Raw genomic sequence first — 127084 nt, 5'->3', positions numbered from 1 at the left:
TGGACAGGCGATTTCACCTTTCTAAGCTATAATTTCCCAGTCTTTAAAATGAGATAAAAATATTACCTAATTCATCTAACTTTTATGAGATTAAACAAGTTCATGCAGGCAAAACGCTTAACACTTCAAACAGTGCTAGACCATAAACTTTTCCGAAGTGGGAGCTGCCATTATTATTATTATCATTATTATTGTATAATAATAGTAGTGGTGACAGTAGTAGTAGTAGTAGTATTTATGACTTCTGGGACAATGGAAATATTTCTATTATTGGGTGAGATGATAGAAAGGAGAGACTAACTGTGGGGTGAGGCTTAGCTACAGCCATGTTAATCTAGCTGAATAAATACTTCTTCTGATATTTAACACAAGTTAGAATGGTATAAAGGCAAAAATACAGATTTTGAGGTCAGATAGACACATATGTAGACTCAGACCCAGACATAGACTCTGGCTGATCCACCATTTCTAGCTTTGTGATATTGGACCTATTAGTCAACTTCTTTGACCCTCACTTTGCTCATTGATAAAACAGGCCTGATTTCATGACTCGTGGCCTTCTCTGAAGTGCTTGCTGCAGTACGGAGTGATCGATCGTATGGCTTTATTGTCATAGAGAAGACCAAATAAGAGAAAGTAAGCTTATATAGTGGCATGAGAAAAGATTGGCTTTAAAAATAACTTCTTTAATTCAATTTTATTTTGAAAGTGACTCACCATCATTTTATTTAAATAAGAAGGAAAGAATTCAAATAAGCAAAAGAGAAGAAATTACACATCATCCCTCAACTCAAGAATAGCCACAGCCAACATCTTGATGTTTATCCAAGAAAATTATCTTGGCTGCAAGGTTGGTGAGTTATGAGAACAGGCCACCTAGAGAGGAGACTTTGGGCCTAGGAGCCGCCACCATCTGGGGTCAGTCACGTGGCCATTGCTCTGTTGGAAGCAGAGGGCTCTACCAGATGACCGGCTCAGCCCCCTGCTGTGATTTATTGTCAGGGAAGTGCCATCAGCTGTCACATTGTACCAGTGTTGTCCCTCTTCCCATCCCCAACCTGGGGCAAGATGGCTACACAATAAAAGTTCGTTTTAAAGACACTTTATCCAAAGGGAAGCAGGACAAAAACTAAAATCTAGTGCATTCGGTGTGTCTTCCCACCTTCCTTTTCTCCCTCCCTCATTTTTTTTTTCAACGCTCAGCCCGTTTGTTAGTTCTGGGGTCCATGCAGCTCAGGGGCTCACAGTCAAGATGGAGACAACGCCAGGTAGCCCTTCCCATCTCTGCCTGGATAACAGAAAGACAGACAGAAAAGCTTCCCAGGCATCCTCTGTACTTCCCTGCACAGTGCTCAGCACACTGGTCTAAATCCAGTGTCCGTCTTTCCTCATGACGACAAGCTCCAGGAGGGCAAAGACCATTTCCTCTGTGGTCATTACTCTATTCCCAGTGCCTCTGGGGAGGTACTCAGTAACTGTTGATCAGACTGCTGCTATTGAAAGAATATATGAGCCAGGTGGTATTTGTAGTGAACAGTGGTTGTCCTATTCTCTATCCCAGTGCTATGGTTTGAATGTTCATCCCCTCCAAAACTCATGTTAAAATTTCATTGCCATTGTAGCAGTGCTAAGAGGTGGGACCCTTAAAAAAGGTGATTAGGCCATGAGGGCTCCCTCTTCATAGACAAGGTTGGTGCCATTATAAAAGAGCAAGCCCCCTCTTGCTCATTCTTGCCCTTCCATCTTTCTCCATGGGTACCACAGCAAGAAAGTTCTTGCAAGATACCAACTCCTTGATCTTGAACTTCTCACATTCTAGAACTGTGAGCCGATACGTTTCTGTATTATAAATTATCAAGTATGTGGTATTCTGTCATGGCAGCATAAAAATGAGTAAGACACTCCCAGGCTTGGTGACTCACGCCTGTAATCCCAGCACTTTGGGAGACCGAGGCAGGCAGATCACAAGGTCAGGAGATCAAGACCATCCTGGCTAACAAGGTGAAACACCATCTCTACTAAAAATACAAAAAATAAATCACCCGGCACGGTGGCGGGCACCTGTAGTCCCAGCTACTTGGGAGGCTGAGGCAGGAGAATGGCATGAACCTGGGAGACAGAGCTGGCAGTGAGCCGAAATCACACTACTGCACTTCAGCCTGGGCGACAGAGCAAGACTCCATCTCAAAAAAAAAAAAAAATGAGGAAGATACTCTATCACTTTGTAGGAACCTCATTGCCTTTCCTATCAATTTCTCCTTTTAAGTTAGTCAGAACACATTTATCTTGCTTGCTACAAAAAAGAAAATAATATATATTGAATATGCTCGTTTTGTCTTTAGAAAGTTTAATTGAGGTGAAGTTCTTGTGACATAACATTTCCCACTTAATGGTGTACAATTCACTGTCATTTAGCACAGTTTCAGTGCTGTAAACCACAACTCTGTGATTCCAGAACACAGTCTATCAAGTTCCAAAACATTTTTTTAACCTGAAGAGAAAATCCTATACTCATTAAGAAGTCACTCTCCATTCTGTCCTTCCCTGGCCCCTGGCAACCACTAGTCTTCTCTCTATGGGTTTATTCTGGCTATTTCATATAATTGGAATCATATGATATGTGATCTTTTGCATTTGGTTTGTTTCACTTAACATAATGTGTGTTTGTTTATCCTACTCACATCCTAGCATGTATTAGCACTTCTTTCCTTTCCATGGCTGAATAATAGTCCATTGTGTGGATATATCACATTTTGTATATTCATTCACCCACTGGTGGATGTTTGGGTTGTTACCACTTTTTGGGCTATTGTGAATAGCTGTGAAATGCTCTTAAAAAAAAGAGTGAGTTTGGCAGGTAAGGAAAATGGAAAGGATATTTGAAGGAAAGGGAGCAACTTATTCCAGGGCAGTGAAAGTTTCCTACCTGGCCTTCCCTCTTTTCACTCTTCCAGGCTGCAGTCTCCACGCAGCAATTAACAGTGATCTCTCTAAAGCTGACATCAGGCCACATGGCTTCCTTGTTAATTACCCTCAATCCCACCTTACATTTCCTCTTGCTTACTACACCATGGCATGTAGCACTGCTCCCCTTTCTGTTCTTATAACATCACCAAGCTCAGCTCTACCTCAAGGCTGTGACACTTGTAGGACACTAACACAGAACTTCTCATGGTCAGCTTCCTCTCATCATGCAAATACCTCCCCCATAGAGAGGACGTCCCTAGCATCTTAGGGATGTTCTCCCTATTCACGCACGCCACCCCTGGTCACTCAACTATCTCATTATCAGAAATTATCGTTCTTTTTTTTTTTTGAGACGGAGTTTCACTCTGTTGCCCAGGCTGGAGTGCAGTGGTGTGATCTCAGCTCACTGTAACTTTTGCCTCCTGGACTCAAGCAATTCTTCTGCCTCAGCCTCCCAAATAACTGGGATTACAGGCAACCATCATGGCTAATTTATATATATATATATATATATATATATATTTTAAGTAGAAACAGGGTTCGCCATGTTAACCAGGCTGGTCTTGAACTCCTGAGTTCAGGTGATCAGTCCGCCTTAGCCTCCCAAAGTGCTGGGATTACAGGGGTGCACCATCACACCCAGCCAGAAATTATAATTCTTATTCATTGGTGGTGTGTGAATTTTGTTGGTTTGGTTTGGTTTTTGGTTCCTCTCTGTTCTGCCCTATTTTTTTTCACCAGAACAGATGCTCCAAGAATAAGTAATTGCTTAAGGAGTGGATGGCTGGATATGACCCATTAGTGAACTGACAAGAAATATATTGTGTCTGGTGCAGAGAAATAGAGCTTCGGGTGGTGCGGCATGTGGTAGAAATATTGACTGTGCCCAGATTATTCAAGATGCCCTCTTTATACCAGGCACACTCTAATTTAGCTTTAGAAATTCTCTGGTGTGATGATTTCACAGTACCAAAGGGAACTGAAGGCTTGTCTATTATTTCTGTTTCAGAGTCAGCATAGAAACCCTGGAAGAGAGTTGCTCCTGAGAAGCAGCTTTGCAAGGGGTGGGCAGCATGGTGGCTGGGAGGGGTCAGAAGATCTATGTTCTCTTTTAGTGCTGTGTGGCTTTGGGCAAATCATCTAACCTCTCTGAAATTTGGGTTTCTCGTTAGCACAAATGAACAGTATATGAGGATAAGAATTTTCCATGGTCTATTACAAAATGTGAGATAGGTTCATGCATACTTACTCTAGTTTCATGCTCAGAACACTCTGCCTTATGTTGTGCTGTGAGGTTGATAGGGATTATAGTTCTTATTTGACAGGTGAGGGTCCAGGAGTGTGAGTCACTTGCTTGAGGTCAATTGTCAACCACTGGAAGAGTCAAAGTGAGGTCTGCCTCCAAGTCCAGGACGTTTTCCACTTGTGCTACCTCATGGGGTGTTGTGCTAATTAATGACAAGTTATAAATACATACATTTTATTATTATTTTCTGTCCCATGCTTATTGTACCACTGGCCCTAGAAGTAAGATTGAGGTCCTCCTTGCTTCTCATTGCACCTACTGGAGGATTATCCCCTCTTCTCCCCTAAAACCTCCAGTTTTGAAGCTCGTGACACCAGTCTACACTATCTGCTGCCACTTCTGGGTGCAAATACTAACCCCTCATTTCCTGAAGACTTTAGCATCTCTCTCATTGTCAATCTCTCTAGTACAATTCCAGTCATTCTTGGTGAACTCCACATACACATGGATTTCCCCTCTCATACTCTGGCCCATCAGTTTCTTTATTTTTATTTTTGGATTTTTTTTTTTTTTCTTTTTGAGATGGGGTCTCGCTCTGTCTCCCAGGCTGGAGTGCAGTGGCAAAATCTCAGCTCACTGCAACCTCTTCCTCCCAAGTTCAAGCGATTCTCCTTCCTCAGCCTTCCAAGCAGTGGGGATTACAGGTGCACACCACCACACCCAACTAATTTTTGTATTTTTAGTAGAGACGGGGTTTTGCCATTTTGGCCAGGCTGCTCTCGAACTCCTGACCTCAAGTGTTCTGTCCACCTCAGCCTCCCAAAGTGCTGGGATTATTTTGAATATTTTTTAAAAACTGTTTCATTGAGTTACAATTTATACAAGATAACATTCACTTGTTTCAAGTATACAATTTAATGGTTTTTAGTTTTACAGTTATGCAAGCATTGTTGCAGTCCAATTTTATAAAATGTATATCACCCCCAAAAAGATCCCTCTGCCATTTGCAGTCATTTTTCATTCCCATCCCTCAGCCCCAGGCTACTAACCACTAATCTATCAACAGTCTATAGACTTGCCTATTCTGGACATTTCATGTAAATGGAATCATACAATATGTGGCCTTTGTGTTTTTAACTTCTTTAACTTTTATTTTAGGTTCAGCGGTACATGTGCAGGTTTGTTGTGTAGGTAAATTCATGTTATGTCATGGGCTTTGTTGTACAGATTATTTTGTGTCCAGATACTAAGCCTAGTAACCAATAGTTATTTTTTCTGCTCCTCTCCCTCCTCCCACCCTCCACCTTCAAGTGGCCTCAGTGTCTGTTGTTCCCCTCATTGGGTCCATGGCTTCTCATCATCTAGCTCCCACTTATAAGTGAGAACATGTGTTATTTGGTGTTCTGTTTCCGCATTCATTTGCTAAGAATAATGGCCTCCAGCTCCATTCTTGCAAAAGACATGATCTCATTCTTTTCTATGGCTGCATAGTATTCCATGGTGTATATGCACCACATTTTCTTTATCCAATCTTGTCATTGATTTCATGTAGCATAATGTTTTCAAGGCTGCAACATGAATCACTACTTTGTTCCTTTTTATAGGAGAATAATATTCTACTGTGTAAATATATCACATTTATTTATCCATTCACCAATTGATGGACACTTTGGCTGTTTCTACCCTTCGGTTATTACGAAAAATGCTGCTATGAAATTCACATACATGACTTTGTGGAGACAGGTACTTTAATTTCTTTGGAGTAGATACCTAGGAATGAAATTGCTGGGTCATATGGTCAATCTGTGCCTAGCTTTTTAAGAAAATGCCAAGCTGGTTTTCAGAGTGGGTGTACTATTGTGTATTCTCAGCCATGGGGTGTGATTATTCCAGTTTCTCCACATCCTCTCCAGTGCTTCATAATGTCTATCTTTTCTATTCTAGCCAACTCTGAGTGGATGTGAAGCAGTATATTATTGTGGTTTTGATTTTTATTTCCTTGATGGCTAATGATGTTGATTATCTTTTCACGTGCATTTTTCCTGGCCACTCGCTTTCTCTGCTTCTTTCCTGCTTATAATTTTGTCTCTTAACCCTAAATTAGGCATTTGCACTCACAGTCAAGCCCTGGACCTTGTCATTCCCATAACTGCACCTCCCCCATGCTATCAATATTGAACATTCCACTTTTAACCATCACCATCTTTCCAGCGCTCATTCTTCCAATGATTTTTCAATGACTGGGATCAAATTCCACTGGTCCTGACACCTTTTCACTTATCCCCAATCATATATTCCTTTGTGTTCTTATTTGGCTTAGATTCCATGCTCTGTCAATAAAATCATTCCCTTGTATCTCTCGCCATTCATTGTACTTTCTGGGTTAAATTCTAATTCTGGTTGAATCGAATACTCTCTCTTATTCAGCTTCACCCACATGCTAAAGATGCCTTGTGAAAAAAACACACAGCCGGGCCTTTCTTTGAATTCATAACCACAAGCCTCCTGGTGTGTTTGGTGGTGCCTCGCAATCATCTTACCATGTCCTATTAATTCACTCTCCCATTCCCCGGGTGATTATTTCATACTTATCCTCTCTCGTCAAAGCTTCAGTACCTCCTTGCCCAGTCTCATTCTTAGATGATGTCCTTCCTTTCTATTTTACGGAGAAAATAGAAACAATTATGAAGATACAGCTAGCTATTGCCACCTCATATATCCCACCTACGGGCATCTGTTCCTACTCTGCCTTCCTTCCTGTTTCTATAGAAGGAAAATTCTTGCTGCTGTCTAAGGCCAATTTACCACTCATGCATTGCAGCCCACCCTCTCTTATCTACTTATAAAAATTGCTCCAGGAATTGTCCCCTCCCTCCTACAGCAGCAGCATGCCAGCATGTTGTAATAATACCTGTCTTAAATAAGACCTTTTTTGCTTCTTCACTGCTTAGGCCGATTCCCCTCCTCCATTCCTCTGCTTACAGTAGCAGTAAAACTCCTTGGTAGATTTGAGTTCTATGCTTATTTGTCTCCCATTCTTCTCTTTCAAGTCTTTCTCAAACCCACCCCAATCAGGATTTGACTCCTACCGTCCACGCAAGTAGCCCATGTTAAAGACGTCAACAACCTTCAATGTTGTTAAAGCCAATGGTCAGTTCTTAGTCCACATTTGACTTGACCTAGCAGTATTTGATGTGATGACTCTCTCCTTCTTAAAGCACTTTTCCCACTTGGCTTCTCAGTTTACCAAACTGTTTTTATATCTACTTTGGTAATTCTTCCACGTTTTCAGCATTTAAATTTTGGAGTATGCCAGACCTCTTCTCTGCCTAAATTCACTTCTAGAGTGGTGTCATCCATACTCACGATTGTGAACACCTCTGTAAACCATGACTCCTTCAGCTAGATCTCCAGCCTGGACCTCTGTTTCTCATGCGTATGCCAAAGTTAATTCTCAAAATTTCCATCTGGATGGCTAAGACATATCTCAAACTTGACATGTCCAAAATAGAGTTTGTAGTTCCCACTTCCTCCAAACCTGTCCCTCTACTGTCTTCACTATCTTAGTTAATGGCAATGGCATCATTCAATTTTGTAAATTAAAAATTTCGGATTCATCTTTGCCTTAGTATTAGTTTGCTAGGATTGCTGTAACAGAGTATTATAAACTGAGTGACTTAAACAACAAAGCTGTATTTTCTCATAGTGAAGGAGGCCAGAGGTCTGAGATCAAGGTGTCGTCAGGGTTGGTTTTTTTCTGAGGCCTCTCCTCTTGGCTTGTGAATGGCCATCTTCTCCCTGCATCTTCACATCATCTTCTTCCTTATGTGTCTGTGTCTGTGTCCAATTTTCCCCTTCTTATGAGGACACCAGTCATATTGGATTAGGCCCACACTGATGATCTCACTTTAACTTCATTAACGCTGTACAAATTTGGGTGGGAGGGCACAACTGAGTCCACAACAATTCCTTTCTTTCTCTTACAACCTATATCCACTCTATATGTTGGATCCTTCAATTGGGTCCACCTTGAAAATATAGCTTACACCTGCTTGCTAACTTCTATGTTACTATCCCCTCTTGTTTAGTTTACTGCAATTGCCTTTTCAGCTGATGTCTCTGCTTCTGATCTTTGCTCCTAGTGCCTACTGTCAACACAGTAGCCACAGTGATCCTGTTACAACAAAAATCAGAGTATAACATTACTTCGCTCAAATCTTCCAGTTGCTCTCATGTCCCTCAAGGAAAAGTCAAAGTTCTCAAAGTCTTCAAGTCTCCACATGCTGTGGCTCCAGCTCCATCTCTGTCCTCATCCAATACTCACTTCAGCATGTGGATCACCGTGCCCTTCCCTGGGCATGTTTGAGCACTCTCCTCATCAGGCATTGCTATTTGCTGCTTCCCTGTCTGGAACTGTCTCCCAAGACATCCATACTGTCCATTCTCAAATGTCACCTTCTCCTAAATAAGGAAGCAACCCTCCCCAGCACTCACATCTCCTTCCTCTGCTTGCTTTCCCCCACCCCATTAGCACTTAGTAGTACCTGATACACCATGAAATTACCTGTTTATTAGTTTGCTGTATCTTCCTGTATAACTATAAGCTTCTTGAGGGCAGGCACTCTCTTTTATTGTAGTTGCCTTACTGCTGTATCTCCAACACCAAGAACAGTGCCCAGTACCTAATATAACTATGTAATATACACATGCACACACATACATACACTCACATACATTTACATATACATATAAACATGTTTTTATATATTTATATACATTCATATTGTGGATATACATAAAGGTGCACATACACATCTATGTATTCTATATTTGTTGAATAAAGTAATGGCGTACGTCCATATGGAAAGAACGAAGCAATAGTAGTGAAATGCTTTCTCCCTCCATTTTTCCTTTTTCTTTTTTTCCTGTGTGCATATGCTCACTCTGAATCTATGGCTTTTTTTCACCTACCATGTCTTGCTTTCTCTCTGTCCCTGGATCCCCTTCTCCATTGCCCTTCATTCTCCTTCCTGGTTCTGCAATCATCAGAGGGAGGCCACTTCCAGCCTGCTGCTGCAGCCACCTGCATTCTTCATCCCCTGGCTCGCTCACCAGCATGATGGACTTAGAGTCACTAGGACGTGATGTGGTTCTGTCCTAGAGTTGTTGATGTGTCCATTTTCCATCGATGGTAACTGCTCCTTATAGATACATGTATTTGTAGATGAGAAGAAATCAGGAATGCTTATTTGGTTCTGAGCTATAATAAGCTCATGTGTTGTAATCAACTTAGCATGTTTCTATTCCTTCTGCCATCACACACAACTGGTTCAAATGGACACTTTTCTCCCCTCAGGGAAACAGGGAGGAAAGGAAAGGCAGGAATGAGTAATGCTAGCCCTTGGCAAGGTGGAGGTTGTGAATGGACCTGGCAACATAGGTAGCTGGGAATTGGGAGAGGGTCACGTTGGAGATAGAAGACATGCACACGATGATGAAGTGGTGCAAGGGTTTGAGCATCTTCACAAGGCACTCAGCCAGAGCTGGATTTTGGCTGCCTAATGACTAGGGTATATCAGTACCTACATGTCAGAAATACCTCTTGTTCTGTGTGCATTTGTCTTCCCCACTGACTCCTTGCTCCTAGATCAAAATCTCTCAGTGTTAACAATTTAAGAGCTGTGCCTGGCTGCACGCAGTTCTATAGGTTGGCCAGCTTGGAAGCTCATCAAGCTGATGGACACTCTAAAATGATCTGATCCAACCTCCTTTCTTATTGACAAGGAAACTCAAGCCCAGCAGGAGAATTGAATGACTCAGGTCATTGGGAGAGTTAGGCATATTTATGATACAAATTGTTATTTAAAAAGAAATTAGTTCATTTCTATGACTTGGGTGGTCATTCTTGAGTTCTCTCTTTACCATAACCCTCATTCAAATAATCAGGAAACCCTACTGGCTCCCTACCCCCCACCTAAGTTTATACGACAGTCACTACTTGTCACTATTTTCATTGTCACTACTTCTGTAAAACAGTATCACTAGCCTCCAAACTGGTCTCCCTACTTCTACTCTCACTTCTCACCCAGCCCCCTACTAGTCTCTTTTTCATACAGCAGCCAGAATAGTCTCCTTCAAAGTAAGTTGTATTACATCACTTTTCTACTTAGACCATACGTTTGTTTCTCCTTGTTCCAAAAAATGATCTCCAAACATTTTGATATGGACCATAGGCGGCTGCATCTCCTATGTGGTCTGCTCTGTAGTCTCATCTAAAACCACTCATACCCCTTGTTCATAATCCTCCAGCCACATGGGCCTTCCCCTGGCTAGGCTTGTGTCCCCACCCAAATCTCATCTTAAATTGTAATCCCCAGCTGTTTAGGGAGAGACCTGGTGGGAAGTGACTGGATGATTGGGGTGGTTTCCTCCATGCTGTTCTCATGGTAATGAGTGAATTCTCACCAGATCTGATGGTTTTATACATGGTAGTTTGTATTTTAAAAAGTCTCTCTCTCATCTGCTGTCGTGTAAGACTGTGACTGCTTCCCCTTCTAGCATGATTATAAGTTTCCTGAGACCTCCCCAGCCATGCAGAACTGTGAATCAATTAAACTTTTTTCTTTATAAATTACCCAGTCTCAGGTATATCTTTTTAGCAGTGTGAGAACTCATCTTGGTTTCTAATATCATTCTCCAATGAAAGAAACCAGGGATCCTTGGAGAATAACTGATTCTAGGGCTGGAGATATGAAACATACAAGATGAGCCTGGGCTCTCTTGTAGTGCCAGAAATTAAGGAAGTGCTCAGAACAAAACAAAACAAAATAACCAAACTCATAATGACAGGTGTAGGTCAAAGTGATCTAGAAACCAACTGAAAGTTTCTAATGGTCAAAGATGAACTAATTTGAACAATAAATTAAAATAATAGCAGATTCTAACCCAAAGTATAAAGTAAATATCCATGAGTCTATACTGATATAAATAAGTAATAGAATAACTAAGTTAATAGAGGAGAATTAACTCTTCTCCTATGGAGAAGAAGTTCAAATAATCTACAGACACTACACACTGAGAGGGCAGCATAACTTCCCACTCCTTCAGTGTGGGCTACACATAGTGACTTTCTTCCAAAGAACATAGAATGGAAAGGAGGCAGGGAGGAGGAAGGTGGAAAGAGTTACTTTACAGAGAAGAAATCTGACAAATACTACTTTAGCCAAGGCCAACATAAGCAGTAATACCTCATGTGGCCAATAGCTGTGATGTTATGAAAATGGTATTTTATCTCTGCAGTCTTCCTCTCAAAAATCTATTACCCCAGTTTAATAACAAGAAACACAGCAGACAATCACTGCTGAAGGACATTCTATACAATACTTAACCAGGGCTTTGTAAAACTTGCAAATATATGATCAAAAACAAGAGGAGCCTGAGAAACTGTCATGGCAAAGAAGAGCCTAAGGAGACAGGACTAAATGCAATGTGGTAACCTGGGTTGGATCCTGGAATAGAAAACTGACATTAGGTAACAGCTAAGGAAATCTAAATAAAATGTGGAGTTTATTTCATAATAATGTATCAACATTGATTATTTGATTATAACAAATACAGTATACTAATTGTATTAGTCCATTTTACGCTGTTATAAAGATACTTCTTGAGACTGGATAATTTATAAACAAAGGAAGTTTAATTGACTCACAGTTTGGCAAGGATAAGGAGACCTCAGGAAACCTACAATCGTGGTGGAAGGGGAAGCAGGCACTTTCTCACAGGGCAGCAAGAGAAAGAAGAGCGAGGAACTTCCAAACACTTATAAAACCATTAGATCTCATGAGAACTCACTATAACGAGAACAGCATGAGGGAAACTGTCCCATGATCCAATCACCTCCCTTCCTTGACATGTAGGGATTACAAATCAGGATGAGATTTGGGTGGGGACATAGAGTCAAACCATATCACCAATGTAAGATTTTAATAACAGAGGAAACAGGATACCTGTATAATGGGACCTCTCTGTACTATCTTTGCAATTTTTCTAAAAATGTCAAACTGCCGAGTGTGGTGGCTCATGCCTGTAATCCCAGCTCTCAGGGAGGCAGAAGCGGGAGGATAGCTTGAGCCCAGGAGTTGGAGACCTGCCTAGGTAATATAGCGAGACCCCATTCTCCACAAAAAGGAAAAAAAAAAATCTCAAACTGAAAATTAAATTTAGTTAAAAAATAATTCAGGTAACATAACTCAAACTAATGCATATTAAGCGGTTTTTTAAAATATGAATCAAGTGTGGTGGTTCATGCCTGTAATCCCAGCCCTTTGGGAGGCCGAAGCAGGAAGATCACTTTAGGCCAGGGATTTGAAAACAGTCTCGTCAACACAGTGAGACTCTATCTCTACAAAAAGGAAATAAAATATTCACAGGACGCCGTGGTGCACGCCTATAGTCCCAGCTACTTGGGAGGCTGAGGCAAAGGATTGCTTGAATAAGGCTACAGTGAACCATGATTGTGCCACTACACTTCAGCATGGGTGGCAGAGTGAGACACTGTCTCCTCTCTCTCTCTCTCTCTCTCTCTATATATATATACACATATATATACACACACACACACATATGTATATGAGTCAAATTACTATTTCTTGTCACAGAGAATTGGCATAGTATATTTTAATTTTTAAAAAAGCAAATTTTAAATTAATGTGTATAGTATATTCCTATTATAAAAACAATAAAAAGAATGTAGAAGGTACACAAGAAACAATGGAGTTCATTTCAGGGAGTGACATTGAACTGCTGAGGTGATATTATTGACTTTTTCCTTGTATATCTTTATATTTTTGACCTGATATAATAAGTACATGTTAATTTAAATTGGTTAAAGTCAATGAATAAATAAAGCAAAACCCCAGATGATTCTGATAATCAGGTTTGGGCACCAAAACTCTAGTTCCCCCCATCTCTATGACAATTATATTTCAAGTACAAATAAGGACAACTGACATTCGTAAGTACTTCATAGCTTCTAAAATCCCTTAATAGAAATACTCTAATGTCCAACCAGCTCTTAAAAATGTTTTATTATCACCCCATTTTATGAAAGAGGCTACTCAAGGACTTGCTCAAAGTTGCACAGCTCATCAGTTGGAGAACAAGGAGTAACTGTAGGTTTTGCGACATGTGCCATCTTTCCTCTCTAATCACATCACCCAGGCACAAATACCTCCTAGTAGCCTACATAACAGAAAATAATGATTTTTGAGCCAGATTCAAAATGTTCTAGAAAAAACAGGCCATGCTATTTTAAATTATCTTGAATTAAACTCTGAAGGAAACTGGTAAAACACTCTTAGTTCCTTTACATGAATAAGAAGAAATATCCACCAGTCTTTTAAACAGTATTTTTAACATAAGTGATTTTGAGTATATTAATAAGGGTATATTAATAACGGATCTGTCAGTTGCAAGTTAGTGACATCCAACTCAAACTAATTTAAGGGAAGGAACATTAAGATCTCATATAGGCCGGGCGCGGTGGCTCAAGCCTGTAATCCCAGCACTCTGGGAGGCCGAGACGGGCGGATCACGAGGTCAGGAGATCGAGACCATCCTGGCTAACCCGGTGAAACCCCGTCTCTACTAAAAAAATATAAAAAACTAGCCGGGCGACGAGGCGGGGGCCTGTAGTCCCAGCTACTCGGGAGGCTGAGGCAGGAGAATGGCGTGAACCCGGGAGGCGGAGCTTGCAGTGAGCTGAGATCCGGCCACTGCACTCCAGCCTGGGCCACAGAGTGAGACTCCGTCTCAAAAAAAAAAAAAAGATCTCATATATACAAAAGTCCAAGGGTGACTTTCAGGTACAGCTTGATCCAGATGTGCACACCATGACTTCAGGGATCTCTCTCCACCTTTTTGTTCTTCTCTCCCATATATTGGCTTTATTCTCACGCAGGCCTCTCTATTTCAGTGGTCAGAGAGCTGCCAGCAACCTCAGCAGAAAATAAGTGTACCTAAGAGTTCCAGCAATAGTCTCAGGTTTGACCCTCATTGGTTGTCATTATCTGACTTGTTGTCCCAGCGTGGGCCACGTGTTCACCCATGAACTAAATACTGTCATTAAAGAAAGGCAGAATTGTTACTGGCCAGGCCTTAGAGAGGATATTTTTCTGCAGCCTGGAGGTGGGGTCAGCCATACCACACCCTCATGGAGAGTAGAGGGGAATCTCCTTTGTGAAAATTCAGGGTGCTGTTACCAGAAGACAGAATGGACGCCAGGTAGGCAGAGCCAAGAGATGTCTTCAACACTAAGTGTCAAATATTCCCCACAGGGAACCAGATGTCTAGATTACTGGGTTGGGTAATATCTCAAATGTGAAAGAGAAATTGCTATGGTTTGAATGTGTCTCCCAAAGTGGCTGTGTTGGAAACTTAATCCCCGATGCAACAGTGTTGAGAGCTGGGACCTTTATGAGATAATCAGGTCATGAGGGCTCTATGCGTTAACGCTGTTATTGCAGCATCTGAACCAGATTTGAACCAAAACTTTATTATTTACATGATATTAAGAATTAGGAAAAAAAGAATTAGAAATATCAGTGGTAATGGAGTAGATATCAGGACCTCACATTTTTATATTGTTTCATAGTTTACATGAAGTAACTTAGTATTCTAGCTTAGTAGTAATTTAATGTCCTATATGATTTGTATCTGGCTTAAATACTCTCAGGAAAGCTAAGAAAACCATGCAGTTCCTGGAGGACAATTTCACAGTTGGTGTGTCATGGGCTCTGTGGTAAATTACCATACAGTTAATGCAGGTAAATATCGAAACCAAAAGCAGCATAATTTAGTGGTTGAAAGCATGAGCTTTGGAGTCAGGCAGATTTGAGTTCAGGCCCTGGGCTCTTACTTGGGCAAGTCACTTATCCCTTCAGCTTCCATTTCTTCATTTGTAAAACAGAAACAACAATGCCAACCACACGATAGGTTAGGATTAAACAGGAGGAGGCACATGAAACTGGCAGCACCTGGTGAGAGCTCATTGAAAGTGTGGGTCTGCCTACCAATGACGGAACCTGTTACAGTTGCCTGTCTGAAGAGATGAGATGAGGCAACCCTTGCTCTGGGAAGGCAGAGTCACCTGGTATCATCAAAGTATGATAAGAAAAAAGACTCTCTGGAGAGCAGGGTAATAATGACTTCATTATTCTGTTAGAGTGTAAGCTTCCAAAGGGCAGTGATCTTTTTCTATGTTATACATTGATGCCCCCAAGTGCTTAGAAAAGTGTCTGACACAAAGTGGCTGTTCGGAAATTATACGTTGAATGAATGAATGAATCATTTCCATTCTGATATTTGATCACTCATGTAAGCAGGCACTAAATGGAAATACCTATGTAAATATATATGGCCCAAATCTTAATATATTGTCAATATGTTATCCTTTGTAATTTTTATTAACTTTCCCTTCTTGATATCTGCTTTGCAACAGTTAGACTACAACTGGGAGTAGACTCCTTCATGTATTCTTTTATTTAATTATTCATTCAGCAAATGTTTCCTGGTTTATTGAGTGTTTTCTATGGGTGAGGCACTGTGCGTGGTGCTGGGGAAATGAAAATGGAAAAAGCAAAGTTTTCTGTCATCATGAAGTTCACAGTTCAGCAGAGACAGACTAGTGGTGGGATAGTTAATAAGTCAAACATGATAAATTGCTACATATAATAGTAGCAATACAGAAGCCAGTGGGAGGACAGAGGCAGGCATCGAAAACTTAATATGCTCCAAATCTTTATTTACACACCTTCAAATCCATCCCTCCTCCATTCTTCCCCTTCAATCTCCATTTCGGGAAACACAGTCAGCAAGAAAGTAGGAGGCTTCATTGATTCCTCCTCTTTTCTCAATGTAGGTTCCAGGATCTCTTCTCTCAAAACTGTCCTAAATGTCCCCACTTCCCTGTACCACTACTGCTCTCCTCCTAGTCCAGCTGACTCATGATCTACCTGGGTGTCTGCTGCAGAAGCTTCTTTCTTGCTCTCACTCCTCCCAGCCTTTCCACTCATACCCACCACCATAGCATAATCCAGGTTCCACAATGCAGTATTGTTGGAATACTGCATTCCACAATCCAGTATTGTGGAAATGATGCATTGTGTAGTAAAACAATATTTTAAAGATGTGAATTAGAACAAATCATCTCTAAACCACGTAAAGATGTCCCATCCCATTTGGAATGACACCTTGTCTCCTTAGAAATGCGGTTATTTTGTAATCCCAGCACTTTGGGAGGCCGAGACGGGCGGATCACGAGGTCAGGAGATCGAGACCATCCTGGCGAACACAGTGAAACCCCGTCTCTACTAAAAATACAAAAAACTAGCTGGGCGAGGTGGCGGGCGCCTGTAGTCCCAGCTTCTTGGGAGGCTGAGGCAGGAGAATGGCGTAAACCCGGGAGGCGGAGCTTGCAGTGAGCTGAGATCCGGCCACTGCACTCCAGCCTGGGCGACAGAGCGAGACTCCGTCTCAACAAAAAAAAAAAAAAAAGAAATGCGGTTATTTGCTTCCTTCCCAACCCTTCCATTCCTCCCTGCTCCCCTGCCTCACCATGTTGGGCTCCTTTTTCTGTTCTTTAAGCAAACTAGGCTCTCCCAGTCTAATAATTTTTTGCATTTTTCTCTCTCTGGGAAAAATCTTCCTTTGTTCTTCACATAACTGTTTCCTTCTCCTTCTCAGGTCTCACCCCAATTGTCATCTGTTCAGAGATGACATTTGATGACCTCCTTTGACTATGAAATCAGCTCTTCACTCTCATTCTATCATCACTCTACTTTTCTTTCATAGCCCATGTCATCATCTTCAGTCTTCTCTTGTGGTATTTATGTGTTGACTCGTTCATTGTATGGTCACTCTGAATGAGTATAGAAACTTTAGCATGATCAAAATCTTTTCAATCTTGGCGACCACTTTATTCCCAGCCCCCAGGGGCTCAATACTATTTGCTGGGGTGGGGGGAAATGGGTCATTGGATGAATGGGACCCTTATGTCCACCCAAATTAGAAATCTTTACACTAACTACACCATGTTCTTGAAACACAATTATTTGGGCACACACACATATTCAAGTAAGTGAGATACAGGGCAGGTGGAATATTAGATTAAAAGTAGAGTGAGGAATAAATATTGTCAGTCTTCTTCATTAAGCTAATGAAAGCCTTGAAAATATGATTCTCTCTAAGCTGGAAGGGGCAAGTGTGAACTGTAGAAGATTTGTGGCTAAGACTTCTCTCTGCTTTCGGACAAATGGTGCCTAACAGAGCTGTGTGACAGAAAAAGGTGAGATCATTTTTAGCAGATGCCAACCAACGTGAGAATGGTTGACTGATGTGACAAAGTCTTTTCACAAAAAACTCAAATCAAAGAAGATGACTGACAGTGAAGTAAACATTTTAGAACTAGAGTAATTAGGAATATATTAGCAATTAAAATAAACTTATTATCATTAGCAAAATTGGCAGTTACTGGCAATTTCCCCAGGGGCCTCATATCAAGTTTATCTTAGTTGATTATATTAAAATGGATTAATGTGTTCAGAGATATGGTTTTAATTTTTGTGCATTTCATGTACTCACATCCGTATTCATAATTAGTTGAACTTAATGGTTCTGAAATAATAATCTTGTAGATACCACGTTTTTTATGAGCTGGACCGTGGTGTTCTAACACTAAAACTGAATAAAGCTATTGTTTACTTACTTCTCAGAGAAAATTAAATTAGTGGATATGTTTCTTAGTTTTTTTCTCTTATAATTTCTTTATGCCTTTAGCACCTGCTACCACTTGTCTGCTAGGAAGTAGCAGAAAATGACAAAAACCCTGGACTTGAAGCAAATAAACTAACCAAGTAAAAACTCGAAACACCACCCTTCTCAGATTAATAGGGTCTTCACTGTGTGGAAATGTGTGTGATGGATGAGACATCATATGGTAAGAGGGAAAGGATTGAACTCTCTATTTCCTTCACCCTTTCGTTCTTCTCTTCTCACAATGGGGAGGCTACTTTTTAGCATCATAAGACATCAATATTTTATCACTTAGCATTATTTGTTGTTAGCAACGAAAATGACCCTGGCAACAGAATCAAAAGGATTAGAAGAATATTGGGGAGCTCATATGAATTATGGAAATCTGAGTAGGTTTGTAGCAAAGAATTTGTCCTTAACCAAAGAGAAAGACTGGCCTTTGTGATGAGTTTCTAGGAGGCAACCTCTAGTGTCTTTATTTATCTGGGGACATTGGGTAACACTGGGTAGTCCAACAATGTGATTTAGGGGATTCATGTAGTCTTAGGGTGGGGATTTTCCATGCCAGAAAGACCAATCATGTAACTTAGTATGGGGGTGAGGGCTTTGACCACATGGTATCAGTCATCCAAGCGACTGAGATTAACTACATGGACAATCAATCAGTCAATCAATTACACCTATGTGATGAAACCCCAATAAAAAGTCTGGACAATGAAGCTCAGGTGAGCTTTCTTGGTTGGCAGTGTTCCATACCTGTGATCAACCATTGGTGCTGGGAGAGTAATGTGTCCTAACTCCTCGAGGAAAGAGCAACAAAAGCCTCTGGACTCTGTCCCATGTATCTCTTCATTTGGCTGATTTAATCTACATCCTTTTTCTTTAATAAACTGTAGCTGTTTCTGTAACAACTTCCAGGAAGTTCTGTGAGTTCATCTAGTGAACTGATGAAACTGAGGGTGGTTTTTTGAAACCCCTGAAATTGCAGTTGGTGTCAGAAGTGAGCGAAGTGTTGTATGGAGAAAGTGCCCTCTAAAACTTTGTAATTGGTCTTAAAAATTTGCTGTAGCTGCACCAAAGCTTGCAATGGGCAAAAACCGGGGGTGCCATGGAGTGCCAAGAAGGAAGAATCAAGAGGCATATCAACCAGGACAGTCTGGCCAGGACACCATGGGGATGACTCCACTAATCTTTCTGTCTACAGGTGTTCCCTAAAGAGAAGACCTACATGACCTCACCATATGAGCAAAGTGAGGTCATGTATTCCCACACTGGCCATTCTTCCAGGGGTGGGAGGAAAATAGGAGGGGTCACTTTAGCTTTTCCAGCAGAAAACTGGCAACTGGACTTGCCCTCCAAAGAGATTCAGGGGAAAAGACGCTGGGTACCAAACATGGCACATTCCTACTTCAAAAGTAACACATGAGAAACTATCAATAGCAGCAAGATTCCATTTTGTGTTAGAGATACTCTATGCAGAAGAACCTGAAGGCTTGCTCTCCTCCTACTAAGGCTGTTTAGGGGCCAGAAACAATAGCTGCCTACCCCCAGGGGCACTGGCAGGATGGAGCTGGGAGGCAAAGGAGAAGGCTGGACTGAGGGGCAAATAAGGAAACAGGTCAGGAGACCAAAAAGAACGAGGGAGGGCATGTTATTCTAGGTGCCCATCCAAGAGTAGCTGACCTGGTGGGAGGCTGTGCTGGCTGCGTTGTTCTGAGCACATTGAGGATATGCCTCAATGGGCTCAGAGGGGGCCAAGGGGGGTCTTTAGCTCAGTGATTTTCCAACCCTATTTTTGTGGAGTATCTTATGAGCTGGGTTCATGTGTTCCCCCTTCAACATCAAACAAAATCCAATACTTCTCTTTTCCCAGGTCTACATAGACAAGACATTGATTAGATTGTCTCAGTTCTCCTCAGGTTGGTCCTCATGGTCATTGACCCCTGGTTCAACCTGAAAAGATCCTTTTTTATTTGTCCTATATATTAGGATTTGAATAGAAGACTTAGGCTGCTAAATCAAAGCTCAAATACCTTGGAATCCAGCTGCTATTATGTGGATTTGATTTTTCCCCTCCAAATCTCTTTTTTAAAATTTGATTCCCAGTGTTGGAGGTGGGGCCTAATGGTAGTGTTTGAGTTATTGGAGCAGATCCCTAATAAATAGATGAGTGCCTTCCCTTGGGGGTGAGTTCATTCTCGCTCTGTTAATACCAGAGAGAGTTGGTTGTTAAAAAGAGCCTTGTCTCTCTTGCCTCCTCTCTTGCCTTGTGGTCTCTGCACATGCTAGCTCTCCATCATCTTCTGCCATGAGTGGAAGCATCCTGAAGCCCTTACCAGATGCAGATGCCCAACCCTGAACTTTTCAGCCATCAGAATCATGAGCCAAATAAGTATTTTTTCTTTATAAATTACACAGCCTCATGTTTTACTTTATAGCATCACAAAATGTGCTAAGACACTAGTTTGTTACCTACATAAAGTGTCACCTTCTACTGGAAGAGTAATGTGTCCACACTACTGACCCATCCCATTAAAAACAGTAGTGAAAGGGGCTTGTTCACTTCCCAAGTCAGTGTATTAAAATTAGTCCTATATTTAAAACAGATATTTGACTATATCTCATGATTCTGTGAGTCAAAAACTCTAGCAGGGATCAGCTGGATGATTCTTCTGTTCCTTGTGGCATTGACAGTGGTCAGTCATTCAGTGATATTCAGCTGATGGATGAAATGGTTCAGAGAGTCCAAGACAGCATCACTGATGTGTCTGGTGCCTTGGCAGGAAGGGCTGGAAGGCTGGGGCTGGGCTGCAGGGGGCATCTACATTGGCTTCTTCAGCACGACAGCCTCAGGGTGGTTAGACTTTTACATGGAGACTCAGGGGTCCAAGAACCAGAGTTCATCAAAGTCGAAGCTGCAAACTAGTTTTGCAGATGACTTAGTGTTTCTTCCCTTGTACTCAATTGGTCAAAGTGGTCAGAAGCACATCCAGATTCAAGGCAAGGGGAACAGGCACCATCTTCCAATTGAAAAGAATGTACAATAATTTGTCATCATGTTTGAAAACTTTCACATCTCAAACTGAGATGTATCAAGCACTTACTATGGGCAACCATTTAACACACCATCCCTTTAAATCTTGGTAAAATTCAATCAAGTAAGCACTTTAGTATTTCCCATTTTATCAACGAGGAAACTGAAAAACAATGAGGATAAGCAATTTGCTTGAGACTCCTGTACTTGAGCCCTCAATGGTGAAGTAGGATATCCTAGTTACTCTCTTCTGAGTCTATTCAAATCAGTAAAGTCCTAATTAAAACGTCAACTCCTGCCTTTCTTAAACTAATGGAGATGGGCAGAAGTTTGGACAAATAAATTAAGACAATCATTTAAAATTAATTTCATCTTCGATTTTGAGACATGCTTTTGTATTTCCATTTGATTACTAGAATGCCTGATGTTTGGAGAATTCATATCCAACAACACACATTTATACCTATAGATATGGGTAAAGAAAGCACTGGAAAATTCCTATGCTTTCTTTATATTCCACTTCTCTTCCAGATGGAAAAAAACAGTTATCTCTTATACTGGATGCAACAGATCTACTTAAGTAATGCTGCCCTCCTCCAGTCTTCTCTGTCCAAGCAAAACAGTTAAGTTTGATTTTTTTCAGATCTTTTTCACTATGTTGGTACAAAGCAGACTGAATTTCTTTATCTGTAAGATGGAGACCATAATTATACCCACTTTTTAGGCTAACCATCTATGGATTGCTTTGTTTCAAAAAAAAAAAAAAAAAGGAATGGGTGGCTGGTTCCTCACGCCTGTAATCCCAGCACTTTGGGAGACTGAGGCAGGTGGATAACGTGAGGTCAGGAGTTCAAGACCAGTCTAACCAACATGGAGAAACCCCATCTCTACTAAAAATACAAAATTAGCCAGGCGTGGTGGTGTATGCCTGTAATCCCAGCTACTTGGGAGGCCGAAGCAGGAGAATCACTTGAACCCAGAAAGCAGAGGTTGCAGTGAGCCGAGATCACACCATTACACTCCAGCCTGGGCAACAAGAGTGAAACTCCGTCTCAAAAAAAAAAAAAAAAAAAAAAAAAAGTTATTGGGTGCAAAAGTAATTGCAGTTTTTGCCATTTAAAAGTAATGGCAAAAACCGCAACTCCTTTTGCACCAACCTAAAAGCTCATACTAAGTATTTTCTACATGTTAAATACTCTTCTAAGTGTTTTACATGTAATGTGTCAATTAGTCCTCAAGGTACCTGGTATATGGAAAGCACTCAATAAATACATGCTGATGGAAATAAAGAAGGAAGGAGGGAAGAAATGAACCAAGGAGGGAAGGAAGGAAGGGAGGGGAATAAAAAGAAAGGAAGGAAGGGAAGAGAGGAGGGGGAAAGGGGTAAGAAAAAAGGGGTAAGGGAACAGGAGGGTGAAAGGAAGGAACTGAGACTTGTAGTGGTGCTGGTAAACTTGGGAGGTTGGTTTACCTTTCATAAAGTTGCAATGAAGAAACTTTTCTGAAGAAAAAAATGCAAAGTATGGTGTAATTCTAGTCACAATATTGGTTACACATCATAAAAAATATGAAATTATATAAATTAAAATGAAAATAAAAAAACTAAATTGCTTTCTAGGCCAATGTCCCTGGGAATTTATCCAGCATAAAAGAAGTAGGAGGACTATTTTGCTGTTACTGGAAGTAATAAAAAAAAAAAAAAAAAAAAAAAAAACTCTTTTTAAGATTTATTTTTTCTACTTGTATACATGAAATGTCACAACTGTTTTTCCAGGAAGCACAGCTCATCTTGTTATAGTTCCAAGAGTCAAATAAATAAGTCTATTTGGAACAATGATTTGCATAAACAGACACATGTCACAACTCTTTAAACTCTTTCATTCACTTTGAGTGAAATGAACTTGACTTACTTAAAGCTGTCACATTGTGATTTCCTGATTGTTTTCCCCATCAGTGGACTGTGACAATCACAGCACACTGTACACATGTCCTTCATATCCCCTGGGTCCTCTGTTTCTAGGAAACACAGTGACTGTGATGTTGGGTTGAGGAAGGACACATCATAACCAGCCCAGCCTGGCCCATGACAAACTGCAAAGAAGATATTGCTGATTTCCCTGCTTTGTCATCCAAAGCTTTTCTCTGCTTGTATTAGTCTGTTTTCATGCTGCTGATAAAGACATATCTGAGACTGGGCAATGTGCAAAGGAAAGAGGTTTAACTGGACTTACAGTTCCACATGGCTGGGAAGGCCTCACAATCATGGCAGAAGGCAAGGAAGAGCAAGTCACATCTTATGTGGATGTCAGCAGGCAAAGAGAAAAGCTTGTGCAGAGAAACTACCAGTTTTAAAACCATCGGATCTTGTTAGATCCATTTACTATCACGAGAACAGCAAGAAAAAGACCCACCCCATGGTTTACCTCCCACCAGGTCCCTCCCACAGCACATGGGAATTATGGGCACTACAAGAGGATAATTTGGTGGGGACACAGAGCCAAACACTGCTCCACCAGAGCATCAGGACGATCTGTCAAGACCTTGCCCCTGGAACCAGATCTTATCCTAGATTTTGGTTAAAAGGTCCCAAGAAAAGGAACTGTCCAGTGACCAGAGAATAAGGTACCCTTCCTGGTAAACCTGCTAGATCTCTTTAGAGGAGGGACACCTCTGTGGTTGGTGATCCTACTGAAGTGACAAGATGTGGGTCTTACACCCGGGACAGCCAAGCTCTTGAAGAAATTGGCTCACCAACTCATTCATTCAATCATTCAACAAATATTTATTGAGCACCCAATGAGTGTCAGGAATTGTGCTGAGAGCTAGGATTCAGGGATGGAAACAAACAAACAACAACAACAAAATTCCCTCTCTGGCCTCGAGTAGCTCTCAGTCTAAAAAAGTGATGCAGTATAGAATTAAGGTTTAGGCACAACATTCTGATTCACCATGCTTTAGTAAAATAATATCACTGGGCTTTAGTTTCCTAATCTGTAATATGTTCATGACAATATGACCTACTTGAGGGTTACTGTGATAATTGAGTTAGTAATTTCAAAGTACATGGGCAGTGTTGAGCGCACAGTGCTTAAAAATACCTTAGAGATTTTTCTCCAGTAGAATGACAGCCTCATTGTTTGTTCACTTATGAATGAATGAACAGAATGCTTGAGTCCCACAGATATAAAATTTCACAGGAAAAAAATTAAAGACATATGTCCTAGTCTGTTGGTACTTCTATAACGAAATATCTAAGACTAAGTCATTTATCAAGAATAAAAACAAATTTTTATTCTTGATAAAAGTCCAATATTGGAAGTCCAACATAAGGGCACTAGGCACCAGTCGCAGTAGCTCACGCCTGTAATCTCAGCCCTTTAGGAGGCCCAGGCAGGAGGATATCTTGAGGCCAGCAGTTCTAGACCAGCCTGGGCAACACAGTGAGATCTTATCTCTACAAAAAAAAAAAAAATTAAAAAAATATTAGCCAGACATGATGGTGCTCACACATAGTCCCAGCTACTTGGGAGGCTGAGGTGGGAGGACTGCTTGAGCTCAGGAGTTCGAGGCTGCAGTGAGCCATGATCACTGCACTTCATCCTGGGTGATACACTGAGACTCTGTGTCTAAAATAAAAACCAGGGTGCTGGTACATTGGGTGCCTAAGGAAGCCTGGTCTCCACTTCCAAGATGGTGCCTCATTGCTGCATTCTTCTGAGGAAAGGAGCCCTCTGTCCTCACATGACAGAAGGGATCGAAAAGGCGGAAAGGGGTGAACTCCATTTGGCAAGCTCTTTCATAAGGGCATCTAATCCTATTCATGAGGGTGGAGCCCCTACAACTCAATCACCTCCTTAAGGCCATGCCTCTTAATACTGCTACACAGGGGATTCAATTTCAACATGAATTTTGGAAGGGACAATAACATGCAAACCACAGCAACCCCTTTGACAACTAGAGAGTTTAAGAGTAAGATTGAGAGTTCAAGAGTGATGAGAAAGAAAATAAACTTTCTATCTGAGGAATGGGAGCCCCCTTTAAATTATCAGGCCCAGAGAGGCACTGAAATGTGACAGCAGTCAAGTTCCAGTCCCCCATCCCATTAAGCTAAGTAATTGTTTCAAAGTTGCCTGCCATACAGTCTCTAGACTGAGTGTTGCCACCGATGGCTGTAAATTAACCTAACAATGCTGTACACTGGACATCATAACTCACTCCCCATAGTTTAACAACGTACAGCCAATAACTAATCAATGTTATTTCTGTAAACCAGTGAGAATTCCTAACAAGCAACTTTCGTTGTCACCCCTCTCCTGATTAGTCCTTTTTTCTTTAAAACTGGAACCTCAACTTTGTTCCGCAGAGCACTTCCCAGTGTTTCCCAGGCTTCAGTCCTCAACCTTGGCCCAAATAAAACTCTCTACCTATATTAATTTTACCTCAGTTTCTTTTTTTAGGTCAACAATGAGTAGGTCTGAGAATGAGGATAGAAGCTTAGAGCCAACATATCAAACACCTGGGTTGCAATTGCTCTTGAGAACTTTCTACGGTCTGGAGTGGCTCCCTTTGTCTCCTGATCCAGAGGCTGAGATACTTTATTTTTATTATTTTTTAAAATTTTTATTAAGAGACGTAGTTTCTTTGTGTCACCCAAGCTAGAAAGCAATGGCACAATCCTAGTTCACTGCAAGCTGAGATCCTTTATAGTAGGCCTGACCTCATGCCTCTGTCAGCTTAGAAACTAACCTTTCTACCCAGTAGCAGCTTCCTTCCAGAAGCTAGATCCTTTTTAGCCTTGATGAACCCCTTGTTGTTAAAATGCACAATTCAAGCACAGGTGTATCTGCTAAACTTGCCTGCTGCTCATAGCATTTTATCTCCTTTGTGAGTAATCAGACATCAGCACTCAGAACTGTCAGTGGCACGGCCACTGATGTTTACCCATATTGTCATCTTCATGTGGAAATAGAGACGTTTCAGCTTTCGAAGGTGAAGTCATATGTCCGATGTCACACAGTAATAAATCTGTGTATTTAATCTATGTTTCCAATGCCAGAGCTAACACTGTTCACCTCACAGTAACCTGCTTTCAGAAAAATAATAGTGGATGTCAGGCAAGTTTATAGTTTGAGTGCCTTTTGGGAGGTCTCCTTGGAAATCCAAATATTTCTCCCCTTGGAAATCCAAATATTCAGGGAAATAGTGCCTGAAATCCCACTCTTCCAGTTCAATTCCTTTGGCCTGGCATTTAAGGCCCCCATTGCCCCCGATCTAATCTCTTATTCTTACTGTTTGAAGATCCCTTCTATCTAGCTCTCTTTATTGTCAAACTAATGTGTTTGCTTCCCCCCATCACCTCACTCTGTTAGACTTTCCTGCCTCTCTGTCCAAGTTCATGAACTTGTCTCTACCTGGCAAACTCTAATAACTGCCAGCTGTGAATACTTAACAGCAATTTGCTAGAAAAATTAATTTCTTTGCACTCAGCATTGCTCTAGGAATCTTCTTTTAAAATGCAAACATAATACACATATCAAGATGAGAAGCACGCACTCCATACTGTTTACGACGACTTTTGGAGAAGGGTCTGGGGAAACGTGAGGGAAGTGTGGGGCTGTAGGACATATACTTCCTACATTTTACAATTAAGAGAGTGGAGAATAGGGAAATTGATGGAGGGGGTAATGGGTGGCGTTTATGGAAAACTTGTTAGCCGGAAATGGGTGTTGGGGAGTGACTTTAAAAAACTGGAGTATGACAATGACAACGAACCTTTATAGTGAGCCTGTTGTTTTTAGTGTCCTTCCTTCGTTCAAATTATCTAATTAAAGCTTCACAGTGATCCTCTTAGGTTATTACTTCTCATCTTACAGAAGTGGAAACTGAGGAGAAGTAAGTGTAAGGTCACGCCGCTGGTAGAGTAGGGGGCGAAATCCAGATCTCTTGGCTCTGGAAGCTTTAAATCAAACACAAAAAGGAAAAGGTCTGGAAGGCATAGGAAAGAGGAGCGTCCTGATTCTTTGTTCAGTCTGGACCATTGGGAGAGGGAAGCAGTCTGTGGCAAGTCGGAGGTGGGACGAGGACGAAGACTGGGCTTGGGTTGGAGAGCCCCTGTCTGCTGAGCCCCTTCACTGCAGTCTCCTCCGCTAGCTCCGCGGAGCTCAGGAAACGCGGAGTGTCTTGGCCCCGCGCAGCCGCCGTAGAGTCCCCGTTGCCATGGCTCCCGAATTCCGACGGGGACGCGCTGAGGAGGGGAAGTGAACGCTGAAAAGCGTCCTTCGGGGTCCGGGTCCGGCTTGCGGGGCCAGCGAACTGGAGAGGCGCCATGGGCTGGAGTAAGCCCCCTCCACCTTCCGTCCTCTATCGTTCCCCTTGTGGACATTGTCCCGGGTCCCGTGGGATCCTTGTCGCCAGCACCAGCCCCGCGCTGTCGGTTCCCCGGCGCCCGGGCGGACCCCAGCCCCATCCGGCCCTCCGCCCCGCAGCCCCGGCTGCGCCAGGTCCTCTGCAGACTGGCCGGGCAGCCTGGCCTTTTCCAGCTCAGGTTCCTAATCTGTAAAATGGGCAGGGCCGTGGGAAGCAGAGGAAGAGGCAGAAAGGCACTGGACTCCAGGAAAGGGGGTCGGAGAAGGTGCAGGGTATTTGGCGTTATTCCGGCCAAGCGGCTCCTTACTCGCTGTGAACGTGGGCCAGTCACTGTCTCCAAGCCGCAATCTTCGGACTCATTCCGTAAGGCAGTGTAGCCTAGCGGTGGAGGGTCCCGACTCGAGCCAGGGTTGAAGTCCTCCCTCTTCCTGTGACTTTGAGCGAGTGACTTCACCCCTTGGGCCTCAGCTTCTTCATCTCCAAAATAAAGGCAATCCTAGTACTGTTTTAGACACAGTAAGTGTTATAAACGTGTTTTGTTGTTGTTGTTATTTTTGTTTGAGACGGAGTCTTGCTCTGTCGCCAGGCTGGAGTGCAGCGGCGTGATCTCAGCTCACTGCAGCCTCCGCCTCCCAGGTTCAAGCAATTCTCCTGCCTCAGCCTCCTGAGTAGCTGGGATTACAGGCGTGCGCCACCACGCCAGGCTAATTTTTGTATTTTTAATAGAGACAGGGTTTCGCCATATTGGCCAGGCTGGTCTCGAGCTCCTGACCTCAGGCGATGCACCCGCCTCGGCCTCCCAAAGTGCTAGGATTACAGGCGTGAGCCACTGCGCCCGGTCGTAAACGTGTTTCTTAAAAAATATACTAACAGACTGCAAGGTGATGCGGGTAAGTTATTTATATTGGATGAACCATTTTGACATCAACAACGTTTTTGAGCTCCCCATATGGCAGTTTTGTACAGCTCCACCTAAATGATCACTTATCACTGTAAAAATGTCATAATTAACTTCTTTTTAAATCAAGAGACTGCTCCAGATGATGGGCTTTCTGCCCCGGAAGACCTGACAGCCTGCAAGTGGGAGGGGCGGGGTGGGGGGAGTGATTTGTAGATGTTAGAACTCCTTTCCTAAACCAGCTGCTGATATTTCTTCCTCTCTTCTCAGGGCTGTTTCCCCATGCCCTGGTCTCACCCTAGTTGTTTTTGTTTGTTTTTGTTTTTTGTTTTTTTTTTTCTTCTTCTTCTCATTAGCTTTTTTATGTCGTGAATTTTCCTTTGCCCTCTTTCTCTGAGTCGTGTCCACTTTCATTTGTTAAATCATTAACTTGTCAGACTTGCATTGGAGTGTTTACCTTGAGTCAGGTATTGAATGCAGGAAACAGTGAGGAAGGAGACAGATGTAGGCCTACCCTCCTGGAGAGAGAGAAGACAAACACAAGCATGGTGGTTACAGCTGAGAAAGAGAGAGGGGTGCCTGCACCCTGAGGGCATGGGTAGGGGACCTAACCTCAAGGTGGGTGGAGGCTTCTCTGAGGAAGCGGTGCTGTCTGGAAGGGAAACAGGAAGGCACAGTGAATTGCCCAAAGGTGAGAAAGAACAGGGCTTCTTGGTGGCTAATTGTCACTGACAGGAGCTGATGTGAGACAGAAAGAAGTGGAGGGCAAAGAGAGAAGCGAGGCCTGACAGGTAGGCAGGGATCGGCTTATACAGGTTTTGTACTTAAGATTTAGAAATTTATCAAAAGAGCCACAGGGAAACCAAAAGGTTTTGTTCACAGGCATGGCTTGGCCCTGTAGGAGATCGAGCGGGAAATAGTAGTCTGAACTGAGGTCATGGCAGCAGGACAGATGACAAGCACACCTCCAATGAGTAGCTCTGATGTGCCAGGCTTGGTTAACATGCTTTACCTTCATTCTCCTGTTTGATCTTCCCAGCAGCCTTTTAAGGCAGGGAAGGATTACTGACATCTCCATTTCTGGGGTGAGGCACAGAGAGTAAACCACATAGTAACTGTCAGCGCTGGGGACAGAACCCATGAAGATTTCCTCTGGGTCCTGCATTACACTGCACTGCCTCCCACAGGACTGAGGCTAAGTGGACAGATTTGAAAGATGTGGGTGGAGAAAGTGGTCCTCTCTTGCTGTGCCACAAACCCTTTTTACCTGTTCTCTCTCTCCCATGCTTCCCAATAAATGGCCTTCTGCCTCTTGCTAACATCTCCTGACTGCTCCTGTGTGCCTTTTTTTTCCACTGCCTTTCCTGTATTTTCTAGAAAAATATGCACGGATGTCATTAGTACAGGTTTTTGAGAGTCCGTGCTCAAAATATCATCTAGTGTACCTGTTCATTTTAGAGATGAGAAGGGGAACATTGATTCAGCCAATGTCACATCCTGTCAGTCAGGAGAGACATTGGACCTAGGATACGAGCTTCCCAGCTTTTACTGCTCTTTCCACAATTCTCAGCTTCCTACAGCTGGAGGAGAAATTTGGGCCCCCGAGAAAGGATGATAATAATAGCTCACTCACACTTATTGAGCTGCTTATTGCCTTCTAGTCAGTATTCTGAAAGTTTCTGTGTGTGTGTACTCATTGAATTCTCACAAAAATCTTTTGAGGTAGTCACTAGTATCATCGTATCCATTTTGCAGATGAGGAATCTGGAGCACAAAGAGGTTAAGCAGCGTGCCCAGTGCCACACAGTAAGTGGTACATCTGGGATGGTAAGCAGAGCCCGCACTCTTGTATATGTTTGCTATATTGTCTCTTAGGAGTAAGAGACAGTTTGGTGAGAAAAAGAGAGGTCATGGTGCAAATTCTCATGTAAAGTGGAAGAGGCCGCTATTTTTGGTGTTCGTGTCTGCTCAGGGGGACCAATACTGAGCCTGGGGATGGTGGCGAGAGGAGAATGAATTAGTTCCTCTCTGTGCATTTAATCTGGTGTATATTGTGATTTAGAGAAGATCTAGTGTCTTTATTTTTAAATTTTATATTATTGAATGCATTTTGTATTACTGTGACACCTTTGTCATCTATGGATCTTCTTTGGTGAAATGTCTTCAGATATTTTGCCCATTTTATACATTGATTTGTTTTCTTATCATTGAGTTTTAAGAGTCCTCTATGTATTCTGGATATAAGGCATCAGATATATGATTTGCAAATAGTTTCTCCCCATCTATGGCTTATATTTTCCTTCTCTTAATTATTTTGAAAGAAGTTTTAAATTTTGAGGTTTAATTTATTATTTTATAGATCTTGCTTTTGGTGTCATATCCAAGAAACCTTTGCTAAGTTTACATAGATTTTTCTCTTTTTTTCTAGAAATTTTATAATTTTTGGTTTTACACTATTCCATCATTCATTTGACTCAATTTTTGTATATGATGTGAGATGTAGATTAAATTGTTGTTGTCTGTGTGTGTGTGTGTGTGTGTGTGTGTGTGTTTAATGTGGACATCCAGTAGTACCAGCAACACTTGTTGAGGACTATGCTCTCTCCATTGAATTGAACCTTTGGATAAACCAGTGGCACGTATATGTGTGTTCTGGACTTTCTTTTCTGATTTATTGATTTATTTGTCTTCCTTTGTGCCAATTTCACACACTCTTGATTACTGGAGCTTTGTAATAAGTGGTCTTGAAATCCAGTAGTGTTTTTCCTCTAAATTTTTTTATCTATCAAAGTTGTTTTAGGTATTCAGATCCTTTGCATTTCTATACGAATTTGAGTAGTATATTGCCAATTTGTACAAAAATAAGTCTCCTGGGATTTTGACCTGGATTGTGTTAAATCTGTGGCTCAATCTGGGGAGAATGAGCATCTTAACAATATTGAATCTTCTGACCCAAAAACAAGGGATATATCTCCATTTATTTAGCTCTTACAGGATGTCTACAATATTTTTGAAGTTTTCAATGGACAGATTTTGCACGTATTTTTCTGATTTATCTCTAAATACTTCATATTTTTGATGGCATTGTAAATGGTTAATATATAGAAGTATACTTGATTCTTTCATATAGATGTTATATTCTGCAATCTTGCCAAACTTTCCTATTCAAGTAGCTTTTTATGTGAATTCCATTTGATGTTCTCTGTAAACAGTCATATCATCTGCAAATAGAAATAATTCTACTTCTCTACCACCTGAATGCCTTTTTTTCCCTTGCCTATTGCTAGAACCTTCAGTATAATGTTGAAGAGGAGAGAATGGATTTCCTGGTCTTTTTTTCTGATTCTTAGGGGAAAAGTCTTTCTCCACTCGATATAATCTTGATTATAGGTCTTTTATGGATGCTCCTTACCAAGTTGAGTTCTTTTTTATTTCTGGTTTTCCGAGTTGTTGTCTTTTTAAAATCAGGAATGGATGGTGGATTTTGTCAACTGCTGTTTTGCATCTCTTGGCATTATCACTTTGTTAGTTTATTAATATTGTATGTCACATGGATTTCTGAGCATTATATCAATCTTGTATACATTGGATAATCCCCCCCTTAGTTATAATGTATAATCTTTGTATTACATTATTGGATTTGATTTGCTAAATTTGTTGCCTAGGATTTTTACATATGTGTTCATGAGGTACATGGGTCTGTAGTTTTCTTTTCTTGTAATGCATTTGATTGGTTGTAATTTTGGCCTTATAGAATATAATGGGAAGTATTTTTCCTTTTCAATTTTCTACAAGAGTTTGTGTATATGGGGTATTATTTTCCCTTAAGTTCTTGGTAGAGGTAATCAAATGAGACATCTGTGCCATAGTTTTATTTGTGGAAAGAAAGGTGTTTAACTACATATCCAGTAGATACAGGGCTGTTCAGCTCATGTATATCTTCTTGAGTGAACTTTTGTAAGTTGTGTCTTTTAAGGGATTCACCCATTTAATTTAAGTTCTTAAATTTATTGGCATAAAGTTACTTATATTTTTTATCATTTTAATATCTGTAGAATACATATGATGTCACCTCTTTCACTCCTAATATTGTCAATTTGTATCTTCTCTCTTTTTTGCTGATAAGTCTGACTAAAAGTTTACCAATTTTATTTTCTTAAAGAGCTAGCTTTGATCTTTATTGATTTTTCTCTGTTTTTTCTGCTTTTCATTTCATTGATTTCTGTTATAATCTTCATAATTTACTTTTTTCTGCTTATTTTGGATTTTATTTGTTCTTTTTCTAGATCCTTAAAGTGGAAGCCAATATTCGATACCTTTCTTTATTCCTACTATAAGTATTTAATGCTATACATTTACCACTAAGTAATGTTTTAGCTGTATCCCGCAAATTTTGATATATTGCTTTTTTTGTGTGTAATTTTTAATTCTGTTCAAAATACTTTCTAATTTTCCTTTTTATTTCCTTATGCCCAAGTTTAAAAAATTACTTTTGTATGTTTTGTATAGATTTTTAGTTATTTTGGCTAGAGGGTAAACCCTGTTTTATTACTCTATTATGTCCAGAACCTGATGTTACTGCTAATCTTATGATGAAGTACTGTTCCTAGCCCTCAGCTTTCTCTGTCCTCTGGTTTCAGGAAATGAAAACCTCTTCATAGTGCTCCCAATGCAGTCCTCTGGTTTTACACTTCCTCTGTCAGCCTTTCCTGATTAGTTGTGTTTAACAGCAGCCTTTATACGATACAATATAATTGTTCTTTAAGTTACAGTTTCTCTCACATTTCTCTAACACCTGACATGTTACACTTACTAGTACATTCCCTTCTACTTGTATCCTATCTCTGTTCAACACCAGGGCAAGTCTTTACAATTGCATATCTGCCTTGGGCCAGGCACTATCTGTGTTCTGCCTACCAGGAATAACAGTGTCTTTGCCACTCTGGCAACCTGTAATCTGACTCCAAAATCCTATCTTAGCTAGCATCTGCTTTCATGCACCACTTCTGGTATCAACTCTTCCAGGTTGTGCTCCTCAGGAAGCTGATATCTAGGTGGGAATTAGCATGCAGGAGGTTTATTAGGGAACATTGTTGGGGTGGGTAGGAAAGAAATCAAAATTGATCAGAGGGAGAAGTTGGGCTGTGATGTGTCTAACAAAGGTCTTAGGAAACCAACCAGGAGATCTGAACTTGGAATGAACCTTCTAATTTGCCCAAGTTGGGGTGAAGAACTGGGTCTTTACAGCCCCTACATCAACCAGTCATTGAATGTGGGCTTTCCCGGGAAAGGAAAGGGCATGACCTTGGTTGAACAATCTCTTCAGCTGAGGCAGCTCACGAAGAAGGTGGGCAGCCGAGAGTTGTCTGTCAATAGAGCCCCCAGCAGCTAGAGGAATTAATCCTTCAGTTTTGAAGAGGGACCTGAGAAGTGCATCATGTCATCCACCATGGCCTGAGATGCCCTTTCCTGGTTTATCTAACAAACATCTACTCACATTTCAAGATTCAGCTCAGGGCCGGGTGCAGTGGCTTAGGCTTGTAATCCCAGGACTTTGGGAGGCCAAGGTGGGTGGAACACGAGTTCAAGAGATCGAGACCATTGTGGCTTGATCTCTGTTAAGAGACCCGGTCTCTATTAAAAATACAAAAAAAAAAAAAAAAAAAATAGCTGGGCGTGGTGGCGGATGCCTGTAGTCCCAGCTACTCGGCAGGCTGAGACAGGAGAATGGCGTGAACCTGGGAGGTGGAGCTTGCTTTTAGTGAGCCGAGATCGTGCAGCTGCTCTCCAGCCTGGGCGACAGAGCGAGACTCCGTCTAAAAAAAAAAAAAAGATTCAGCTCAGACTCCTCCTCCATGAAGCTTCTTCTGACCTCCCTTTTCTCAGTAGCACCGATCACTCTCCTGTGCACTCATCGTACTTTCTATGTGGTTCTCTCAGTGCCCCGTAACACTTAGTGCTTCTGAGTAGCACACTCTACCAAGTAGTCCCTAAAGATATCACTAGACTGGGGTGCAATATGGCTATTGCCACAAATTATGATGAGCCTGGGTCAGCAAGAAAAGACAGGCAAGTGTACAATCCTGCTTTTAAGAGTTTCCATTGAAAATGGTTAAAACATGTTTTAGATGCTGCAAGAGGTGACCTTCACCCGTTTGGAACCCCTTCATTCTATTAAATCTCAATTTCATGTACATATCTGATAAGTCTTTCAAGATGTCTGAAAATGCTACAAAATCGGCCGGGCGCGGTGGCTCAAGCCTGTAATCCCAGCACTTTGGGAGGCCGAGGCGGGTGGATCACGAGGTCAGGAGATCAAGACCCTCCTGGCTAACAGGGTGAAACCCCGTCTCTACTAAAAATACAAAAAAACTAGCCGGGCGAGGTGGCGGGCGCCTGTAGTCCCAGCTACTCGGAGGCTGAGGCGGGAGAATGGCGGGAACCCGGGAGGCGGAGCTTGCAGTGAGCCGAGATCGCGCCACTGCACTCCAGCCTGGGCGACACAGCGAGACTCCGTCTCAAAAAAAAAAAAAAAAATGCTACAAAATCTTCAATAAATACGTATTGGTTGATTTTATTCTAATCTAGCAGGGAAAAAGAGTTGCTTATAAAACATGATGTAAAGCCTGAAGGAATGAACACTAAATTATTGGCTTTGGGAGTTTTTAGAACTTTGCTCAATGTAATGAAAAACTTTAGAAGCAAACACAGCAGGATGGCCTCCAGTGTCCTAGAAACCTCCTCACCGTGCCTTCTGTCCCTGCTCCCTGCAAGGTCATTTTACTGATACACCCTCAAATTTTGGAGAACCCATTCATATTAACGAATTGGAAAGAAACTTAGGTGAGCTGGATGTGTTTTGATTAAACCCTTGGATCCCTTCACCACATCTTTTAGTGAGGGGAGTATGTATCTGTGGTTGAAGCTGTCAATATCCTTCATCCAGTACTTATTTCTCCAGTCATGCAGGTATTGGTTAGCACTCACCCGTCTGCATCTTATATTTTGCTATTTGAAATTTCCTAAAATAAGGAAGTGAAAGCAATATGTTTTATATTGTGCCTTGGCATATTTTTCTTCCATACCACATAATAGGTACTATAATACCATTTCTCTTGAAATAGTCTTATGATAACATATTAATGTTTCCAAAGCATTTTGCTATTTATTTATTTACATACTTATAGAAGGAAGGGAACTAACATTTATTGACCAATGACTGTATACCAGGCACTGTGCTAAGGGCTTTACTTAATTATTTAATCCTCAAAAAAATTTTAAGAAATAATTACTAACATTATCTCCAGTTTACAGATGAGAAAACTGAAAATAGATGAACAGTTTTGCCCAAATCTATGTATCATAAACAGGTAGAGAATGATGGGGCAAAGATTTGACATCATCTTTTCATGACGACAGTACACACTGCATCCCTTAGGTTACGTTCCAGTACTAAATTATAGTACAGTTCATTCTAAGTCCTTAGCTCTCCAGGGCTCTTTACAGTGGACTCAAACTTGCCTATCTTTTTTATATTTCCCGATTTCTTCAATGCTTTGCTCTAGCCATAATGAATGCCACATAATTTACAGAATCCTCTATGGCCTCTCTTCTTCTGAGCTTGCTTCTTGGAATTGTCTTTTATCTGCCCCATTCTCTTGAATAGTCTTACTCATCCTCCATGTCTCAGCTGAAGATAGGGAGCTTTCCATCTTCTCCGAAGACTGGATTAGAAGCTCTGGGTACCCCAGACCATCCACATGACCCCAGTGGTATGCACACCATACTTCTTTTCTGCCTGTTCTACCAGGCAACCTCCATGAAAGTAAGGACTGTCTGCCATTGTGTCTACAACATCATTACTGAAGGTGAATGAAGATACCCTTGCTCCCTGGCCTTTGCACTGTGCTGTTTCTTCTGCTCTACTGTCTTCCTTTTTTCTGGTTAATTCTCATGTGTGCTGTGTATCTCTGTCAACATTCCCTGCTTCTGAAGCTCCAGCTGGGTTGGGTGCTCCTCCTAGGTGTTTCACAGTATCCAGCTCTTCTCTCAAGCTCATCATTCATCTTGCACTGTTGTCACTGCCTCTTATTAATTCTGGACTGAAAATTCCTCAAGGGCAGAGTTTATGTCTTTTTTTATTTAACTTTTTAATTTTGTTTTCATTTGACACATTATTGTACATATTTGTGGGATACATTGTGATGTTTCCATACATATACTGTATAGTAATCAGATCAGGGTAATTAGCATATCTATTATCTAAAACATTTATCGTTTCTTTGTGTTGGAAACTTTCAATATAGTCCTTTTAGCTATTTCAAACTATGTATTATTGTTTTTAATTTTATATTCAGAGGATACATGTGCAGGTTTGTTACATGGGTATATTGGATGATGCTGGGGTCTGAGCTTCAAGTGAACCCCTCACCCAAATAGTGAACATAGTACCCAGTAGGTCATTTTTCAACCCTTCCCTCCCCTCCTTCCCCCATTTTGGAATCCCTAGTGTCTATTGTTTCCATCTTTATGTCCTTATGTACCCACTGTTTAGCTCCCACTTGTAAGTGAGAACATGCGGTATTTGATTTTCTGTTTGTGCGTGAATTCACTTAGGATAATGACCTCCAGCTGTATCCATGTTGCTGCCAAGGACATGTTTTTTTTTTTTTTTTCTTTTTATGGCTGCATAGTATTCCATGGTGTATGTGTACCAGATTTTCTCTATCCAATCTGCTGTTGATGGGGACTTGGGTTGAGTACATGACTCTGATATTATGAACAGTGCTGCAGTAGCACATGAGTACAGGTGTCTTTGTGATTGAATGATTGATTTTCCTTTGGGTAGATACCCAGTAGTGAGATTGCTGGGTTGAATGTTCATTCTGTTTTTAATTCTTTGAGAAATCTCCATTCTGTTTTCCACAGGGGTTGAACTGATTTGCATTCCCACCAACAGAGTATAAGTGTTCCCTTTTCTCTGGGTCCTTGCCAACATCTATTATTTTATGACTTTCATAATAATAGCCATTCTGACTGGTGTGAGATGGTATCTCATTGTAGTTTTAATTTGCATTTCTCTGATAACTAGTGATGTGGAGCTTTTTTTTTTTTTTATGTTTTTTGGGCACTTGTTTGTCTTCCCAAAGCATTTTTAAATCTCTAGAATAATCTCACATAAGTGTAGTGCTATATTATTTGGAGTAGAAATTTCTAAAGGCAAATAATGCTCCTTGGACTTAAAGAATGTTTGCTCTAAATTAGATAGTCTAAAAAACTGAAAATGCTTTCCTGTTTGAAAGCATGAAACACTATAATCTCCATGCACCATGTAGATATCTTTATACATTTCTTCTTGGGAGCTCTGGTTTTTGTTCTGATGTTTGCCATTACAGGTGAAGCAGCATTGTGTAACAACAATTTCCTGCGTGCTATAAAACGGTAAGCCACATGGCAGTTTGCTTGTGATAGGAGGGTTTAGAAAAGGTCCGCTGGGAAATTCCAGATCTTCACAGTTCTTTCCTCCTCTGTGATTCTCCATTTTCTTTTAATGTATCCTAATTGTATATAATCATTGCTGTCCAGGCAAACTTCTCTGTTGTGCCTCTTCTTTCCTTTGTGTGTGTGTGTAATTTAGTTATTCATGCTAAGGGAGGTTCCCTAAACTTCACCTCTTTAAACTACTCCACCTCTTTAAACTAATAGGGATTTTTCTCATCTTCAGTCTCATGGTTAGAACGTGTGAATCAACATAATTCTTTCCTAATATCCACATGCCTTCAAAAGAGAAGATTTGACAGTTGCATGAAGTGGTCGATTTTACACACATAATACCTTGATGAAGAGAGTTTCTTAGCTAGTCGCAGTGGCTCACACCTGTAATCCCAGTACTTTGGGAAGCCAAGGCAGGTGGATCACTTGAGTCCAGGAGTCTGAGACCAACATGGGTACCATGGTGAAACCCTGTCTTTAAAAAAAAAAAAAAAAATTGGTGTGGTGGCGTATGCCTGTAGTTCCAGCTACTCAGGAGGCAGAGGTGAGAGGATCCCTTGATCCTGGGCTGCAGTGAACCATAATTGTGCCACTGCACTCCAGCCTGGGTGACAGAGTGAGACCCTGCCTCAACAGAGGAAAAAAAGAGTTTCTTAAATGTGCAGAGGTATAGCAAAAGAATACTACAAGGATGTTTGGTATCGGTAGAAACTTTGTCAACCCTGCAAATCTTTAAGAGTGGGCAATTTGGAAAAGTGTAGAGTGTAGACTAGAGGCGCCTGTGATACCTTCAGAGTGTAGACTAGAGGCGCTGTGATACCTTCAGAGTGTAGACTAGAGGCGCCTGTGATACCTTCAGAGTGTAGACTGGAGGTGCCTCTGACACCTTGAGCAGCCCTGCGAGTCAGAAAGTCCAACATGGCAATATGAGGCCAGAGACCAAGTGATGCTTAGGATGCTATCAGAAGTGCCCTGCACACATTCGACTTAAGCGTGGATGACAGCTCCTTTGGAATTCAAATTAGGTTATATCTTCAATATGGATACAAAACTAAGGCTTCAACCAGAATCTGAGGCAAGAGTATAAGTAAAGGCCTGTGTATCAAGTTATAAACCAAACGGCTAAATAAAATACGTCTTCCTCCCTTAACAAGTATACTTGCATAACAACCCGAGGGCTGCATTTCCTGTACTGGAGTTCTATGACAGAGCATGGTGGCTTGGGAAAATCTTGCCCTCTGGCCTTCTCTTCTCTTTTCTTCCCATCTCTGACTCTATCCTGTCCCCTCACGCCCATGTATGAGCATGGACACTCCAGCCTATACATCCATGCCATCCACCTCCCTGACAAACAGCTGATCCTTGGACACCCCTAGGCGTTGGGATATGTACCTGATATCATGGTCTGTCTTCAGGAATGAACCTGGAGAAACTGCCCTTGCAAGGTTTGGAGTAAAACTTGGAGCCCCTTGGACAGAGAATCCCATCATTCCCTCCATGGATCATGGTGCAGAGAGGAAGACTTGGGCCCTGGATGGGTACGTCCTCCTGGCCCCATGGACTCCAGTTCTAATAGTAGCAAGCCCTCCAACAATCTACCCCCTTGCTCTATGGATTTGAGTAGTTTAAGTTACAGATATACTGTTAGTCATTAAGGGTCTTATTACTAGTGGTCAATAATTTCCACATTTTGTTAAATGTACAGATAACAAGGGTTGTGCCATCTCAACCTCTTGACCCATGTTGCATCCTTGCTAAGATAATTCTTACAGGCAAATAACAGATACAGATCATACATTTTACTTTACATGGGAGCATTGCTCTATCCTCTGGCTGTACCCATTTATTCATTATCAGTTGATTTAAGCTGTTAGAACCAACTTTGGTTAGGAATATAGAGAGTAATTTTAATGCTCTTCTCTTACAGGTTTGGTTTTTCTCTTTTCCTTGATTATAGCACTCTATTTAAGCTGGTTCGCAAACCATCAGTGAAACTCCAGGGACAGCTGAATGGTGCTGGCGGCAAGGGTCCCAGCGAGCCAGACTGGTGGTGGTGTACTGTTAGCCTCCTTCCTGGGTGCTTTGGGCTGTCCCTTACCAGGATCTGATTTGTGACCATTTCTGCCTGTTAGTTAAGCCAAGGCTTAGAGCAGCAAGGACTTTCCCCATGTATGGTATTTAAATCTCTCAACCCCTACATTACTCTGGTCCTTCTTCCAAAGAACTGTCATTGCAAGCACCCGTATCTCCTACCACTGAAAGTAGCAGAGAGTTTAGCTAACTCCACATGAATGATCAAGTTTGTACATGTTTTTACATTTAATAAAAAGGCAAACTCCACTTTTAAGGATGTGACATAGAGATGTGGTAGCAGAAGTTGCTGTGAAGAACTCTGTCTCAGTTAGAGGAGTCTGCACCTTCAGGAAACCTGGAATTTCTAGAGGCTATTATTTGCTTACCCGTGAGGCAGTGGAGCATAGTGGTTAAGAGCAGGTGGTCTGGCACTGAACTGTGAATTTAAAACCTGGCTCTAGCACTTACACCAAGACCCAGGTAAATTATTTAAACTCTCTGTGCTTTATTTCCTCATCTGATAAATGGCAATAGTAACTCCAGATAGTCATATATTAATACATGCAAAGCATTTAGAATAGTACCTGGCACCTTGTAAGTGACAGTGAGTCTTTATTATCTCCTGGGGTAGACATATAATATTTCCACATCCTACAGAAGATGTGAGGGTTCAACAAATACCATTTTTAGTGGCAGTGGGAAATGCTTGGTTCCTACTTGTCATTACCTCTTTGGTTTCAATGCATCTTTATGAAGATGATTCATGATCTTGTGCTTGGCTGTGACTGTGGACCATAGATAGCGCTATGTCCAGTCTCCTGGCACCATCTTCATCATATACTGCTGCCCTTCTGTGGCAGGCGATCCCAGGGCAACACATCACTTGTGTCAGAGGGACGGGAGCTCCTATTACACCTCCTCCTGTGAGCGGCTTTCAAAAACACTTCTCCTGGAAACACAACAAGTGGTGGCTGCTTTATAAGACTGCTGTGCAAGATCTAAGGCGTTCCTTTTCTTTCTTTGAAGCTTCAGTTAAATTAACAAACATTGGTTAAATGAATGACCCATGACCTTTATCTTCTGAATGGTGGAAGATGCTTTCATATTTCTGCCCTCTGACAGCCCAGTTGTGCCTTTCAGTAACAAGTTGCTCTGTCTCAGATTAGTTAGTGGATCTCATCCATTTTAACATGGTACCATCATAAGATTCCATGTAAACATTTTTATAGCCATTAACTCTCAACTCCATCTCCATCCATACAGCAAAATATATGTAGACCCTTCACATTCAAAGGCAAATATAACATCATCATGTCTTCTTCTTCCCTCTGATTCACATCGTGGCATCACAAAAACTCCAGGAGGAGGTACCATTTTCTCTTTCACTTTGAAAATCGCTTGGGCCTGGAGAATTGACATTTAACTGCAAAAAATAAAATAAAATAAAATAAATTTTAAAAAAACCAAGGCGTTAACAGCACAATAATCTTATATTGAACATTGGGGACAGAAATGTAATATGTAACACATTTTCTTTCAGTCACAGAAGATCTTATTAGACGGAATGCTGAACACAATGACTGTGTCATTTTTTCCCTGGAGGAACTCTCCTTGCATCAGCAAGAAATAGAAAGACTAGAACACATTGATAAATGGTGCCGGGATTTAAAAATTCTCTATCTTCAAAATAATCTTATTGGGAAAATTGGTAAGTTTCAGTACTTAGTTCTTATGGTTTCTTTAACATTGTGAATGAGAGAACTTTGGAAAGTGCTGTGTTATTTTTAGAAGAAGACAATCACTGAAAGAGAATTCCATGGGAAAACAGACACAGCCATCTCTCAGTGGTTGTGTGGGGGACATTTGCCTAAATTGTGTGTAGTGAAAACAATTTCCAACAAGAAGTTGGGAGAGCAGGTAAAGGTGAGCAACACATTAGTTGACCTGATCATCTAAAAAAACAGAGAACACATCAGATCTGATTTTTTATTTTTTGAGTTTGAAAGGGAGGAGGTATTTGTCATCGTTTTACATCACACTGCAAGACGAATTTGTATGAGAACTGAGGGAGTCCTTGTCAGGTTACTGCAGAATTCAATAGCTAGTTTTGCTGTATTTATTGTGATCATATATGTGCAACGCATTGGGTTCAGTATTGGGTATTGAGGGGCTTCCAATTTGGAATGGAAATTAGAGGTAAATACAGGAATCAGGTCAACGAAGATAAAAATATCAGCATTATAACTGATAAAACTCTTCTAAGAAAGTGGCTTAGACTTGCAGCCAAGTGGGCTTGCTAATATTGCCCTCAGAATTAACCTACCCACCCAGTTACATGCAGAATTGGACAACCACAAGTTTCTCCTACCCAGGTGGGCCTTTGCTTTATGTCAGGAGGTAGGTTGAGACCATGTGCTGTCTGCTGGTAGGAAGATCCCAGAAACCAGGAAAGAGGGTAGGACTGGGCATGCTCAGTTTCTTCTCCTGATTAACCTATCAGATAAGTTGGTCTTCCTTCCCCCACCACACCTGACTTCTCTCACAGAAGAATGATGAATTAAAGGGCAGAGGGAAGGGAGGGGTGTGGAGTTACTCTAATGGAGGTCCTGCCACATGGACACAGAAGGAGAATCCCCAGGACCCAGAAAGAGAAAGCACAGGCTCTGGCATCAGGTAGACCTGAGTCAGAACACTGCCTCTGCCGCCTCCCTCTATGCAGTGTGAAATTTGACAAGTCAGTTACTTGCCCAAGTCTTGGTTTTGCCATCTGTAAAATGGCTAATAATGACTAATGTATAAATTGGCATAGGGATTACATGAAATGATATGCTTAGTGCTTGCTCACCATGAGGTAAGTACTCATTACAGGATAGCTGCTATGCTGCTGCTGTTATCAATTTGATCATTTACCCCAGTGTCTCCAGGCTAGCCAAACGAAGGTAGGAGCAAAATGGAGTTGGAGGAAAAGGGATGGAGTCAGGGCTGATGAGGCAGAGTGAGTGCCAACCCCTGTGTGCCCTGGCACGAGAACCCAGAGGTCAGCTTGCAGGATTATATTTAACTTCCCATGGTGATGTGCAGTGGTTCACAACAGGGGCATTTAGCAATGTCTGGAGATATTTTTAGTTGTCGCATGTGTATGGGAGGATGGGGAGGGGATGCTATTGGCATCTAGTGTACAGAGGCCAGGAATACTGCAAACCATCCTACAGGATTCAGGATGCGCCCCCGCCCCATAAGAAAGAGGCCCGAAATGCTAGTACTGCTGAGGTTGAGAAACCAGTGTACAGAGGCCAGGAATACTGCAAACCATCCTACAGGATTCAGGATGCGCCCCCGCCGCACAAGAAAGAGGCCCGAAATGCTGGTACTGCTGAGGTTGAGAAACCAGTGTACAGAGGCCAGGAAGACTGCAAACCATCCTACAGGATTCAGGATGCGCCCCCGCCCCACAAGAAGAGGCCCGAAATGCTGTACTGCTGAGGTTGAGAAACCAGTGTACAGAGGCCAGGAAGACTGCAAACCATCCTACAGGATTCAGGATGCGCCCCCGCCCCACAAGAAAGAGGCCCGAAATGCTGGTACTGCTGAGGTTGAGAAACCAGTGTACAGAGGCCAGGAAGACTGCAAACCATCCTACAGGATTCAGGATGCGCCCCCGCCCCACAAGAAAGAGGCCCGAAATGCTGGTACTGCTGAGGTTGAGAAACCAGTGTACAGAGGCCAGGAAGACTGCAAACCATCCTACAGGATTCAGGATGCGCCCCCGCCCCACAAGAAAGAGGCCCGAAATGCTGGTACTGCTGAGGTTGAGACACCCTGGTGATGTGGTTGCTTCTAGTTTCGTGGATAATTGAAAATTGGCTTCAGGCTTGCAAAAAGCCTAGATTTGCATCATTTTTGGAAGATTTACTAAAATTCTCTGTATTTTTTCAGTTAATTATTTTTGGCATCTTTAACTTGACCAGAAATTAGAAACTCTGGCACATTGTTCAATTAAAAAGGCTATTACAGAAAACCACCAGCTTTTATGCATGGGGGCATGAAAGAACGGTTCTAATTGTACAGCTCTAAAAGAGTTCCCAAAATTGTAATCTCCACAGCTGGGTCCATCACAATTACTAATTAGGAGCATGGTATTTCAGTCCTTTTCAGAGCTGTGAGAAAGCTTAAATTTTTGCTTCCAAAGTACTCTTAAATTAAACACTCTTTTAAATCCTAATAATGGGATTTTTCAGTGCTACTCCACCCATAGGCGTTTAGGCACTTATTTAGCAAGTAAAACCACCCCTCTAGTATTCAGACTCGCTCTTGTGCCATTGAGGTAGAAGTTTGTGAAGCAATTGCCTTTCCTAAAACCCTGTTGCCCACGGGAAGACACAGATGGTCTGCGGAGGAAGGTGCTGCTTAGGGGTGACCCAAGAGGGAGCCCAGGGGCCATGTGGAGTCTTGTCAAGTGCCCTGCCCCCAGACCTACTGAATCAGAACCTGTGGGCTCCTGGAATCAACCCTTGCAACAGCTTCCCAATGGGCTGCATGCCTGGGCCAAGCTGAGAGCCACAGAGCTTCTTAAATCCCAGAAGGCAGAGGGTCTACTCCAAGTTCGTGGGCCTGCTTAGTTAATGAGAACTATTTCTAGAATGGTCTCGCTAGAACTCAGAGTCCCTTTTCACTACCCAAGAGGCTCTTCCATTTTGACTTACAGAGCCTTTTTTTTCCCTCTCTGTCCAAGTTGGGCCCTGTGGTTTTGAGGAATTAACTTAGGAAACCCTCCCTGAGCAAATCTTACTTTTCTATCATATGGCTCCTTTAGCCTTTAGAGGGTGATGCATATAACAAAGGTGGAGAAGGGAAATCCTCTTTTGAAGAGGTATTTTATTGTGGGCTGGCCATTTTAACAATAATAAAGTATTTTGCTCAGGATGTGGATGAGACTCTCATAGTTCTTAGCACATAGAAACCTCCGAATCTGCTGGATGCAGTGGCTCATGCCTGTAATCCCAACACTTCGGGAGGCTGAGGTGGGCGGATCGTGAGATCAGGAGATCGAGACCATCCTGGCTAGCACAGTGAAACTCTGACTCTAATAAAAATACGAAAATTAGCTGGGTATAGTGGCGGGTGCCTGTAGTACCAGCTACTCGGGAGGCTGAGGCAGGAGAATGGCGTGAACCCAGCAGGCGGAGCTTGCAGTGAGCCGAGATTGTGCCACTGCACTCCAGCCTGGGCAACAGAGTGAGACTCCATCACTTAAAAAAAAAAAAAAAAAAAAAAGAAACTTCCTTATCTTTGACTCTTGAATGCTCAGATGTTTCTAAAGAGCTTTTTCAAACATTAGGATTACTTAGAATAATTTAAATTCTGAGAGAAACATTTGTAATTTTTTCCCCCAAATCCTCCGTTTAAACAATGCATAAATTGAGATTCAGAGATGTGAACTGTTATGTTCAGGCCTATGGAAACAAATATATGATGTTGTGTACATTTTAGATTAACTATTAGTGGTGATAAGGGTGATGATTATAAATCACCATGTTGAAGCTTCATGATACCCCTGAGAAATGGGCAGAGGATGCACTAATTGAGTGAGGCTGCCCCCAGTGCACATTCCTTAGCAAAGTTTTCTACATTCCTGTCATCTTAGAAAGGACTGTTCTTTTAAAGTGTACTACAATGATTTAGTTCCAGGTTCTGAAGTCAAATTTCCTAGCTCTACCACCTAACCTTGGACAAGTGAATTAATTCTCTGTACCATGGCATTGTGATTGGTAAAAAGGAGACAATAGTTTTGACCTCATAGGTTTATTATGAGGATTAAATATGGTAATATATACTAAATGCTTAGAACATTGTGTGACATGTGATAAGCACTCTTGCTATGGTATTATTCACTATTTTTCTTTTTTTTTTTTTTTTTTTTTTTTTTTGAGGCGGAGTCTTGCTCTGTCGCCGGGACTGGAGTGCAGTGGCCGGATCTCAGCTCACTGCAAGCTCCGCCTCCCAGGTTTACGCCATTCTCCTGCCTCAGCCTCCCGAGTAGCTGGGACTGCAGGCGCCCGCCACCTCGCCCGGCTAGTTTTTGTATTTTTTAGTAGAGACGGGGTTTCACCGTGTTAGCCAGGAGGGTCTCGATCTCCTGACCTCGTGATCCACCCGTCTCGGCCTCCCAAAGTGCTGGGATTACAGGGTTGAGCCACCGCACCCGGCCTATTCACTATTTTTCGAAGGCCCCATTCTGCAGCAATTCTGTGACTTGTTTATGCTTGTTGTTTTGCCTGTATGAGCTTTCATATTTATTAAATAAAATAATTCTGTATCAGGTTGATTTTGGTTTCAAGTCAAAGCAACCCAACTAAATGTGGCAGAACAGTAAGGAAATCAATTATCTTACACAACTTTAAGTCTAGAGGTCGAGCAGACTCCAGAATCAGACAGGGTTGGTCAATTCCTTCTCTCTGCTCTACCAGCTCTCAGGCTTTGTCCTGCAGCTGCTTCCCTTATGATTGAGTATAAGTATCAATAGAGATAGTAATTCCTTATTCACATCCAGCAGGAAATAGAGATAAGAACCCTCCAAGCATGGAATATAGATCCTTCCCTTTTATCTGATTAGGAGCACTGGGTGTGCATGTCCTCTCCTGTATCACACAGTTGTCAAGAGACTGCCATGGGCTGTTTGGCTTAAACTTAGATTCCTGAGCCATCACTAGCGAGAGAGATTGGATTGTCATGCACTGGCCCAACTTGGCTAAACCTAATTGCCTGGAGTTAGGGCTAGGTAGAGACATGAGCAAAACTGGGTGTCATCAGGAAGGATGGAGGGAGAAATGGGTCCTCCTTAGGCAGCCACCATGTCTGATGTACAGGTATAGATTTGGAAAAGCAACATGGTTTTGATAACCATAATAATAATCTTTAGATTTTCTTCTTTATTTTAGTAATAGGTTACATAAAAGTGTCTTTATTTTGAATATTATCTTAATTACATTATCTTGTATTTCAGAAAATGTTAGCAAACTCAAGAAACTTGAATATTTGAATTTAGCTTTAAACAACATTGAAAAAATAGAAAACTTGGAAGGTAAGAATGTGTCTTTTATTATGCTATTATGAATTAAAATTGAGATTTAAAGTTAGAAGGTCAGGTGAGGTGGCTCATTCCTGTAATCCCAGCACTTTGGGAGGCCGAGGCAGGCAGATCACCTGAGGTCAGGAGTTCGAGACCAGTCTGACCAATATGATGAAACCCCATCTCTACTAAAAATACAAAAATTAGGCAGGTGTGGTGGCATGCACCTGTAATTCCAGCTACTCAGGAGGCTGAGACAGAATTGCTTGAACCCTGGAGGCAGAGGTTGGGTGAGCTGAGATCACGCCATTGCACTCCAGCCTGAACAACAAGAGCGAAACTCTGTCCCCGCCGCCCCCCCCAAAAAGAAAAAAGTTAGATTTAAACGGTCTTGTATAAAAATAGGTATGCTTTTAAAATTAACATTTTACATACATCTTGTAGTTATTATTCTTATAAAAATTCAAGCAATAAGGTGGTATGTAAATTCAAAAATGGAAGTCCACTTTACCCCTTCCTAACCTAGCCTCCTCAGAGGTAGCCAGAATTAACACTTGGGTATATATAGGGTGGTTTTATTTCATTTTGCTTTCTATTAATGGTATCATACTATGAGTATTGTTTTGAAAATTAGTTTTTTCCCTACAATTACCTTGCTTTTTTGATATCCAGGAAAGGGGGCGTGGGGCTACGTACTGGAATCATCGTAGACTGATTTATCTAACCATCTGTCTGCAAATGGACATTTGGGTGCGTTCCAGTGTTTTGCTATAAAAAGCATGGCTACAGTGAGCCTCCTTCTACATTTTACTTTGTGTATATGTGCACAGTTTTTTCTAGGACAGACACTTAGAAATGGAATTCCTGCATTTAAATCAGCATATTTTGAAAGATACTGCCAAATTGTTCTCCAAAATATTTATTGTATCGATTTGTACTTATACTGATAGTCCATGTGAGTACCACTTTCTACACAACTTCACTAATACTTTCTATAAACAATATTTTTTAAGATAGGAAGATATTTTTGTTTATTTTTATAGTAGCCGTCCTATCCTAATAGGTGTGAAGTGGTATGTTATTGTGCTTCTGATTTGCGTTTACCTAATGACTAATGATGTTGAACATTTTTTATGTGCTTACTGGCCATTTGAATATCTTCTTTGGAAAAATGTTTATTCAAAGCTTTGGCCCATTTTTAAATTAATTATATTATTTGTCTTTTTACTGCTAAGTTCTAAGTGTACTTTATATATTCTAGATGCTAGACTTTGATCAGATATTTGATTTGCAGATATATTCTTCCAATTTGTGGGTTTTCTTTTCAGCTTTCGTGATGGTGACCTCTGAGGCACAATTGTTCTTAGTTTTGTCTGTAGTTTTTTTGTTTTTTTGTTTGTTTTCCCTGTAAGTGTCTTTGGTTTTACTGTCTGGAGAGTATGGGCCTTTATAGAATGACTTGAGAAGTGCTTCTTAATCGATTTTTTTCAAAGAGCTTGTAAAAAATTTGTGTTAACTCCTCTTTAAATATTTGTTAGAATACACCAGGAAAGCCATCTGGTCCTGGACCTTTCTTTGGGAAAATGTATTGATTATTAATTTAATCTCTTTATTTGTTGTAGGTCTATTCAGATTTTCTGTTTCTTCTTGACTTAGTTTTGGAAGGTTATGTCTTTCTAGAATTTGTCTATTTCACTTATGTTATCTCATTTTTTTACCATACAGTTGTTTTTACTACTCCCTTGTCATCTTTTTCATTTTTTTAAATGTCAACAGTAAAGTCTCATCTGTCATTCCTGATTTACTAAATTTGAGTGTTCTCTTTTTTTTCTGGTTAATGTGTGGCTAACAGTTTGTCAATTTGGTCAATCTTTTCAAAGAACCAACTTTTGATTTTGTTGATTTTGTCTATTGTTTTATATTCTCTATTTTGTTTGTTTCCATTGTGATCCTTATTATTTCTTTCTCTTTGTGTTTTCTCTTTTTTCTAGTTTCTTAAGACAGACAATTAGGTTATTGATTTGAGTCATTCTTTTTTATGGAGGTGTAAATAAAATTATATGAACTTTCCTCTGATCATTACTTTTTTGCATCTGTTTTGATATGTTGTGCTTTTGTTTTAATTCATCTCAAAGTATTTTCTGATTTTTTTTTTTGCAATTTTTTTTTCTGTAACCCATTACTTATATAGCAGTGTTAATTTCCACATCTTTGTGACTTTCCAACATTTTCTTATTTTACTGATTTCTAGTTTCATTCCATTGAGGTCAAATAAATACTTTCTTTGATTTTAATTACTTTTAGCTTATTGAGACTTGTTTTATGGCCCAACATTTGATCTATCCTAGAGGCTGTTCTGTGTACATTTGAGAAGAATGTACATTCTGCTGTTCTTGGGTTTAATGCTCTAAATATGCCTGTTAGGTCTAGCATTTTGTTTCTTTCTTTCCTACTCTTCTATTTCCTTGCTGATATTCTGTCTAATTGTTTTATCTATTATTAAAAGCAGGTTACTGGTGTCTCTGACTATTATTGTTGAATTGTTTCTAGCTCTCTTCAATAATGTCAATTTTTGCTTTATGTATTTTGGGACTCTGCTCTTAGGTGCATATATGTTTATAATTATTTTATCTTTTTGATGAATTGATGTTATTATTATTATAAAATGTCATTTTTTGTCTATAGTAACAATGTTTGCCTTAAAGTTTATTTTGTCCGGTATTAATATAGTCACTCCAGCTCTCCCTTTTTTCTTTTTGGTTACCATTTGTATGGTATAACTTTTCCTATCTTTTACCTTTCCAACTATTTCTATCTTTGAATCTAAAATGCTTCTCTTTCAATAACATATAGATGAATCATATTTTGATTTTTAATCTATCCTGTCAATCTCTGCCTTTTAATTGGAGAGATTAAGCCATTTACACTTAATGTAATTAGCAATAAGGCAGAATTTGTGTCTGTTATTTGCAGTGTGTTTTCTATATATCTTATGTCTAATTTGTTCTTCTGTTTTTGGATTACTGTTTTCATTTTTGTTATTTTTGTGTGTACCATTTTAATTCCCTTGTTCTTTCTTTTATGTGTATTTTTGAGTTTTTTTAGTAGTTTCCCTGGGAATTAAAATTAATATCTTAATTTATAACAATCTAGTTCAAATTAATACCTACTTCATTTCAATAGTATACAGACTTTGCTCCTGTATAGTTTAGTTTCCCTCTCTTCGTTTATGCTGTTATGGTCACATATCACGTCTTCATATATCATATGCCTATTAACATAGATTTATAATTATTTCTTTTTGCAGTCATCTTTTAAATAATTTAGCAGAAGAAAATAGGTACAAACAAAAATAAATTTATGTTGTCTTTTATATTTACTTATATATAGTTACCTTTAGTAATTGTTCTTATTTTATTAAATGAATTTGAGTTTCTCCCTAGTGTCTTTTCATTTCAGCCTGAAATACACTCTTTACTATTTCTTGTAGCATAAATCTGTTAGTGAAAAACTCTCATTTTTGTCTATCTAAAAATATCTTAATTTATTTTCTATTTTTGAAGGGGAGTTTTCCCAGATAGAGAATTATTTTTTGACAGTTGTGTTTTTACCATTTCTTCTTTCCTTCCTCCCTTCCTTCTTCCATCTATCCATCCATCTACCTATTATCTTTTCCAATAACTTTCTTTTGTGTTTTTTAAATCTCCCTAAGAACTTCTTTCAACTGGATTTTTAGTAGTATTATACTGATCTTTTGTGCCTTTTAACTTGCATCTTTTATTTAAATCCATTTTTATTGATATTGTACATTTTGAAATATTTCACCAGATTCAAATTCCAAATAATAATTTTCTTTTCATCCCTGTTTGTTTTATAGTTCAGTCCATCTACAATTGACTCTTTAATTTGGCCATACTTTTTTTATTATTATAGTTTAAGTTCTGGGATACATGTGCAGAACGTGCAGGTTTGTTACATAGGTATACACATGCCATGGTGGTTTGCTCCACCCATCAACCCGTCATCTACATTAGGTATTTCTCCTAATGTTCTCCCTCACCTAGCCCCCCAACCCCCGACAGGCCCCGGTGTGTGATGTTCCCCTTCTGTGTCCATGTGTTCTTATTGTTCAACTCCCAGTTATGAGTGAGAACGTGCAGTGTTTGGTTTTCTGTTCTTGTGGTAGTTTGCTGAGAATGATGGTTTCCAGCATCATCCATGTCCCTGCAAAGGACATGAACTCACCCTTTTTTATGGCTGCATAGTATTCCATGGTGTATATGTGAATTTTGGCCACGCTTTTTATTCTTCTGAACTTAATTCTATGTTCTGATTATTTCATTCCTGTGGTGTGTATTCTTATTTTATGGATGAGATATCTTCTAAATCTCTTTGGAGATACTCGTTAGAACTTTTCGCTGCCATTTTTTTTTCCATCCCCTGAATTATCTTCTTCATCTGAGGTTTTCTGTTTTATTTTGCACACTTCTATCTTGTGCTATTTTTTTCAAAATGTCTGGTAACATTTGGTGTCTGATTACAGTCACAAAGGATTTCATGTATTAGGTGGCTTGTGTGACTTATTCTGTAGTTGTAAGGTTCTGCTTGCCTATCCAGCCTCAGCCTGCCTGGCAGAACCACTGTGCACTCTACCAGTGGGTGGGGCATGCTGACTGGCAGACTTCACTTTAGAGTGCAGGGCCATGGAATAGAGGCAGACAACCTGTTCTCTTCACCCCATTGCCATCTGCTAATAGCTGAAATTAGGAGGACTTTACTTATGTCATGGTGGATTTTAGCCTATTTGCCTACTAGGGTAAAAATGGATAGTCCAGTGATTATCAAGGTTATGTATTTACAATTACATAAATCTGCCTCATATATTTTTATTTTTTGTTCTCAAAAAATTACCATTACCAAAGCCCTCAAACCTGGCCTCAGTCCTGGGATCAAGATGATCCTTTTCATCATTGGCATTTTTCTGCGTTAGAAGTGGAGTCATTGCTCTCTCCCCGCTAACATTTTACAGCCCTACTCTCCTGTGAACAAATGAAATAACAAAATTTACTCTATGTCCATGTTTTGTGGTAATGAATTTTCTATCCAAAATGACAAAGAAATAATTAAAACTGGGACTCTCGGCTCGGTTGTCCAGCGCTTGTTAGTTTTGTGAAGTATTCTTACACCATATGAGTTCTGTTTGTGTGATTTGTTTTATTTATATACCACTAGAGGGCAGCATCGTCACTATTGTCTTTTTGAGCTTGGCAAACTGCAGGCCAGCCCCACTCCTGCCTTTTACCTGGACAGGTCTTTTTGTGCTCTGCTTTCCAGCTTTAACACGGATGAACTGGGTGTAGGGTAGGATTGTTTGGTGAGGGTGGTGGAGGGGGATAGTGGGAAAAGAGAATGCATCCTATCTGCTGGCAAATATGTACTTTTGTTTAATTTTAAGGGCTTGAGGTGACAGAGGAGGAAGATGGGGGTACACCTTCAGCCCACCTGCTTAAGTAAATCTCAAAATAATTTAAAAAATAAGTTGTTTTGCTTTTTTACTTTTTTTCCTTGGATGGCAAAAACATAGCTAGTATCTTTTTTTTTTTTTTTCTCCTGTTGAGGATTCACCAGGGTAGAATAAAGTGCTTTTGTTTTCCATCTCTTACCCTAACCTAGAAGGAGAGGTGGAATTTCCCATAGCATGAGCTCCCCCACCCACCTTGGGCAGTCAGTATTGTTGATTTCCGTGACTTTTAGATGCCAGAGGGTCACTGAGCTGGATCTCCGCAGAACAGGAGATAGAGGCTGGGACTCCACTGAAGGAAGCAGTGTCGAACTCCAGAGACGAGATTTTCTCAAGCTTGGTCAGTTTGGCAAGAATTGTTCATGTTTAGGATGACAAACGTAGTTTAATTTCTTAATTGTAGGCCAAGTAGACATTACGATTTGACACTTTGAAAAATATAATGAACATTTGGAGCATTCCTTATCTACAAAATTATAGCAACATCCAAAGATATATGGCATTGTTACCTCATTGGAATCTTTCAAATGTCACTCTTTTCTTATATGAAAGAAAAATGTAATTAAAATGTCTTCCGGAGCCTGCTAAATTAAACTTAAGAAATGCCACCTAACCTATCTTAAGTCAGTTTACCCCAAATATATCTTCCGCATTTATAAAATTCATCTGTCACTTTGCCAATGTAAAATAAACATACAAACATAGAGATATAGACTTAGTTTTATTTATAGATATAGTTTTGTACACATCCTTCATATAGTGACTGAGTCTACATTTTTATAATTTAACAACTGCATTATCAAGTTTATTGATGTGTTTTAAATGCAACCTTATTGTTTGGTGCTGGAGGTGTTTTTAATTATGTTTGTTATTATGAATATAACTGTTCTGAACAGAATTGTATGAGTTACCTCTGTTTCCAGTTGAGATATTTGGCTCAGACTTTTTTTCCCCCAGATGAAATTCTAGCAATGGAGGAAAAAAGAATTTAAAAGCCTATTTTATATATTGACAGACTGCATGCTGAAAGGTATAAGTCTTATGTCACAGGCTTGCTGATATATGTTTTTAATATTATCCACGTTTTTATTAATTTAATAGAAATAATGATTTTGTTTCTACCTTTCATTTATGTAATTATTTTTGAAGATGTGAAGTTAATGAATTTCTTTCACCTATATAGTAAATCTAGAATATATAAAAGCATGTATTTGTTCTTGTACATTTTGGATATTTATCTTTTGCACAATCAATATTTTTAGCATAGTAATATAATAATTCACAAGGTCACAGTGCTATACTTATGTCCCTTGTCAATCCCCTCAGACCTCTAAGTCCTACTGCCTAGAGGTAGCTACTCGCAATTCCCCTTGCTTGTTCTATTACAAGTGTCTAAATAATGCACTCAGTAGTATGCTTATCTCCCAAGTATTGCACTTGCATCATGCTTATCTGCTATTTCTTGATATTCCTATTTTAGATGTCATCTATTGACTTCCCAATGTGGAAGATGCAGATTTTGTTCTCTCACACCATCCACAAAGTTCTCAATTTTCTCCTACCCACCCTCCGTGTATTTTCATATAACATTAACAGGATATCATAATGAAATATCAGATATGGACCCATTTACAGGGACTGATCTTTTGAATTAACTCTGTGTTGGGAGGAGATGTTACACTCGCTGCCCAACTCTCCCACATCTAATCTCTGGCCTTTCTTATCCCACCTGCCTCCTCCTGCCTTCTTCCAAGCTGGTCTGCCCATCTCCACCTGTGTCATGAATTCCTGGCAGGTCAGTCCTGGGCCACACCTCTGCTGGCTGGTGACAACTGCTTTTACTTACAGACTCAAATATGTGTTCCACAGAATTGCAGCTTGAGAATTTTAAGATGAAGATGATGATGATATTTTAGTAATGAATAGCTAACACTAGCAAAGAAACTGTCTAGCACAGGGGTCCCCAAACCCTGGCAGAGGACCGATACCTCTGGCCTGTTAGGAAGCCACCGCACAGCAGGTGAGCAGTGGGCCAAGAGGGCGGTAGTGTCTGAGCTCCACCTCCTGTCCGAACAGCCGCTGCTTTAGATCCTCATAGGTAGGAGCGGACCACTATTGTGAACTGATCTTGCGAGGGATGTAGGTTGCGTGCTCCTATGAGAACTTAACTAATGCCTGATGATCTGAGGTGAAACAGTTTCATCCCGAAACCATCCCACCCCACCATCCGTGGAAAAATGGTCTTCCATGTAACCAGTCCCTGGTGCCAAAAAGGGTGGAGACCGCTGCTCTAACATATCAGTTCAGAGAATCTTTTCAGGTGGGCCAACCTGGGTCCAAATCCCAACTCATCCATTTAGGAGCTGTGTAAATTTTGGTAATTCCTTAGCTCATTTGCATTGCAGTTGCAAGTATCTATTGCCAGATAGATCCCAGAAGCAGCCGTTGCTGGAGGATCCACCTCCAAGATGGTTGCTTCAGTTACCATCTGGCGCCGCTTCTGGGCATGTTTCTTTCCACAGAAGCAGGTTTTGTTCTCTCTCACTGCCTTTACGATTCTCCAGGTGGCTCAGGGTCTCTGAATGTGGTGGAGTAAAGGTAGCCAGACACTTGATCTGGCTTCTGACATGTCCCAGAGCAATTGTTTGTAGGGCAGTCCTTCCAGTGTGAGCATTTCAGACATCTAGGCAGCCCCAGAGCTTCAGTGGTGCCCCAGTTCGTTGGTCAGGCAAGTCCCGGGGGCCAGCCCCAATGCAGAGAGAAGGCGAAGGATTCAATGCCATCTCTCCCTGAGAAATGGCATGCGTGCACATAATGATGGGCATCTCGGAGCCAAGTGTCCACACTAAGCTATCGGACCTTCAAATAAAGATAGTAATTGTGATATTTCTTTCATAGGCATGATGTTAGGATTGAATAAGATACTGTGTATGGAAGAGCTTAACATAGTCAACAGCAAATAAATATTACCCATGTAGTTAATAAGCTTATTATGTACCTGGAGCATACTTATCACATTTGAGAAAACTATGCTAACTTATATCTTAGTTTTCTGTCAGTTTTATGTATTTTATCTATTTGTATACTTTAAAAAATTCCCAACTATAACCATGTTGCAAAATTTTGAAAAATAGAATGATGTTTAATCTTAATTCCACCATTGCTATTATCATTTTGCTGTATTTATTTTTCTGCCTTTTACATTGTTGTAATTTTAGCACATGGGCAATGTTATATCTTGCTTTTTCCATTTGCATTATATCATGAGCTCTCCTCTTCCATGCTGTGATAGTTTTCATAACCATCATTTTAGATGTCCTTATAACATTAAACATTGAATAGATGTATTAGAGTATTAGAGTTTGCTTAACCATTTTTCTACATTGAGTCTCTTCCTACATGTGCTTATTTATTTTATATCATGTAATATATTTACTAGAATTTAATGTCCAACTATAATAGTCACCTACACTCAGTCTTGTCAATTCCCTTTTTCCCCTCAGTTGCTCAATTATCTTTAAAGTTGTCTTTCCTTTAGTTTTCACCTGAGCCAACTAACTAATCTATCTGTTGACTTATCTGCTACACTTACCCATTTTCCTTCTTTGTCTTTCTCTCTCATTCTTTCTTTTCTCCTTCCCTCTCTTCCTCCTCTAGTCTCTTCACTTCTTCTACAAGTATTTCTTGACCATCTATCTTATGCCAAGGAATCTTTTACATGTGGGAAATAAAGTAATTAACAAGTCAATCTTCCCCTCTCCATGGAGCTTAAATTCTAATGGGGAAGACAGGTCATAAACACTCAAACAAAAAAAGAAAAACATCAAATATGATAAAGGATGTACACAAAATTAAAATGAAACAATATGTGTGTTAGAGAGTATCTGACTGCCATAAAAAGAACTAAAGAAAAGACAGTGTCTACCAGGTTTCTCTACTGTAACATTACTATATTTCACTTTTAACCAATGAGTAATTTGTGGGAAGATACTTGAACATTATGTAAATATCCTATTCCTCATCATACTTTCATGCACTGGTTTTAACATTCTAATGACTTGTTTTCATTCCATCATTCATTTATTAGATGACATTCTTCTTTAAGAAAAAGCTTTGCCTTCTCCCCCAATTTATTTATATTTCTTATATTGGCATGGACTCATGGATTCTTGTTTTATTCAACGAATTATGTTACCACCGTTATTTAGTTTAATGATCACAATGTCCCAGGTTTGGCTACAGAAGCCCTTCCAAGTAGACTTTTCTGACATTTTAAAATGTTCTTATCTTTCTTTGAGTACTTTCTTGCTTAGTAGTACATCAAGAAGTTCCAGACTCCTCTTTTCTTTTCCTACTTTTATCTATTCTTTCCTTCTTTCAAACTGTTTATATTCTTGAAATAAGTATATGAAGGAGATTATTACCATATTTCATTGCAAAAGGTGATAAGAACCTGGGGTATGGATAATAGGATTATAGTAGACAGGAAGTATATGATAAAATTTAGGAGTTAAGGTCTCTGGGGCTTGGCTAATGACGTGAAGGAGTTAAGAGAGTAATTTAACTTTTAAATTTATGTCTTGACCCTTAGATGTATCAATTCATGTCTAAAACCAAAATAGTGATGGTATTGAAAGAGTTTAGACGTAAACAAGGCAGAGCAGCTGTGTTAAGGAATAGAGAATAAGAGGAAATAGGGAGAATTCCATTTTGAACATGTTGAATGTAATATGTCTTGCAGAAATTTGGAAATAGGAGTATGATATTCAGATAGTGGGTTATCATTTGGAAATCATCAGAATCTGGGGTTAGTTAAACCAATAACCATGACTGTTGTCATCAAGAAGATGATGACAGAAAATACTGGGTCAAGGGTGGAACTCTGGGATATATCACCATTGAAGGGATAGAGAAGTTTATGAAAGAGATGAAGAAGAACAGACTACATTATAAGGAGAACAAGAAGAGAGTAGTATCACTGTTACCAAGATGGCTGAGAATTTTAAGAGATAATTCATGAATAATTGTGCCATATGCAGCAGATTGTTCTAGTGAAAAGTGGGTTGAAGAAGGTCGATTAGACTGCTAATATCATGGTCCTTGGTCACCTTTAGAGAAGCAGATCTTATAGAATGCCAGGAACAATGGGTTGAGCAATGAATGGGAATTGAGAAAGAACCAACGAATACAGGTTTAGGGTAGCTTTCAATGTCTAATGGGCATTGCCTACTTCTGGATTCTGTGTTTGCACATTTAATTTTCTTTTCCTTGTGTTTTTTTTTCTCTTTTTATATTTTCTCTATGTTAGACATAAGTGTGAACTCAGGGACTATGTTTTTTTTTTTTTTTTTTTTTTTTTTTTTAAATCAGTTTATTCTAAAGACCTTGCTTAGCAACATCTATGTAGCAGGCACCCTGTAATTCCCACATGGGTGGATGAATGAATGGATAGATGGATATAGAGTGAGGTCATACATCTGAAAGTTCTAAGATAGAAGTAGCTTATTTGGAGGAGATTGGCTTGGGGTCTGACTTAGTAAGAAGAAAACATGAAATTCTGGACAAGATTGAGTGAGGTGATAGAATAAGGGAACAGGGAGAGAACACCATCATTTAATGAAGTTGATTCCATTATATAGGCTTCAGAAATGAGGAAACCTCACCAAAGGTGAGACAGTTGCATAGCTATAAACCAATCCAAATCAAATTCATATTGATGACATTAATCCATCAGGAACTGAAATTCACTCTAAATTATATAGCCACAGAAAAATTACAAAAAAGTACATAATAAGGAATCATAATGGAAATGTGTATAGAACTTTGAAGAAATAAATGCAGAACAAGGTGGACCTGGGTTATTAGCTGGGGAAGGCTTTCTAGACATTGGAGGTTGCAAAATCTGCCATGTTAATCCCACAAGCATGAAGCAGTCATAGTGAGAGATAATCTTATATTGAACCCAGCCCACAAAGCCTGCTGCCTAAACTAGGTCGACTCTTCTTAGTTCACAGAAATAAACTATAAGGTTTCTGCTCCTGAGACAGCTGTGCTTGCTTCTTTCCCTGTAGGTACATTGTCCAAGAAGTCATATGATAATTAGAGTGCTCATTGAGCTATTCTAATCATAGCTCATGTTTACTGACACTCTCGGTGGCAAGCATTATGCTAAGCGCTTTACATGAGTCATCTTATGTTATTTTCACAACTTCTGACTCTGGTACCAATACTATTATAATTCTATAGATGAGCAGGCTGAAGCTTGTAACTTACCCAAGGTCACATTAGCAAGGATGAGGTAGAGGAAGCACTTGAACTTTTATCTGTCTAATTCCCAAGTCTGGACTCCTAGCCACCGAATTTGCATGGAATGTGAATGAGGGGATTAATTCAAATTCAAATTTAGATTCGATTCCAGTTTCTATAGCATCTGGCTATCTCTGTAATGAAAGTGGATGGGACAGATTTACTATAAAACCCTACTTCAGTGACTCACCCTTTTTCTATTATTCCTTTGAACATCAAAACATCTTATTCTTCACTTTTGTTAATACCTTCAGTTCAGTTCTTGGTGGCCTTAGAGCCATTCTCTCTCTGCTAGGTGACTTTGCAAATATTGGTTCTGATGCACTGGTTTTATGAAATGCCTTTCTTTTTGGAGAAACTTTCCACTATCACCCTCCAAGATGAAATATGTCCTACCGACCTGCTAAAACTCAAGAGGACAGGTTCCAGGTACCCTCTCTAGTAGGAGTTTTGTTCTGAGGTAGCACCCACTGTAGTAGCAGCTTATACTTTTGCTTTTTTCATGCCAGATAGTGACCAAATAAAAAAAAAATTAGCCAGTCTTGTTGTGAGCAGGGAAAGTGATTTCTCCTGGCTGGAAGGACTCAGAGGGTGAAAATAAGGGGAGACAGAAATCGAAAAATAAGTTAAGATGAAGCCTTTGAGTTGATATTTCTGAAGAATCACTTCATGGTAAGCAATGCAATAAATCAGCAGACTGAAAATTCTACAACTGTTACTTCTATTATGTGCTATTACACATGTTTTATTACCACTGTGATTTTTCTTTATTTGCTTTGTTTTCATTTTATTTTTCTCAACAGGATGCGAAGAGCTGGCAAAACTTGACTTGACTGTAAATTTCATTGGAGAACTGAGCAGCATTAAAACCTTGAAGCACAATATCCATCTGAAGGAGCTCTTTCTCATGGGGAACCCATGTGCTTCCTTTGACCACTATAGAGAGTTCGTGGTAGCAACTCTTCCACAATTAAAGGTATGGTTATTTTAATGGTGCAGAAATCACAGAGAAATGAGCATGAGCAACTACAATAATTCCTGCTTTACTTGCAGCAACAATGGATGTGTTGTTTCAGATAATGGAATATTCCAAAGAGCCCAAAGTAATTATCTGAATGGCTAGACCTTTAATATTGTTTGAATAGTTTTAATAAATCCCTGAAAAAGAAATTGCATGTTTTTCACCTTTCTCATCTAAAACATACAGAACTTAATTTGACTTCTTCTCAATGAGTTGAAATCATAGTTACAAAGAACATTCATCATTACTGATTAGAATTCATTATTACTTGTAGCAAACCATAAGTTTAGGGTTTTAGAATTAGCTACAGCTATGTACCTTTGTATTACATAGTCTTAAGCTACTGTGCTTTTATAATTATTATTTTTTTATCATTGCTTTTTCTTAACATTTTCTCTGTTGCAGTGGTTCACAGTCTTTTTTTATTTTTTATTTATTTTTTTTTTTTGAGAAGGAGTTTCACTCTTGTTTTCTTCTTGCCCAGGCTGGAGTACAATGGCATGATCTCAGTTCACTGCAACCTACACCTCCCAGGTTCAAGTGATTCTCCTGCCTCAGCTTCCCAAGTGGCTGGGATTACAGGCATGTGCCACCACACCTACCTACTTTTGTATTTTCAGTAGAGATGAGATTTCACCATGTTGGCCAGGCTAGTCTTGAACTCCTGACCTCAGGTGATCCACCTGCCTCAGCCTCCCAAAGTGCTGGGATTACAGGCGTGAACTGCTGTGCCTGGCAAGTTCACAGTCTTTGGTGTGCATCAGAACACGTGGAGGCCTTTTCAAAACACAGACTGCTGTGCTCCTCCCCCAGGGTTTCTGGGTCAGGTCTTCCATGGGGCCTGAGATTTCACATTTCTAACAAAATCTGTAAATGCTGGTGCAGGGACCTCGTTTGACAACCACGACTGTTTATGTTACTCTTATACCATATCCCTCCAATCAAATAATTTTAGAACTGAGGAAAAAATATTATTTCTTGAGAAATCATACAACAGAGAATATTAAAATAGCAATGTTAAGTTTCATGTAATTCCAAGAGTTCCCAGCCTGCATGTGGCTCCACGTTCCTGGAAAGAGAATGCATGGATACATTGCCTGTGCAACAGGCATTTTTTCAGTTCTCAAAGGATATTTGTTTCTTAGACTTCTGTGTTCTCTGCAGTCAAGAGACTGCTGACTGCTGGATTAATGGAATACATTTCTTCTAATGTAAAATTTCTCAGATTAAGAGAATGAGTGATTCAGGTAATTGAATATAGAATAAATAATAAATTGTCTCATATGTAACCTAAACTGATCGTTATTATACAGTGATTTCCTAGAAAATGAGCTGATGAGACCCAGACTATCATAGAACTAGATCTTGTAGTGTAATGCTGTGAGCCATGCCCTTGGAAGGGCTAAGGGTCCAGGAGTCCTCATGGCCACCACTGTGTCAGTGCCGCAGCTGAGCCTGGTCAGGCTAGCAGTGTGAGAGCCATCATATGGCTGCTGCAGACAGGGTCAGAGGTTGTGCCAGGTACTTTGTGCACAGTGTTTCTGATCCTCCCAGACCTATTCAGGGAGGCAATTAGGTGCATTCAGAGCTCGGGGAGTTAATGCTGCTTGTTTAGGCTGACACATCTGGCAAGTGACACCAGTGGGATTTGAACCTACATGAGTCCGACCTTGATGCCTCCACCATTCACACTATACCCACACTCACTGCTTCTCTCTGGGTTAAATTACAGGCTTTGGATCAAGTCTTTCCTTTCAGAAAGACTTCTCCAAATCAACTGCTTCAATAGAAAACAACCCCTTTTTGAAAAATAGCATTCATATATTTATTAATATTTTAAAATAGTTTGATATATTATAGAATCTTAATTACCATTTCATTGAAAGCTTGTGAGCTGCTTGAAAGGAATTGTGTTAATAAATTGTATTATTTTCCTAGGGCTGCTGTAACAAAGTACTGCAAACTAGATGGCTTAAACAGCAGAAATACGTCATCTTATAGCTCTGAAGGCCAGACGTTCAAGTTCAAGATGTTGATAGGGTTGGTTCCTTCCATACTAACAGAAATCACTAAAAAAAGTCAGGTTCCTAGAATAGGTGCTGAGGTACAGTCCCAAACTTGTCATTAGTTTTTTTTTTTTGAGATGGGGTCTTGCTCTGTCACCACTGCTGGAGTGCAGTGGCCGGATCTCAGCTGACTGCAAGCTCTGCCTCCCAGGTTTACGCCATTCTCCTGCCTCAGCCCCCCGAGTAGCTGGGACTACAGGCACCCGCCACCTTGCCCGGCTAGTTTTTTGTATTTTTTTAGTAGAGACGGGGTTTCACCGTGTTAGCCAGGATGGTCTCTATCTCCTGACCTCGTGATCCGCCCGTCTCAGCCTCCCAAAGTGCTGGGATTACAGGCTTGAGCCGCCGTCATTAGTTATTAATATGAGGTCTTTTGCCTCCTGTCAGTAAAGTGACAGAGGGTTCAATTGTCATAGCCTTTTAGGAATAGTAGTGCTAATTAAGTCAAAATAGGCTTAAATCGTTTATAAGACAGAAATCAATCAATCAATCAGTCAATCAATGTACTTCAATTACAAGGAAGAAAAGATCACCTTGCTCCCCAGGGTTCTGTTGGGAAAAAATCCCAGTCGAAAGAAATTATCTATAATAAGCTAGAGTTTTCTAGCTTATTATAATACACAGTTATATATAAAGTATTTATGTTAATATATATTTATATGTAAATTATACTATATAAATTAATATAACAAAGTACTACAAATTGGATGACTTAACAGAAATTTATGAAAGTGCTGTATTTATATAGTATTAATTATATAAAAATATATTTATAATTATGTTGATTCATATATTTATATTAGTGTATTTACTTATGTATACTTACAAAATAAGTAAATTTCATTTATCCCAAAATTTCCAAATTGATTTGATCCCAACCCTGTATTAAACTAGATCAGATTAAGTATGTGGACCACAATTACTTAATACCTTAAGTAATAGGTTTTATTGCATTGGGTTTATCATTATGGTCTCATACATAATGGTATGAAGATGCCTTTATTGAAGGATACTACAAGAAACAGCCTTGTGAAGCCTGTGACTGTATGGACATATTTCTAGAGAAACAATGCCTGGCATCTCTCAAGGTCTCCATTATGAAACTCTGTGCTAGAAATGTGTTTTAGAGCTGCATGTTAGAGGGAAGCTACAAACTGTATTTTTTCCTTAAAGACCATGAAAACTGTGTAACTAATTATGTTTTTCTATTTGGCTTTGGCTGCCACGAAGCTCGGAACCAAATCTGCAGCCCATCTATAGCAACCATATCAGTTCTTATGACCAAAGCATATTTGGAATTATCTTTTTACCAAATCTCTACATAATTTTGACTTATAATTCAGCTGATTCTAATAATTTTTTAATTTGTATTTTACTAAATCTTTCTGTGTATTTTTCCCCCTTTTATATGTTTCTTATTGCTGCTGTAACAAATTGAGACAAATTTAGTGACTTAAAACAATACAAATGTATTACCTTATGATTCTGGAGATCAAAAGCCTGAAATGGTTTCACTGGGCTAAAATCAAGGTGTTGGCAGGGCTATTCTTTCTTCAGACTCTAGGAGAGAATCCCTTACTTTGCCCCTTTCAGCTTCTAGAGGATACCTGCATTTTTAGGCTCATGGCCTCTTCCTCCATCTCCAAAGACATCAGTATGCCAACTTTATATCTCTCCCTAACTCTGACAGTCATGTCTCTCTCTCGTACTTATAAGGTCCTTGCAAGAATCACCCTGATCATCCAAGATCCTTAACCTAATCAAACCTGTAAAGCCCCTTTTGCCATGTAAGGTAACATTCATGGAGATTAGAACATGGACATTCTTGGGGAACCATTATCTTCCAACCACACCTTCCTAAATACCTCACCTCATTTTGCAGAATAAGGCTGGGTAGATAAATAGGTATCTTTAAACTGTTAGCTCTAACATTTTAGGTTTTAATTGACACTTTTATTTTAATATTTTGCTTTGGAAAATCATAATTGAAGTATCAGATGTAAACAATGCTGTAACAATAGCCTATCTATCTTGTTAAGGGTGGAAACATGGGCTCATTTGTATTAGAGCCAAATCATGCATAATATTCAAGGCCTTTTTTTCTGTAGAGAGCTTTTGAGAAGTGCCATTGTTGTACTTTGAAGCTATGATTTGACTTAAGCATTGACATTTTTGACATAGTGAGCAATTATAAAATTAACATAAAATATTTTGAGAGTTTGTATTAATTATCATTTTTAACAGAAGACCTAATCATTATTATTACCAGTAAAGGTATTTTTAAAACTGTGTAAATTGTATGAAATAAACATTGATTTAGAACAATGTTCTGATATTTCCCATTAATTATATTGTTTTAATTCTCTATCACTATGGTGTATTATTATTTCTAAGTTTCAAAAGTTCTAATCGAAATCAACCTGGGGCTGATTCACACTGCTACTTTTGAACAATTGTACTATATTTATTGTTTTTTGTTTAAGTGGTTGGATGGTAAAGAAATAGAGCCTTCAGAAAGGATTAAGGCATTGCAGGAGTATTCAGTAATTGAACCACAAATCAGAGAGCAGGAAAAAGATCACTGTCTTAAACGAGCCAAACTCAAGGAAGAGGCTCAGAGGAAACACCAAGAAGAGGCTAAAAATGAAGACAAGAGAAGTAACGCAGGCTTTGACGGACGTTGGTACACAGACATCAATGCTACTCTGTATGTAAATTATTAGTTTACTTTCTAGTTAACTGTTGTTAAAAGCAGCAAACTGTATTCTCTTTCCAAGTTCTTTGCAGTACACTTATATTCCGGATTAATTTGAAGAATAAAATAGGATGTGAATTTTGGATGGAAGAATATGAGCATCCCATTGCTTATGACAATTCTGTAAGGCTTTCTTTCCTTGGGGGAAAAATTCCTTTTTAAACTAGCAACTTTAATTTCCATCTAAAATTATTCTCAGGAAAATCCATAAAATATGTACAGAAAAGATAAATTAACAGGTGTACTTTGATTTACAAACTAGGAGTATTTTAGAAAAGTTAAATACAAATCACATTATTATAATTTGAATAATTTTAATTGTATCATACAACATTGTTTTCTTAATTATATACTGAATACATTTTTAATGCGATTAATAACTTTTTTAAATTAAAATTTTCATGTTTATTTATTTTAAGTGAATTGCAACTATAGTCAGTTGATTTGATTCCATACAGTTAAAGTGTAAGGTATTTAGATAACAGAATCCCTTAAAATTGGGGAAATAATACTTATAAAGTATTTCAGACATACATAAATGTTTGAAAATAGTTATATAGGCAGTTTGTAGTTCTACCACCTACATTTAATAAATGACAATAGTTTGTATGTTTGCTTTGGATCTTTTTTTAAATAAGAAATAAAATATTAAGAGTGTAGAAGCTCCTTAAGTACTTCCCCTTCATCCCGTTTCTCTCTTCATCCTGGTGGTGTCTGCTATCCTGAAGCTGGTGCGTATTTGACATATGTTGATTCATTCATATTTTTAATACCTTTATTTCACAAGTATGCCTCCTTAAACAATAGTAGTTTGAGTATGTGTGTTTAGCATGAATGATATCTTTCTATAGCTTTGCTTTTTGTGCAACATTAGGTTTTTGAGATTTATGCGTATGAAGACATGTAAAACTAATTCATGTTAAGTATAGAATTATATCCAGTGGGATGAATAAATTATAATTTATCCCAGAGGTAATATTCAAAATAGTTAATAGCCAGTATTTCACTTGCCCTGACCAATCAGAAGGTGCAGCAGCTCCAACAACACATGCGATCGTTCTAGTGGTGCCAGCCAGTCAACCTGGACACACCCATCCCTCTTTGGCTGGCCATGCACGTTGTTTTCCCTATTCCCATTTCCAATTCTCACAAGAATAGAATCTCCTAAAAGTAGCATCATGGTCTATCTTGGCCAGGGCTGTACCTCTGGTGCCTGGCACAACAAAAGATGCCCAATAAATATTTCTTAAATCCGTGTTGAACATTTGTTGAGATATTCAAGCAATGTTGCCCTTGTCTCCTTGTTCAGGTATGAAAGTTTCTTCAGGGTATTTAGCAATGGCATTGCTACAACAATCATGACATCTTTTCAACTATATACATATTGCCAAATTGTTTTCTAGAGTACTTGTAATAATTTATACTAATATATCAATATACAGGAGTTTTCAATCTTTGTCAATACTGGATAATATATTTTAAAATATTGGCCAATCAAGTGTGTTGCATAGTATATAGTATCCTCTATTTTTTAAAAATTTAATTTGCATTTCTATAGTTACTAGTGAATTTGAATATTTTAAATATCTTTTATATGTTTATTGGTTATTCAGATATCCTCTATTCAAGTCCCCTACTTGTTTTAAATAAGTTGTTAAGTTTTTTTCTTATTGATAGTTCTTTTATATTCTGGATACAAATAAAAAATATATTCTTTGGTGGTTACGTGCTTTACAAGTGTCTTCTCCCAGTCTGTGACTTGTCTCTAATTATAAGTGCTTGTGTTTTGTGAAGTTTAAAAATATTAATGTAGTTAACTTATTTGTACATTTTTGTCTTGTTTATGGAATGCTTCTTTATCCCAGTACCATATCTGTTTGTATCTTTTTATGTGGAATTAACCTTTGCCAATGTATGGGGTAGGGTACTAATGGTTTTTCCTATGGGTAGCTAATTGTCTCTGTACCATTTATTAAGGTGCTATTCTTTTCCCACTGATCTGAAATGCCACCCTTACTAATCCCTTCAAACCATGTATTCATGGGTTCATCTCTGAGTTCCCTAGACTGTTCCATAGGAGCACTTCTACCTGGCTTTAGTTTGTATAGATTTATAGCATATCTTGATATTTGGTAGGAGATATTCTCATTTTTCAAAGTTATCTTGGCTATTTTTAGTTCCTTACTTGTCTGTATGAGCTTTAGAATCTGCTGCTAATCAAATTCCTTAAAAATCCCTAGTGGAATTTTGATTGAAATTGCATTTAATTTGTATGTTAATTGGGGGAAAGTTGGCATCTTCATGACATTGATTCCTTCTTTGCTGAACTTTGGAAGAGCTCTATTTACTTAGACCTTCTTCTGAGTCATTCAATGAGGTTTTAAATTTTCACTATAAAAGTCTTAAACCATTTTTCATTGTCTCTATTTCTAAGTATCTTGTAGAATGAGATTTTAAAAATAGATGTAATTGGTTTTGCTGATATTTAAAGGGACAAATTATTTCTGTATACTGATATTGTGTTAATCTTGCTAACCTTTATGAAAGAGGCAATCCTGCATTTTCTAACTGGAAAAATACATTGTTTGTAAGCAGTAACTTGAAAATTGTTTTCCAATCCCTCTCCTTCTACTTTATTTTCTTCATGTTGCCTGCAAAGGTCTCCAGTATGGAGTGGAATAGTAGCGTTAAGAATGGGTATCTGTATCTTGTTTCTGACTTTAAAAAGAATATTTGCAATTTCTCATCATTAAGTATAATGTTTGCTATGGGTTTTTGGGTCTTGTTAAGTAAGCTTCCTTCTATTCTCAGTTGATGAAGAGCTTTTATCATCACATGCATTATATTGATTTTTATTAAATGCTTTCCCCAAATTTATTGAGATAATAGTGTTTTTCCATTACCGGGTTGAATTACATTAATAGAATTTCTAATATTAAACCATCCTTGAATTTCTGGGATAAACATCCTTTGTCCATGATTATTTGCTAATGCATTGCTCCATTGATTTTGCTAATATCTTATTTTAATATTTGAACCTGTGTTCATAAGTGAGTTTATGCTATAATATCCTTGTCTCATTGTATTTTTTTCCTGCTGTTTTGCATCAAAGTTATGTAATAGGCACATACAATATCTTGGAGATAATTTACTATCCTTGGCTTCTAAAAGTTTACAAAAGTTAAAATGATCTGTTCCTTGTGTTTTAGTAGAAGGTTACAGTGGGGTTTCTTGCAGGTGCCTTCTTGCCTCCCCCATAGACCTGGCTGATCCTTAAGTCTTCACTATTCTCACCCTATTTAGCCTATTTGAACAGAAACATAGACATTCTGGAGGAGAATCATTGAAATCCTGAATCATTGAATTAGTTGGTGAGGAGTAGGAGGTTATTTCCCTCTCAAGGCTTCAAGAAGAAATACTACAGAGAATCAGAGGCTGCAAGAAAGGGAGATGAACATTTACCTCTTGACTAGGTAGAGCCTGCCTCCAGCCTGGAGAATTGAAAAGATAGTAAGTGACCTGGAGCAGAGGGATCAGGGAAGAAGGTATTAATGGCAACAGCTCACACTTCATATGACAAGGATTTTGTGAAAATATATATATATATATATATTTTTTTTTTCCCAGACAGAGTCTCACTCTGTCTCCCAGGCTGGAGTGCAATGATGCGATCTCGGCTCACTGCAAACTCTGCCTCCTGGGTTCAAGCGATTCTCCTGCCTCAGCCTCCTGGGTAGCTGGGATTACAGGTGTGTGCCACCATGCCTGAGTAATTTTTGTATCTTTAGTAGAGATGGATTTCACCATGTTGGTCAGGCTAGTCTCTCACTCCTGACCTCGTGATATGCCCACCTCAGCCTCCCAAAGTGCTGGGATTACAGGCGTGAGCCACCCCACCCAGCCAGGATTTGCGAATATTGTATAGACCAAGTAGACATGGTAGAAGAGCTGGTTTTGAGCTGTCTTGAAGAGCTGCTGTCTAAAGCAATAAGAAACTAAGGGGTGGATTATCAGTGGCAGAAGCTGGGGAGTTACCACAAAAGGAGCCAGGAAGTATATTGACCACCTCAACAGTGAACAGTCTACTTGGAGGGTTCTTGTAGTGTCTCGAAGAATGACAAAGGTGCTTGCAGGAAGAGAAAGCCAGTATCTGGATATTGGTCCCAGTGAGGGTAGCAATAGCCAGCTTATAATAGGAGTGGTCATATAAGAGATGTTCACCTTCTTCTCCTCATTCATCTTCCCAGGTCCCAAATTCTGAAGGCAGGAAGCCTCTGAACCTAAGAGGCCCAGTGGTATGGGGTTCAGAGGAAGGAATGGATGACAATGAAAAGTAGGAGAGGGTGTCCCTCTTCCCATGCACACCCCGATCTGAAACAGGGCCAGGAGAGAGAATGGGATGGAGAGGGTGGGAATGGCTTCGATTTGAAACTTAGGTCTGAACTTTTATTTAAACTTCAGACCCTTTAGTATCTGAAAGCGAATGTTTAGCTGAGATTATCCTGTTCTTAAAAGTGACTATAGAGCTGTGGGATCTGCTCATGGATGAGTAGAGAGTTCTGAGAGAGCAGGTTTGAAGGCAGTGGTTGAAGAGAAAGTTTTTTGATCATACACTAATGAGCTCACTTTGTTTCATTAACCAGCTACACACATTTATATGCATTTTGCCTTGGAGACTTATGTTATTTAGCTCATATCTCTGATAATTTTTCTTAAGTACTGTTATTTTTATGTTTTTATAATTATTATTTTAGAATGCAAAAGGCAATTAGTCACTTTCCAGGAAAAATATAATTTAAATGGTTAAATGAGAATGGAACCAATTATTTCAGTGGCAATTATCTAGAATATTGTAGAATATTATAGATACCCTTCATAGATTATTCTTTTAATACCATAAAGAACTGTAGCTGTATAGCAAAACGATTTATTTATTTTCAGCAATTCGCATTATTTTGCTTATTAAAATATTTAGTTGCATTGTATCTGTAAAGACAGCAGAATTTTACTATATATTCTATTGATGCTACTTAAATTTCATGTTCTAGTATTTTTGGTTCATCTCTTTGAAAAATATCTTTCACAATATTTTTGAGATAAAGAAAATATATTTGAAAAGATGTTGTCAAAATGAAGAAAATGTCTTTAGTTTGAAGATCAACTAAAGGAGCCTTTCTTGTCACCTCATTCAATAACAAAACCCAACATGTATTGAGTACCTACCATTTTCTATAGTTGGTATTAAAGGCATCATGTAATTATTTTCATTTAATGTCATCTAATAAAGTGTCTATTCTAGGGAGAGGTAAGGGGAGAGAGACTATACCTAATGTTTATTGCTTGAATGATGTCATTTTCTTGCCACAAGAATAGGATCTCCCTGAAAGTAGGGTCATGGTTTGTGTAGGCCAGGGTTGTATCTCTGGTATCTGGCACAACAGAAGATGCTCAATAAATATTTTTGGGATCCATGTTGAACAAATGTTGACTATCTCACATAATATCCATTTGATGACATATAGAGACATTGTTTAATTCTCTGACAGTTCGCAAAACATGAATAAAAGGAAAGAGAGACCTGTTACCATATAAAGCTACATAATCAGAAGTTATCCATGAAAAATAAACTAGGTACAGGGCATACTATAAAAAGTGTTATATGTTCCACAAGCACATTTTGGAGATAAGAGAGTCATTTAAAAACCTAGAAATAATGTGATCCAATTTGCCTGCTAGAAAAGTCCCTCCAGGAGTAGTGTGGAGAGTGTAATTGACAGGTACGAGATTAGAGGTGCGGTGATTGCTTGTGTGATCATCAGAATCTCCTGCAAAATATAAAACACAGATTCCCAGGCTTCAGATCGACTACTTCAGAACTACTTCAGATCTACTGAATAGGCTTCTGATGAGAGCCCAGGAATCTGTACTTTTTATAAAGCTCCCCAGGTGATTCTTAGCAATCAGGTCTGTGAACCCTGGAATCTGATTACCTCAATATTCCTGATGATAGAAGATGAAGGCCTGCCCCATTCAACCTTTCAATGTAATGAATGTTAACAGCCTTGGGTTGATCTCACTACATATCCAGGCCAGGGTAACCAGGCCTGGAGAGACGGTCTTTCAGAGTCACTTTATCATTCAAAGGTAAGAAGATAACATAAGAAAAGTGTGTAGATATTAAAGGGCCAGCATTAAGGATGAAGCTCATGAATCCATTATTGTTCTTAAGTGCTCTGTTTTTCCTAGTTCCTCTTTAGAGAGCAAAGACCACCTACAGGCACCAGACACAGAGGAACACAACACAAAGAAATTAGACAACAGTGAAGATGACTTGGAATTCTGGAATAAGCCCTGCTTGTTTACTCCTGAATCGAGATTGGAAACGCTTAGACACATGGAAAAACAACGGAAAAATCAGGAAAAATTAAGGTATTTCATTCTTTCCTATGAGAGGGAAGCAGTAGCCACTTATGAACTATATTTGCATGATTGCCTTTTTTTTTTTTTACCCATTATTTGTGTTAAACCTTTAGCACTCATATATAGATTTTGTTTTTCCTAAGTATAGCTTTATGTTGAATTGTATTGGCTAACATTCATTAATATCAAAGTACCTTCTTTAGAACATCATGAATTATGACATTTTAGATAGAGGTTTTTTGTATGTCTTTAGCTTTTTACAACTTTTAATATACCCAACAATAGTGTATTAGGGTACACTAATACATTAGTATTTCTAGTCTAGAAAAAGGTCATTTTGTGGAATGAATGGCTCCTTTTTGAGTCTGTTCTATTAATTTGCAAAGTGAAGAATCGGAAATTAGTTTTATTAGACATTTTATTTTCCTAATACAACTTTCTTTGACATTTAACACTATGATTTCACTTTTGAATTGTTTATCTATAATTTGATGATTTGTTAGAAACTAGGATTTTTATGCTATTATCTTCAGAGTAGATTTTTCAAAAACAGATTTTGTGTCATTCCATTTCATGTCATTGCTTAAGTCTAGTATGTAAAATATATAACTTATGGGAATACTTATTATTCATGAGCTTGAGAAAGTGATAAATTAGTCCTGAAATATAGTAATCTACATGGCAATGACTCAAGTGAAACAAAACACAATATCTCTTCCTGTGATTAACAACTAAAAGCAAGAAACTAGAAGTAAAAAAGATTTGAAATCTCAACTGCTTTCATAAAATTTTCATTACTTAGAAATACAGGGAGGTATAACAATCAAAAATCAAATTTTACCTAAAATACTTGTTTGTAAAACGTGAGTGATTTTCACACTAAGGGACCACACAGCCCTTTGGGAAGACCATTGAATAAGATTATGTATGCATGTCCTGACTCCACTATTACCCTCTGTGTGATGTTGGCAACTACCTAACTTCTCCTCATCTGGTTCTTCATCTGCTAAACAGGGATTATCATACCTGTCTTACCTACCCCACTGTACTGTTAAGAAAATCAGATGAGCCCATCCGTACATGTGAAAGTGCTTTGCAGACTCAAGAGCCCTTTGAAATGGAAGTTCTACATGTTTATAGAATGTGAAATATTTCTTACATATATACCCATACACACATATGTTATATTTATATATCTGTGGGTATATATAAATAATATCTAATCTATTATGTATTGAGCCTGAAATAAGGAGAATTTTTTTTTACTCCCTGACACCTAATAAAGTAAGGCTGAATTGGATGGAGATCTGAGTCTCTATGTTTTGGACACCTTAGACTTGCCAATCCAGTGAGTCTCTGAGATGTTTGCCTCTGATTGTGTTGCCATTTTTATTAACTGGGTGTAAGCAGGGACAAAAGAAATCTTTTATTCCTAACTCTGATCTGTTTTACACTGAGTAGGGTTAAGCCAAGGGCTTGTGAATGCCCCTTAATTGTCCTGAGTCATTGAAATATTAACTCCATTGGATCTGGAGGCCCAGTTTAAGATGCAGAAGAATGTGAATGATTTTTTCTTAAATAAAGTTAACTGATACAAAATCTGTATTAAAATTACAATAGAAATTTAAGGCAAAGAATTGCCAACAGTTCCATCATCTAAACAAATTTTTCCATCTGATCTAGATATTGTCCGTATTTGCCTATTTAAGTTTCTATATACTTCCAGTAATCTTTTAAATAGAATTTACATACTGCATTTTAATTTCATATTACTCAATTAATCTTCTACTATTTGCTTCCTTTATTTACCTCCTATCCAACCCTTCAATGTAATGAATGTTGTTAACATGCTTGGGTTGATCTCACTACATTTTTTTTAACCCTTTATAATTGTATAAATTATCTCTGCAAGTGTAGGATTTGGGGTCTTTTTGTAAAACAAATATGTATTTATATTTTATATATTTTTTCTCACTAAAGACATCATAAACACTTTTCTAAATCAATAAGTAATGAGCAAACACATTTTTTAATAGCTGCAAAATATGTTATAGCATGAATGAAGCACAGTTGATTCAACCATTCCTCCATTGATGGGCACTCACAACAGTTCCAGGGGTTTGCCACTGTAAATAACGCTGTGAGAAATAGCCTTTTACGTAGATTCTTCTGTGCTGATATTTTTATTTATATTGAATAGATTCTATTCAATTGGTATGTTAAATGTTGTATTTTAGCTAAAGCTCTGTACACAAATGGAGAGTTGGCAGTTATCTGGGTAAATCATGTATAAAATAGACTTATTTAAATATTAATAGACAGTCATGAAAAGGAGTTTTCTTCCCTCATTCAAATTATCTGGCAAATTGTCTTGGTCATTTTTTTGCTGTACAGATACATATAAAACCACATAAAAAAATCTGGCTTGATTGTCAGTTCCCAGCATAGAATTAAAGAAATGGACTTCAGAACAATGAATTGCTGATGTGTTCATAAAAGTTCAATTAATTTTTTTAAAACTGTTTCACAAAAATGTATTAATTGCTTTTATATTCTCTTTGCTTATTTTTTCTTTCCATGCTGCCCCTTGTTCTCACCCATCATCAATCTTAAGTGAAAAAAAGAAGAAAGTGAAACCACCCAGGACTTTGATCACTGAAGATGGGAAAGCCCTAAATGTAAATGAGCCCAAGTATGTGAGGCCAAATAGAGAGTTAAAGATCCAAAAGTGTCAATCAATGGTATTGGTCAATCATTGTTTCAATTCCAGGTTTGCTCTGCAAAGAATATATCTGACTGCTCTTAACAAGTTTGATGAGTCTAAAAATAACGTCATTTGGTGCATATTTAAAGAGAAAACATCTATTATGTTTTCAAATGCATAATTGTCTTGGCATCTAGCAAATGATCTTGGCATATGGAGATCTTAGTTATTTATGTACCCCATGAAACTTTGGACCACATACAGTTTTATGCCTGAAAATTGCCACCACATTGTTGTTGTATTTATGAATTTTTAAAACTCTGCCATGAGCAAGCTGGTTGAGAATACTGATGTACCGTCTATACATCTACTTTATACTCTGGAGCACATATACAAAGCCTTTGAGAGCTAGGGAAGGAAATCAATATAATAACCTCAGTGAATTTAATAGAGGACAGATACTCAAACTGGAAATCTTCAAGTATAATAATATCTAATCTACCCTCTTTATCTGTCTTAAAGTTTGAAATTAAAAAGCAGGACAGAAAAGCCTTTTGTAGCCAAAAATACAGACCAAAGAGCCTACAGACTAAATCTCATTCACTTCATTTTATTACTGAAACCTATTTTCTGTCATCATTTCATTTGCTCTGTCATGACCATGGTGAAGGCACAATCTTGAATTATTTCTGGGCATCATTTATCTTCACAGCAATCACAGGTGGTAGACAGTATTTCTTTCTTACATGTCCAGAACCTGGGCCTGAGAGAGGTGGAGTGACTTGCCCAAGGTCACACAGCTAATTGGTGGTGTTTCTGAGTTGCTCATGCTAACCTAGTTCTAGTGACTTCCATGATAAGATCTATAATCCCTTCCCCTTACCCACATACAGCAGATAGGAATGCAAGACAGAACACTAGGCTAGGCCCTGGGGATAGAGCTGTGACTATGACAGGTTTCTTTCTTACCTCATGGAGTTCAGAAATCGAGTTTAGGCCATCTCTCTTTAGCCTACAACAGAGCTCAAGGGAGACTCCCAGAACTCCACGTGTCTCTGGTAAGACCACCACTCTTCCCACACACTGCAGCCTCACCTGCCCCTAAAACCAGTTCTACTGAGGGTGATTCTATGAAGAACTGATTACCCACCACCTCCTCAGTGGCACTGCCTCCAGACATGCGATCATCCCCTGTTGCTGCCCTCCTAGGTCATGCACCACTGTCCAGAATCTTATACTCAAATGGCGCTGATCCAACTCAACTCATTCTCGCCTCTTTTGGACCCCTGTGCCCTCTGGAGCTTGAACCTGGACAGCAAAGCCTGAAGCCTCCACCATTTCTCCTCTTTCACTAACTGAAGCAGAGGATTCACTTCTGCGGCTGCCCACTGTTCTTCCTCACCACATACACCAAAGGGATAGTTACAGCCCATTGCCACTTTCAGGCCATCTTTCTCCCTTTCTCTGTTGAAGCACAAGCCATCTAGATATAGCACCCCTGCCCTTTCTTCCCAGTCATCTAGATCACCCTGATCAACTCTCAACCCCAGCCTTCTCAATTCATTGAAGATCTTTCACCCACACCGGTGTCTCTCTCTGCCTCTCCTGCCATCATCAGTCTTGGTGATGACTTTATCAAATATGTAGGTGATCCACCAGAAGCCTTGGCTTCTCAGTTCCCCAACCAGCTCACTTCTCCAGCTCAGCTCAACCACATGATTTCATTTTCATTCCTAGACTTGCCACCATCAATATCTCTTCCACGTCAGAAACTTCAACTCAAGTGTCTCACTAGATACCATTTCTTATGTTCCTGAGGGAACTTCCTCCACTCCAACAACCACATGCCCCCATGAAGACCATAAGATAATTCACTCTCCTATTTTTCTTACTCTCCCCAACCCCTCATCTTCTCTTGCCGTGCTTTAGTTTTATGGTTCATCACAGAAATCAGTCCAGGTGCAGTGGCTCACGCATATAATCCCAGCACTTTGGGAGGCCGAGGCAGGCAGATCACTTGAGGTCAGGAGTTTGAGACCAGCCTGGCCAACATGATGAAACCCCATCTCTACTGAAAATACAAAAATTAGCCGGGAGTGGTGGCACACGCCTGTAATCCCAGCTACTTGGGAGTCTGGGACATGAGAATCGCTTGAACCCGGGAGGCAGAGGTTGCAGTGAGCCGAGATCATGCCACTGCACTCCTGCCTGGGCGACAGAGTGAGACCCTGTCTCAAGGAAAAAGGAAAAGAAAAAAGAAATCAATCCTTGTCATTTGTCTTCCACTCTCTTGTTTTTTGCTCTTTCCATCATCATCACCTCACAAAACCCCAACCCTATTTAAATCTAGCACACTACCCACTCTTGGGCTGGTCCTCATGTGTGGCTAGAGGAGACCATTCACGTCTACTTGCTGGTCTTACCTTAAATTCATGACCACAGATCTCAAATGGACTCTGTCAGTCTTCTTTTATTTTCTTGGGCCGTCCATTCTCCCACTGTCCTGCAGGCTGCTCTCGTACCTTCTTTCTCCTTACTTCCAACATCATCTGACACTTCCACAGTCTTAACTGAGGACCTTGTTTCCTATTTCATTGAGAAAAAAAGCAATCAGGAGATTTCTTTTCCTCCCAACATCCAATTTACCAGCGTAGCTGGACCTGTCCCATGTACTCCCCTCTCTTCTGCTTGCTGACGGTGAACTTCCTATCCAAAATCAGTCTGTGTAAGCACCCTGACTCCATCCCCTCTGCCTATCAAGGCCTTAGTTGCTCAGTTATCCTTGGTCTTCCGCACTAGTTCTCTCCACTCTGCTAGATCAATCTCATCCATGTACAAACAAATTTTAAAAATCTCTGTCTTAAACAAAACAAAAGCAACAACCTCCCTTCCCCTGGTTTTCCTTCCAGCCACAGCTCTTTTTCTCTGTCCCCATTTAATGGAATTGTCTGCACTTGGCCTCTAGTTTCTAACTTCACATTCCTTCTTGAAACCACTTCTGTGTATTCCATCATCCTGAAATTTCCTTAGCCATATTATTTCCACATTCAGTGTTCAATTCTTAGTCTTTGTCTTACTGGACATAGCAGATTTGGATCAAATTGTTCAGTACCATCCTTCTTAAAGCAATGTCTTCCCTTTGCTCCTGATTTTTCTTCTACCTTACTGACTGCTCATCTTTCTAAGCTTTGATGTATCCCTTTGGTTTTGTTTTTTGGGTGCCCTATAGCAAACTCCTCAGCTGTCTTCCTTTTCGCATTAGCTCTTCATGGCTGTCACCAAATCCCATGGCTGTAAACACACTCTTTACATTGCTCCCAACTCAATCCAACCTCTTCTCTGAGCTCAAGACTTGTCTATTCAGTTATGTTGTTAAGAACATATAGTTCCTCTTCAAAGAGTTTTGGTTCCTGGTTCTTTGTTCTATTCTAAAAGGTAATCATACCCATTCATCTATCAGCCCTCCCTATCTCTGCTGTGCCCAAACACCCGAAGATGTACCGTACCTGTCCTTCCCGTGAAATGCCCACCCTTGCCTCCTTTGATGAGGTCAACAGTAGCCAATCAGAATTAGCCTAGATTGTGCGGTCCATCCCCACAATCTAGGCTACCTGCAGGGGGAGGGCACAGGAACAGGGTCTGTGTTAGGGATAAAAAACTCCTGCTCTCCTTTGTTTTGCTCACTCTCCCTTGCCTCTGCTTTGCATACAGGAAGTGCCCTTCTATAGAAGTATATTGCCTTGCTGAGAAAACTTTTGCCTGAGTGTTGGTTTCACTTTGCAGCATCGAAAATTTGTTTCTAACAATTAGAAGTTTGACATCACTGGTTGGATGTAAGAGAGTCATTGCACACTTATTATAGCTAAAAGAGAACCCCTGATTTCAAGCCTCACTACCACTCTCCAGCATCGTGTGCTTGTGTCCCTGTGTTCTCCGTCTCAGTGACACACATTCACCCCTTGGCTAAGACCAGAAACCTTGGATTCTCCCTTGATTCTTCTTTCTGTCATCTTATCAGTGAGCCTTGTGAACTCTTCCTTCGATATTATCGGAATCCAGCCATGTCTCACCCCACCACCGCCTCTAGCTGACACTAACTCTTGCTTGGACAGTTGCAATTGCTTATTAAGTAGTCTCTAACATTCATCTGTTGGCCTCCTACATTCTGTTCTACTCAGCTAAATAAAGAAGAAAAAATGGAAGAAAGGATACATGCTCCTTTTCTTAAGGGACATTCTTAGAAAGTGCCATACAATGACTGTCCCTCCCCTGACGTCACCTACCTTCAAGGGAGGCCACAGAATGCAACCTTTATTGTACATAGCCATGCACCTAGTTCAAACCATGGTTCCTGTCACTAGGAATAAAGGGGGAAGCAGATAGCAACTAAATAGCAATCTCTGCCATAGGAAACTTCTCTAAAATTACTTTACAAGTAATAAGAAATCGAGGCAGAGCAGGAGCACATAAAAGGCTCCTGAGATGAGGTTCTACAAATGCATGGGCCATTTGAGACACTGAAGAAGTCCCACAGACCTGGATTATTCAAAGCAATGAGACAATTTCTACCACAAGCAGAAATGCTGCTAACAGCCACATCTATTGCTAACTTCACGTTTTCCTAAACAGTTTAGCTTATGTTCTTTAATATTGTTGAGTTGTATATTTTATAGAGTAATACAATAAGTGAAATGCTCAAAAGCAAATTGACCAGGCAATTCTGATAGCATGATGTTCAGTGTGGAAGCTAGACCTAGGACTCAGCCTCAGGGTACAGGTGAAAGATGGTAGAGCTTTGAAATCCTGCCTAGCCAGGCTCATGCAGACAAAGTGTAAAGGCATTTATTATAATTCAGCTATGCCAACCTCTTTGAACCTCTGTTTCTTCATCTATAAAACAGAGGTAATAGATAATGGGCAGTGTCTCAGCCTTTTTCAGGGCAATGGAAGGTCAGCGATGAAAGGAGAAGAAAAAAATAGCAAGAAAAAAGAAGGAAGACAGGACTCTTTAAAACCTAAGGAATCGAATGCAGGATAAAGGGGAGGCAAAAGCAACCTTTAGTTCTCCATAAATAATTCCAGTGTTTTAGTTTGCTTCTGGCAAACTCACATGAAATGGAAAAGAAAACTTCAGCCACCAGGTGTCTCTATCTCTGCACCAAAGCTAATTTTTCTTTATGTCATTTACCTTAAGATTCTCACATTTAAACACTGTAAGCACAAATAATTTATTAATATGTTGTAGGTTTCGCTGAAATTTTAAAATTACCTTTGACATTTGATTGTCCAACCACCAAAATAAGTTGTCATTGGACATTATTATAAAATTATTATCTAATTTGCTTCTGAATTTGTGAAGGGATTATCTATACAGTATCCTAAAGTCATCTCTTTTTTTCCCCCAAATGTGTTATTCTTAGAATTGACTTCTCTTTGAAAGACAGTGAAAAGCAGATCATCCTGGACCTTGCTGTCTATAGGTAAAGGCATGTTCTGTGTATTTATTTAATGACATTTCTGTCTGTTTTCATTCTCAGTAGTAATTTTTTAGTTCTGAAAAAATTTGAAATGGAATTAACTTAGACCTATAGTTAAATGAAGCTTATTTGTTAAGACAGAGACGTTACTATAATTTTTCAAAGCATGAAAATGAAAGAAAGGTAAATAAAGCCACAATTTCATGGCTATGAACTCAGGAATATCTAAGGCAGAGTTTAAATAATTCTGAGACCTATGCTGTTTTCTGATGCTGATACTACAAGGACCCCACTCTGCCCTTTGCTGGCATAGTCCTCTGTTTTTGTCTAAAATGCCTTCCTATAGTAATAGGTATCAGGTGGTTGGCTCCCCTCCCTCAGTCCCACCTCAGAGGCCTGGGGGAACACCTAGCAGCCTCTGTCACCAGTGGACCCTTCTTCCCTGCTGCCCTCTCACATCCTGCCTGTTTTCTCACCCATGGGTAGGAGTGGCATGGACCTCCTGCCTGCCCTCATCACCACACCCAAACTATTGTCCTTTTCTCCTCCCTAAAACTCCGTGGCTTTGACACTCAAACCTTCAGCCTATATCACCTTCTACCCTTCTTTGTGGAAGCATCTAAAGGCAGCAGGTCACTCTGCCTCATTCCCTGAAGATTTTAGACCCTGGTTCGCTGTGCTGATACATCCTTCTGATGACCTCAGTGTCCCCTGGCACCATCTCAGAGGCTGCTTGCCTGTGCTTCCCTCTGCCTGTATCGCCCTCGGTGTCCTTGTAGCTTGCTGCCTTGTGTCCTTCACGCCTCTGCTCAGATGTCACCTCATTAGAGGGGCCTCTCTGCCCCACCATCTGACATAAAGTAGTACCTACCCCTGCCCAGCACTTCCTTCCACTCTTTCTACTTGGCTTCCTGCTGACAAAGTGTAAATGTATTTGTATTCTTAAAAGTTTGTGGTCAGAGCAGGAAGTTGTTTTGTTTGTTCTTTCCTGTCTACATCTCCACACCTAAAACCTGGCACCTGTTAGGTGCTCAATAAATACAAGAATGAATGAATGAATGAACAAATGCTGATCATGGGAGTATGACATTGACATGCACAAATGAATGGATGAATGTTTACATGCATGAATTATAATAAATGCCTTTCTCTTTTTAATGGCTTTTGATATACCCCATTTTATTTAATTTCCCAGTAACCCTGGGAAGTAGGAGGGATTATTACCTAAGGGGGGTAAATTTTCCAAGAGTGAGTCTTGTCAAAGTAAACAGGGACCAAAGGAGCCAGAGCATCAGCCCTCAGGACTTCAACTAACTTTGCTGTTTGATTGTGGTAAAATACACACAACTTAAAATCAACCATTTCAACCATTTCACAATGGACAATACTGTGGCATTTAATAAATTCACAATATTGTACAACCATTACCATTGTTCCAGAAAATGTTTATCACCCCAGAAGGAAACCCCATGACCCTTAAGCAGTCACTGCCCATTCTCCCTCTTCATGGCAACCACTAATCTGTTTTCTGTCTCTATAGATTTGCCTATTTGGAATCTTTCATATTAGTGGAATCATACAACATGTGGCCTTTGTGTCTGGCTTCTTTAACTCACCATAATGTCTTCAAGACTCATCCGTGTTGTAGCATGTGTCAGAATTTCTTTCCTTTTTATGGCCAAATAATATTCCATTGCATGGATATACCACATTTTGTTTATCTGTTCACTAGATGGTGGACATTTGGGTTGTTTCCACCTTGGCTGTTGTGAACCAGGGCTAGCCTTAGTGTGGTCCCTTCCTCTCCACACCAAGCTCTCTCCAATCAGCTATATGCCTCTTCACAGAATTCCTGTGAATTATTCTGCCTGCTTGCTGCCAAGTCATCTGCCTTTACAAAGATCCCAGCTCTTCTCCAGCTAGCTTCATATCCTCTGCTCTTCCAGCTTCCCAAGCTGCTGTTTCTACTGTTTGACAGACAAATCACTGTTTCATTCTTGTAAGTCCTTCCCATTTTTAGGCCCTATGCCTGGAGTTTAATGAATGTATAACCCTTTCTTTTTCAGCTCTGTTGGCTGCTTCCTGTTCAGTTCTCAAATGGAAACTTTCCTCATTCCCATGCATGTGCATTTTAAGGGGTGGTAATATTTCTCCAGTCTATGTAGTAAAACTCTTTCATTCTCATGATTCTGTCTAAATGAATTATGCTATAATTCCTGGTTGTGTTTATGGGCACATGGGTGTACACTTGAAAGTTAAATTCATTCATTCACACCTGCTTCCTGCCTTTATTCAACAAGCATCTGTAGAATACCTACTATGTGCCAGGCATGGGGAGACTGTAACTGGCATATTCTAAATCCAGTCATGATCTCCTATCACTTAGAGCCCTGTGGGGGAGGGGGACAGACAATAAATAAGCATCTGATGAGTTACAAAGGAAGAAGCCTGCTGTCAAGGAAAGGGACAGTGTTCAGGGATGGGAATAATGGTGTGTGGGGAGTGGTCAGGGAAAGGGGGAGATATGAACAATGATAATTGAAAGATAAGAAGTAGCTTGTTCTGCAAAGAACTGTCAGACAATTGTTTCTGGCAGAGAAAGGCCATGTAGGTAAGGACAGATGAACATTTTAGGGGGCCCAAGCATGGAAAATACTACACAATCCATTAAAGCATAGATATCACATGTGAAGCTGTAGAAAACCTCATTTCTATTATTATTATAAAAATTGTTTTTAAATGCTGTATAATAATACTTGATTAACTCTAGCTATGTATTGGGCACTATACACGTTCCTTCCTAACAATCTTAGGGCTAGATGCTAGTAGTATCCCCATTTTACAGAAGAGGAAACTGAGGCCTAGAGAGGTTAAGGAATGTGGTCCCAGGTAATAAAGCAGGAAGAGGTGGAGCCAGTTCCCCACAAGCCTGTGTGACTCCAAACCTATGCCTGTAACCCTTGTATTAGCTTACCTGCCTTAACATTTGTGATTTTTAAAGCAGCTCTGCATTTTCTAATGTTCACAATTAGTATTTTGAAGTATGTGAATGTAATTATTTGGCTAAGCTTCTGATTTTAATGAGTGATATGAAATCTAAATCTTTAATTTGCTCATGAGTGGAGGAGAATAATTGCCACCTGATCTTGAGGTCACTGCCATAAACAGAAGGGTTTGCTTATTCAGCAGGATGTGCCTTTGAGGGGAGAAGCAAGCTAGTCTTCCAGGAGAGATAGTATCAGGGCAGCTGCAGAACAGCTGCAGGGGATCCAGAGCCTCCAAGGAAGCAGGAGCTGGTGGTTGCAGGCCTCAAGCAGAGTAGAATCAGCATTCCTGGCTATTCAAGTCTTAGGGGCTTAAAATAAAATATTTGTGAAAGAGCATGGCAAGCTGTTTTTTGCAAACCTCTGGTGTTTCAAACCTCAGATATTTTTGGGTTAGGGGCAATCAATGCCAAGTGTACTTGTGGGTCTAAAAATGAAATTGCTGATACATTGAATTTCCTTTGGTCTGGGGATTAATTTAAAACTAATTTTTTAAAGACCCATTTAGCATGGATATTTTAAACGTCCTTCATTTAAAATCATCCTGTAAGTGTGAATTTGTATTTGCACTTCTTCAAACTTGATATATTTTTTAAATTATAAGATATTGTGTATTTAATTTTGAAGGTATATGGATACCTCTTTAATCAATGTTGATGTGCAACCAACTTACGTGCGAGTAATGATCAAGGGAAAGGTAAGGAGAACCCTGTAAACTATTACAATTTCAAAAGCTAAGCTTTGAACTAAGCTGTGGTTCCTCACTTTTTTAAAAGTATTATTAAAATAGAAAAAGGGCCCAGGCGCAGTGACTCATGCCTGTAATTCGAGCACTTTGGGAGGCCGAGGCAGGTGGATCACCTGAGATCAGGAGCTGGAGACCAGTCTGGCCAATGTGGTGAAACCCCATCTCTACTAAAACTACAAAATTAGCCAGGCATGGTGGCTCATGCCCATAATCCCAGCTCCTCGGGAGACTGAAGCAGGATAATTGCTTGAACCTGGGAGGTGGAGGTTGCAGTGAGTCAAGATCACCCCATTGCACTCCAGTCTGGGCTACTAGAGTGAGATTCTGACTCAAAAATAAATAAATAAATAAAAATAATAAAACAAAACTAAATAGAAAAAGGGGAACCAAACAGAGTGCTATTTTTTAGCACATGGTTTTATATATGGGAGTGGTATATGGTGGGAATGGCTGCTGACCATATGTAGTTGGATATCATTAATATTTTAAACCTGTGGCTATTGTGTTACACTTTTTTCAAAACTAATAACATAATCATATGTGTGGGAGCCTATGCATGAAGTTAAATAGTACACCCATTCTAAATTGTCAGTGATTTCATTCATAACAACTGTAATTTTATAATTTCTAAAATACCAATTTTTGCTAATTTAGGCTACTATGGGCTTGAAGATTAGCTGAAAGATTTTTAAATGGAAATACGTCGTTTTTTTTTTGACAAGGCTTTCTCTATAAATTGCTTTTTAATCGTAAATGAACCCATGAGCACTTCACTGTTTGTGATTGACAGCTGTTCTTTAGACTATTTGTTAAAATAGGTAAAATAGTTCGTGCATAGAAAGCACAGCTCATATAAGTATTTTTGATAAGTTTAAGCACATTTCTGAATTGAATGGTGTGTCTTGAATTTGTAATGAAAATGCCCCTTGTAGTGACCCTCTCATGTAACGTCCTTGCCCTCAATGATACTTTCTACTTATTTTCAGCCATTTCAGCTTGTCCTTCCTGCAGAAGTGAAACCTGATAACAGTTCTGCTAAAAGATCTCAGACAACAGGTCATTTGGTCATCTGCATGCCCAAGGTAGGTCATGTCATTTGGGTCAATTTCAAGTCTGGATATGAGGGTTCTTGAAGGAACTTGACCTGTCAGGACAAATGATGACTTCTGATTAAAGTACATTTTAGTTGGGAGCACCAGGAAATCTCATAGCAGCTGAGGTAGAAGAACAAAGGTCTGTGAGAACAAATAACTCAGACTGGGGTGTGTTTAGGGCCTAAGGTGGTTTTTCCTTTCCTGAAAGAACTTAAGGAAATTAAACTTAAAAAAATTACTTTGTCCGTAGAAAGAACTTGGATTTGTTATTACAAGTCATACGAATGAGTTGGGATATTTCCTGCTGTAAGCTGCAGAAACCCCGAATAAAACTGGCTTTTATCATAAATAAATGGTTCATTTCTTGTAACAAGATAGGAGAAGGTGGGGTTAGGGGGGCCAGGCACACTGGGTCAGGATCTTTCTGATATGTCAACTCTGTCCTCAGACTGGTTTTCTTCCACAAGATGTGCACTAGCAGTGACTTGGGCAGCATACTTTCTTGTTCCTATCTTGCATGAGACAAAAAGACAGAGGATCAGAGAAAGAAACACAGAGAATCTCTCCCATCACAATGTAACAGAAGTTCCCCTGGACTCATTAGGTCAGTTTAGCTGAAGAGCCCACCAAGTCTTAATTAGCATAATCCTGAACCAATCTCTGGCCAAAAAGATGGTAGTACAACAGACTTCCATGGGTTCAGCATCCATGGATTCAACCAACCAGGAATCAAAAATATTCAGGAAAAGAAGTGTGTCTGTACTGAACTGAACATGTACAGGCTTTTTTTCCCCCTTGATTCCAAGACAATACAGTATAATAACTACTTACATAACATTTACATTGTACCAGGTGTTATAAGTAATCTAGAGGTGTTTTTTTTTTTTTTTTTTTTTTTTTTATTTTTTATTATACTTTAAGTTCTAGGGTACATGTGCATAACGTTTATATCATGTATAACTCCCCAAAGCAGTCCCTCCCTCCTCCCCCCTCCCCATGATAGGCCCCAGTGTGTGATGTTCCCCTTCCCGAGTCCAAGTGATCTCATTGTTCAGTTCCCACCTATGAGTGAGAACATGCGGTGTTTGGTTTTCTCTTCTTGTGATAGTTTGCTAAGAATGATGGTTTCCAGCTGCATCCATGTCCCTACAAAGGACGCAAACTCATCCTTTTTGATGGCTGCATAGTATTCCATGGTGTATATGTGCCACATTTTCTTAATCCAGTCTGTCACAGATGGACATTTGGGTTGATTCCAAGTCTTTGCTATTGTGAATAGTGCCGCAATAAACATACGTGTGCATGTGTCTTTGTAGTAGAGTAATTTATAATCCTTTGGGTATATACCCAGTAGTGGGATGGCTGGGTCATATGGTACATCTAGTTCTAGATCCTTGAGGAATCGCCATACTGTTTTCCATAATGGTTGAACTAGTTTACAATCCCACCAACAGTGTAAAAGTGTTCCTATTTCTCCACATCCTCTCCAACATCTATTGTTTCCTGACTTCTTAATGATTGCCATTCTAACTGGTGTGAGATGGTATCTCATTGTGGTTTTGATTTGCATTTCTCTGATGGCGAGTGATGACGAGCATTTTTTCATGTGTCTGTTGGCTGTATGGATGTCTTCTTTTGAGAAATGTCTGTTCATATCCTTTCCCCACTTTTTGATGGGGTTGTTTGTTTTTTTCTTGTATATTTGTTTGAGTTCTTTGTAGATTCTGGATATTAGCCCTTTGTCAGATGAGTAGGTTGCAAAAATTTTCTCCCATTCTGTAGGTTGCCTGTTCACTCTGATGGTAGTTTCTTTTGCTGTGCAAAAGCTCTTTAGTTTAATGAGATCCCATTTGTCAATTTTGGCTTTTGCTGCCATTGCTTTTGGTGTTTTAGACATGAAGTCCTTGCCCATGCCTATGTCCTGAATGGTACTACCTAGATTTTCTTCTAGGGTTTTTATGGTATTAGGTCTAACATTTAAGTCTCTAATCCATCTTGAATTAATTTTCGTATAAGGGGTAAGGAAAGGATCCAGTTTCAGCTTTCTACTTGTGGCTAGCCAATTTTCCCAGCACCATTTATTAAATAGGGAATCCTTTCCCCATTTCTTGTTTTTGTCAGGTTTGTCAAAGATCAGATGGCTGTAGATGTGTGGTATTATTTCTGAGGACTCTGTTCTGTTCCACTGGTCTATTTCTCTGTTGTGGTACCAGTACCATGCTGTTTTGGTTACTGTAGCCTTGTAGTATAGTTTGAAGTCAGGTAGCGTGACGCCTCCAGCTTTGTCCTTTTGACCTAGGATTGTCTTGGCAATGCGGGCTCTTTTTTGGTTCCATATGAACTTTAAAGCAGTTTTTTCCAATTCTGTGAAGAAAGTCATTGGTAGCTTGATGGGGATGGCATTGAATCTATAAATAACCTTGGGCAGTATGGCCATTTTCACGATATTGATTCTTCCTATCTAGAGGTGTTTTAAAATGTACAGATGTGTGTGGGTTATATACAAATACTATGCCATTTTTTACTGGAGACTTGAGCATCTGAAGATTTGGTGTCCAAGGGATGTCCTGGAACCAGTTCCCCACAGACACCAAGGAGTATTTTGATTGGTTTCTATTAATCATACCTCATCCCATAAGTTACGGGTAGGGTCGACTTTGCCCAAGACATTTAGATTTCAAAGGAGAAGAGTAGTAAAACAGTCAAAATTGGGTTCTGCTGATGAGGAAAAAGAGGAGAATGAGGGAATGTCAGCTATGAAGAGTACAAACTTGATTAACCAAAAAGATTTCTGTAATAATTTAATAATCCTGCATTTTCCTGTAGCCGATTTCCAACGGATTCATTATAGGTAATCAATTATGTATTTTTACTCAGAGGCAATAAAATAGCAAATACAATTTGTTGTCAAGTAATAAAATAACAAACACAACTGCGAGAATTGTATTGTCCTTGATGACTAAAACAAATTAAAGAAATGCTTCTATAGTAACCAGAATATTCTATAGGGAAATCTAACAGATAAGTTAATTACCTCAGTACTTTGATATAGACATTTGTATAACACTGTGATTAGCAGCCTGTTGTTTTTGTGTCTGTGTGAAACTTCTAACTGGAAAACCAGACATTAAATAGAGACTGCTAATTCCTAAAGGGAAATCAAGACAGATGATCTGTGTGTCTTTTGCAGGGTGCCAGGCAATTGCTGAGAAAAGCTCTACTGTCACTGTTTATGAGTCTTAAACAACTGCAGCATTCTTTTCCCCTTTTCCTTTTTGTTTTTTATGTTTTTCACATCAAAAGCACACGAAAATAATAAATGGCTTATTGAGGAAAAAGCATTTTAGAAGTACTTGATTGGAGATGAAATAATTTTTATATATATGGACTAGGAATAGTTCTATTTTCCTCATTAATAAATTAGGAATAATATTATCCCTTGAGGGATATATTTTTTAAGATTTTCAACTACTACGTTAAAGTAATATTGATGTAGAAGTTCGTTGTCTTCTATCATTATTCCTTTTAAAAGGTAGATAGTAAAAACAAACTTTGGGGAATAATTTCTTGCTGAAAATTAATCATCTTTTTCATCCATAAGTAGTTATTTGCAAGGACTTTGAAGCTCAAACAACAGATCTTGTAAACCACCAAAAGTTAAAAAAATTCTAATTTCATGTATACTTAATATTAAAAATGTATATTTCTGAAAATTAACATCTTTCTAATTATTATTGATTGAAACATTTTAAGTACCAAAGTTTAATCCATGGAGCTATTCTGTATTAGTCTAGACTTATGAACTTACTGTGGAATTGTGTGAGTCTGACCCACATTATAATTACTGAGGGAAATTCCTGGAGTCACGAAACATACTATAAGAATCAACCTTTGTCCATCATCGACAAATTGATGAAGAAACTGTGATGTGTGTGTGTGTATGTCACTGTTTAATATGCTAAAATATCATTCAGCCCTAAAGAGAGTGAGATTTTGCCATTTGCCACAACATGACTGAACCTGGATATTATGCCAAGTGAATTAAGCTAGACACAGAAAGAGAAATATTGCATAATGTCATTTATATATGGAATATTAAAAACAAATTCAAATGTACAGAGATAGAGAACAAACAGTGGTTACCAGTGATGAGGGGGATGGTGGATGGAGGAAGTAAATGAGAAGGTCAGAGGGTACAAATTAGCAGGTATGGAGGGTGAACAAGTCTAGAGATGGAATGTACAAGATGATAATTATGGGTAATAATATTATACTGTATTTGGGATTCATGCTAAATGAGTAAGTTTAGCTGCTCACTCTTGCCACAAAAAGAAAAAATGATGAGTAGCTCTGAGAGATGATAGATATTTTAATTTACTTCAATATAGTAGCCTTTTTATTACTATCTATGTATATCCCATAAGATCATGTTGTATGCCATAAATATACACAGTAACATCTATTCTTTAAAAAAAAAAACTTCACAATCTATGCATCCAACAGGGGACTAATATCCAGTCTACAAAGAACTTAAAGAAATTAGCAAGTAAAAAGCAAACAATCCCATGAAAAAGTGGGCTAAGGACATGAATAGACACTTCTCAAAAGAAGATAACAGATTGCCAACAAACATGAAAAATTCTCAGCATCACTAATGATCAGGGAAATGCAAATCAAAACCACAATGTGATACCACCTTATTCCCACAAGAATGGCCATTATCAAAAATATTTTTAAAATAGACATTGGTATGGATGCCATGAAAAAGAGCAAGAACACTTCTACACTGCTGGTGGGAATGTAACTAGTATAACCACTGTAGAAAACAGTGTGGAGATGCCTTAAAGAGTTAAAAGTAGAACTGCCATTTGATCCCACAATCCCACTACTGGGTATCTACCCAGAGGAAAAGAATTTATTATACAAAAATATACCTGCACACACATTTATAGCAACACAATTATCTATTGCAAAAATGTGGAACCAGCCTAAATGCCCATCAGTCAATTAGTATATAAACTGTAAACACACACACACACACACATATATATATATATATATATAATGGAATACTACTCAGCCATAAAAAGTAATGAATTGAATTAATGGCATTTGTAGCAGCCTGGATGGGACTGGAGACTATTCTTCTAAGTGAAGTAACTCAGGAATGGAAAAGTAAACATCATATGTTCTCATTCATTAAGTGGGAGCTATGAGGATGCAAAAGCATAAGAAGGATACAGTGGCCTTTGGGGACTAGGGGGAAAGGGTGGGAAGAGGATGAGGGATCAAATATTACAAATTAGGTTCAGTATATATTGCTCGGGTGCTGGGTGCACCATCATCTCACAAATCACCACTCAAGAAGTTACTCATGTAACCAAATACCATCTGTTCCCCAAAAACCTATGGAAATAAAAAAATAAAATAAAACATGTAACATAAAATTTACCAACTTGAAAAAAACAACACTGTATAATTAGAATGACTTTGGCTTCAAGTAACAGAAACCCCTTACTCAAAGTGGTTTAAATAATAAAAAAAATACACTTGTTCACCTAAAAAAAAAAAAAGATCACATAGACACTTAAATAGAATTTCAATTCATTCACAGTATAGTATTGTCAACATATTAAGTGATGTTTAATAGTTCTAGAATAGTCTTTAATACTTTTTAATATTTGGATACTTTAAATCAATTTTTAAAATACTAGATTTGATGTTGAGTAGTTCCCTCTTTGTGTCAGCATTTGTAAAGAATACTGTGAAAGGCTGACCTTGTTTTGCCTATACATGGGATGATTCTATCATGTGAATTCAATGATAATCTTTGTATACATTTTCTAGGGACACATTTGTCATTGAATCCACAAGTCTCTATGATATTTCATATTAGATACTTCATTCAGCATTTTTTCATGATGTCAAATTAATATTTTTCTCTTTTTTTGCTCCTAAATGAGGCTGGATCTATACACTCTGGGTAGTGACCAATAGGCAAATTTCATGAGTCTGTCTTTCCCCTGTCACGTGGGTCATGGCTATGTTTTGTGTTGCTGCCATGTCAGTGGATGTTCCTAGCTCAGCCCCTTGCTCCAGGAGGTTTCACTTTGTGCAACTCTGCAATCCTAGATGCTTCCCAACACTCACCACTGGTTCGATGGCATACTGCATATTGCTGTAATATGCAAATATCGTAGTCCCTAGTATATGGCCAGGACTTTTGTCTCCATTTGCCATCTTTATATCTTACCTTGTGGGTATCACATTTCCCAGAAAGTCAGTTGTAACTGTACTTCCTCTACCGTTTTAACAAGGGTGACTGTCTAGGCTAGAAGTGGCAAGTGAAGTAGTAGAAGAAGTGTACTCTGGCCATCTCATAAAGATAGCATCCAGCAATGGGGGAATCCTAAAAAATGGTACATCTGCATAGAGCACTTACCAGGAACGGAGCTTGCAGGACTGGAAGTTGCTCTGGGTGAGTCAGCAAGTGAGTGGTGAGTGAATGGGAAGGTCCAGGATGACCATACACTACTGTGGCTTCATAAACAGTGTACCCTTAGGATACACTAAATTTACTTTTTAAAATATTTCTTTCTTCAATAATAAATTAGCTAACTGTAACATTTTTACTTCATAAGCTTTGTAATTTTTTCCCTAAGTTTTGACTCTTATGATAACATTTAGCTTAAAACACAAATACATTATACAGCTGTACAAAAATATTTCCTTTCGTTATACTCATATTCTGTATGCTTTTTTCTATTTCTAAACATTTTTGGCCAGATGCAATGGTTCATGCCTGTAATCCCAGCACTTTGGAAGGTTGGGGCAGGAGCCCAGGAGCTTGAGACCAGCCTGGGCAACATAGTGAAGCCCAATTTGTACAAAAATGAAAATAAAAATCAGCCAGGACCTGTGACTCATGCCTGTAGTCCCAGCTACTCAGGAGGCTAAGGCAGAAGGATGGCTTGAACCTGGGAGGTAGAGGCTACATTGAGCCTAGGAAGTCCAGAGGCTACATCGAGGCTGCACTGAGTGCACCACCGCACTCCAGCCTTGATAACAGAGCAAGACTCAAAAAATAAAAATTGTTTAATATTTTATTTGTTTACTTTTTAAAATTTTTTGTTAAAGACTCAAACACACACATTAGCCTAGGCCTACACAGGGTCAGGATCATCAGTCTCTCTGTCTTCTGCCTCCACATCTTATCCCACGGGAAGGTCTTCAGGACAACATTATTTTTTTAAATGTAAGTAGAGGGAGCACACTCTAATATAATGATAAGAAGTATACAATTATTAAGATTGCATTGAATTTATAGATTGTAATAGGAATGAATTGATGTATTTACATTATCAAACATATAAACCAGTAACATAGTCTTTTATCATCACTATCAAGTATTATGTACTGTACATAATTGTATATGCTATACTTTTATGTGACTGGCAGTACAGTAGGTTTGTTTATGCCAGGATCACCACAAACAGGTGAGTAATTCATTGTTCTACTACATTAAGATAGTTACAGTGTCAGTAGGCAGTAGGAATTTTTCAGATCCATTATGCTTTTATGGGACCACCATTGTATATGTGGTCCATTGTCATTGGAAATGCCATTATGTGACACATGACTGTATATATAAATCAGACCAAGTCACTCTTCCCATTTTATTCAGAGTTAAAGGCAGAGTCCCCGATAACCTGTCCCCCCCCACCCTTATCTCCCTGACGTCATCTTCTACCACTTTCTTCCTAGTCACTGCAGCCACACTGGCTTCCTTGCTATTTCACAAACATGACAAGGATCTTTCTACTTCAGGACTTGTGCCCTTGCTGTTCTTTCCGCCGGAATGTCCTTCCCCCAGATGTCCTCGTAATTCGCTTTCTGATCTCTTTGAGGCTGCTGCTCAAGTGTCACAGTATCGCTGAGGCCCTTCCTGATGCCCATATTTATAAGACATCTCCTCCCAGTCTCGGCATTCTGGATCCCTATTCCTGCTGTATTCTAAATCTCCCGTTCCTGCTGTACAGTCTAAATATTTAATTGTTTATTTCTTTTTCTGTTTTCCCCAACAACAATTTAAGCTTTATGAGAACAGGAAGTGTTATCTGTCCTTGTCAATGGCACCTAGAACAGAGCCTGGCAAAGAGTAGGTAGGTCTTCCGTAAATTTTTGTTGAATGAGTGATTACCTTAAATGTATCTTTAAAATACATTTTAATATTTAGAACTTGCATCTCCCCTAAACTACTCTCCCTCTCAACTATTTCCTCATTGTTTTTCCATACGTATTATTCCGGATTAACTTTAAAATGAGTTTCTCAAATTCCGCCTCTGAAAAGGCTGTTGGAATTTTTATTGCCATGGATTTAGAGGCAGTGGGAAGAAATGATTAAGGGAATGGGCTCTGGAGCCAGAGAACCTGAATTAAATTCTGATATTTCACTCAGCAACTGTGTGACCCTAGCAAATTATTCATCTCTCTGTGCCTCAGATTCCTCATTCATAAAATGATGTCAGTAGTAATTGAGGCCTCAAAAGGTTGTTTTGAGGATTATACAAATGAATGTAAATAAAGTACCTAGGACAGTGCTTGGGACATAATACACACTACATTAATGTTTACTGTTAATATTATTCATTGCTAGTAATGCATATTATTAAATAATATCAATTACTACTAGCTAACATTTTATAATTATTAAGATTGCATTGAATTTATAGATTGTAATAGGAATGAATTGATGTATTTACATTATCAAAAGTGGATATTCAATAATGTGTTTCTCCATTGTTACTCTTATTATATGTCCATTAGAAGATTTTCTTTATTGGTAGTTTTCTCTTTATAGTTGCTACCCATGTCCTAAGTTTATTTATAGATATTATATGTATGATTTTAGTTTCTATTTTGGTTGGGGTTATTCCCCATCACATTTTCTAAGAGTTTATGTCTGGCCTTCATCCAAGTTCTTTAAAATGCGTGATCAAACTAAGTTCTATGTACATAATCTTTTCATCATCGTCCTGAGGATATCTAGCATATGATTTTACCACAGTCCAACTTAAGATTTATCTGGAATTTTGCATGCACTGAGAGGCTTGTTCACTCGCATCAAGTCATTAAATTAAACTGCCATCTCAATTCTTAAATGACAAGTTACAGGAACACTCCAAGAATATGCTTCATGATTTCCTTTGGGTGTTTCTTCAGAATAATTAACTGAGATTAAGGAAGTTGCCATGTGAACTGAACAGCAAAATGTATTTACCACTTCAGTTGATGAATATCTTGCTTAATTCTGTTTGTCCTGAGCACAAGAAGTGAAGGTCACATATTAAGGTCAATAATGCAGACCATACTTCTAAAGAAACACAATCTCAAACCAACCTCCTCCTTCTTAGTTGCACATGTTCCACAGCACTTTTTCTCTGCTCAAATATACTTGTGATATACTCAACACAAAGGCACTTTTATTCTCTCATTGTCAAGTGGGTCTATAGGGTTGCCTGGGCATCTTGCTAGGTTTTCTTGTTTCATCCATACTTCTGCTCTTTTATTTCTCATTCTCAGCTCATTTATAAGACTTGCAACTGAAGTTCATCCCTGAAATTTCTAACTGAAAAAAGTGGAAGCCTCAAAAGATAATTTCCACAAACTTCAACCATGATGGCTACCAACCTACCTGCATTTATATCCCCTGTGCAACCTGGCCTTCCTTCCTGCCTAATTCTATGAATGAACTCTCTGTGGTGTATGAATCCCTCTGGATGTGTTGGATCCTATTTCCACTTGCTTTTAAAAGACTCCCCACCCTGCCCCCGCCTTTGGCAGTTCTCTGCTCTCTATACTTTTTCTTTGAATGTCACCTCTCTGAATCTTACATTAGAAAACATTCTGAAAGGTCTCGCCTTTTAACAAAGACAGAACAAAATAAAAACATCCCCCTCTGTGTATTGCCCTGGTCCACTTTATTGCAAAACTTTTTTAAAAGACGCCTCTATTTGCTGTTTCAAATCTTTTCTCATTATCTCTCAAATCAACTCCAATTAGGCATTATCTCCTCCCCACCCTCTCCACTAAAACATCTCTCTTTGATGTCTCCAATAACCTCCAGATTACTAAACCTAGTGATCATCCTTGGGTCCTCCTGGTATTTAACCTTTTAAGCTTTTTACCCCTTATGCAGTTCTCCCTTTTTAAACCCTTGCTCACTTGGATTTCAATACACGGCTTTCACTCTACCACCAGATACTTCTGTCCACTGGAGTCCTTTGCCATCAGGTGCTTCATTGCTGGTTGTTTCTTGTACCTAGGCTTCTGCAAGTTGGTGTGTGCAATAGTTCAGTTCTGAGGCCTCTGTTCTTCTCTATTTGTACTCCTTCCTACATACTACCATCTTCTCTCATAACACCTCTACAGCTCTGTCATCTGCTAATGGCCAACTAAGTCATAAGGAACAACAATCACACTGAGAACTTAGGAAGATGGACTACATATTTTAAAAACATCTTAATAGTACCAATACCTACCAAGATAGTGAATAGCCACTGTCCTCTGAACAAAAAGAATCCTTCAGTGACCACATGGGTGGGAAGAAAACAGCTGAAGTCCAGAGCCTGCCTAAAAGGGGACTCTAATAAATCACTCTCACTTTGGGATGTGATTCTGAAGGATTGTAACCTCTGAGTAAGGTGAGTAAGATGTAAACCAATCATCAGAAGTCCTCACAGCCTGTCCTCACACTATCTAACTTGGACTTGAGCTTGAGTGAAGGTTGTCTCAGATAAGTAACACCCACACATGCCTGGCAAAACCCAGTGAAAATCCTTTCTAGAAGAGGCAGGCTCAAATTATATATATTATAAACATACATGCATATGTATGTATATGTGCTGTGTGTGTGTGTATATATATATATATTTCAAATTAAGTATCCAGTATGCAAAGATAAACTACATACACCCTGAAAAACTTTACCACCTTTGGAGATATATCTACAATTATGACTGTTTAGCAAAAATTGTATATGCTCTGTGATAAACAGTTTAAACAACTCACTTTCTGCAATAACCCTATAACCTAGGGATTTTTATTATTCAGATTACTTAATGAGGCTGGCTGAGGTTATATAAATTTCCCAAGTTCATAAATAGATGCGTCATGTCATAGAAAACACTAGATTGGGGTCATTAGTTCTCTTCTTTCAGAATCCTCTAATAAATGTGATATTTAGATACACCATTTAGGCTCTCTCTTTTATCCTTATACCAGTTAATAATAAACACAAAGACATAGCCACTATCTATTGACCATTTACCATGTGCCACACACAGTGTTGAATACTTTGAACATCTTATGGAGTAGGGGTGATTATCCTCATTTTGCAGAAGAGGAAATGAAATTCTGATGTTGCCTTAAATCATAGGATATGTTTCCAAATGAACACAAACAATGCCTCATAATTTTCATCTACAGCCAGATTACTTTTGGATCATTAGCAGCTTAAACTAGTAAAGTGCTTCACCTTTAAAATTTTGTTCCCAGTATTTCTACTCTAAAATAAGGAAGTGGTTTAGGGTATTTCATGAGTATCAGTATCTTTGCAGTCTGTATTCTCCAGTGAAATTCCCCCCTAACCCCACTAAGAAAACTGTTGAGGATCAAATGTAAATACAATGAAATGTAACCTCTCTTCCATGATTCTTCATACCACTTTAATTGGAAGACACCTGCATAGTTACCCAGCTTGTTGTCAACTGGGAGACAAGGAAATACGCATTATTTGCAGATACTTGTTTTCTTCAAGGTTACAGAGAAGCCTCTTTTCAAAATCATGGACATCCTCTCTAAAACCTTGCCTAGCCTCCTCCTGGACCAAGGGGTTGTCTTTTTTCTGTGTTTCCTGGAAGTGAAATAAACAAATGTCACTTAAATAATGAAATTTATTGCTGTTAACTTCATACATTCTTGTCAGAATAAACATATAGTAGATACCAGATGAAGGTCAGGCCCTAGCTGCTCAAAAGTTAAGTCAGATCTCACCAGGAGCTCCCTGCACAGCTGACCTTGATCCAGGAATGGAATCAGCTTTCTGGGCACTGGAAACTCACAGGCCTCCTGTTGCGAGGTGAGGCTCCTAGGTATGAGGGAGAAGGGCTCCTCAGGGCTACACCCAGGGCAGGTGGTGCTCTCAAGAATGCCAGTGCTCAGTGGGCTCTGGGGAACAGCCACATCTTGAAAGAGACCCATCAACTGCATCTTTCTTGTATTCTTTATCTCCATTAATCTGTATACGGTTATTTTAAAAATAAAATAAGAGGTGACCCAAGGCTAACTCTCCACTGGTCAAGTGATGTCTCTGTCCCTGACTGCAAAGGCTCCAAACACTGTCTTTCTGTGACTTGGTTTTATAGCTTCTACAGAACTGCAAAGCTGCCACTTAAAATGGGCTTTGTCCCTTTTTCCCATTGGCCAGTGGGGGTGGGTGACAGGTCATTCTTCTTATTGCCAGCAATAGGGAGGAAAACATAAGTTAATATCAGACAACAATTCAAGGGCATAGACTGTGGCAATTCCCTGCACAGCTGTCCCTCGTCGGACAGATCTCACCATAGTCCCTTCGAGACTGGGAACCAGGCTGATGCCCCCAACACTCTGGATCCTCACAGGGGGCAACAGGAGAGGGAGTGTTGCTCTTTGTTTCATTCTGGTGTTCCTGATATTGAAGCTTTCTCCTAGGCAGTGAGGCTAAAGTAGCCTAGGCAAGTCAGCCTGATTATTTGCTCACTTGATCACCTACTGTGAACAACACTACTGTGAGTGGGAGAAGCCTCAGGTCCTGGGTACTTAGCCTGCAGTCAGACAGAGGGGTTGACTTTAGGGTGTCATTTTGTTCCTAAGGCGCAAAACCCTCTCCAGCATCTTTAGAGACTGTCTCTAGCAAGATTGTAAAAGAAAATTTTCTTTTCATTTTATACGTTATTCTCAGTCTTAATGTTTGTCCTAACTTAATGAAATATTTTCAGTTTTAGACTGCAGTGTGTGAATGATCTTCTATGGGGAACTGCCAGAAGAGTGACCTTCCAAGTAGAAAATAATTTTGAAGGAATCAGTTGATAGTTAGATTTGCTCTCTGGTTACTCAAGGCCATATAACTGCCTTGTGTAACTGTCAGTATTGATTTTACATATACGTATCAGTAACTGCATCTTTACAAATTTTCCTCATAATATAAATATTAGCCAATTATGGGCCTAAGAATCAATGACATTTTGTATGCACCTGCCAATTGACGGGCCACATAAATGCATGGTCAGGATGGACTTCCTATCCTGCCATCTTGCTGATATCCAGCCTCAATAATTCAAAATGGTCAAATGGACCCATGACTTCCTTGTGTAGACCGGCTCCTCCCATAGTCCTCCTTGTCTCAGAAAATGGCGCCATCAACTGATACCTAGTTGTTCAAGTCAATGATTAGGAGGCATCCTTAACTACATCTTGCGGGCACCACCACTGAAATATATCCCAAATTCAGTTACTTAGCACCACTCCCACGATCACCTCCCATCAAGCCGGTGTCCTCCCCCAACTGGACTACCTTGGACAGCCTTCTCACAGTTTGCCCTGCTCTGTTCTTTCCACTCTTTGATACTTTCTCCATAGGGAAGCCAGAATGCCCTTTTATTTATTGTTTTGTTTATAGTTGAGTTTTAAAATATTTTTTTCTTTCCTATTATGAAATTATTACTGTTGAAATACAACAAAATGTAAAGAAAAAAATAACTCATGGTCCTACTATCCAGATAAACATTTTGTTTCTTTTCAGTCTTTTGTCTGTGCTCAGGTGTAATTATTTCAAAGTGATTGCTATTTGTTTATTTTTTAAGAAGTAAATTTTGCAAAATAAAAATGTACATCTTGCAAATAATAGCTTTATTCCCTTGTTGAAACCTACCAATGACTTTCCATGGCACTTGAAATATATTCAGACTTCTTGTTGTGGCCCAGAAGGTTGTTACAAGGTAGTTTCTGCCTATGTTTCTGGTGCCTTCTTCCACTTTTCTGCTCTCATATTCTGGACACAACTTTCTCTCTCTCTCTCTCTCTCTCTCTCTCTCTCTCTCTCTCTCTCTCTCTGGAACACAGACGATTCTAATAAGGTTCTGAAACACAGAAGGTTCTAATAAGGTTCTGGAATACAGAAGGTTCCAATAAGGTTCTGGAACCTTATTCCCACCGGCAGGACTTTTGCGTTTTCTGTGCTTTTTTTGTTAAAAGCATTTCTGCCCCTCTCTCTGTTTATATCTGTATTAGTCTGTTTTCACACTGCTATAAATAAATATCCAAGACTGGGTAATTTATAAAGGAGAGAGGTTTAATTGACTCACAGTTCTATGTACCTGGGGAGACCTCCAGATCACAGTGGAAAGTGAAGGGGAAGCAAACTTGGACCATGGCAGCAGGAGAGAGAGTATGGGAGAGAGCCAGAGAGAGAGTGTGTGAGACATCCAGAAATACTACCATTTATAAATCATCAGATCTCGGCCGGGCACGGTGGCTCAAGCCTGTAATCCCAGCACTTTGGGAGGCCAAGACGGGCGGATCACGAGGTCAGGAGATCGAGACCATCCTGGCTAACACAGTGAAACCTCGTCTCTACTAAAAAAACACAAAAAACGAGCCGGGCGAGGTGGCGGGCGCCTGTAGTCCCAGCTACTCGGGAGGCTGAGTCAGGAGCATGGCGTGAACCTGGGAGGCAGAGCTTGCAGTGAGCTGAGATCCGGCCACTGCACTCCAGCCCGGGCGACAGAGCAAGAATCCGTCTCAAAAAATAAATAAATAAATAAATAAATAAAATCATCAGATTTCATGAGAATTCACTCATTATCGCAAGAACGTCATGGGGGAAACCACCCGCATTCTTGGTACCAATTTCCTATGTTAGTCCGTTCTCACACTGCTCTAAAGAACTGCCTGAGACTGGATAATTTATAAGGAAAAGATACTTAATTGACTCACAGTTCTGCATGGCTTGGGAGGCCTCAGGAAACTCACAGTCATGGTGGAAGGGGAAGCAGGCGCATCTTACATGGCAGCAGTTGAGAGCGTGTGAAGGAAGTGAAGGGGGATGAGCCCCTTATAATAAAACCATCAGGTCTGGTAAGAACTCCCTCACTACGAAGAGAACAGCCTGGGGGAAACCGCCCCCGTGATCTAATCACCTCCCTCCCTCCACACAGGGGGATTACAGGTCCCTCCTTGACACATGAGGATTACAATTCCAGGTGATATTTGGGTGGGGACACAGAGCCAAACCTTTTCGTATAAAATGGTTTTTATACAAACGAAATTGAGCCAAACAGATTTGTATAAAAAAATACAAATCTGTTTCCTTTGTATTATGTAGGTTTGGGCTCAAATATATATTTTTAGAGGGACTCTTTTTTTTTAATACCAGAGCTAACATAGCCAGTCACAATCTCTCAGTCATCTTTCTCAGCCATATTACTTGGTTTATTTGATCACAGTATTTAATACTGTATGAAATGGCCTTATTTGTTAAATTTTGTGTGATTTGTCGTTACCTGTCTAAATGTGGGGATTATGAGAGAAGAGACCTCGATTCAGCCAATGAGTGGAGTAGTACTTGCCTTCCAGTAAATAAATATTACAACAAATAAGTATTAGTTGAAGAATGAAACCTCCAAAGCTTCTTATTCATTCCTTATCATGCCTTATCTGATTTTTGAATATTTTCTGTTAGCCAGTCATTTGCTTATTATTTTATTCTGCTTATTATTTGTAAAATAAGCAGAAGTTTTGGCTTTGGTGAATTCTCATATGTTATTTTATTTCTATTTTGGTGATTACTTCCTTTTTCCTATTTATGACATCTTTAGCTTTAAAGATATTCTCTCACATTTTCTTTTAGAAGCTTTACCATTTTAGCTTTTACTTTTAAGTCTGGGATTCATTTCAGATGGATTTTTATGTATGGTATGTAGTAGTGGATAAGGGCCATTTTTTTTTTCTCTTATGGATTTAAAGATCTAGCCCAAAAGATTTTACTTTCCCCATTGAGTTGCTTCAGCACCTTTGTCAAAAATCAATGGCCTCATAAAGAAGGGTCTATTTTTAGGCCTGTATTTTTTTCCCATTGATCTCTTTATCCTTATGCCAATACTACCCTATACTAATAATTTTAGCTTTATAATACACCTTTAAGGCTGCAATTCTTACGGTTTGTTTGTTTCTTTTTGATGATCATTTTGTTTATTATTTGTATCGGTATATAAATTTAGATATCAGTTTATCAATTTTCATACAAAAACATTGTTGGGATGCTAATTAGGATTTTATTGAATCTGTAGGTCAATCTGGGAAGATCTGACATCTTAATATTATTAAGTTTGCCAATGTATGATCATGAGGTGTCTCTCTATGGGTATTCTAAAATTTGTTTCTCACCAGCAACTTGTCATTTTCAAGGTAAAAGTCATTGGGCATTACATATATATATATATATATGTACATGTATATATATATATATGTACATGTATATATATATGCACATATATGTATGTATATATATTCTTTGAAGTTTATTATTTTTATCTGTCAGAAACTTCTTGTTTGTTTGTTTGTTTGTTTGAGGCGGAGTCTCGCTCTGCCGCCCGGACTGGAGTGCAGTGGCCAGATCTCACTGCAAGCTCCGCCACCCGGGTTTACGCCATTCTCCTGCCTCAGCCTCCCAAGTAGCTGGGACTACAGGCGCCCGCCACCTCGCCCGGCTAGTTTTTTTTGTATTTTTTAGTAGAGACGGGGTTTCACCATGTTAGCCAGGATGGTCTCGATCTCCTGACCTCGTGATCCGTCCGTCTCGGCCTCCCAAAGTGCTGGGATTACAGGCTTGAGCCACCGGGCCCGGCCTGTCAGAAACTTCTATCGTACTGAACAAATATCTTCTTTTACTGAGCTCAACAGAAAGTTTGTAACACTTTACTTGATTTCTCCATTGTATAAGATATTGTTGGATTCTCTTCTTCCTTTTAATCTTGCTCTTAGTTTTATATAATCGTGTACTCCTATTCTTTCTTCTACCTTTCTGTCCTTTCTTTTGCAGTCCTTTTTTGTAAGTACATCTTCCTTTGCTCATTTCTTAAATGTTCACTCTCTTTTGTGTTTCTTATCCAACTCTCCTCATTCTTACCCTCTCCTGATTGATCTTATCCATTGAATTGGCTTCGGTTACTTCCTAAATATGATGGACTTTTATATATGTATCTGCAGGATTTTCAGTTAAAATCTGAACTCTATTTCCCTTCCCACCTTACTACACCTCCCAAATCCCTTTTCTTAATGAATATTACCATCATCCACCCACTTGATATCATCTTTGTCATCTCCCTCTATCATCACTCTTTACATTCAGGTCTGCTAGATTTTTACCTCCTTCATACCTCAAATTCATTTTTTCTCTTTAATGCCGCTGTCTTTGTCTTGGCAGAGATAACAATGATCTCTTCTTACCCTATTACTACAATGGTATTATAAATAGACTTCCTCTTTTCAGATTTTATTTCAATATATACTTTGCTTTCCAGCAACCTTCCAAAAGTACAGACTTTATGGTGCCAGTTTCTCCTTTTATGAAGCCTATTAGTGGGGTCCCTCTCATCTTTAGAATGAAGTTATAACTGCTAAAACAGCCTACAGTTCCTGCATGCTGTGAACCCTGCTTACATCCACAACCTCAGCTCCTACTGTCTCCCCTTCTAAAGCCCATGCACTAGGAATATGGAACAACTTACAGTTCCAGGAACTTGCTATTCTCTCTTACTTTTGTGCAAGTTTTCCTTCTCTGTGAGAGACACTTTTCCTCCTTTCAACTGGATATTCCTTTTCTAGCTCAGATAATGCTCCCTTGGGAAATTTCCCTGAGCTCCCAAAGCTGGGATATGTCTGTCCATGATGTTCCTACAGCACCCTGCGTTTATTCTCTGTCTTATTGATCTCACTGCCCTAAAGCTGTGTGCTGACTTGTTTTCTCTTCTACTAAACCATAAGCTCCCTGAAACAAGAACTGTGTCTAGTTCAGTGGTGTGTTGTAAGTACTCAAAAAAATACCCATTGATTGAAATTGAGTGAATTAATGTATATTTTAAAATAAAATTGGAGGATATTGGCTATTTGGAAAACATTAGTTCATCAAATACACCAGACACCAAAATAAATTTCATATGGATTTTAAAGAATTGAGTATTGTTTTAAAAGCATTAAGAAAATAAATAAAGATAAATATCTACTTTCATTCTTTAAAGGATTTTCTAAACATAAAATAATTTCAAAAATCACCAAGGAAAAGCAATAGTTTTAATTATTTACAATCTACAATAATTAAATAATTATTTCATTATTTACAATGTAAGAGTTGTATGTCAAAACCTACCATTCAGTAAATACTTTTTGTTCACTTGCATTTCATCTATGTGTTTATTCAACAAATAATTGTTGAGGGCTTACCACGTGCCCAACATAGAATTTCCTGTCCTCATGGAGTTTACATTTTAGTGAGGTAAAATAAACAAGTTAAGATATATTATTTTTAATGCTCATATGTCCCATTGCCAGAAAAAAAACCACAAAAGACTAAAGAAGGATAATATGTATAAATTCATAAAAGTATTTCAGAAAACAATTAAAACTCTACTAGAAAAGTGGGAAACAACAGTTACAAAAGAAATACAAAAGACATGAGAAATTTCCATTATATATTATAATAAAATATTATATTTTTTCATGTTATTATCAAACATTTAAAAACTTTTTACTACTTCTTATTTATTTTTAAATAGATACTATATATTTATAGGACAGAATCCAAAAGCATTAAGTAACTTACAGTACAAAGCAATCCTTCTTTTCATCTCTCTTTCTCAACCATCTAGTTCTTCTTTCTAGAAGCAACCACTCCTGCCAAATTCCTATTTAAAAAATTTTTTTTAGTTCAATGCTAATGAGGGTTCATTGAAAGAGTACTCTCATAAACTGCTAGAGAAAATAGGAAATGATTTAATCTTTTGGGGAATAAAATTACTGACATATATCAAGCCTTAAAATATATATCATGACTTAATAATTCTAAATTTGGATTCTCTCCTAACAAAATAGTTAGGTATATCATACAATATACAATTTATGTACATGGGTAGACACCATCATATAAGAAACTGGAAACAATCTAACTATTCAAAACCAGTCAATTAAATGATAGTGCACACATAAAACAGAGTATTATACAATTATTATCTCTCATCTGTAGATCAAAGTATATAATTTTGAACAGTAATGTAAAATATTTCATCAGTGCAGTGACCATGTTTTTCTGGTTCATCCACAGCATCCCAGCTCCTAGAACAATTTCTGGGACACTAATAGGCATCTTGTAAACGTGGGTTGTATAAATTAAATTGCATCCAGAAAAGCCTGGAAGCTGCGGTATCAGCTAGGACTGTTTTCAAAACTCATCTAATCTAAGAATCACCTGGGGAGAGCTTGTTAAAAACTAGATTCCCAGGCTGCTATCTGCAGATTCTAAGTAGAAGGTGTGGGAATCTTGTTTTAATGACCACCCCAAGGTGTGAGAAACACAACATAAATAAGAAAGGGTCTAATGAGAAATCAGGAAACACCTGAGTATTGAAATGTATACAATACAGGATTTATAAGGGAATTTATTATTTAGGAGTAATTCAGGAAGAATATTACACAGATAACAGGAGATTTGAGAAGCCAAAGAAAGGAAAAAATGTGTACCATCAGGAAGTTACCACCATTCCTGCGACAGAGGGAGAAGTTGGTGTTGGCAGAAAGCAAACACCAAGGTCACCTGGAAAGGTCACCTGGAAGAAACCAAAACTGCAGTAGCCATCTTGGGCAGGGCCTGGAGCCACAGAGTAGATTCTACCACTGCTGGAGGAGTTGTTGATGCAGACAGGGGTTGTGAAAGCGTGTAGGGTTCTTGGCCCTCCAGCTTCTCTCCATTGCCTCCCATTGGCCAGGCCCAGGTGGAAGTCAGTTAACATGGGAGGCCAGCAGGTTCTGTGGATAGTGATAGTGAAGCCAGCAGGGTTCTGTCTTCCTGTGATTTATAGAGCAGAGCAAAGACAGGGCAGGCAATGGATATGAGGACAAACAGGCTCAGTGCCTGTACTATGCGTTAAGACACCATGTCACACCCACATGAAAATACTGCAAAGGTCTGCACTGAAGAGTGTAAAAATCATTTATTAATGTTCAGTTCATTTTAAGAAACTATTCCCTTAACTTCCATGATCTTCCACTCTGGGGCAATTGTGGACAATGGGTTGTATTTCATGCAAATGACCCCTTTTAAGAGGATATATAAATGCTAAGTGATCTTGAATGCAGAGTCCAAGACCTACCTCCTATGAGACAGTGGTCTGCTAGAGAAATGGTGGTCTATAGGCAAACTAGAGCGCAACGGAACAGCACAATTAGCCAGTGATTTGAATGTGTGAATTTGTAGAATCTCTATGATGACCATTATGCACGTTTAGACAGTTTCCCAACAGGATTGTGTGTCATGAGTATTTTCAGAGTGAAGTTGGGTGCAGGAACAGAAATTTGACTAAAATAGTCTAAGGAGAAAGGAAAGTATTTTTATCTAGCTAGGCAAGAGAAAAAGACACTTTTCAAAAGCTATCACTCCACTGGAGTTAGTATTTTTGTTAACATCACACACCTTATCTAAGGAAAATAAGGACGTGTGTAAAATACTACTCTTGAGCTGAGGTAAGTAACTGTGTGACTTGGGAAGAAAGCATTGCAAAGTTCTCATCACCACTTATGCAAAGTCCAAGTGCCATGAAATAAATTCCCCCAAATCTCTCCTTTGTTCTTCAGCCTTCTCTCCAGCTACAGTCTGCCACATATTTCGTGCTGGTTTGTGTGGTCATTTACTTTCCTGTTTCTGCTCATGCTTGTTTTCTCTTTCTGGAATATTCCTCATCTACTACATGACCTACGTCTTCTGGAAAATTCCTGTTTATCCTTTAAAATTCATATCAAACCTCACATCCCCCAGTAAGCCTTCTAATGGCCATTAGGCACATTTAGACAGCATCACAACAGGATTGATTTAGATTTGTGTCCCCACCCAAATCTCATGTTGAGATGTAATGCTCAGTGCTGGAGGTGGGGCCTGGTGGGAGACGGTTGGATCATGGAGTCGGTTTATAATGGTTTAGCACCATCCCCCTAGTGCTGTGTGGTAGAGTTCTCTTGAGATCTGGTGGTCTAAAAGTGTGTGGCACCTCATTCCCCTCTCTCTTGCTCCTACTCCTGCCATATGAGATATGCCTGCTTCCCCTTCACCTTCTGCCGTGATCGTAAGTTTCCTGAGGCTGTCCTGGAAGATGATGCCACCATGTTTCCTATATAGTCTGCAGAGTCGTGAGTCAATTAAACCTCTTTTATTTATAAATTACCCAGTCTCAGGTATTTATAGCAATGTGAGAACAGATTAAAATACCTTATTTGATTTCTGCTCTCTATCCTTTCTAGCATGGCTCCCTCCCTTGGGCTTCCATAGTAGTCTATACATATATCTAGCAATTGTACTTTTTTCAATGTATTTTAACTGTTTATATATCTTTCTCCCTCATGAGATGATCAGGAATAATTTTTAATCCATCATTCCATATCTGCCTCTCGGTCCTATGCTTGGCATATAACAGATGCTCAGTAAATATTTCTTGGAGCAGATTTAATGGAGGTAATAGTTGTTGAAACTGTGGGAGAAAGTGAAATCTCCAAGAGAAAGGGAAACTTATTGTAATTTTCATGTATACTTTTATTTAAGAAGCCAGGCTAAACTCACAGGAAAAAGTTAAAGTTGATTGATTCATGTTTTCTTTCTGAACAAGTATTCCTGATTGCATTCATGTCCTTTGTTCATTCCCTCTTAATTTACAAGTAGCATGTCTTCATCTGAAATGGAGTTATTGTTTGCTCATTTTTATTTAAATTCACTTAAATATTAAGTTAAACCATAAGAAATAATTTTATTGGATCAAACATAGATATTGGCAATTTTTATGGTTCAACCCAAAGTATAAGGATTCAGAGCTACGTAGCTTCGTTGCATCAGTTTACTGTATTTTTACACAGCTCACATAGTCTATGTTTCTTGGTATGAGTAACTGTTATAGTTGATATAGATCGTCTCAATGCAGGTACTGCCTTGGGGTGTAACGAAACTTCAACCCAGGTACTATTTAAGTAAAAGTTGGAAAGTCATGCATCAGAAAAGCCTCAGAATGGACTTTTGTATTCTGTAGAAAAGTGAACTCTATTACTACCTCCATGTTCACTCCCAACTTTCAATTGCATGGCTCTATGAGAGTTAAAATAATGTAACATTATTAAAATGTTAATTTGTTCCTTTATGCCTATCCCACAATTGAATTTTCAAGTAGTTGATTACATTTCTCTCTGTGGATTCAGGAAACCGTTAGTCTCACATTATCTAATTTACTAAACATATTTTGGCCCTTACAACTTTTCCATTAGTCATTCCTAAACACATTTAGCACAAATGAATAAGACGATGTTTGATGTTAATGAGCATTGCTTCCTCGAGGCAGAGCAACCCGGGACTGCAGGTACAATGGGAAACCAAATGTTAGGATTCCAAAACCTTGGAACACTGAACCTATAGTCCTCTGCTTGGGCAAATTTGATCTTAACAGAAAAGGTAACCTACTATTAATATGAACGTTGATGTTAAGATGAATTTCAGTGTTATTATGTATGTTGGCACTAAGATGAATTTCAGTGTTATTATGAATGTTTATGTTAATATTTTATTTACAGCTGACTCCTTAATTCCTTCTAACTTTTAAACTTAAAACAATCTTTGAAACTAAATGAACCAAAAATACCTTTTAAAAGAAGAAACACATTTAGATTCTGGTGCACAGCAAATTCCCTGTGAATAAAAGTTCCAAATTTGTGATTCTATTTGCATTTCCATAAACATAGAGTCTTTGTGCTTATTATGTGACAAATAACAGTGTTAGAAATGGGGTGTTTTAAGACTCTAATTATGCATATGCTCCCATTCTCATTGGTGCATGTATTGCAGTGTAAAGCTATACAAAACTTGTACTTTGGGTTCAAGAGCTTTCCTTTTTTTAAGCTGATATTTTAATGAATTTTAACTAACATTGACTTCATTTAAAGGAATTAAAATATTAAGAAATTTAAAAGGTGCTGAGGTGCCACTGCTCCTTGGGAAGCAGATTCTGAAATGCAGACGAGCGTGCAAAATGTGTATTAAGAAGTGCCCTGGGGGTCAACACCCGGAAAGGGAAGGAAGAAGCCAAGAGTGGGGAAAGGGAGAAGTTGAGCTGTGATGCAAGCCCAACAAAGGTCTCAGTCAACATCTCAGTGAACTCCCTGGCCGACCTGAGTCTTTTCAATTGGCCAAATCAGGCACAGGGGAGTATCCTCCAGATCTCACATTGATCAGAGAGATTGGATTGTAGACCCACAAGTTCTCACACTCACGTGAGAGTTGCAGGTCCCAGGCATGGGTAAGGAAGGAGCAGAGAGTTCCAGAACAGAAAAGACCATGTGGTCTAGACCACAGATGAATTACGGGTAGTTGGTATGGACAAGGTCGTTCACACCTGAAGAAGAATCCCAGTAGCCCATCACATGACCAACACACATGGGTTTGAAGCTGACTGTGGTTATGTTCCTATATCTCTTGCTAAATAAACATAAGTTCAAATTAATTAAAATTTAATAAATGCAAAACTTTAGTTTCTACATTGCACTAACCGCATTTCAAGTGCTTAGTAGCAACAGGCAGCTGGTAGCTATTGTGTTGGATGGCACAGAGCATTTCCACCAGAAATATTGAGATAGTTGGAAATATTAAAAAACAGAATGGCAGAACATTTTGCTGGACAGCACTGCTCCGCATGTATTACACAGTCACATCTCTTGGAGGTCTTGCTGCTTCCCTGGGATACTTCCAGGATGAGGCCCTTCCCCCCATTCTCTCTCTCCTTCTCTAAATCTAAAGAGAATCTATTTTTAATCTCCATAAAACATTAAGAAATAGCTTCCCAATTCTATTTTTTAAATTTATAATTGACATCTGATTTGGTGAACTATAACTGGAATCAACAGCAACTGAAAAGTGTTTTCATTCCCTTAAGGGAAGGGCAGGTTATCAGGAAATATTTAGATTCATCCCACTCATTCAGTTAAAGAAAAAGAAGAAAACCAGTTGTTCTCATATTTAAACCATATAGACATTCATACCCTGCCACAGTAACATCCACAAATATAACAGTGGTCAGCAAAAAATTAATGGAAAGCAATACAATTACATTAAGTCTATTTTAAAACCTAGAAAATACAACATTTTAGACTTAGCCTACTCCAAAATAAACCATGTTTGATAATAAAAACCTGCTCCGTTGGGCAAACCTTTCTGTGAGTCACTTTCTTTAATTATTCAGTAAACATTGTTTTGGTAGCTTTAGTTGCCAATTCTTCCGTAGCATTCTTCTATGAGTTTTTGTAATGTGGACTGCATCGCTTTTGAAACATTTCTGAACAAACCCTTCTAGCCTTGGTATTTAATGTCTTTAGTAGCATTCATTATTTTTTTCTTCTGGAGCTTCAGTAAAAGTCTTACCATCACATAAACCACTTGTGATTGTTTTCCCTCAGTCTAGTGTTCAAAGCTTGTATTGAAAGGGTGGAGCTGAAGATCTTTCCACATCGCATATACGCCCTTCCATGAGACCCATGGGAAGAGGAAGATACACTTCTTATGTTCATGGTCTCCAGTGAAAGGGAGCTGCATGACATCACACATACATACACGTGTTACATTTTTACAAAATATACTTGAAAATTATACAACTGCACCATGTAAAAAAAACTAGTCTGGCACCACTGTATGATGTTGACACAGGAGGACTGCCATCTAGGAGTGGGCATCCATCAGAGCCCATACCTCCCCAAGTTTGATGCTGCAGTCTCAGACTGGGAATCATTTCTTCATTGGTTCATTTATGATTTATTTATTGAAAGATACAGATGATAAACAATGGGCTAGGCTTTGAGGGTTTACTGGAGCCTAGAACCAAGAATCTCTAATTAAATAAGAAACAAATTACCCATGTATTAATATGATTAAGTGACCAACACTTCAGTGTAGTAAAGCTTAGATAGGAGAATGTGGCTTAGTGTTAAGGCTAAATTGGGGCTTCCAATGCCCTTTCCAAATATATACTGTAAATCGAGATACATTCCTGAGCCAGTAGATGGGAGGCAGATGATGAGAGACCCTTGAAGTCCAAGCCTAGTCTTTCCCTAATCATTTTCATGAGCCTGGATCACAGCTGTGCAGCACACCAAGTCTCAGGCAGAACAGAGAAAGGCAGATAGCCCTCACCCTTGAGATCAATGACCCTGCCCATCAGAAAGGTGCGGCAGGTGAATGAGTCGTTCCCCTGCCATAGAGAAGGGCCTGGTGAGGGTGAAGAGGGGAGTGGACACCCACTCAAGGTGACTCTACTCCTTAAAAACAAAGGGCAGATGCCATATTGGTCAATGGACCCAGGCAACATGGGAAGAGAGTTTTTAAACTTCTCTTCTCCTGCCAGCAATCCCTGTCTCATAGGAATGTTTAGGGGTGGGGAAATTAAATAAAATACGGTGTTGATATTGGTAGGTGTGTGCCTAGCACGTAGTTGGAGTCTAAGTAGCAGCAGGTTCTCTTTTCCTTCCCCTCTCTGATGTCTTAGGAGTTTCTTGAGAGGAGGTACTGGGTCTGAATAATTTTGCAGTGTATTTGTTGAATGGAATCATTTTACTTATTGAGACTTCAACATGCTTAGCATTGAGCTTATGTAGTTTAAAAATGTTAGAACTATAGGATTTTTTAGACCAAAAAAGGGGCCTTTCAGATCATAAATCAATTCCTTTATTTTACAGAGGAAGAAACCAGGGCCCAGTGAGCTGGGAGAATGAGGATTCAAGCTCCCATCTCAGAGTGCTTTCCACATTTCACTAGGAGCACCTCAAAGGCAGTGTTTCCATCACATCTGTATCCCCAACACCCCACAAAAGTATCGGGCATGTTATTGTCTCTTAGATAATATTTGTTAAATACATTAATTCACCATATCTCCTGCTTGGCCTTTGGCAGTTGTGGATAGCTTGTGGCTTTGCAAGACTATTATGATAGATACAATTCGTGATGTAACCTTCTCTACGCTGCATGTAAGGGCTTCAAGATTGAGTCTTTCATGGAATATGTAGAAAAAAATTAAAATGTTTAATATCTTTTAAAATACATCTATGTATGTTTTTAAAGGTACATCAAGGAGTAATGCACCTGTGTGTTTCGTTTTTATTTTAGGTAGGTGAAGTAATCACAGGTGGTCAACGAGCGTTCACATCTGTGAAAACTACCTCGGACAGGAGCAGTGAACACATAAATACAAGGTACCACCCTCCCAGTCTGTCCTTAGCTGTATGATATTGTTCTCTTCATTGTCATTTGTTGGTAGGAATGCAGCTTCCAAAATTATACAATTATTTAAAGTTCTGAGATGATTCATACCATGAATGTTAATGCTTGTTTCCCAAACCATAGACTCTTGCTTTGTAGGGCTCCTGATCCCTCAAATCAAATCTGTGTATATACAGGTCCCAAAGTCTCGTCATAATATAACATGACTGGTAATGTCAACACCAATGACGGCTAACATTTACCAAGTGCTTGCTTCGTGTCAGGTGCTATTCTGTGTGGTTTACCCATATTAACACATTTAATCCTCGTAATTTTTATGTCCAATTTCCAGTTAGGGGAGCTGAGGGAGGGAGAAACTTAGAATGTACTGAAGGTCATGTAGCCATGACATGCTGGGACAACCTCGCTGGTACCGTTGCTGTCACTGCCTCCCTTTTATGATCCGTGTGTCACTCCACAGACGCCTCAACTCTCAACGGTACTAGGGCCCCTCCTGTCAATCTCCTGACTGTTGGTCATTTTCTGGCCTTTGCTTAAATTCCTTTCCCAACAGGACCCTCGTCCTCTCAAGAGAGTTTTCTTTCCCTTCTTGGTATCCTCTACTGTTAGACAGCCTTTCTCTGTCTCTCTTTGATTCCTAAGTGAAGGTCCAGGCTCTGCTTCCTGGAGACCCTCAAAACCAAGCCAATCTGCCTTAAGCAATGACATCCCATAAAGTAATTTGCACAAAGCTCTCCCCTTTCTCAGTTCTTCTCTAGAATGAGATCCCAGTTCTTCCAACTGTCCTTCTGCTTCTTATGATTTTCAGACTCTTATCATCCAGATGGTAAAATCTATTTTGAAGTAAGGCAAACTATCTTTGTGATACAAATGTATATGCTAGAATTACCACCACAAAAATACCTGAACAAGAGCTATATTTATGTGTTGCATAATAAAGCAGTCAGGGATTGGCATGTTCAAAGACAACTGCTGAACTTTTGTAGAGATTTTTAAACATGGGGTTTGTTTGAACAACAGGTATGCAATTGAATTCCTACTGAAAAACAAGTTGCTGTTTTTAACCTTGGAAATCCACTCTATTTCCCAGCTTAGTGATTTCCATTGCACATACAAGATTCACGGGTATTATGTCTATTATGAATATTCACAGTCATAATTAACCCCCAGCAGCATCAACACATGGAAAGAGTCTGAATCTAATTTGTGAGGAATCAGCAATGGAAAGTCAAATCATTGCAAACAGTTCGGAGCTGGTTTTCAGACCCCAGGAAAACTATCATTACTGTGATTACACTTGAGGATTCAAGATGTCTTAGCACGATTCTTCATAGCAGTCCCTCCTGTGATATTTTTGCAAAGCCTTATCTTTTTCATTTTGATGGCTGAGAAATGATCATACCACAATCACATATAAAATGCCTGTGGGAAGGTAGTTGTGTGGTGCTCCTTCATCACTGGCAAACTCTATTGTGCACGTTATCCCAGCCTCAGGCTGGGCGACTGCATTAACCAAGCAGCTGCCCATTCAAGCTGCTCACGGGAACTGAGATCAGGCAGGATTGTTGGTTTTAGGCAAAGGACTATAGATGCAGCCGTCTACTGGGAGGGCCACAAGAGGCCCCTTGACCCTCTCTTGGCAGAGTGGTTTATTTCTCTTGCTGGGGAGAAAGTGAATGGAGGGGCAAGAGAAACTGGGGTAGGGTTTTATTCATCAGGACTGGAGGGTAACACTCAGTGACCTCTTGTGGTCCCTTAACACTGTAAAATGAAAGAAGATGCACAAATTCCTCCAAATGAAGGGATTTATTGAGTGCTGACTCTGCTACGTGATGTTATGTGTTGTCTGTCTTTCATCTTCAAGAATAACACTGCAGATAAATACTATTATTTATAATTTACTGAGATTGAGAGATGGCATTTGCCCAAGATGTCAAAGCCGGCAAGTAGTAGAACCAGGATTATACAACCTCAGACTTGCCTTCTTCTTCTTCTTTCTTTCTTATTTTTTTTAAATCTTTTTATTTTTTTATTTTTTTTTTGAAGCAGAGTCTTGCTCTTATCAAGTGCAGTGGCAGGAGGCTGGAGTGCAGTGGCAGGATCTCGGCTCACTGCAATCTCTGCCTCCCAGATTCAAGCGATTCTCCTGCCTCAGCTTCCCGAGTAGCTGGGACTACTGGTGCCTGCTATCATGCCTGGTTAATTTTTGTATTTTTAGTAGAGATGAGGTTTCGTAATGTTGGCCAGGCTGGTTTCAAACTCCTAACTTCCTGTGATCCGCCTGCCTTGGCCTCCCAAAGTGCTGGGATTACAGGTGTGTGCCACCGCACCCGGCCAGGCTTGCCTTCTTAATCTCTTCCTGCTGTCATTTGATGAACAGAAGATTTTGATTTTAAAATAATCAAAATTATTAAAGTTTTTATGGTTAAATATTTTATGTTTGTTCTGTTGTAGAAATTCTATCCTGCCCTGAGGTCATAAAGGTAGTCCTTTATGTTGTAAGGCTTTATACTTTTGCCTTTCACATTTAGGTATAATTTGAGGAAACGTCTAATCCATCAGGAATTAAGTTTGTTTAAAGTATGACAATTTAATATGTTTAAAGTATGACAATTTAATTTTTCCCAGTGTGGACTGGGAAAATTGTCTGTCCCCCGTGTCTCTTATTAAAATGGTTATTCTGTCTACATTAGTTACCAAGGCCACCTCTGTCATAGACCAGGTGTCCACGTCTGTGTGGTTTGCCTCTGGTCTCTATTCTGCTCTACTTCCTTAATTTCCATAGTCTTATAATGAGTTTTATAACTGGCAGGAAGTATCCTCTCACCTTATTCTTCTTGAAGAGTGAGTGGGCTAATTTTAGCCCTTTGCACTTACATATATATTTCAGAATCAACTGAGGAAGTTTTACTCACACACAAACACACACACAGGTATGCATTGGGATTTTCTTTGAAATTGTATTGACCACATAGATCAATTCAGGGAGAACAGTTCTTATAGTATTAATATCTCTCTGTCCTTTCTTCAGTCTTATTTGGTATGTCTTTATAACTTTTCCATAAGCATACCAATGTTTTATTAATTTTTAGGTGTATGATATTTTGATGCTATCACAAATGTATTATTTATTTTATTCTTTTCTCTGTTGCTGGTATATAGATTGCAATTTACTTTTTCATTGTGGTAAAATACACATTACCTCAAATTTACCATTGTAATCATTTAAAAGTGTACAATTCGGTGGCATTTAGTATATTCACAATGTTGTGCAACCATCACCACTAAGTAGTCTACTTTTGTGTTTGATTTTGTAGCCAGCAACTTTACTGATCTCATTATTTTATTAATGTATCTGTGTGTTCTTTTAGCTTTTCTAGATGCCTGCAAAGAATGACAGCTTGCTTGCTTTCCGATTGATCCCTATCTCTTTTATTTCCTCTTCATACCTTACTGCACAGGGAAAGACTCCAGGATAGTGTTGAGTAGTGGAGTGAGGGCAGCATCTTTGTTGTTCTGCTGAGTCCAGAGGGAAGCTTTCCATCTTTTACTAGGAAGTCTGAGATATGTTATTTAAATACAGTAATTGTAGTGGTTTTATAGTTTATGTTTTCATATTCCAATATCTGAAGTTTTTATATTTCTATTTCTGTTCTTGTTAATTCTATTGGTTCTTGTGGTTTTTTGTTGTGTTTTTTTTTTTCCTTGAGTAGTCATCTTTTTTTTGTTCATATATTTGTTTTTTTGAGACAGAGTTTCTCCTTTGTTGCCCAGGCTGGAATGCGATGGCATGATCTTGGCTCACTGCAACCTCCACCTCCAGGTTCAAGAGATTATTGTACCTCAGCCTCCTGAATAGCTGGGACTACAGGCACATGCCACCATGCCCAGCTAATTTTTTGGTATTTTTAGTAGAGACAGGTTTTTGCCATGTTGGCCAGGCTGGTCTCAAACTCCTGGTCTCAAGTGATCCGCCCGCCTCAGCCTCCCAAAGTGCTGGGATTACAGGCATGAGCCACTATGCCTGGCCTAGTTGTTTATTTTTTACTGTGAGCTACTGCATATAGAACAGTTCTCTGAGTGACCTTGTACCAACCCTTTCCCCTACTTTCTTAGTTGTAGTTCACAAGAATAATTGTGGAATGTGCTGGGAATACAACATCTTGAGATAAGAGGGAGCTGGCTGAAATAGCCTCAGTTCGGTTTCAGTTGCCTTCCCCACTCCGGAAACATATGTCCTTCAATGCTTCAGCCCAGTGATCATGTGGTCCAGGGGTCTACAATCCAGGACGGGCTGCTTCCTGGGGTCCCTGTGCTGTAGTACAAGTGGGGCATGTGCAGAAGAGATGCCATCTGCTTCCCAGGCAGCTTTCCTGAACTTTGGGGTGCAGCCCCCAATGCACCTATGGTTTCTGTTGTCCTCTGCTGCCTGTCTCTAAGTAATAAATCTGCTTCATGCAGCCTGTTGTGTATGGGGGTGTTCTGTTTTACTGGACTCCGGCAAGTTGGTAACCAGTGCACAGGCAACTTGCTTTGCACTCCATTGCCTAGGAAAATAGTAGGGTGCTTCTTTAGAGGCCTGGGAGGTACTTGGCCAGGGAACATTGGCATGTGCTGCAGAGAAAAACACTGCCAACTTGGAACCACTTTCATCTAAATTCAAGATTGAGGATTTTTAACCAAAAACTGCTATAAACTTTCTAGCTTGTGGTGACAACTCAGTTTTCCTCTGCCCCACTGAAGCAGCTTTCCTCAAAGTGTCTTGCAGAGGTGAGCAGTGGGCATTTATTTATCGTTCACTCTTAAAACAAGAGAAGCTCTTTGGCACTGCACCCTTACTATGGAGAGGGTGTCCCATTAGACTGCCCACCTGGCATGTTCAGGGCCTTGGCCTCTGTCTTCAGACTCCGTAAGGTCAGATTGACCAAAGCACAACTTCAAGGGCTCCCTAACTGCTCTCGGGGCAAGGTGGCTTCAGCCCTCTGCTCCTCCTTCTGAGTTCCCACTTTCCTTGATTTCTGACCTTGTAGTTCCTTGTGATCTTATCAAGTCTTTCATGATCTCAAGAAAGTTTTCAGTGGGAGGTGGGAGTCTTTGGTCCAAATATGTTAGCTTACTAGGAAACCAGAAAAAAGTTCTTTTTTTATGTTTTTTGATAAAAGGAAGGAATCTCTGATGTGTTTTGCACTTAGTGATTGATTTTAGACATTTTCTTTTTTCTTGCTTACTTCCATGAAGATAAATCTGTTGATTTTGCCTTCTGGCTGTTCTTACTGGATTCTAGAGGTGATATTTCTGAAGGTCAGGTGGTGGGTAAGACCAGTGATGGGCATCTGTCCTCTGACATTAAGGTGGGGAAAACAAAAGAGAAAAGGCCCCTCTTCTCTTTATTTTGGAGATTGCTGTGATCCTCGAGTGCCCGGGCTTAGCTGCTCACTGTTTCTGACCCCAGAGATCCACGAGTAATTGAAATCCTCTATTGTGATTGAGTTCACAGCACTTTGGGAGGCCAAGGCAGTCGGATCACCTGAGGTCAGAAGTTCAAGACCAGCCTGGCCAACTTTCAGCAAAACCCCATTTCTACTAAAAATACAAAAATTAGCCAGACATGGTGGTGTGCACCTGTAGCCCCAGCTACTTGGGAGTCTGAGGTGGGAGGATCACTTGAACACAGGAGGTGGAGGTTGCCGTGAGCCAAGGTTGCACTACTGCACTCCAGCCTGGGCAACAGAGCAGGACTCCATCTGAAAAAAAAATTTTAAAGTACCGTGTCAATATCAGTGGCTATTGTTATTAACATCATTATTAATTATTTGTACAACTGAATAACTATACTAAATGATAACTGTAATTATAAAAACTTAGTCGTAACTGGTCTAATTTACCTATGTAAAGATTCACATTAGGTTATGGGATTCCTGGTTCCCAGGGAGAAGTTGGCATTCTTTTCCCTATGTTTCTATATGTACTGATAGATGACATTTGGACCTGACTTGTATCAGGATATATTTGGCTGCTAGTAATAGAATACCTAAAATGGACTTAAAAATGTAGGATGTTTTATTACCTCAAAGAACAATTATTCTGGAAGAAGGTGCTTTTGTAGGTGGTTCGGCAGCTTAGCAGTTAAGACCCCAGGTCAGCATCTTTGTATTCTATTGGCCTTTCCTTGAGTGTCACAGATGAACTCTAGAGTTTCAAATAGCAAATCCTCATACTGGCACCCTCTGTGAGAAGGAAGGTTTGGTAGGCAAAATGGTAGCCTCCAAGATGGTGGTTTCAGTGTGGGCATCATGGCTGGAAGGGCACAGTAGGAGCTCCTAGAATGCTGATAATGTTCTGCTTCTTAATCCACAGTGCATTCAATTAATGAAAGTTTCACTCTTATGATTTGGTCACTTTTCTATACATGTATTGCACTCAGTAAAAAGGCTTAAAAAGTATTAAAATCACCACATAATAAATGAAATATCTGTGCTTGCCCCAATCCTGAGCCTGACCCTCAGCTTCAGCCTCTAATGGACCCCTGCCCCTCTCCCTTCTTCCACATCTGCGCTCAGTGATGGTGTGAGCATCAGATAAGACTGTGAACATACAGGTTGAGTATCCCTTATCCAAAATGCTTAGGACCAGGCTTGTTTTTTTTTTGGATTTTTTCAGATTGTGGAATATTTGCATGATACCAGTTCAACATTCCTAACTGGAAAATCTGAAGTGCTCCATTGAGCATTTCCTTTGAGCACTATGTCAGTGCTCAAAAAAGTTTAGATTTGGGGGCATTTTGGATTTTGAAACTTCAGATTAGGGACACCCAACTTATATTGAGAGATGATTAAAAACAGCAACACATCCCTTTCAATTCACCAAAACAACTCGGTCAATTTGGTCAGTCAAATTGTCTCACTTGGGCACACATCATATAGCTCCTTTAAGTACAGTAATGACCATATAACATCTCTTTTTCCTAATGACAATAATATTATTTTATCTTCTTAGTGATAACGTTATTGAGGATAGGAAGACAGCTTTTCATTTTCAGTCTCCAGGACACACACAAACCTGGGTACATAGTAGGTACTCAGTAAATACTTATTGAATGAATGGGTACATGAATTGTGAGAAGCCAATGAAAGAGAAGGTAAATTATCTTGTTGTAATAAATAGCAATTAAAGAAAAATTGGAAACTTAGACAGCAGGACAGTAACAAGAAGTAGTGTCAGTGTTCTGTTTTCTAACTATATTTACATGACACTAAATATAATAAACAGGTTGTTAAACATCATTCCCTTACTTGAAAAATCCATCTCTAACTTTCCTAAAAATAAGCACACTCCTTACTGCTTGAGTATCTAAAAGTGAAAAGAAAAATGTGATGGGCGAGGTGCCCCAGTTCCCAAGAGTTGTGGCACCAGCACTTGCCACAGAGTCAAAGACTTTCAGCGTCTTACCTTAAACACTTCTCCAGGCAGCCTCCTCAACAGATTACCTTACCCAGCTATCCAAGCTTCCCTCACTTACCCAGGCTCTACCCTGACTGGACTGGGCCAGACACTCCCACTCCTTCCCCCCATCCCCACCTTGGGTACCTCACTCTCTGAAGATATCAGGCTAAGAGTAAGCAGAACAAATATTTTCTTACCTGTTGTCAGTGTTACCTCTCTGGAATGTTCTTCCTCCTCAAAATCTTGGAAAATACCACCCCGACCCTGACCCCAGTGCCAGGTGCCAAGTTCCCTTACTCGATGATTCCTACCGTAATTCCTTCCAGGCCTTCGTGATGTTGTCTGCTTGTGCTTTAACCTGACTTGTTTTTCCTACTTGCAGAGCCCTTGCCACACTGGTGCAAAATAGCCAAGTATATGTGTGTCCTCCTCATTTGATTATGGGCACACACCATGTCTTACTCATCTTTAAATTCCTGGCACTGATTACAGCACTGGACACCTAAAAGATGTGTGCTGAAAAGCATAATGAATTGCATTACCAACTCTTACCCACATCCTAGTACATACTGACTGATGCCACCCTTTTCCTACATGGCACTGACACTTATGGAATGCCTGCTGTGTTTCTGGCACTTCTCTATGTCCTTTACATGGATGAGCTCATTTGATCTTGACAGCCGCCCTATGTTCATTGTCATCATCCCTATTTTAAAGATGAGGTCTTTGAGGCACAAAGTGGCTGAGTAACTCACAAGGGCCAACAGCTTAGCAGGTAGAAGCCAGGATCTTGCAAGCTACCCTAGATGCTCTACTGCCTCTTGACTTGCAGTAATGAACTTTGTTTCTTGATTACCAACAAATAAATGAGACGAAAGAGGGCCTAGCAGGTTGTGGGTTTACTGTGTCATAACACAATTGGTTTCAATATTCATGCTGACCTGGAGAACTGTTTGTGTTGAGGGATATAAGCTTGTGCCAAATGTCAAGAATAGAAAACCCCTCTTTATGCTGTGTGTTTGCTAACTCATTTTCTATGAGGAACAGTATGGTGATGTTAATACCAGAGAGTTGGATTCAGTTCCCAGCTAGTTCTGCCTGTGTTTATCTGTGGGACCTTGGCTGACTATTCCTCTTGTCCTCCCACTGGGTCTGAGGATTTGATGACACAAGTAAAGGCCTTAGCATGGGGCTCAACAAAAGACAGTGTGTGGAGGGTCCCCAGGATGACCCCAGGTTCGGAGATTAATTAGAGGACCTCACAGGACTCAGCATATAATGACACTCATGGCTAAGATTTATTGCAGCAAAAGAATGGGAGGCAAAATCAGCAAAAGACTAAGTCCAGAAAAAGCCAGGTGCAAGCTTCTAAGAGTCCTTTCCCTGTGGAGTCACACAAGACATGCTTAATTCCTCTCACAATGCGTTACAACAACACATGTGAAATGTTGTCCATCAGGGAAGTTCATTAGAGACTGAATGCTCAGGGTTTTGTTGGGTGCTGGTGGTAGGCACCCTCTGCCTAGCAGGTGCCAATGTTATGCAGTCCCAGAAGGAAAGCATAAACCAAATTGACTGCACACATTGCACATTGCAAGGCATAGTGAGCTACCCTTATTGTTTAGGGAGAGTTTCATGTGGCTGTAGGGAACAGCTTACCAGCCAATGCCCAACCTTGCAGGCCTACCTTCTAAAGATAGTCATCTCTGGTCTGCCATGTTTACTGTTTTCTGCACAGTCAGCCACCAACCTTATGATGACTGACTATGCAGAAAAGTATAAGCAGCATCATAGCTGACACCACAAAACTCTATTCTTTTAAAGGCAGGTGGTTCAGTGAATACTGTGGCACCGAGGCATCTGAGAGGAAGGCGTGTTCAGGACATGCCCACAGCACCATTCATTTCTCTGGAGCATTAATTCTATCTTTACTGCTCACCCACATTCCTTCACATCTTTCAGGGCATCTTTGAATTCCCACCTCTTTCACCCCTTCAGAGGCTACACAAGCCCCTTTCCATTTTTCTCCTTCCTGTGGCATATGGAGTTTATGGTATGCTGTTTGGACTTCTGAATATACTATTTCGTATTCTTTGTATATTTTGTATTTTTTCTTCAGCAGATCTTTGTGTATTAGTCAAAATAGTGTGGAGGATCAAAAACTCAAATGCCTTCAAGGCCTAGGCAGATTACAGAAATGAAGGGAGATGGTTGCAAAGACAATAGAGAGTTGACACTTTCAAAAGAAAATGGAATCTTCCTCCCCTGACAAAGGGTGTTCACTGGATGAGCTTAGTCTGAAGGTGTCAGTTTATAGCTCCTGGATGCAACTGACTGTGATTTTCTTTAGGTCAGAGATAATTTCTTATATAATTTCGTTATTTCCCCAATAGAAAAATAATGTGTTTTTTTCACCTACTCAACAACATTTATTCAATACAGCCATCTGCCTAAGATAAAAGATGACAAAGACAAAATCTCTGCATCAAAGATATAAGTATTGTGTGAAAACAGACAAATAATGAAACAGGTATATGACAGTGTCATAAATTCTATGTTCAAGCCACATTGTGCTATTAGGTATTACCAGAAACCATGTCTATTTGCACAGAGACCATGGTTTCCCTGGTGCCTATACAGCACCTGGAATATCATAGATATTTAACATGTATCTGTTCAATGAACATTTGAATGAATGGTGCTGATTATCAATATCATTTGGGGGAATGTTATAAAAATACAGGCTACCAGGCCCAACTCCAGTCTTACTGAATCAAAATTGCAGGGAATGCAGTCCAGAGACCTGATTACCTACAGTTTTCTATCTGACCATGATACTGAGAACATTGGCCAACCGACGTGCCCCTTCTTCTGTTTCATGCTTGCTATTGCCGAGAGAACTGAGTGAGTGCAGAAGGCACAGGTTCTTGTGGGAGGAGAGGTTGCTGGGGCTGCACTTTGCTATGCACCTGAACTTGTTGTGTAGATGCCCCTGCCAAACCCCTACAAGTTAGATTGTCTGAAGCAGGAGGGTTCAGAAGCCTGATGAGCTGCATTAAGGAATAAGACCTCCCTGGAAGGATTCAGTTTTTAATCTTGGCTGTAGGGCTTTGCTTGCTGTATCATTTCAGTTATCAAATACAAATTCTTAGGGAGGTAAAGTTTCACAGGTGACATCTCCTCCAATTGCCTGTGCACTAGCAGAAGCCCAGCGACTTTTTTTTTTTTTTTTTTTTTAGCACTTTTCTTCTCCACAGGTCAGAATCTACAAGGCTCTAAGCTTCTTGATGCTAGGGACATTCTCTCCCTCTCTCTCTCTCTCTCTCTCTCTCTCTCTCTCTCTCTCTCTCTCTCTCTCTTTCTATGCTCCAGGGACATTACTTGCCAATGTTTGCTGAATAAATGGATGGGTGAGTTGAATCTATTTGAAAATTTAAATGATATAGTATCTGTTTCTGTTTGTCTTTTTTTGTTATTGTAGAAGCAAGCACATGGAGAAACTAGAAGTAGACCCTAGCAAGCACTCATTCCCTGATGTGGCTAACATAGTTCAAGAGAAAAAACACACACCCAGAAGACGACCTGAACCCAAAATTATACCAAGCGAGGAAGACCCAACCTTTGAAGACAACCCTGAAGTGCCTCCGCTGATTTGAAATATCTGACTGCGTTGCCACTGGCTGAGACCCACCAGGTCCAGTTTTGGTTGGTGTAGAGACCGCATGCATATTATTCCTGGGATTAACACAGAGTTATTTGTCAATATTGCTACTCCAGTGTTTTAACTCTTACTTTGCAAAGTAATATCCTTAAGCTAGCTTAAAATTAAAAATGTATGTCTTAAATGCTATAACTCATCATTTCCCTATAATAAAGGGTTGGTGTTGAAAATGTTTAGTAAGATCATAGAACTATTGCAAAAAATATTGATTATAAATCCCAAAATTGTCTACTTACACAAAGTATTAATTCATAGATAAAAGGACTGAGTATTAAATTGGTACTTTAGCAAACTGGTCAAGCTTAGAAGTTAAAACTGTAATTTCAGACCAATTGGAATACTTTAGTATGATTTTAAACAGCATTTCCATTTTCCTTCTCATGATGTGTCTACTTTCTCTGGTGGCATGGCATAATGGAAAGAATATGAGTTTTTAAATCAGGCACCCAGTGTTTGGATTTCAGCTCAATCACTTTGTAAAGACCTTCAGTAAGTCCTTTAATTCTCTGAGCCTTAGTGACTTCATGTATAATCTGGGAATAATAACACTTGCCTCACAGGTTTGTCTCAAGATAAATGGCAGAAAGCACTTAGTACAGTGTCAGCCATTCATTGAGAGCCTTCTCTCTCTCCTTCTTCCATTTCTCCTCTCTCTCCTCCTCCCCTTCTCCTTTCTCTTCTCCTCCCTCCCCAATTACTTTTCTCCCCTTATTCTCTTTCTTCACCTTTTTACTCCCCATCCCACTCTTCCTCCTCTATTTCCTTCTTTACTTTTTAAATATCTTACCTCTTCTTTATCTAGAACATTATGAATTCAATATTTCACATACATTGTAGGACAAATTACTGTTACTCTGATCATGATATAGCAGCATTTAAATCAGTTTCCCCAAATATTCATTCAACAAATACTTACTGAGCAACTATTGAGTGCTAGCCCCCTCTCCATTCATCAGGGATTTAGTAGTAACAAAGCAGACAAATACACACACACAGACTATGTCAGGTGGTGTTCAGAGCTGGAAAGGAGGGTCAGAGTGAGGGGATCAAGGGTGATGGGTGCTTTTTCAGACAGGGCCATTCTCTATTAAACAGGCTTCCAGTGGAAGACTCTGCTAACGTTTAGCAGATAACCAAAATGCATCAGTTAGAAAAAATGTGCTGAGAATGAGGGACTGGTTATAGGAAAAGATCTATGCATCTTGGCTGTGAGAGAAACAGCACCATATATTGAATTGGACAAAAATGTGGGAAGAGCTGTGTAGTGAAGCTCTGGAAGGGAGAGGTAGAGAACTGGAAGAAGAAGCATTGGTGCAGGTAGACAATTTAGAACTTGCACAGAATCTGAGAAGCTGAAGTAGGACTGTGACTGGGAGCTTGTGGAGAGGTCTATGGAAATTATCATGCTGTTGAAATTGTTGCCTCTATTTATCTGCTACCCCTCTGGTCCATGGCCAAGATCCTGGTGGGTGAGCTTGAAGCCAGCCTTCGTCAGCAGGCCTGCAGTAAGAAAGATGGGATGGCACACAGCGGTGGAGATCCAGGGTCAGCTGCAGCAGGCTGACCCTCTGCATCTCTCCATCACTGCAACTGATGGAGATGACTGAATGTAACACCTTTCTTCATGGTCAGCTCTACCCAGGAACCACATAGGGAAGGAAATTCTGGAAAATGGTTCCCAGCCTTAGCCAACTTGACATATTATAATCCACCAGAACTCAAACTCTACCAACTTGGAAATCATGTACATTTGTCAGGACTGTATTTAACTTCCACATAAAGAGAAAGCAAAATTATACTTTTGACCAAACTAATACAATTATCCGTTAAACAAACAAAACTGTGCTATCTGTTATGGACTGAATAATTGTGTACTCACAAAATCCATATGTGGAAGTCCTAACCCCCAGTGTGATGGTATTTGGAGGTGGGCCTTTGGGAGATAATTAGGATTAAATAGTATCAGGAGGGTTGGTTCCTCATGATGGGATTTGTGTTCTAAAGAGGAAGAGACACTGGAGACCACTCTCTCTCAGTCATCTGAGGACATAGTACTAAGTCAGGAGGAGATCTTGGACTTCCGGCCTCCAGAACTGGGAGAAATAAATTTCTGTTGTTTTAAGTACCCAGTCTATGGTACTTTTTTGTGGCAACCCAAGCAGATGAGGACATTATCCCTCTCCCAAAAAAGATATACAGAGTCCTACATGTGACCTTATTCATCCATGACTGACGGTTATTTCTCTTCTAGAGGAGTCACGCTCTCATTTTTATATCCTATGAATTAACTATTGAGATGTAAAGTTAACCACTATTAACACATCCTATGTTAGAATGGAAAAAAAAAAGAAACAAAGTGAAGGGATTTACATCTATAGATACATTTCTATGTGGATGGAAATATGTGGTCCACGGTGTTGTTTTGGGTCCCCAGGAATTACCATTGTTTCAGAGCCAATGTCCAGTAATCCCTGAAATGTCTGGGTGTTTCTTTCCTCTCAGTGCACAGTCACCCTCGTAAATGCAGTTCCCTTTGCAGAAAGCTAGAAGGAAGATTTATAGAATAAAATTTTGGCAGTATAGCAGGGTTCTTCCCCAAGGAGATCCAGCTGTCAGGTAGTAAACCAGGAGGATATCTGCGGGAAGAGTGTTCCAAAACCTAGACAGATTTTTATATATGGATATGTGTGTTTACACACATATATATTCGTATCAAAGCAAGGAAGAAATACCATCACTACTATAGATCTTGTGTTTGAAGCTGATCACGTGGCTGCAGCTGGTAACTGATATTTATAACCTTCTCCTTCCACTACTTATTTCATGTTACCTTTCCTTCAGCAAGCCACTCCACGGGGTAGTTCCTGACGTCTTGGGGCAACTCAGTCTTCATTCCTGCACATTCTATGCTACTGACAGTCCTATCTGTATTGGGCTATTTAGTTTTCCATTTACTGTTACCACAAAACTGGAGGTACTAAAAAGATGCCCCAAGAATTATCTGCATTTCAGTTAAATCCCTCCCTCTTCTCTCCTACTGCCCGTGAGCAGTAGCTATTCATTTTCTTGTGAGAGTGAAATCACCCAGCCAGTACACTGACTTCCTTCTTTGTCTGTTAGTTCACGGCACAAAGACCCCAACATGGCTAGATTTGTCTCCACTTGCAATCAGAAGGCAGCATTGTTGTGTTTTCTGATGAAAGCACTCTTTCCTTTGGAACCAATCTCTCTAAACCAGCAGAGCCCCAAGTTCCAGAGGCAGGAAGTAAAATGTTGTCAAGTTAATTAGTAGGGGCAGTAGTAAGCGGGCCATACTCATTCCCATCCCTTGGTCCCAGATCTATGCATCTTGGCTGTGAGAGAAACAGCACCATATATTGAATGGAGATTCAGATTCTATGTTATATCCCAAGGAACATTACCTCATCCACAAAAAGCATTATATCACATGCTGGCACTTTAATTAAACCTTCAAAAGGCCACTTCATTGTTCTATCAGGCCAGCTGCTCCGGGTAAGTTCATTGAATTCTATAGCATCATTCTATTGGCATGCTTCATTTGCTGGAAATTGAGTCGCTTGGTTAGAAGTGACGCTCCATAAAATACTATGACAGTGAATACGGCATTTGTTAGGTAAGTCCACAGATGGTGGTTTTGGCAGAAGCACTGTAAGGAAGGAAGAAAGGTTTATGTTCAGAATAAGTGCATTTTTCAGTGAAAATAAGGGTCTTTCTCTTCCATAATAGAATTGTTCTTGTGTAATCAACTTGCCACCAGGTGGCTGGCTGGTCCTGTAGGGCCTTTAAGTGGCTATATATGGGACTAAGTGTTGGCTTCTACTTTTGTCATATTTGTCACTGTGAAAGTCCAAAAACATCTGCAAATTACTGGACACTCCTTCCATCAAGAGGTGGAGTCCCCGCCCTCTTGCCTTGAATCTGGGCTAAACTTGTGACTTGCTTCTAACCTATAGAAATAATGTCATAAGGCTTTCACGGCCATACCACTAGATGGCTGTCATAGTCACACCAATTCTGGTTCGTTCTCTTGGGACACTTGCTCTGGGCGAATCCAGCCACCATGGGAGAAGTTCAACCACTCTGGGACTGCCATGCTGGAAATGCCAAACACGGGCGTTCCAATCACAGCCTCAGCAGTGTTCCTGGCTACCGCATCAACTTCCAGACAGACAAGTCTGCCATCTTTTATGTCCAGTCCAGTCAAGCCTTTACATTACTGCAGTTCTAGTCAACATCTGGCTGCAACAGCAGGAGAGACCCCAAGTGAAAACTGTCCCGCTGAGCTTTCCCAAAATTGAACCCACAAAATTGTGAGCAAAATACAATGGTTTTAATCTACTAAATTTGGGAGGTAATTTTTCATTTGGTAGCAGTAGCAATCAGAACATATTTGGCACCTGGAGATGGGGCTTTACCAAAACAAAATCCTAAGACATATGGTTATTGCTGGGGGCCAGGGAGCAGTCAAGCTGGAATGTCCCTGAGGTGGCTGATGCGTTTGGATGCTCCAGGAAACAGACACCAAGAAGAAGTTAGAACTGCAAGAGATTTACTGGGGGGTAATGCCTATGTAAGAAGGAGAAAAAGGGGAGCAGAAGTACAAATGGAAAGCATTAAGACTTTCAAGCTTAGATGTGACTTTGACACCTGTAAAATGAGGCAGAAGGAAAAGGAAGGAGGATTGGCTAGAAGGACCCTCTAACTGCAGCTCTGAGAGAATCTCAGCCAATGGGGAGCTCCAGCACAAAGACTGCCACAGAATACGGGCATGTTGGGCAGAAATGGCCAAGCCTGGATGCCCTGCCATGTTGAGTTATTGACTGGAAGCTGCCTTGAAGAGTGTGGGGGCCTCCGCCCAAATGCTGCAGTGGACCTGGGAGGCACTTGCCCCTGAGGTTGTCGGCTCTTTGCACTCCTTGTGGCAGGTTCTGTCTGGAAGAGGTCTGAGCAGTGCATCTCTGTGGCTACACAAGACTATTAAGGAAACTTGATAGGCCCCAGGAGGCTGTCAGTGAGGATGTATAGGAAACTAAGGAACATGCTCTTCCCTGATGGAAGGAGGTCCTCGTTATGTAGCACAAGAAAATTTAGTAACTGTTGCCTATGGTAACACGAAAAAAATGTTTAATGCACCTACTGACTTGATGCATTTAATGAAAGAGATTTCCAAATTGAATGCTGAAAGTGTCC

The 127084-nt window shown here is 39.5% G+C and overlaps 1 protein-coding gene across 7 annotated transcripts; it reads left to right on the top strand.

The window, feature by feature from the left end:
* Positions 1-27249: 27249 nt before the first annotated feature.
* On the top strand, positions 27250-123967 carry LRRC6 (leucine rich repeat containing 6). Of its 7 annotated transcripts, none has more exons than XM_033202774.1 (13): positions 27250-27391; positions 41426-41593; positions 46889-46966; positions 59585-59757; positions 64352-64575; positions 70870-71052; positions 73658-73735; positions 79168-79227; positions 82896-82965; positions 84003-84098; positions 110596-110681; positions 121634-121857; positions 123333-123967. In XM_033202774.1, exons 1-12 carry the CDS (start codon positions 27382-27384, stop codon positions 121806-121808), a joined length of 1401 nt encoding a protein of 466 aa, XP_033058665.1. In that variant the 5' UTR covers positions 27250-27381; the 3' UTR covers positions 121809-121857; positions 123333-123967. The 7 variants fall into 7 exon arrangements, with proteins under 7 accessions (XP_033058665.1, XP_033058671.1, XP_033058670.1 ...); XM_033202780.1 differs by lacking the exon at positions 123333-123967 and adding an exon at positions 40161-40365 and having other exon boundaries at positions 121634-122161; XM_033202779.1 differs by lacking the exon at positions 123333-123967 and adding an exon at positions 40143-40365 and having other exon boundaries at positions 121634-122161.
* Positions 123968-127084: the final 3117 nt, after the last annotated feature.

The sequence above is a fragment of the Trachypithecus francoisi genome, unplaced genomic scaffold (assembly GCF_009764315.1).
Source record: "Trachypithecus francoisi isolate TF-2019V2 unplaced genomic scaffold, Tfra_2.0 Lachesis_group7, whole genome shotgun sequence".
NCBI lineage: Eukaryota > Metazoa > Chordata > Mammalia > Primates > Cercopithecidae > Trachypithecus > Trachypithecus francoisi.
Note: the sequence above shows the minus strand (reverse complement) of the source record. Positions and strands in the feature narration are given on the sequence as shown.

Coding starts and splice junctions, on each gene's coding strand:
- LRRC6 (XM_033202774.1), top strand. Junction 46,967..59,584: donor AAAAATAGAAAACTTGGAAG/GTAAGAATGTGT, acceptor TTTTCTCAACAG/GATGCGAAGAGCTGGCAAAA. Junction 73,736..79,167: donor CTAAATGTAAATGAGCCCAA/GTATGTGAGGCC, acceptor TGTTATTCTTAG/AATTGACTTCTCTTTGAAAG.